Source organism: Chelonia mydas, chromosome 21, assembly GCF_015237465.2.
Source record: "Chelonia mydas isolate rCheMyd1 chromosome 21, rCheMyd1.pri.v2, whole genome shotgun sequence".
In the NCBI taxonomy this organism is placed as follows: domain Eukaryota; kingdom Metazoa; phylum Chordata; order Testudines; family Cheloniidae; genus Chelonia; species Chelonia mydas.
In genome coordinates, this window is record NC_051261.2 from 2,215,741 (window position 1) to 2,357,825 (window position 142,085).

At 51.8% G+C, this 142,085-nt stretch overlaps 2 protein-coding genes across 9 annotated transcripts in view; one reads left to right on the forward strand and one right to left on the reverse strand.

Annotated features, from left to right (window-relative positions):
* Positions 1-24,922: 24,922 nt before the first annotated feature.
* TAFA3 (TAFA chemokine like family member 3) lies at positions 24,923-97,676 on the reverse strand. Of its 4 annotated transcripts, XM_043533722.1 has the most exons (7): positions 97,530-97,676; positions 88,717-88,871; positions 65,601-65,689; positions 64,570-64,685; positions 37,773-37,922; positions 31,384-31,508; positions 24,923-26,941 (listed from the first exon to the last, which is right to left on the reverse strand). In XM_043533722.1, exons 3-7 carry the CDS (start codon positions 65,633-65,635, stop codon positions 26,930-26,932), a joined length of 438 nt encoding a protein of 145 aa, XP_043389657.1. In that variant the 5' UTR covers positions 65,636-65,689; positions 88,717-88,871; positions 97,530-97,676; the 3' UTR covers positions 24,923-26,929. The 4 variants fall into 4 exon arrangements, with proteins under 4 accessions (XP_043389657.1, XP_037741147.1, XP_037741148.1 ...); XM_037885219.2 differs by lacking the exon at positions 88,717-88,871 and having other exon boundaries at positions 97,530-97,675; XM_037885220.2 differs by lacking the exons at positions 88,717-88,871; positions 97,530-97,676 and adding an exon at positions 87,038-87,205.
* Positions 97,677-126,703: 29,027 nt separating this feature from the next.
* PPM1J (protein phosphatase, Mg2+/Mn2+ dependent 1J) overlaps positions 126,704-142,085 on the forward strand; it is a 19,826-nt gene continuing 4,444 nt past the window's right edge. For 2 of the 5 annotated variants that reach the window (XR_006286888.1, XM_043533651.1), the window contains exons 1-9: positions 126,704-126,992; positions 130,600-130,726; positions 131,244-131,567; positions 133,017-133,129; positions 136,328-136,412; positions 139,376-139,494; positions 139,719-139,782; positions 141,301-141,408; positions 142,030-142,085. The exon at positions 142,030-142,085 is cut by the window's right edge and continues 96 nt beyond it. Coding sequence is in view for 4 of the 5 variants with exons in the window: in XM_043533651.1 (XP_043389586.1) it covers positions 126,718-126,992; positions 130,600-130,726; positions 131,244-131,567; positions 133,017-133,129; positions 136,328-136,412; positions 139,376-139,494; positions 139,719-139,782; positions 141,301-141,408; positions 142,030-142,085 (1,271 nt within the window). In the remaining variant the exon portion in view is untranslated. Of the gene's footprint in view, positions 126,993-127,070; positions 130,727-131,243; positions 131,568-133,016; positions 133,130-136,327; positions 136,413-139,375; positions 139,495-139,718; positions 139,783-141,300; positions 141,409-142,029 lie in introns of those variants that run through there. The other 3 variants (XM_037885006.2, XM_037885007.2, XM_037885008.2) reach the window with 3 other exon arrangements.

Sequence of the window (142,085 nt, forward strand, 5' to 3'; positions counted from 1 at the left end):
CAGAGTGGGGGCCTGCAACTTTGTCAAAGGGGATCAATGGCAAGGAGGCGGTCGAACACACCCCAGCTTTGGGGGTTCAGTGTAGCCGAAGGAACAAACCGCATCACTGGTTTAGCAGAGCAAAGGTGGCATCATCGGGGACTGAAGTCCGCCATGCACCCATAGAAAGAACCCATGCAAGCTTCCTCCCGCCTTGCATCTGTTTCCACCTCGCTCCACAGGCGGTGAGGGACCCAGGAGCGCAGTCCCTGGCCTGGTCATTCCTTGGTGCTCCCAGCAAACAGGCCAGCACAGACAAATGAGTGCGGGCAGGGGGCGGGGGTGAGTGGTGAGCTGCTGGGCTCATTTCTCCAACGCTACTGAAGAGCCCTCAAAGGGTGACCCCTAAGTCACTACCACACTGGGCTGGATTTGCACTGATGTGCTAGAGGTAAAAGGCTTTCTATACTTACCCACCCTGCTTCCTCCCTGTTCCTTGGCAGTCGGCGGTCACCATACATTGCCATAGCAGCAACCTACAAGTACCAGAAATGTATCCCCTAGGAAACAAAGGTGTTGGAGGCACTGGTGTGACAGGTATGAACATGGACACTTCACAGGTATTATATTGAGACATGCCAGAGACTATGGGCACACGGGATGTTCACAGACCATTGTACCCATCAGCAGTGTAAGTATATTATGTTCCTGGCTCACAGTGGAATCTGAAATCGCAGGAGAGGAGTAATGAATGCAAATGCCCAATGCTGGTTATGCAGATACTCGGTCCTTTGAAGCTTTGCCCCTGTGGGGGAATTAGGATGAACTGGTTTTACCTGGTTCAGGAGACCTGGAAGACAAAGGCCCCCAACAGTATTAAAGAGCCAGCCTGATCTGACATAGGAGAGACTCATTCTGGAATAGAGAAGGGACAAACTTGTGTCTCAAGCTCCCAGGAGCCCCTGTGCAGATGATGAGTGACACCTGATAAACTGAGCATGTGGGCAGATTGTCTATTGTTTTCTCTGCAGTGGCTTTGTCCTCAATAAACATGCCATGCTTCCTGGAAGTTGGCTGGTCACTGGTTAATTCTGTCATTGTCCCTGGGAGAAAGCAGAACTGCAGGTGCTGAACTAAAGTCAGACCTGCTGGGATTAGCACAGTGAATTGCCAGGGGAGCCCTGGAGCCCTAAATACTCTGGTCTGGAGAGTGAGGAACCTGGGTCCCACCCTGAGTACTGTGCTGTCTGGAGGTTTGAGACCTAAGGGAATACCCAGGACGGGGCAGTTACCCCTAGAACTGTGACAATTGGTTGGGGGAGCAGAGCCCAGGGATACCAGCTCTGCCATGGGGAGGCATGGAAGGGACTGAGAAGCACAGTGACATTGCGGCACCGAGGGAATAAGGGCTGGGGCACCGTGTGGAGTGAAGAGTCAGAACAGTGCAACATTTCCAGGCCATGCACACTCCGGGATGCGGGAACCATTTTTATAGTGGGATTGCTGCTGATGGAAACCATGTATTTGGTGTCTGTTATTACTACTTCAAGCCTGGGGGTGCAGCAGCACCCCCAGCACCCGTACTTCTAGCACCACTGGGCACACATGAAGGTGGCGGGGGCAGAGGAAGAACCTAGTCCCACCAAACAAGAGTTAAAACCTCAGCCTGCCCTGGGGAGGACGAGCTTTTCCCCAGGTGCGGAAGCTGAGACAGGAAGGCAGGATGGTATTGAAAGGCAATGGAGCATGTGCTAATTTGTCTGTGTTTCCAGTTAGCAGGTGTTTATAAAGATGTCTGACTTCATTCATATGCAGGGCAACCTAATAATATTATATTAGCCTCTGATTCTACTGATGTGAACAATCCAAGTCTAACCATTGGTACAGGGGATTTCCAGGAGAAGACTGTATCAGCCGACACACTCTCCACACGGAGCCTGCCACAGAGGGCGCGGAAATGAAGCGCACGGAAGGAAAACGGTATTTACGGGAAGACGGTCAATAGCAGATCTTGATTTCTTGGAGAAAACTGAGCGTTAGCTAGACAGGCTGTAATTAGGGAGCCAAAGTTTGCTGCCTCCTTTTAAACAGCTTTCAGCTATTTATAAAGTTTTTGTAGAGCTTAACCTGCACCCTGGCACCATAGTGATAGAAAGCAACGTCTCCTGCTTAGCCCCTTTCGAAGGCTAGCGGTGCTGTGCTCCCTTAGGTCCACCTCTGGCCCCCCTCAGCATTAATGTATTTATCCTCACACACCCCTGGCAGGCAGGGCAGCGCTAGCAGCCCCATTGTGCAGGCAGGGAAGAGGGGCACAGAGAACTGGTAGCCAGTCCCCCCCACCCAGCCCTGCACCTCCTGCAAAACTCCAGCCCTTGCACTACAGCAGCCACAGTACATGGGAGAGAGAACGGAGGGCAGACGGAGCTATTCTTTATCTCTGGGGGGAAGATGATGAGAGAGAAATCACCTAGGCAAGGAGATATTATGACTGAGTGACTACTGCCCGGAGGGCACCCGTTAGCAAAACTGCCAGCCAGGCCTTCTCAGCGTGCTGCTGAGAGGAAGGGAAATGAAGGAGAAACAGGAGTTTTGTCACTGACCTGGATTACACTGGAAAAATTCACTTTCTGCCTGAGAGCACAAGCCTCTTTATGGGCAGGGAGAGCTACCCAGAGGGGCAGCAGAGACTGAGACTGACAATAGAGACTGCCTCCGCATGAGGCGTGGAGTAGAAGAGGGTGCCCTTCCTGCTCTGGATATCATTCGGCACTGGCGGCTCCATGGGGAGCCACTGAACACAGGCCAAAAGTCAATCTTGGCATCGGCAGGCATTACTCCCACTGACTTCACTGGGAGCTGCTTTTGCTGACGCCAGGGCTGACTGCAGGGCACTCTCCGTTCTCCTGAGCAGAGTGTGCCAGTGTCAGGGCTGCACAAAAGAGAACCAGATTCTGGGCTCAGTTCGACTAGTGTTACTCCAGAGTCACGCCACTGAAGTCTGCAGAGTGACCCTGGCTGTACACCAGTGTAAATGGTCAGAACCTGGCCCACAGGCCTTCGAGCTGACACCCATCCCCCTCTGCTGCAATTTCTCTTTCAAGAGCATCTTTAACAAGTTTGGGCCCACACATCGAGACGGGCTATCCTAGTAGGCGTCAAATTCAGGTGAGGCGGTTGCAAACTGAAGCCCACTCCTCTTGGCCCAGCTACCTCTCACCAATGCAACGGCTTTGGTGTGTATGTCTACAAGGCGGTTTTGGACTGAGCCTCTCAGCCTAGGCGGCGCTGAGAAGTGGTGGCTTGGGCTGGAACTCAGGCTCCGTAACCCAGCCCCCGGCCCAGAGTTCAGAGCAAAAGCTCTAGCTCGAGCCACAGTTCCCAGCACTGCTGATACAGCTGTTTTTAGAGCACTAGCATGAGCCACATTTGCTACCTCGCTGTGTAGACATACCTTGCATGGTCCCTGTGCCTTTGACCTCTGGTGATAAAAGGATTTAAAGGGCTCTGAGCAAACAGAAGGCTAAAGGACTCAGATAGGCATTTCGCTGACCAAGCATATGAGCAAGTATTCCTGGACTTCAAAGATGTGTGTTCTCCCAAATGTGGGGCACAGTGCTACTCAGATTTTCATTTTTACCTCTCTGACCCATTAATTAACCACAAAATTTAGGTGTAATCCCCAGCAGATGAAAGTCGGACAAGAGACCTATGGCTCTGGCTAATCCCCTTATTACAAAGTAAAGCTGCAGAAATCAAATGCCCACAATAAGTCAGGAGATTGACAACACGCTGGGAAATGTACAAATTAAATTGTAGTTTCTCTTGTTGCATTGCACAAGCCAATGGCATTGTTCCTAACTCCATCCAAAGCAGCCTTTCTGGGCAGGAAAACAAGGTTAGAAATCACTTTATAAAAATGAAAATCTATTTTTAATCCTTGATCCAATCAGTAAATAGAACCTGCCCAGAACATAACTAATGGTGTGCTTCCTTTCCCAGTTGTGTTTAGCCACTGAAATTAGCCCAGAAAAGGGCCCTTCTCTCCAGTTGAGAATCCAATGCATTGGAATCCAAAACTGCACACAGCCCAGTGAAGAAGGGAACTGGTGGGGGATGAGGGCTCTGCGGCGGGAGCTATGGACAAGGGCCAGAAATAAACCCTTTCATTGCCGAGTAGATGGGAGGCACCTGTTATAGAGAAGAGGCTGGTGGAGACAAGAGCTGGCTAAAGCAGGTATAAGAAATAAGGTTCCGGGCCCTAAATCTTCATCAATCCTTAGAGCCCATCTGAAACGGAGGCATATTTTAGTCCCTGAAATAATGGTTGGATTTCAGTGTACTTACGGTTTAACACTCCCCACCCCAGGAGGCGTTAAATTTGAGAGCTTCCAAGCGATAACACAGAGTGCTAACAAAGGAACTCCATTAGCTGGCAGTAGTAGTAGGCTGTTAACCCTTTGCGAAATCGCCATCATTTGAGTCTGCAACATGTGCTTTGCCAGTGTGTTACAGTGGCATGTCCAGTTTCTGGTCCAAATGGGCAAGCCCTGCTCTCGTCACATTTTTGCCACAAGACTCCAAAAGTTCAGACCGTATGGTGGCTGCTACTCCAAACCTTGGTTCCAAACACTTAATATTCTCCCCTCCCTAACTTGCAGGGCCCTTTTTGGCCTGAAGTGCCCATGACGAGAGAGACCAAGCCCTTGTTCATCTCAGAATTGGGATCTGTCTTCCAGGAGGTGGACACATGCAGCCCCTCAGAAAAGGCATTTCCATTTTTCTGTGACTTGGGGAGTGATGGAGATGGAAGCTCTCCTAGACCTCTTGTAATGAGTGAGTTTGAGAAGGCTATGTGCCGCTGACATTCGGGGACTGGTTGCTGATAAAGCCAGTTCTGTTTGTGTAGCCAGCTCAGTGCTGACAGAGAAATATTAGACCCCAGTGGCATAAGGCTATGACAGGATTCAGAGTCCTTTTGAAAAATGACGTGAATTTTAGTTTGTGGGTGTAGGGAGAAAATGCATCCAGATGTAGGGGAGAAATAAAAGAAAACCTAAATAAACAATATGAGCCCCTGAGCAAATAGGCTGATGTTCTATGTATGAACCATAGCAGACTAATATAATAGTTTCCCTATTCCTTCTAGAAAATTAATGAGTTTGGAGTTTTAGAGCACAGGCCTGGAGGGTGGGGGGAGAGGATATTCCTAGGGTTCGTTTCAGCTCTGGGCAGGGTGTGGGGTGCAGCAGTTGGGAGCAGGAGCTGGGAGTGAGAGCTACTGGGTTCCCTTCCCAGCTCTGGGCGTGGTCTAGTGGATCACAGCTCCGGGGCTCTATTCCACTTCTACTACTGTGGGATGATGGGCAAGTCATTTAGGCTAAAACTTGGGTAACTGGTTAGGCAGCCAAACCCACCTTCAGGCACTAATAAAATTGGCTTGATTTTTCCGAGGTGCTTGGCACCCTCAGCTGCCACTGCCTTCAGAGGCAGAAGTACAGAATCTGGTTACTCAGACACAAAGGCAGTTGAAATCCCCGCTGACTCCACAGGGAATTGTGGGTGCTGGAAAAGAAGGCAAGTTTATTTCCATCCCTGAACACAGATTTCGGTGCCCCACTTTTCCAAGTTTGGAAATTGCTGTTCTCACCTCCCTGTGCCTTAGCTTCTCTATCTGAAAAAGGGAGTTAATACAAACTTCTGTTCCATGCAGAGTCATCTCTCACCTTCCACACGGCAGTATTGGAGCACCTTCCGGTCATGCACCAAGTGACACGACCGGTGTATTACACACGGCTCATCCTCTCCCCGTGGGGAGCATTGTGTGTGCTGCAGAGTGTTTGTTTGGGATTTAAAAAAACCTCTATTATCTGTCGATGGTGCTCTGGGTTGCTATCAGAGAAGGACAGTCAGAGCAGCACGTCCAGCACTTGGAGTAGAAGGTGGGGAGGTTGGGGATGGATGGGCCTTAGTTCCTGAGGGAGATTATTCCACAGTATTGGACTGGCCCCCAAGGCAGCTCTGTCCCCTGCCCAGAGCTCTCTCCTGCCAACAAACGGCAGCTACTCTGCGCGCCTTTTAGCGGCTCGGCTGTAGCGGCCCAGCTGTGTCGCTAAAAGCCGCGCAGTGTACCCAGAGCCCAACTCTCAGGAGGTGTCCTGCAGCCTCTTTCAGCACCTGCAGCTTGTTGCACATAGTCACACTTCCCATTTCACTTTCCTGGACTGAGCACCGTGCCCCGAATTGCCTCTATTCCTGGAGGGAGAGAAGTGGAGATGCTGCCACTTCCCTGGGACTTGGCCCATTTCCTTGTGGCACAGCAACCTTCAATGTGATAACGAACTGAACCATTTCCTTTCTCCAGGCAGTTCGTGCCTGAGCAGAGGCAGGCGCTACCAGCCCGTGGGCAAGGCGACAGAGTGGCTTTCCGGGTGATGGCTTCTAATTTCTGGGGATTGGGGGGAGGAGGAAAGGGAGGGGGGGTTCCAGACCAAGAAAAAACTAACCAGAAAAAGAAAATTGTCCTTGAGCAAATAGCACTCCACCTAGGAGAGGCAGCATGATCCACCGGGAGCCAGTGGTGCTGGAACTGAGGGGGCTGCCGCACCCCCTGGCTTGAAGTAGTAGCAACCCAAATCCATGGTTTCCATCATCAGCACCCCCCCTATAAAAATGGTTCCAGTCCCCTGCAGGGAGCTGAGCTGGGATGCGGGCGACCTGGCTTCTATTCCTACCTCTGCCACGGACCTGATGAGTGACTTCTCTGCTGCCCTCTCACCCTTTGTCTGTCCTATCTACGGAGACTGTCAGCTCCACGGGGCAGGCGCTGTCTTTTGCTACGTGTACGTATAGTGCCTAGCACAATCAGCCCCTAATCGTTGTTGAGTGCTACTCTAACAGAAAGAAGAATACAATGTCCTTTGCACTATGCAGTGTAAATTTGCTGTTCCTCGGCTTAGCTCCTTCCTGTGAGCCATTATGTTTAACAAAGAGCTGGTCTAATTTATCTCTGATTTTGTTTCCTTTATAGACATAACCGGCTAATTGAATCTGCCAGCCGGCACCTGCTGCATAAGTCCTTGTCCACCCCTAGGTGCCTGTGCAGTGTAGTAGAAGGCACCGGGCCAGCAGTAATCTTCTGTCGCTGAGCCCTCTCGCATCACTTAGCTAGGTATTGATCCGCATGGCCAGGGACAGCTTCGCATTTATGCTCTCCTCCCGGCTGTCAGGAGGGATCCAGGAAGTGCTGAAGCACCCAAGGGAGATGTGGGGAGGAGTGGGGAGGGAAGGCAATATGTAATACAAACTATCGGCAGCGTTCCCTAGTAGCCGAGGATACTTAGTGTCCCCATGCTGGAGCATTTTACGCACAGCCCAGTAGCTGTAGCCCCGGTGCCCTGTGTTCAACGGTGCGTATTTCACAGGGTGCTGCAATCATCGAAGCCCATTTGGATTTCGTTGATTGACAACCTAAAGAACCGTCTACTGGAACCCTTCACTGAACAAGAGGCCAAACGCCAAGAAAAGGCCAGCAACTGTGGGGAGCCATGTGGATGGCATCCAGCACAAAATCACGTGCGTTGTTTTCATCTGCCTCGCTCGGTGCTGAAGATACAGATCTCGTTATTCATCCTTCCCCGGTGCCTTCCACCCAAGGATCTCAAAGCACACTGCATGCACTAATGAATTAACCCCCGTCCTTGGGGGGCCAGTACTGTCTCCATGTCAGAGAGGGGAATGGAGGCATGGGGGGAGGGCGGGAGCAGCTTTTCTCAGTCGATGACAAGAGCTACGAATAGAACCCAGGAGTCCTACCTCCTGTGTCTTAAACAGGAAGCTTAAATGCCAGCAGCTATGCGTATTGCCTCCTCCTCCAGGAATGTAGTATGTGCAATGCCCAGAAAAAACATCTGGAAGACACGGGCCTGTCCAGGGCTGGCCCCCAGTGCCAGGAAGAGCCAGTCAGAGGCTGCCGCACAAGAGCTGAGGTTACCAAATGGGTTTAGTGGAAGGTGGTGGAGCGGGAGGACACTAGAGGCCTCATGGGAGGGAAAGGAGAGCGGGAGGAGGAGCACAAAGACAGCACAGCAGTAGGGAAGCCAGTCTCCTGAGGGGCCCAGACCAGAGTGTGAATTCTACTGGGGACACTGTCAAATCCTTGGATCTGATTCTGCCCCCGCAGCTTGGGGCCCTTGTCTCTGGGTCCAGTTCAGAGCCAAGATGGTGGAAAGCTCGTGTAACATGATCTCAGCCCCACTGAAAGAGGCGAACCCTAACCCCAGCCCTGATTCACCCCTGTGCTTTCACCATTTGCTTCTCCCCCAAAGCTTGCCCTCACTCGGATGCACAGTTCACATTATGGGCAAGTGCAAAGCTGTTTGGGGCCTTTGGACAACAACTTTAAGATCATCGCCAGGAGAAAGGGTGAATTTTGCACCAGTCTTCCGATGTCTGCTCTGAATGGGCAGTGACATGAGGTGGCAGCATCCTCGCGAGGTGCGCTCCCAGTCTCGGAAGGGCTCTCTATTATTCCTGACAGGTAGCTGTGATTTATAAAGCAGAAATAAACTGGAGCCGGCTGAACAATTTCACCTAATTTTGTCTCCCATTTCAAATTTTACATCTTTCAGCATAATGCTGGATGGTTAATTATGTTTCCATCTTATTTCTTGGATAATACCCCTCTTGTTCTGGGTGTTGCGTCTGCTCAAAGAGTTTTCATTTTACCTTTCATTTCACCTCCTGGCAGAGCTCTAAATTTAGTCAGCTGTAATTTTTGGATATTTTATACATTATGCCTGTATTATTGTGAAGTCAAATGGAATCCTTGTCTTTTAATTCATTCTCTAATAACCCTCCATACAAAAGGCTTTTTCCGAGGACTAATTGAATGGGGTATAATTACAACACCCTAGGAGATGATATTGAAAGCATCTTAACTGTGACAGTTCCCTGTGACTAAAAGCTCCTCCAGTGACACATAAATCTTGGCTGTGCAAGTTCCCACATCAGTTAATGCCCAAATGTGTTAAGACCAAGGCTTAGCGGTGCTTTGGTCACATTGTAACCTAGCGGCTGTGAGCTCAAGTCTTTAAAATGCTGCTGTAACTGTCAGTGAGCGGGGAAGTTTTGCCCATCAGGAAAGCCTGGGGAATGGGGCTCTGTGTGTGGCTTACAGGAAAGGAGAAGAGAAAAAACACATTTTTATTATTGCTGCAGTAGTTTGGCCAAGGGTCAAGGAGCAAACTGCACATGTTGGGCAGACACTGGGGTAACCTCCGTCCTACCAGTGGATTCTGCCCGGCTGGAGTCTGGACTTGTGTGCACTTTAAAACATGCCAGGACCATCACTGCTCTGCAGCAAGTCTGTTCATTAGATGAGCCATAAAGGTGACTGATGAGGCAGAAACAGCGTGCGGCTTTGCTGAACTGGATGCCACCCTGAAGTTCTTATATGAACACGTTATCACCTGATTGTTCCCTGCAAGATCAGCTGTGAGGCTTGCAGCCTTGGGGCATGCTTGGCTTTGAGAGGAGAATGCAGTGGGTATGCTGGCAGTCGATTATGGATTGGATGGATGATGCCGAACTCAAGGGGAAAATCATAGAATCATAGGGTTGGCAGGGACCTCAGGAGGTCATCTAGTCCAATCCCCTGCTCAAAGCAGGACCCAATCCTTCCAGGAATGACTTCAAAAGTTTCCTAAGAAGTGGTGAAAAATCACGGAGTCAAGCACAGGCATCAGAGATGGAAAAGATTGGTTCCCACAGGACATACAGGCTATAATTCCTTGCCGTTAGAGAATTGGACACTGAACAATGCAGAATTCACACGGTTGTTCTTTTTCTATTTAATTTTGCTGTTAAAAATAAATCTATTCTCTGTGTTTTGCCGAAGGAAAAGAGCTCAGGTTTTAATGTGTGCCTCCTGAAAACACTGAAAAGAGTGGAGAGGAGAGGGGGCACGAAACCCTGGTGGGTTCCACTTGTAAGAGAGAAGCAGCTATTGGAGCGGTTTCATTTGAAATCGGTTACATTCCAAGGAGAGAGTCAGTGATTTTCTATATTTATATGTATTACCTTGATGGGTGTACAGATTAGAGACCTGGCAAGGTCGGCGCTCAGCAGAGATACCAAGGGGCCATTTCTTTACTAAACATCAGATTGCAGTAAGTGAAAAATAAGCATTAAGGGCGGTTATTATGTAGACAACACCATGTTTTTATATCCTTCTGCATGTTGAGCTCAACACTGCTGTAGAGTGGCTCACTGGAATTATTAGTTTAGCCAAGCTGGGATACTTGCAGCCAGAGAAGGATGAGAATGTGAGTGTTGTTTATTAATCATCGTAATTAATAAACGTATACTGAAGTAGCACCCAGAAGCCATAATCAGGAGCAGCATCCCACCGTGCTAGGAGCTGCACAAACACACAGTCACTACCCTGAATAGGTCACAATCTAAACTGACAGGTATTGTACAAAGCAGGAAGGGAGAGGTATGCAATCAGATCTATACAGCTTGTGCCAAGCATATCTATAATCACCAAAAACAAGTCAACAGGGATGTGAAGTGATCGTCTTGCAGGAAAATGTATCCTGGAGACAGTAATACACAAAAAGCAACAGCTCAGTGTTCTGGAAATACCAAATCAAATTAGCTTTTGCTGTCCTGAACAAAGCCCAAAGAAAAGCATCACCATGCAGACATGACGCTTTCCTTGCTGCATAAAGAGGGTTTTTTTAAAGTAACCCCGACATTTATTTTAATTCTTTTTTTAATAGTGAGGGAATCAGTATTAAAAAACAGTCTGTTAACTAGCTGATCATTGTAATGGTACAGCAAAGTGGTTGCAAGCAATCCTGGCTGGAGGGGCACATGCTCTGTACGCTGGTTGAAACAGGTTCATTGTGGTGAAAGTTCTGACAAACAGAAAATGGAAGGAATGAGTTGTATAGGCCCCTCCCTATGTCAGCGAAAGACTAAAGTCTTTCACAGCTTACAAACACACACAGTTATTGTCCATGAGCATGCACACGTCTACATGCACCTGTATGTGTGATCTACTGGCCACAGGGAGTAGGGCTCAAGGTAAAGGGACCACCCAGGACCTCAGGGCAGAGCAGCGTCTGGGTTTCGCATATGATATGACTGGGGGCAAGGCAGCCTTGACAAGTCTTTTCCATGCCACTTCCCACTGCTGCATCCCCCATTTCCCAGCTCCAGCCATTTCTAGCTCGTCTAGCTGAACTGCTCTGCGCAGAGTTCGTCGGCACCCAGGCTGCCTTGACATTGGCAGCTGCAGCTGAGAATAATAATGCCAGGGAAGCGGTGGGAGCGGATCTGAGGGCACGTCATGCTCGTGCAGATGAGAACATCAGTGCCTGGCCCAGTGAGGAGAATCAATTAAAGCTCCCAACTCCATTAGCAGTGTCAAAGGGCAGAGTAGGCAGCAAATGGAAAAGGGGTTTTCTTTCACCCCCCCCAAGCAGCCATCAAGGACAGAGTATGAAGAGCTGCAGAGTTTCATTTTTTAAGCCTACTGTATCAAGTCTAAAAGTAGCAAGCACTGAAACAGAAAAAGCACAAAGCACTGCGGGACACCATGAGCCACCTCCTCTGTCTGTCCTCTCCAGAGCAGCAGAACCACGTAGTCTAGGGGTGTGCCGTGCTTGCCCTTTCCCCGAAAGCAGGCACCACATCCAGCAGGATGCAGCACAGGGTGCCGGTGGTTGGGGATTTCCTTTGAGTAGGATGGACACATCCACCGGCTGACCTGGCCTGATGTGTTGGGTGACATGCTACCTGCCGGGAGCCACATCTGAAACATCACGGCAAGGTTGCTAAGGCTCCTGTGTCCCTCTGATCGCTACCCCCACACTGCTCATCACCTGGGTGCGAATGATGCTAGCCTTGCATACCCCTGATCGGCTCAGCAGTGCTTAAAGGGCTCTGGGAGCGAGGGTGAAGGGCATGGGTTGTGTGCTTGTGCATCCTCCCATTGAGGGTAAAGGCCCAGGCAGGGGGACACGCATTCGATCTGGAGTCCTAGAATCCCCATTCACGTCAGCAGCTGAGGCCTCTGGCAAAGTTGCTGAAATCAGAGGCAGAGCTTCCCTGCACTTTTTTTGCTTCTGGGACATCAGAGAAGCTGAAGACATTTGCACAATTATAGCAATGAATAATCAATCCTTCCCCACATGAAAGAAGCTGTTTGCTTGCATTTGGAGATAACTGAACGAAAGCAGAAATAGTGACAGACAGCAGCTCAGTGAGCACGTGGCAGGCACCCCCATGCAGCAGGAACCTATAATTCCCAAAAAGACTCTCCGAGCTTGCTCGGTGCCTAATCTGCAAACAACGCTATGTTTTACTGTATTAAAAATTCATTAAACAAAAAACCTCCTGAATCATCTCAACCCACTCACTGCAGGAGACCTGCACACTCTCATCTGCTTCCCGAGATGAAACAGCCAAGCTGGAAGCAGCTGCCTGGGCAGCCCAGTCTGCTGAATCGAGTGTTTGTTAGAGACTTTGGGGTTTTTTTGAGTGGGGGGGAAACTAAGAATTGGAAGAGCAGTTTGTTGTGTTTGATAAAGCACGCAGTCCCCTCGAGGGCACTGGCCTGCTGGGTGACCATAGGCAAGTCACTTCCCCACTCTGGGCCTCAGTTTTCCCATCTGTAAAATGGGGGTGATGATCCTGACCAGTTCATAAACTTGTTCAAGATCTACAGCTGCAAAGCACTGTGTAAAGAATAGATATTATAGATGAGCTAGTAGATATAGCTATAGATGAGTTTTTATTGGACCAACTTCTGTTGGTGAGAGAGACAAGCTTTCAAGCCACACAGAGCTCTTCTTCCCGTCTGAGAAAAGTACTGCCAGCATCACAGCTAAATGCAAGGTGGAGCAGATTGTTTAGCATATGTAGTTAACACACATTTCCTGTTATTTACAAAGGAGGCGCAATATCACAGGATTGGGGCCTGAAGCTGGAGGTCTGAGATAAGCAATTGTGCCAGCCATTGTTCCCTCCCTCACCCCCGCAGTGGGAATTTCCACCAGGCACCAACTGATTGTGTTCATTGCCTGGTTTCCAGGGAAGGGTTTGCAGCCCTCTCAGGAGATCAAGGGGCGTTAGCTCGGAGGATTTAGCAGTACCTCTGCAGGAGGATGTGGTCAGACCAGTCACTATCACAGTGCTCAGATTGTGGCTTTAGCAGGTTTCCAGAGCGGGAGCCCGGTGCCTGACACACGGAAGCAGAGGTGATGGCCGCGTCTCTCAGACAGAATGTGGTGCGAAGGGTGGTGGCAGCAGAAACAATGCCTTCAGAGCAGCGGAGACAGCTCCCCGCTCTACAGCTTGGCTGTCACAGAGCATGCAATTATCTCCCTCAGACACGTTGGACTTGTCCGTAGGGCCGCCCCGATGGATTTGAGATGATCGTATTTGGCACCTGTCAGATCTTTCACTCCTGGGAAGTATGCTGAGCCAGCTGATTACAATGACTCAAAAACGGTGTCTTCCAAATAAAGCTTTATTTATTAATTCCCCAAAAGGTACAAACTGCAGTGAGTAAAGGGTAAAATCAGGCACCAGGCTCTATGCTTTGGTCTGTCTTACACCTTCTTCCTTGCAGGCTTTTGTCAGTTCCCCTCAACCCAGCTAATCCCCCTCTTCAGCTGGGCGTAGCAGACTGTCCTGCTCACAGCCTGCTTGGTCCCTGGCCAGCCTATTGGCTTCCACTGGCGCACCTAGACCACACACTCGAGCTCTAGCCTTGGCTAGGCCTGGGAGTTCTTGAATGATTTAGTGTTCCCTTGGATCTCTCTCTTCTTTGCCTTGGCACAGTAACTATAGCAGCAAGATTAGGGCCAAAGAATCCCCAATTCACTGCTCTAAACTTGGCTGCAGGCTGTTCGTTGGGATGCTCCTTATCTAGGCCCTTGTTTTCTCCTTCCTGCTTGGTTCCTCAAACACTCCCTGTCAATCTCACTCCAGAGCAGGTAACCCCAAATGAACACACACAGAGAGGCGTGCACCCCATTCATACATACTGCTGTTACTCCCCTCCTTGTCCCAGCCTGCTTTCCCATCCATGGGGCAAGCTCTGAAGGAAAGAGCTGAAATAACACTCTTTGGTGTGTGTCATTTTATAATTGCCAACTACACAGCAAACTGAGTTGGAAATTGATTTTGTACTGCATTATTGGGCCGATCCCATCCTGTGCATGGGGAAACTAGCCCCAGCTTCCTGACAGGACAGCAGAGAGCTGTAGCTCCCACTAAACACAGCTATGTGTATCACCCCAAAAACGATACAGGCAACTCCCCCAAAACCCCTCAACGTTTTGAAAATTCTGTTCCCCCTTTGGAAAATCGAGTGTTAAAGATTCTGGGGGGGGGGGGGGGTTTCCATCAAAAATTGAATCTGACAAAACATGGAGTTAAAGTTCAGAAGGCTGCATCCAGCTGCTGTGATTCGCGTGATCAGGGGCACAAGAGAACATCACTAGAGAACAGTCCACAGCTGCTCCCATCAGCTACTCTCTAACCAGCTGGCGCTCCCGGTGCTCTCCGGGGAGCTGCTGAGCTCTTTTGAATGTCTGGCCATGTCAGCTATGGGCCTAACCAGGAGCCAAGTCCTTCAGAACCCTGGACCTCCCCCATACATGCCCCCCTACTTCCCTGCCAGATTGGAAGAACTAAACTGACATTTGGGTTTGAGCTCGTACTTGGCCTAGACTTGAGGATCCTCCGGAGTCCTACGACAGGCAGCCCGTGTGTATGAATGGGGTGTAAGGAGGGCAGGGCAAAAATAGGTCCTTCGATTCCCGGGAGCCCCAGGGAGAGATGCTGGGGAAATGCTCTACCCTGGAACCGTTCACACAGCAGGGAGAAGGGAAAGCACCTTTACAGGGAAGATTGGGGGCCAGTGAAGGGCAAATGCATCTCCCCCTCCTGTTGCATTGGTGCCCAGCCCATCAAACAGCCCCCACATAACCCTCCTTCCTCAGAGCTGTGAGCAAACACCCAGCAAAGCAAACCCACTCTGAGCCTCCCCTTGAGTGTGATGATCAACAGCCCAGTCACCAAACCCTCCTTCTCTCCCCTGGCACAATAACAACCCAGAGAAACACCCCAACCCCTTTCAGAGAGACATCAGGGCCCCTTGTGACATGACAGGCCAGGCCACCCTCCAGCCTGACGTCTCCCCTCCTACACTGTAGGGAGACAGCCTGCCCATCCTCCTCCTTTTATAAAGGGCCCAGATAGGCTATCGGGACCAGCTGTGTGTGCGCCACGCCCTTTAACCTTTCCTGCCTGATGCTGTGCCCATGGAGATCACAGCCCGTCACAGCTGCTTCCCTGCCCCTGCTGATCATTGTACAGATAGTGCAGGGGCTGGTCCACGCCTGCTGGGCTGGGCACGTGTTCCCGGTCCCGCGGATGGCTGCACACAGGGAGAGACATGGATCCTGACGCCTCCCTGATTTAAGATGCCACAAATTCCCCAGAACAGGGGCTGTGATTGTTCAGATCTGGGAACTTCCCTGTGGCCCCCTTTCACTGCTCTGGGGGCGCTGCTGAACCTTGAAGCTTTTCACATCACACACAGAGTGGGTGCAATCCTGGTTCTGTTAGAAATGTTGCCACTGACTTCAGTGGGGCCAGGATTTCACCCTGTTTATTTCAGCGGCAGTGAGCCGGGAGGCCCACAGGAAGCGTTTCTATGCTCAATCCACTCCCTGCCTGCCCTCCCCGTCCAGCACCACTCTCTTCCCCCATGAAAGTCTGTCTGAAAAGCATCCAGATAAATTATGTATACCTGTAAACAAGCTATCAATAGGGAAGCCAGACTAGATCGCGCCCACAGCTGTTTGTTTCAGCCAGCCAGCCCCCGGCGCATGCTCATTTCCGTGCCTGGGTGCACGACAGAGGGGCTTGCGTCCCGTCTCCGCTGCTCCCCCACCTGGTGCCACGTTGCCCAGAGCGGTGACTGTTGAGGCCCGTTTTAAGAGGTGAGGCAGCCCAGCTTTGGGATACATCTGCAGGGTGGCAGCAATGCCATTCAGGAGCCATGGAGGTCTTGGCCGTTCCATGCCGGAATGAATCAGGGACTCAGCAATACCTGGGGCTTCAAACAGTAAAATACCCAGGGGACTGGAGCAAAGTGACGGCTCCTGCTTCCTTAGACAAGATTAAAGGGGGATTTATTTAAATGTTAAATCCTCGTAAGCTGTTCTACGTAATTCCCACCATCCTCGGGCCCTTCCTCTGGGGCAGTGGGGCATCTGGGTCGTTCTGACACATCAAACGTGTCAGGCACACGTAGGTGGAACAAGGAGTAAAAGGAACTGTTATCCTGAGCCTTGCAAGAGCTGTCCCGCTTTAACTGCACGCACCATCCAAACGGCCAGCTCCGGGCTCTGGTCCCCGTGGTTCCAGGGATAGGCTCTACCCCCCCAACACGGGCTTTGCTCTAACAGTGAGTCACCCTAAGGAAACCAATGGGCTGCTCAGCTATGCAGGAGTTATGGCTGCAGCACTGGGGTCGCAAGGGGCACATTTTGTTTTCAGCTGTGAGGCCTAGTGGAGAGTGCACTGGTCTGGGACTCAGGACACCTGGGTTCTATTCCTGGCTCTGCCACTGACCTGCTGGCTGACCTTGGACAATTCACTTCACTTCCCCTTGCCTCAGTTTCCTTATTTGTCAAATGGGGATAAAGACAGTGACCTCCTTCATAATGTACTTTAAAGTCAACCTCCTGACGAGCGCTAGATGAGAACTAGGGATTAGAACTGTTCATTAATGTTTTTATTGGCACAGTGGCAGTAGAAGCCCTGCCCCCCTTTCATACATACTAAGGCTAGAAATGAGAGACGTGGCTAATGGGCTCAGGTGTCTCTGTTCAGGGGTGTTCAGTCTGAGACTCCTGGGCTTTGATTTTCCAAAGGTGCTGTGCACTCACTGTGCCCATTGCCTTCAGCTAGAGGCAGGCGTCTCAGCAAGGTGTCTCATGGTGGGCCCCCAAAATCGGCAGCTCCTGCTGTGCTCAGCATGTGTGAATGTGTCACGTTTACTGGCTCCTGTCCCAATGTGCTGTTCTACAATGCTCCTGCCAGGCACTCTGCTGCCCTTCCTTTGCAACCTAATTGCCAAGCCCAAGTTGGTCCAATAACAGATAGCTTTCCCCCACCCTGGGGCTGTCTGGCCTGTGAAGCTGTTTGGGGCACAGACCAGCTACAATTCTGAGTTTGTACGGCACCTAGCGCAGTGGGGCCCCATTCTTGGATGGCCTGAGGCACTGCTGTAATAAACCTCATTCATAACAAGGCTGACCAAAGGCAAGACAATGCTGTTGGATACTACAGTGATGAGCTTGGAAGAAGGACCTTTAAGTAGAACAAATACTGTTATAATGTGAGCAGCCTATGACATTAAGGGGCTGTCTGTCCATAAATTATACAACGTATTGGCAGGGGTCCTTAATTTTGTTTGTTTTTTTGTTTCAGTATTACAAAGTGTTAAAAGCGGTGGGTGGGTCTTGAAAATCACCCAAAAAAGTGTTATAGAGAGCCCCTAATATGCAGCGACCTATCAACCAAACCGGAATAGGACATTGTCTCTGTCGAATCTTAACACCCCAAAGCTGGAAAACAGAGAGACTGGGACAACTTCATCCTTGGTGTTACTTCAGTGAAATCAAGATTAGGTTCAGCCTGCTGTATGTAACATTGGGTGAACCCAACACTGTGCAGTTCTGGTTTGCTTACATGAAAGAATATGCCTTTTAAATGAAACATTAGCCTGTGTAACTGACTGCCACAAGATTTTACTGAGAGCTTCTGCAGTTGCATTAGCTAGTTTGGAATGTATCATGGATGGACACTCTCATGCTTCAGGATGAACACAAACCACTAACTGCTAGGGGTCAGAAAGCAACTTCTCCATCGCTATGTTCTTACCTAATTGTCCACTTGGGAGTTTTACACTTTCCTTTGAGATATCTAGGACTGGCTTCTCCAGAGAGGGGATTCTGGAGCAGGTGGGACACTGATTTGACAGGGAAGGGCAATACTCATTTCCCTATGTTCCAAAGCATTGTTTTCATCTAAAGTCTATCTGAGCTATCAAAACCTTGCAGTCTGCAGAACTGGGTTAGAAATGTCACAAAACAGGCTTTGGTATGTGAATTCCCGTGTTCTGCTTCCTGTTCAGAGCACAAACACTCTTTGTGGGGTCTAAATTATTCAGTGTCACAAGTGAGTCAGTGAAAACCCTACTCCACAAGGGGCTCCTCACAGAAGGGAACAACCCAGTAGCCATGTGGGGCTTAACGGGGCTCCCTCTGAACCCAGGGGGGCATTTTGTCATTGACACCCCTGGGAGCCGGGTCATGCCTCGGGTCAAGATAGGAATGCGTGAAAGGTGCAGCTGGACTGGGAGAGGTGAAGGAGCCAGGGCCATGGAGAGGTGTGCGTGTGGCAGGGAGAGTGAACGTTTCTTTTGGAAGGGGAAACCTGGGCAGATCCAAAGCCTCTGGAATCTGTCATCTGGTAATGTGGGATAGTGAACTAAAATAGCCACCTCCTGGTGAAGGCTGTGTTCATGCTGATGTCAGCGCACTGGCTGGCTTGCTGGGAGATCCTGGCTCCATTAGAGACATGAAAGAAGGAAGGGCTGATCCACAACCCATTTAGGTCAAGAGGAGTCTGTCTGCTGACTTCAGCGTGCTTCGGACCGGGCCCTATATCCTGGGTATTGCAGTGATTACTGCCTGCTCTCCCCCTCTCCAACTGTCCTGATTCATTTGGCCCTTCTTTCTCTGCTTGGAGCTCATCAGCCAGCCACCCTTGTTTGCTTCCATCAGAGATTCACAAAGACCCGGCTCGCTTTGTAGTTGTCGGGCGATGGAGGGGAGGGAGTAGGGAAGGGGGGTTGGTGACGTGGGGTGCAAAGGGAAGACCACTCGGGAAGCAAAAGCGCCAATTACAGTAGCTTCTGCCTAATGACTGCAAGTACACTGGTGTAAAAACTCCTTGTCCTTGTGCATACAGCAGAGAGAGCTGCAGGATAGTTACTGCTTACCCCACATGTACAACTAGGGGGATTAGCTTTGTTTGGAACTGGCCTGGGACTGTTTCATTTTAGTTATGGCACAGTAGCAGGACGTTTTCACTGGCCATGGGCTGTGCCTCTCCCTTGTCTGGTTTCGCCACAGGAAGATCAATGGGGACCTTTATTAGTCTCTTCCCAAGTTCCACGTCCGTGCATGTGACCTCAGCTGTCTCAAGGGCCTCGGCTGTTTTTACTTATGGCCTGATGGTGAGTTTGTGCCATATGCTGAGGCTGGCGTGAGTCTTGGTGCTCCAGAGGGGAAACTCCCTCAGCTATAGAGGGCTCTATGAGCAATTCTTACTGGAGTTTTGTTTGTGTTTTTGGGCGGCTGAATTACAAATGCTAGAACTAGTACAGTGAGGTTCTATTAAGCAAAACTGGCACTTTCTCATGACACCTGCTCCCAGTGTAGGTTTGGAGTCTGCTATATTTTTTTACAGCTACTTACTTCTGCTAGCCCCGCAGAGCCAATACAGCTACAGGGGACTGGAGTCTGTTCCCCGTTGTGCAGCAACAGAACTGCGGACTAAATTCAAGTCCACGACACGCCCACTGAAGACAACTGGTTGCACAGCCTTTATTACTAGTCATAATGCATGAGAAGGCAAGAATCCCGCTTCATTTTCCATTTGCAGGGCTGGCAGCTAAAGAAAAATACCTTTTTACTTGTTACACTGACTGTATTTGATCTGGAATCACAGACAGACAATAAACGAGGCCCCCCACAATGCCATTTTTACAGTCCCATCTTGTAGAACCCCTGATGACAATGCAGAATTGTGCTGTATTGTATATTCTCCAGGGCTTTGTCCAGCCTAATTTAAAATGCCTCAGGCAATGTGTCTCCCACCACTTCCCTTGAGAGACTATTTCAAAGGCTAATGGAGCTCACTGCTGGGGAGTTTCCCCTGATGTTCAGCCCGTCCCTGTTTGCAAGTGCAGTGCCACTGGAGGAGAGTTTAGTGCAGGATGGAGAGAAGCGTCTGCTGAATATGTGTATTAAACACAAACAATGGAATTGTATAAATCCTGCCATCCTCTGCAGCTCCTAAATCCGATGGACAGAAATCAACTCCCTAGGTTCATTCACAACATATTCTTCCCTCTCAACCACTCACTTAAAGAACTAAAAGACACCCTAAGTCCCATGCGGTGTAGCAGCGCAAAGGACTAAAAAGCCAGCCACGCATTTGAATACCATGGGAAAATGGTTATAAATCCTCATTCTCTGATGACACTACAATTCATTTTTATGCATTGCAACCACTAATAATGGCTTAAGGGTTTCTCTTTCACCAAACAGCCATGTCTCTGTACACAAAGAAGTTACTGCCATCCACGGGCAATGCAAGCATAACTCAGGGACGCCAGAGAGCTGGGGGGGGCGGCGGCGGGGGGTGTGTGTGTGTGCACAGGATGTGTGGAGCTAGAGAATTAGCAACGGCTCTTCTGACTGCATTCATCAGAGTGAAACGCGAATACATCAGAGGCGTCTTAGGCAAATAAATGGCAGAAAGCTTATCAGCATGACAATAAACAGCTCTATTTTATGGAGCAGCTTTCTTGTTAAACGTATCTCATAACCTGTCATAGAATTAATAATCTGGTTACAGAATGATAGAAAGGGGTAAATTATCTTTTTTTTCAAATGAACATTGTAAACAATTCCTCCTGTTAAAGGGAAGCTCTACCAAAACAGATGATCATTCTGTCCTAGCGTTCACCCCAAAGGACCCCGAACTGCATGCAGGGCATGGCACAGAAATGCAGCCACCTCTAGGAAGGAGGGAGGGCCACGACGGGGGAATGGGAGGGGAAACTGGATCAAAGACACTGAGGCAAAGCCTACAAAAAGCGACTCGTGTCCGTACAGCACAGACAGGTTTCAAAGTCCCATCTCAAAGAGGCACTTGTAGTTAACTACACAGCACTGCAGAGAGCTGAGGGACAGTATCATTAGCTGTCTTCCTATCTATTTGTCTATCATCTTAGTAGTATCTAGGGGCTACTCATGAAAGAGGAAACTTCAGGCTTTGGGCAGGCTGAGGAGGTCCAAATAACAGAGGAGCTACATAGCATGGTATCTGTCCATCGGTCCAGCCAGGTACTTATGCGTCCCTCATTATCACTGTGACTGAGCCCCTCCCATGATTTAGCAAAATGGGGACACTTCATCTAAGAGCAGAATGAATAACTACTAAGGATGCATTGTCAGAGACTGGAGTTAGCAGCAGGCAGTGGGAAAGAGGGGACTAGTTGGACATGGACACATCTGGACGTGATAGGTGCCCAGGGAGGTCACAGTCCAGCTGTCAGCCACATCTGCTTGAAAGTGATGAAGCACATTCGGTGCTTCCTTGCTTTTCCTATTCAGCAAGAAATACAAATCTGACCAACAGCTTGTGATTACACTGTCAGACTCATAGCTGGATGTCAGCTTGTAGGAAGCGTTTAATGCTTCCCTTTGGCCAGTGCAATTGATAACAGCCACAGGACCCTAGGTCTGCGCCGGAGTTTCTGCATACTTCACTCCAAAATGTTCGCGAGGCTTGGCAGAAATCCAGTTTCCAGCTCAGGCATCAAACATGGCAGGCGCTGTTAGTTTTGGATCAATGTAACTGAACAATCTTGACCTGCCTTACAGGCAGGAACCTTTACTGGCCATGTGACCACAGCAATTGCATTAATCACCTGACCGGAGTGGAATATCAGTGACAGCAGGGCATCTCCCCCAGCCCTGACTGCTTTCTCTCTCAGCGGTTGTGTGACAGCAGGTCCCATTCATGCCAAATGGGGGGCATTTGTCTAGGGGGGCAATCTTTTCAATATTTTTTTTAATTTTGAACCAAGTATCTATTGTTTTCACCACTCACTTCTTCCAACATTCTCTCCTGCTCCAACGGAGCTTAGAAATGTGTCCTCCTTTTTCCTCCCTATTTAGAGCTCTCAGTTGGCAGGGCTGGGATGTGCTGTTTGCATTAATTTTGTGATATTCTTTCAGAACATAAGAGAGGTCAGGGTTGGAGGGAAATGCTTAGACCTCAGCTCAACACTGAGGCTAAATGACCAAGGCTGTCACTCACCACCCATCTCTCCACATCCACAACACATAATTAGACAATAAAGAAAGCAGTAAAATCTAATGCCTATCAAACCACAGCCATGAAGTGCCATCATTATTTCCAGCCCTAAAGAAGGGAGAGGCAATGACCCAATCTGATGAGACCTACATGAGAGGGTCAGCTCCAAACCCTGAATGGAGATGAACAAAGGCACCACAGTGCTGCAAACAGAATAGAATTACACAGGTAAAATGACCGCCGACTAAAATTGATAAGAAATATCAAAAAGATCAGGTATTGTCCGGTGAAAAAGGCAACTCGCCTTCCATTTTATATCCCTCACATGCCCATCCGCAGAGCAAACCAACCAGACTACCCCCCATTCGCCCACCAAACACTTAATGGCCAAACCCCACCTAGGGAACAATGATATGTAGCATTTATCTGGTGCTTGATATCCATAGGAGCTTTACCAAAGTTACGTGGTTATGTATTGAGAGACCCAATTCTCATTGACGATAAGACCCCTTTGCATCACTCTGGCAGTGTTAAGGGGCTTAACATGAGTGTAACTGTAGCTTACATCTACTTCAAGGTCCTTTCACCCTGGCAGAGGGACTTCAGTGTAAATGAGAATCAGGCCCATTATTTATAGATTGGGAAACTGAGGCAGATGAAGGGCCCTAGCCAAGATCACACAGTAAGTCGGCGGTAGAGCTGGGAATATAAGCAAGGACTCTCTGTTTGCAATATTGTGACTAATTCACTGCCTCCATTCACATATCAGACCTATGCAAAAACGTATGCATGCCTATGCATAGAAATCAGACCAACACAACCCTCTACGTGCATCTTCACATACCAGCCATTTGCAAAACCTCATACTGTTCAATGGGCCATTAACTCACTTAAGAAGCATCCTTAAATATTAATGAAATTAAACACAAGCCCAACTTTTTCACTGCATCTCCCTCAGGCAATAAAGTATTTGCAAAGTGTTTCAGCAAGACACTGGAATCTCATTCTCGTAAGTGGTCCCAATTTTCCAGCATTCTGAATGCAGGCCAATTCCTTCCCTCACTTACACCGTGCAATCCTAGGACAAAGTCAAAATAAGTGCAATGGGGTTAGCAGGCAAAAGCAGGATTTGTCCCACTGGAACCATCATCCTTCTCATGGTTATTTTCTATTATTATCCTCTAGCGTCTCAGAAGTGTGACTCTTGGAGGACACTGACTTATCAACGGCCAGCACTGTGCCTAATGAAAGTGCAGAAGAGAATCACATGCAACCCCTGGTTTCTTGGGGCTTTTCAGAGATCATTCAACAATCACTTTCTCGTATGCAGAATCAGATGGCACCTTCCAAAACCGCCCAGAAGTGGTCATTAGCTAGCTGAACAGAAGGATCACCAGAATGTCATGCAAAATATGTGTGTTCATGAAAACACTTGTAACTGTGTAAAAAGGCTCCTGAGAGTTACTCAGGTTAGGTGCTGTTTCCATTCTCGCTATCTACTCGTTTTCATTCTGAACCATAGTTTACTATTGATAATAATTTCTGCTGCCATATCACATAATATTTCTGCTCCCCAGAGCATCCTCAGCCTTGGCATGTAACCCCTTCCTGAACATGCCACATGTATCTTTACCCATTGTAAAGATTGAGTTTGTATGTGTGTGGGGGGGGGGGGGCGGGAAGGGTGAGAAAACCTGGATTTGTGCTGGAAATGGCTCTACTTGATGATCACTTTAGATAAGCTGTTACCAGCAGGAGAGTGGGGTGGGAGGAAGTTTTGTTTCATGGTCTCTGTGTGTATATAATGTCTTCTGCAGTTTCCACGATATGCTATGCATCCGATGAAGTGAGCTGTAGCTCACGAAAGCTCATGCTCAAATAAACTGGTTAGTCTCTAAGGTGCCACAAGTCCTCCTTTTCTTTTTACGAATACAGACTAACACGGCTGTTACTCTGAAACCAGTGTTTAAATCCACACTGAATGCTTTTGCCTCTCAGCTTCCCATTTACGTAGCTATCTATTCTGAGTCTCGCAAACAAAAGTTTTCATGCTCCCAGGGAGACGTAAAGATCCCAGTGTCTCTGCAGCTAAACCTTCTTTCTGTGACCGTTTCCTTCTCCCCTGCTGCTGCTGCTTGGAACAAATTCTACCGCAAAAGTATTATCTAGGTAGGGAGCATCCAGCCAGTCCTTCCTTCAGCAAATAGAAAGTTTTCCCTGTTCATAGAAAGGTCTGTTCTGGCATCCAGTCTTGGTGCAACACCCCTTCCTGACAGCAGGAGTTAGGTGCAAGTATCTAAAGCAGACAGGACCAGAGAGAGAGTTCAGTGTGTCTCGTGACAATCTCTGGTCCTGCATTTCACGCACAGCAGGGAGCAGGCACTTTTCCTCTCTGTATACTTTACCAAGCTCCTATGGAATTTACTCATTGATTTTTCAGGGGAAACTGCTGTCTGTCATTTGAATATGCCAGCAATGAAAATTCCTGCGAGCTGCACCACCTGCTCCATGAAGAAAGAGTTTTGAACTAGCCCTGGGCAAGCTTCCGTGACTTATCTGCTTATTATCCTAATGACAGGAAGCCACATCCATTACAAATTGGCCAGTCCTTCACGCACGCACTTCAACAACAGTAGGGTCTGCCCCAGAATAAAGGCCTCACAAACCTTCTGCCCTTTAGTAGATTGATTTGAAAAATACTCTTCTGCCTCCACCTTTTCTTTTCAAAAATGAAACGATCTTTTGCAGAGATTAAAATGAATTTAATATTTCACAGTCTGGTATTTACATCGCATCTGAGGCAGGGATTACATACCCCGCTACAAAAACGTTCCAATAACAACTCCAGCAGGTTGTACAGTTGTAGCATAGACACCAGGCTGCTGCAAAACAGAACAGAGCCAGGCTGCATTTGAAATATGCTGCTGTTTTCTCTTTGCCTGGAACTTCCCACACCACTCCCTCCTGTTATTCCTGGAATCCATGTAATCTCCGCACCAGGCTTTCGCGTCAGTCATATGTCCCCTTTGGGTTACACTTTGCACTGTAGGCAACCAATGATCATACAAGTATTTTCACTTCCAAGGGTTAAATCCATGGGCCTTCCTGAGTCAAGAGAAACATAATGGTACCAACATCTAGGGGTGTAACACAGCAAGGGTTGGATCTGAAAGACTTTTTAGGGAAGAGTAGCAAGGTTTCCATTGAGGAGGCATCTGTTACTTTCACTACTACTGTCCTGTGCATTCAGTATGGATTAAGTTGGTTCTAACTATTCCCTTCCCCAGCAAACCAATGTATACAACAGGCTTCTGTGACTATCACAGCTGGAACTCCCAAAGGAGCAAAAGGGGCGTTTAAGTACCTCTGCAATTCTCCGCCCAAAGCCCAGTCCTACTCCACTGACTTCAATGGCAATTTCCCCACTGACTTCTGGGTGGGGAGGGAGATTAGTCCCCCAGACCAAAGAGTTTTTCCTTGTGATGTTTGCAGCTGGGATAAAGGGGTTAGATAGGGCTCTCACCCCCACCAATATATTGTAGAAAATTTGGAACAATAGTTTGCCCTGGGAAGGGATTTGAGCTCATTGCAGGGGTTTTTCTCTCTTTTGAATTAATGGAGCTAAGCCATTTCAATCTCTCTCTGGATAACAATGGAAACTGCACCAGGTACAACAGACCAAAGAGAGAGAAATTTGCCCCCCTGCATTCCTCTGAAATGCTATTGCAAACATGAGCAGTAATTTGGCTCCAATGACTTGGATCACAGAGCTCAGATTTGGAACTAACAGCCTGATCAGTGCAATTAATGAGCAAGGAAAAACCAGCCTCGCTTTGCTCAGCGAGTCTATTGTCTCATGTCAGATGTCTCCAGCAAAGCGTCAGATGTTTCAGTCTGCACTGTCATTTCTGTTATACAGTAGGCCAGATTCTGATTTCAATCACCCTGTGACAAAGACAGAGCATCTCCATTGACTTCAGTGGAGTTACTGCAGTTTTATGCCGATGGAAGATAGATCGAATCTGGCCCGAGTCTGCAGGAACTCTTCCTGGAAACCAGTCTTCATTAAAAAAACAATGAAACAAGGATGGGGAAGACTTAGACATTGATTTCTAAAACCCTGACAATGACACCTATTCAAGACCTTGGGGGAAAATATGATTCTCCTGGCAATTATTTTATCCTATCTGAATATGCGGCAGGAAAGGAAGGAAGCCATTTTTTCTCTTTGTAATTGTCAACAGATTCTACGTGACTCAAGAATTTCTTGGCATGTGCATCCCTGATGCAGAGGGAAAACATGGAGTGAAAGGGAGTCTTGCAACTGCATTCAGAACCCATTACTATCGCCTCAATAGCAATCGCTGCTTCAGTACCTCAGAGGTGGCATTAAACCAGGAGCTGGCACGGCTTTTCACTTCCAGAAGGGAGGTTTCCCAGTATTCCAGGCCAGAGGGGTGCATCCGTCCCCTTCTCTGTAACTCACAGTGCTGCTCCAAGAAGGAGTGAGCACGAATCCGCTGTCAGATGCAGTGTAGTCAGAACAGTAAAGTGCTCAGAGGGACAGCCACCCTATCCCAACACTGCTGCGTTGCTGCCATCGCCGGGAAGTCCTGTTCACGGCTCCGCAGAACGCGACAGGACCTTCCCGCAGCTGAATGAACATGATATTGTACCATTTCGCAATGCTGGCCGCCGCAACGCAGACGCCGGCCAGAGAAACCCTCAGGAAAGAGATCCACAGCAACTACCGGGTGACCTGCGAACAAAGGAGAAGAACACGTCACACCAAAGCCTGGCAACCTATCGACTGGCGAGGCAGGACTGGATTTGGGTTTTCTCTTAAAACTGAGGCGAACTCGTATAGTTTTCCAGACCTACTTTTAATTGCTTCCTGCATTCCCTAGTGTAGAACACTGAGAAGGGATTTGGAAGAAGGCAAGATTTTGTTTCCTTGTGTTCCCCTGCCTGTCTGCATCCGCCTGAGGTCTCTGATACACAGATGTAAGCTCTTTGCAGCTTATTATTCTGGGTTTGTACAGAACCTAGCATAAGGTGGTCCCAGTCCTTGAGTCACCTCACTATCGATAATAACAATAAAGTCTCAGGGCCATGGTGTTGGGAGAAGGAGGCAAAACTTAAAACCTAAACTGCGAAGGGCTGGGGTCATTGCCTGTGGTAAAAACAGCAGCAGGGGATTTTCCAAGGGCGGTTTCCCCCATATTTTCCACAGGACCTGATTCTCCATTGTAGCCACTGACCCCAGGGCAGAAAGGTGTCAAACACCATCATTCTGATTTGGAAGCACCACACACTGGTGCCAGTGACTACACAGTGTTGGGCCAGGCCCAGGCTGTTTTCATTCGCAGGGTGCAAGGTGTGGTCACAGTGGGAGGTGTGAGGGGCTCCTGCCTTCAGCCCTGTAGCCCTCCTGGAGCTGGTAGGACCATGTGGGTGTAACTCAGGGAACCATTCGACCCAGGTGTCATATCTGAATCTCCCCGAGTTCACACTAGCAGGGTTTCAGTCCCCTTCTGCACTCACTTTGCAAAGATTTCATTGACAACACAAGGTGCAGGGGAATGGGTCGCTCCTGATTTACATTGGTGTGCACTGGGGGTACCTTCACTAAAGATGACACTTACACTGGTGTAAAGACAGTTTAAGAGCAGAATCAGGCCCACTGCACTGAACTGCAATGGCAACTCCTACAGGTCACTCTGTAGTGGGAGTGCTGTCTAGTGGTCATAGCAGGGCCTGGGGCTCTATGAGATTCCTGAGCTCTATTTCCAGCTCTAACTCACTGCATGGCCTCAGGTGAGCCACTTCTCCTCTGCGTGCCTCAGTTCCCCAACTGTAACCAAGGGGTAACAACCCCACTCCATAGGAACGGCACGCGGCCTATTCAGTTCCTGTTGGTGGCAACGGAATAAAAATCTAAATGCAACTCTTGCACCATGCACTCTGGAAAAGAAGATGCAGCCTGCACAAGCCCCTTAGACAGGCTGCAGGGACGTGGGTGTGAGTGAGGGCGTGTCAGCATGTCTGTATATTCAGAGAGACAAAAAAAAATTTTTTTAAATGGTCTCCCAGCCTTTTAAACGTTGGGTTGTACTAGCGACCATGGATAATTTTACAGCCTTCAGACGTTTATATCCTATTTACCATCACAATGTCCTTTCTTACTGATTTCATAGCAGGGCTAGAGCTTTCTCTCCAGGCACCCATGAGAGGTGTAGCTGCATTTGAAATACTGCTATTTAAATTCCATTCCTGGCCACTTGTGCATGCCAAGTACCAGGCACGTTCAGCAGGAACAATTCAGCAAATCCATGCACAATGGCAGGAAGATCAAACTGGAAGCATTAAAAAAACCCTAAACAAAACAGGGTAATTTGTGCCCAGCACAGACCCACAGTTAAGGGGACGAAATGTGCTTATTACTCAACTAGCCTGCTGCTAATACAGCACCAGTTAAACCCAAGCATTCAAAGAGGACTGGAGAGAAGACAAAGGAGCAGGGGAGCTGGTGTAAACGACGCAGAGAGAGGAAGGAAGAGGGAATGAGTTTACCAGTAGAACTGTTCAGACGTTTTTCATCAAAACAGTTTTTGATTAAAACAGCCCTTTTTGTCTAAATCAAAATGTTTCTAAAAACGTGTTTAGGAGGAGGAGGAAAAGGAAAGGAAAGGTGGAGACTAAGAACGGGAGGTCAGGCTCAGAGGGAGTAGGAGCCTCCTAGCCTGTGGTAGGCCAAGCAGTTCTAAAGCCTGTATATAGTTGAAAACTGTTGGTGGGAAACTGATCACGAATAAAGAGCACAGGTGTTGCACCAGACCGAAGTGTCCCTGATTCACGGAGGAGAGATGCCAAGGGGCCGAATCCGGAGGGGAGCAGCTTGAGTACTCCATTACAGGGTGGCAGCATATTTTCAGTGTTGCCAACTCTCGCAATTTTTTTCATGAGTCTGGTGATATTTAATGTTTTCCTTAATGCCCCAGGTCCTGGAGTCATGTGATTATGAGAAAATCTTAGCTTTCATTTATTTAAAAAAGAAAAATAAGTTTCTAGCTTTCCTGGTTGCAGAGAAAAGCTTGAAAATGTGTCCCTATAAATATTCCAAAACCAGATGGCAAATAAAAATAACCCAGCATTTACTGTTTTTACATTCTGATGATTTTTAAATCAATGCCATGATTTTTTCATGAGCTTTGACCACTCAGTGTTAATGATACTGTATTTTGCAGGAGTCAATTGTAGAGTTTTAACAGGCAAATCCCCTCCCTGCTGAAAAATAATTTGTGACAAAGTTCTTCAGAGGAATGAGTTCTCCCTCTTCGCACTCGGGGATGAACTGTGACAACATCACACTCTCCTCTCATTTATCTGTAGTTTGAAATTATTTCCCAAATGAGTTCCCTGAAGAATACTTGCTCTGGAGATTGTTTGCTAATGGAAATGGTCAAACTGCTGTGAGCAAGCAATCCAACACATCCAGCTGATTTTCCTGCTCGTGAACGGTGACTGAACAGACTTGAATAGATGCAAACGTATTCAATAGTTGCAATTATTTAACAGGATGTTTGATGCATATTTCCCCCACGGATTGTTTATGCACACTCTGCTTTGGGTGCTGCTTCCAGTCTCAACGCATTGTAATTTGCCAGTCATGTGGAGTGGCGGGGGCGTGCCCAGAACTTTCTGAAGACCAGGCCCCTTTAAGCAGTCTCAAGTTGAGCACCAAAAAACACTGGGTGCTTTGGAAAATGTCAGACTCCATCTTCAGGTTGCAGCTAGTCCAGAGGGAAGGGCAGATGAAAGCAAAGTGCATCTTTGGAGGAGTACCGTAAACGGCTTTGTCCCCTGGCAGAGCATCAACAGTGCTGCTGGGGGAGACACCTGGACTGCAGCAGCTCCAGCACCCTTCACAACTGAACTGTCCCTTACAAGAACTTGGAGTCATCATGCTGACGTCAAATTAAGATAGCGATTGAGGGGAGAGGGGAGGGGAATTAAATAAGCAATATAAACGGGGGGGAAATGAGAATGGTCTGGAAATACAGCCGCAATTGCTCATCAGTATTTGATGCCTGTGCCAGGGGAGGCAGCTCTGACATTCATGAAAACAGTTTAGCACGAATGCGCAATTTGTGGAGGAAAATAATAATAATAAATAAATCCCTGCATCACTTTTTTGAAGGATAATTTTATAGCGGGGGGTGCAGGGTGAGCAAAGCTAAAGCATAAAGAATAATTATACTCAACTGTATGAACAATGATTACAAAATTATGCAACTGATTAACCATGACATACATGTAATTACTAATGAGTTTGATAAAATTTTAATTATACCTTGTTCTCCGGGGCATTCAGCAAGCCATGAAAATAATAATCATGTAGCTCTCTGTCACAGATGATTGCTCCAGCCAGGGGAGCACTGACATCCAAGAAAGCCCTTGCCTGAATCACACTGCTCTGGCAGAAGGCAGGCGATGAGGAATCTGCTGCTCCAGAGAACAGCTTGGGGAGTGTAGCACCTCACTGCAATGCCAGGACAGACTGCAAACCAGTCCTTTGTCAGCCAAGGACTAGCCTAGGAGCCACTCTGATATCTTCCCCAGGAAAATCCCTCCACCGCTTCTACTTGGTGGCATCAGGTAATCACCTAACAAAACCCACCAAAGGAGTTAAACTCAGAACAAAATCCAGGGCACTAAAATGATATTCGCCACCGTCACATTGTTCTCTCTGCTTGTGTGTCACAGCCCTGGCCGCACCCTGTGTCCGGCAGATCTATTTAGATGGTAAGCTCTCACGCCAGGCACTGTCAGCTATGCTGGGTTGGCTTTTGGCACAACAGGGCCGCATTCTTGGTTGGTGCTCTGGCACCACCATAATCAGTATGAAAGACAGAGAGATGTAAAAACTCTGGGCAAGGCGCCTCACTTCTCTTCCTGCACCTGAGCGCTATGGAGGGACATTCCTGGGCTGTGAAAAGAAGGGACTAAACGCACTGACGTGAGGGAAGGGTGGAAGCTCCTCACACCAGCTCAGCCAAAGCCCTTCAGTTCTGCTCTGTAAATCCTGCCAGCTCCTCCCATCCTGAGCCCCTGCCCAGCTCTGCCAATGCCCTGTGCTCCAGTTGGCTTACTCCATTTTCTGTGGCAAACGTATGGCTCCAAACAGCACTGCACACATACCTTGGTCGTCTTGACTTTGTTGCCAGTACTGCAGCTCCATCCAGACAAGTCTGGCAGCACCTTACACTCCTCCCTTTCTAGACACGGCTCCATCTGACACCACCACTTCTGGAGGACTATGGAGGCTGAAAGGAGAGAGGGCCAGTGAGGAACAGAGCAGATACGGGCAGTGTGCATGCAGATGGGCTGGATGAGGGGAGAGATGGAGACAGGGTGGGAAGTTAGTATTTGCTATGAGAGATGGCCGGCATTTCATCAGCAAGGAGCTAGTTTATGGAGCGGACAATGGCTTTTTGCACACGATGAAAAGTTTTTAAATTGTTTGTCAACACTGAATCAAAAATTGGAGGATTTGTTTTTCTTCCTCCTCCCACTCCCTGTCCCCACCTTCTCCAGTGGTGAAAAAGGGGAGAGAAGGGAGAAAAATGAAACCAAAGAAAGGAAAGCTGGTACTGCTTCTTTCAATTCAAGTCAAACTGAAACACAGTTTTTCATTTTGCTTTGACGAAAAATCAAAAATTTCTGTGAAAATTGAAAAAAAAATTTTTTTTATATTTTCTGTACCATTTTCTGGCATCCCTATTTATTTATATTCCATCTAAATCAAACCACTTTATGAAATTGGGTCAGTTTCACCAGACTTTTGTTTAGAAATGGAAAAAAGTTCCAACGATGTTGGAATGTCCCATTTTGACATTTTCTGAACAAAACATTTCCACTTTTTATTTTGAAATGATTTTTTGTTTTGATTTTTTTAAATGTATTATATATTATAACGTTTGCATAATTACGTACTATAATCTATTATTTTGTACGATATAATATATAATTATACAAACACTATGTATATAAATATAAAATACGATCATGGGGCATGGCTTCCCCATAGCACGCCCTAGTGGCCAAGCGTGGCACCGCCAGCACTTTCTGCCTCAGTTTCCTTCCCCGAGGTGGGTCTCTTTGGCTCTCCACACACTGGTCTGTGCTGGAGATGCGGCTTAGTCCCCTGCCAAGTCACAAACAAATGTAACCCCTTCTAGGGCAGCAAATGTCCAAACTAAAAAGTCCCAACAAACAAAAGGATTCTTCTGCCCTTCAACCCTCCCTCTGGGCCCTGTTCCCAGCTCCTTTCTGGATCTGGGATAGAGCACTCGCCCCCAGGCTGGTTCTCCTTATGGTTCCAAGCCAGACTGATCTCTCTCAGTCCTTTTTTAAGGCCCACCTGTCCATTAAGTTTGGCTCACACCGTCAGCTGGGATGCAGCAAATTAATGATGGCACAGCTGTGGCTGGCCCTGTCTTGCCTTACAGAGGCCAGTCACCCTGTGATGAATATATTATAATGCAACACAAAACATTTTGAGACTCTAAATTGAGATGAAACATTTAGAACGAAGAGAAATGGACACAAAGTTTGGAATTTACCCTTGTGGGGAATTTGGGGGTTTTCACTCCCATTGGAATGAAGCCCGATTTTGGAATCTCGAAATGTTTCACAAAATGGCACGTTCCCTCCCTACCCCTGCACAGCTCTAGTCCCATGCGCTCCCAGGTAAAGTGCCAGGGCGTGAGGCTCCGTGGTCGCTGTGTGCTGGGGTGTTCTGGCAGCCGCAACCACATCAGGGTGAGTGTCGCGTGGCCGATTCTCTCCTGAGGTAGCAGAGTTCAGGGCTATGCCACAGAGCCCCTCCCAAGGCACCATGAGAGCAGGGACAAGCAACTGAACAAAGACAGGGCCCGCAGGTGCATTTTACTTGCACGGGAATTATTAGGCACAGAGCAGCCATCGTCAACTGTCCCAGCCCATGGCAAGCCGGCATCACCGAAGGACAGAAGACGTGCAAAAGCCCGTCACCATAGCAACCTAAAGATCAGCAACAAGGTGGTCTAAGTTGAGGAATATTCATAATTTGAACCCCTCAGAGGCCAGAGAGGAGGCGCCCAATGAAACGGTGCCTGAATCCCATTAACCGGGAGGTCATTAGGAATCAGGGACTCGACAGGAAACACTGGGCTGGCGGGAGGCATACGGAGAGGCATTTAACCGTGCTGAGCCACTGCTAGGTCTTTTCCAGTTTGCTTTTGAAGACGAAAGGCTTGTTAGTGGTGGCAATCAAAGAGCAAACCTGGCCCTCCTTGCAAATCTAATGGCACCAGGGAGGGTGTCCTGCCTCGCTGCTCTTCCGCCAAGACCCCTCAGCGTCTTTCATCCCCACAGCTCACCCCTCTTATGTGCATTCTGTCCCCGGCAGCCTGGCTGTTCCTGGTCACTGCCCACGGGCCACATTTTAATGACAAGCAGAAGATGACTCACTTCCTTTTTAATCTGCTTGTCTTTCTTCTGGTGCAGTGGGGGGTTCCCAGCACCAGGTGTGTGTGTTGCGGGGGGGCGGGGGGGTTCCCCCTCACATTCTGTCCTTTTATTCTTGCCCCTGGGTAAGCTGTCCCGAAGTGAGAGCTTGGAGAGAAAAGCACTTGGGAGGCCTAGAGGCAGGCCCCGGGGAACTGCGCAAAGTTGCATTATCTGCTGTGATGCCAGCTGCTGGCAGCAGGGTGCGATGGGAGGGGCTGGTGGTGGATTGGATGAGTCACACTCAGAAGGCTGTGAGAGTTTAGGCACCTGAGACCGTCTTGCAGGTGAGCCGAGCAGGGACTGGCGTCCATCTCCATGCGCTGAGTGCAAACGAAGCCAGAGCCCTGGCCAAGGTGATCCATGGTGGTTAGTGGTGTCGGGTGCCTAGAGTGCCTGACCTGTGAAATCAGGCCCCTTTATGGAGTCTCAGTCTGGGCTCCCCAAATGGGCTCCTAAATCACTCGTCACTTTGGAGAATCTCGGTCCCACTTCCCTAGGCTAGTTCTGAAACGGCTTTGCTCAGAGCTCTGCTTTGCCCAGCGAGTTCAGTGTCTCAATACAGGGACTGTTCCTAATTGGCCCTATCTGGCTGAAAGCTACTGCCAGACACAGTCCCAGCAGGCCCCCTCGTGAGGAGCCAGCCTGGTGCGTGGCTTTAAAAACAGTCGTGAACATGGAACAGTGTCTGGAAACAGCTTTCAAACACGTCCCTCCCTGTAGTGCTGGCAGGGCCTTCGCAGTCAGTGTGACACATGACGGATAGGTCCCTGGTGCTCTTATCAGGCTGGGCAAACACCTCCAAAGCAGGGATGGGGAGGCAGGGCTAGGTTCTATTTCCAGCCATACCACTGAGACCTCGGGCAAAGAATTCCTCTGCCCCTCAGCTCCCCGTTCTGATACAGGGAGATGATGACACTCACCTCCTCCTAGCTGGAGGCATCGTGAATGAAAGCAAGAGCACCTGGGACAGATGGCACTAGACCAGTGCCAACTAGTTCTGTCTAGACTGATGCACTTTGGGGAGGTTCGGGGTTATTTTAATTGTATTTTTAGGCAACCTCAGGAGTACCTAGAGTGTATGTATGGAGGGGTGCCCTGCTCAGTGTTTGTAGAAGTTCTAATTAAATAAATCAGGGATAACTACATTCTCCTGCTCATGTGGCAGAAGACTGGCACACCCAGGGGCACAAAAGCCGTATCTGACACTTCTGCTTAACAGGCACTTGGCAGAGACTGATCACGGTGGGAGAACCTGCCAGTTTAGCATGTTTGGATTGGGAATATTTTTTTAAATACATTCAGTGTTACAGATGTATGGAAAAATCCCCACTGCTGGCAAAACGGGGGCGAATAACCCCATCCTCAGAGGTTAGAAGGGACGTTTCCTCTTCTGGCTCATCTTTCCCAGCAAGCAATTACTGCAGGGGGGAAGTAATTTCATCACAAAGAGCTTCCTTTCCTGCGAAACCAGTATCATTTCTCTGCCAGCCAAGTCCTGGCATGTGTCAGTGGGGAGGCCCCACATTCGGTCAGAAGCACCACGTATTTCACAAATCTGCAGAGAGCAGGAATTTCTGCTGATGTCGCCAGAGGGAGATGGCTGCCCAGCTCTGCACAGCTTTCACTTCCTCCTCCCCCCCCAGGCTGCGCTCTGCACTGCACAGGCCTGCTGTTGGCTGAGTTCCCCGGTATGTCCACACTGCAGCTGGGAGTGAGCCGTCTAGCCGGGCAGACAAACTCGCACTGACTCGGCTCGAACTAGCCTGCTAAAACTAATGGTGTGGACACTGTGCACCAGTAGAGGCTTGTGCTAGCTACCAGAGCTCAGACTCGCACAACCCCATGTCCGAGCTCAGCTGGCTAGCCCACACCTCTGCCAGTGCTGCAATGTCTAGCACACTGGCACCAGACGAGCTAGCACGGGTCTGTTTATCCCAGCTGGGAGGTCGCTCCCAGCTGCAACCTACATATACCTCAAGGGACCCGGTTTGACCTGTTTGCTCTGTCTGCTTCTGCAGAATCCCTAGTTTCTCCCGCTAGGGCTGGGTAAAAGCTACTCATCCGCTGAGCCTCTCCTTCGTAACTACAGCAGGGAAACCATTTCAGTCTCTAGCCTATTTCAGGGTATTCTAGCCTCAGTAAAGTGACATTCACTACTCAGCTTTGTTCCTCCTGTGCATCTGATGCCTGCTTCGTGAGTAATTACTGGGGACCACTCTGCAGGGAAAAGGCAGCACAGAAAAGCCGCTCGGGACAAAGAGAACCTGCCCAGAGACATGAAGCTTGTGCCTCTTGGCGTTGTTCACAGACACATTTACCCCACATCTGCTGCCCAGCAAATCAATAATGCACTGGGAAAGGCTCCTGCCACTTCTGATGGATCCAGTGGGACACCATGTGACACCATTCAATAAAATATAGATGGGCTGGGTTTGTCTTAGTGCTTTTTGTAGATGATTATGTGGCATGACTCTAGTCACTTGTCTCACAGTCCACAGCACTAAGTCAGGGCAACAAGTGAGATCCTGGAGGGCGTCGTTACAGAGCCTAGTTCCTTCCGCTGCCCCAGATCTGCACAGTCAAAGCCAGTACCATGTACGGTGCTGGGGCCCCAGCCACACGTTAAGATGCATGCACGGAAGAGCCCATCACAGCTTTTCAGCAGCAGGGTTAAAAGCACACGCAGTTCCTTTGTTGTGCTGTAACAGAGCAGGGTTGGCTCAGCTCAGCCCCAAGGAAAGGGATTTCCCGAGCACTCTCATTCGGGGACTCCATTATCTTTCTGGGACCCATCACTTCCAAGAACAAAGGTGAAGAGTGGCAGGGACTCCGGTCTAACTGCCTGGGCTGGACGCATTTAGAACCTTTCTCGTCCCTACTCAGCTTTGTCACCTCTATAGTGCTGAGACCGTCTTCTTCCCTAGCCCCATTTCTGAGTGCTCAGCACCCACAATTGCAGCCAGATTTTCAAAAGAGACCAGCCCCCAGTGTGGACACAACGTGCTGAGCTCACTTGAAAATCTGGCCCCATGACACTTCAGACACGTCTCCTGGCATTCAATCCCTCCCGTAGGGCCACGCTGCATGGGGTCACACAGCCCACGGCAACACAAAACACTGACTAGAGGGGAAAAACGCCTCAGAGAGAGGGCACCTGTAACAAGGGGGGACAATGGGGCTGATTAGAGCTGCTGCCACCCATCCCCATGTGCAATTGCCTTCAGAGTCCATTGTTCTATCTCCTTTGCTGGGTGCCCTACTTCTAAGCCAGGCTGGGCTGGCTCTGCAGCATGAAGGCAAAGCAGGACTCCCCATGGGGACACCCATGCTGTATGACACAGACGAGGATGCTCTGCTGAGGGGCAGCAAGCGCAGAGCTCTGCTATTATCTGCATCAGGCCCAAAGCAAAACAGAAAGGAACCCAGGGCAGGGACAGTCCTCATCTTCCTGGCTGCACACCAGCGCCCTCCCTGCCCCCAACAGAATACACAGGCCATTTCTAGGTCCTTCTGTGGTGCAATGGCTGGGTAACGAACCCACCACGGGTCACTGGCCCGCATAGAACCAGGGACTTTCTGCACCCAGGGGATGAGGCCCAGCCCACTAAAGTCAAAGGGTGTTTTCCCATTGATCTCACTGGGCTTTGCACCAAGCACCCAAAGCACACGCTCCTGCCACTTGAGCAAAGGGAGCGACTCCTAGGTGTAAGCTGTCACCTGGCCCCAGGTTAGCGCTGGCGCCCATCGCCACGCTGCCCAAGCATCCGTACCTGGACCAGTTACGCGAGGGAGCCAGCACCAGACACACCAGCCAGCGCGTTGCATTTGAAAAGGTGCTTTTCCCCTTCCTGGGGTGGGACTGGGAGTGGAGACGCTGCAGCACAGCAAGAGAAGCTGCTCCCGCTGGAGTGGAAGTGCCTGGACTCTAGGAGGAAAATCTGTCCTGGTTGGACCCCTGGCCCCCGGTTGCAGACCCCAGAGGGTGGCCTGGGCACTCTGCTAGGCATGCGCACAGGCTTCACGCGCTGTGTACTCACCATCCACGCAGGAGGGAGCCGCGCGAGTCGTCCCTGCCACCTGCCCTGGGAAGCAGGAGCATTTCACCGTCTGGGAGCGCTCTTCAATCTTGTTCTTATTGCAGCATCTGTGGGCGGCGATGACTTCGCACGTGCCAGGCTCTATGTGCACTGTGGGGAGGCAAACAACCGCACCTGACCTGGAGCTGCGTGGCCGGAGCCCAGTCCCAGACTCTAGCTTAGCAGTTACCCCAAGCAGGCTCCAGCGAACTCCTTACACCAGCGGAGCAATGAGAAAGGCCTCTCCGCTAGAAACAGACTGAGAAACCCCAGGAGTTGTACCAACACCAGTCAGGAACCAGGCTTGGGGGATCCTTCCTAATGGGCATGGTCACAGACCCTCTGCCATCTTGCCCTCAGTCCACTGCATAACAGGGCAACGTTCCTCCTCATCGCAGAGCGCATGGCGTGAAGACGTGCAAGGAACTGGCATGAGCTCCAGATGTCTCAGCCAGAGGAGGGGACCCCGTTAGCTCAGCGGGGCAGCCTGGCACTCTGTAAGTCAGGTTCTTACGCCCCGTCCATCAGGGCGGTGGCTGAGTGCTGACAGTTTGGGACTGTCAGCTAGAACTGCAGGACCCCGTTATGTTCCGCCATCATGTTCTCACACTCACCAGGGTTTGCGCTTTGGCTCCAGTAAGCTGCTGGCGGACACTGGCGCTCACAGAGCCAATCTAGCCCCTGGCTCTCAGACTGCACCAGTGCGTTGAGTCCACAACATTGTCCCAACAGCAGTGAGCAGGTGCAGTGGGAAGCTCAGGGGAAAACAGAACGTAGGGTAGCCTGCCCCTCTGCTAGCCCACTCCTGCGGCTGCTCAGTAAGAAGCAGCAGCACACAGGCCAATGGGAGTTTCCCCATCTCCCCAGCAGGAGAGCCCCACTCCATGGCTGCAAGTGATCAACGCAATGTTTCCAAGGCCGGGTGCCTGCTGGAAGATTGGACATCCAGCCAGGTGCTGCTGCTGAAGGAGTCTAAACCAGGCCTCAAGGCTGCTAAGCACACCCGTATGGCTGTGTCCAGTGGCTCCCCAGCCCATCTCCAAGTAGGAAGAGTGCTGGCCCTGGCTTGGGCTCATCAGACTGCTTGAGTTCTATTTACTCCTAATCACCCGCCCTGCTGAGCAGAATGAATAGCCTCTCCCCATGGCAGAGGTAAGGGCTTTACTGAAATCAGCTAGTTGGTTAGTTAATTGGAACTGAAAATGAGATGCAAACTTGATACGAGACCACAGAGCGAGAACGATGCCTCGCAATGCCTGTGGCTTCAGTCAAAACAACATCAGCTCCAGCCCCGAATGTTACAACCAAAGGGACGTTCATTCCTGGCACCGTATCCGTGTGCAATCTGACGTGAGCCCCAGCCCTGGGCGTGTCTTAACTTTACAGCAACGCTGCAATGTCTTCCTGCTCAGCAGAAAGGGAGGGTGTTGTTCTGCTGCTCTTTGCCCCCCCCTTAAAATGTTAAGGAAGAAGGAAAACGAATGCACTGGCTTATCACCTCTGGGATCCCAGCTCAGAATCTAGTTAGCATCACAGATCAATGCATTTCACTGGGTAATGGCCCATACAGCCACCATACAAATTAGCCAAACAGGTCTGGATAGACTTTGATCCCATGACCTGGGAGTGAGTGATCCCTGAAGGTCTTATTTAATGAGGACTGAAAGAAGTGAATGGAGCGCCACACAGGATGACAACACCCCAGTGTGTTACCAGGAATACACTGCCTTTGATGGATGCAGTGATCAGGAGTCAGGCTTTTCCCATGCACCAGCACCATTATGCAGAGATGTATATGGCCCATTTTCAAACCCAGCTGCCTAGCTGGACCCCCAAACCTTGCTCACACAATGCAGATGCAGTTCCTGCATCTGTTCCGAATGAACAAAGACTGCTTGACCCTGCAAGGGGCAAAGAGACACAGTAAAGGAGAAAATCTTAAACTGATGGGCTCTAAATTCTGGGAGAGACCAAGCACCTTTCCATCCAGGGCTCTTTCTAATGACAGCTCAGCAATCCCGAGAGGAAAGCCGGTCTGCTCTGCAATGTCCTCTGTACCCGGCTGATTTAATACTGATTTAGTAATTGGGTGAAAAAACAGTCTTGTTTTTAAGGCAAATTACTCATTTTGAAACATGAAAGACATTTAATGGATGAAACTTCTTCTGCTGTCTCTCCCACAGGGTCCCCTATGCTGCAACATCTTCAAAAGCAGTTATGGGATTTAGGAGCCTAAGGCCCACTTTCAGAAGTGATTTGCACACTTAGGAGCCTGCCTTTCAATGACACGTGGACTCCTAAGTGCCTCAGACGTTTCTGAAAACGGGACTTACCTAGAGTCTCATTTTTTTGCTGCCATTAATAATAAAAAATGGATAAAAGCCCATTCAAGTTTACCTGGATTTTCACCTTGTAAATGTCCAGACTCCCATAAAAATGGTTGTGCAGCCAGCCAGGCAGCCAGATCTCTGATGCAGGTCTCACCCTGCTCTCTCTACACCAGCAACCACCTTGGCGGAGGCGCTGAGACCCTTCCGCTATAACACTGCGAGCAAGTCATCAACACACGTCTCGGCCAACGAGCTGCCCTCAAAACCCTGCGGCAGCCCCGGCGCCGCCACCGCCACACCACTTGCAAACCAAGTGCAACGTAAACGGCACAATGTGGGAAATGCACATTGGCTGGATCCTCTCTAGCGAGTGGCCATGCACTAAACGGCCAGGGAGCCTGCTCCTGTCAGTACTGGGCTTTGCTCAGAGGCTCCTGGCTTGGTACTTTTTGCAGTTCAGCGTCCACAGTCGGACACTGTCCCTTCACCCTCTTCTATGTCGTGCCCCCAGTGAACTGGGGCAAGTCTAAGATCGGCTGCTGGTCCTAAATTAATCTCTTACATCTACTGATCGGCCTGCGCACATCTTTCATCTCATGGTGCTAGAAGCTGATAAACACCGGTGTAAAGAAATAAACCCCCGGCCCAAAGACAGAAGCGTGTGTCTCAGCAATCACAACAGTCCCGGATCAGCACTGCGCCCGCCAGGCAATGCTTTCGCTGGAGAGTTCATCAGGAAGATATATGAGTGAGAGCCATTTGATTTCAAAGGAGACACAGAAACTGAGAGGACTGTGAATACTGACCCCTGTGCTCACCACTAAATCACCTGCAAGATCTCAAGCTTCAAAACTGATCTAGGATGTACAGAGCGGTAATTTACAACCCGTAGAAGTACTGCTGTATGAAGCCTGTAAACACAGTAATGGCAAGTTAAGTGCAAAAATACTCTGGGTTCCCCAAGCCAGGATCTATGGGCTGCTCAGTGCTCTGCACACTGCAAGAGCTGACAGAGATACTCAGCTCCACTTCCCTTCCTGGCTCTTAGAGGACATTGATTACTGAGTGGGGCATTATGGAGAAATCCTACAGCATTTAATAGAGAATACCACCCTTGCTGAAGGTAATCAGTCTGTAGACTGTGTAGACTCATAACATGGCTCCCACTCACTATTAACCCCCACAGACTGGGTGAGTACGTTCCGAGGAATTCTACTGCTTTTATTTCTATTTGATTCTGTGAGAGTTCTCCCTAAAGATGGACACAGAGGCTGAGGAATTGGTCTGAAACTTTGATCCAATTTGAATCCAAGTCAGAATTATTTTTAAGGTCTAAAAAAGATGGTATTTTTATATGGAACATCCATGTCCAGGAAGCCTCGAGAGACCCCAAGCGAGCACATTCTCACTGGGGGTTGGGCTAAGATCAGATAAGCACAGAAACTGGAGGGTGCACGTCTAAAGAAAGCCTCTTTAGTGGCCGGTCCATCAAAGCAACAGCAGGAGGATGGCACTGAGTTCATACCAAACACACTCTGGCTTGGAGGGTGGGAGGTTACCATGGAATCCCTGGGTCCAATCCCTCTCTGAAGGATTTGGTGCCACAGGAGGCCAGGAGTCAGGCCCAGGCTGCTCTGTGGGCAGCCTTTGCATTTCTCTCTCTTGTTAACACAGATTTTGGTTGCTTTCTATGTTGAAGTTCCCTTTACTGACGGGTTATAAAGGGTTCCTACAGGACTGGTACCAGTGACGGGCATGTTACAGACAAGAGCACAGGTGTTCACGGGCCAATAAGGACGTCCGCAGAAGGAGATGCAGATGGTTATAAGCCGTGATTATAAGCGACCTAGCGACAAAGCGCTAGGCCCCCTGTCCAGGATAGCAGGCAGCAGCAGAAGCACACGGACTTCAAAGAGCTGCAGCACAGTGGCTGGCCTCTGCCCCCACTGGGTTCAAAGCTAAATTAGCTTGAATTATCCTCCTTCCACGAGCAAGCCGGCTGCCCGGTGTGCTCAAGCCTCTGTTGGACACCAGGGAGAACGGTGCAGTGCACCAACCTGCTCTCTACCGCACACCAGGCGAACTCAGCTGTGAAAGGTCTCTAGTGCTCAGCACCCCTCGTCCCAACTCATAAGCCGTAAAAAGAAATTCAAATACAATTTTTCTTTGCACTGCTATTAGCCCAAGGTTTCTTTCATAGCTGCTCCTCAGACCCTCCCATCAGCCTGTGCTCTGTGTTAGGGTTTGTCTATGCTGCAGTCACGAGCCCACCAACCCAATGCTGCTAACAACACTGAACAGCACCACTGTCATTGGTGTTGTAGAAACGATGGGAATGGCTAAGCACCTGCAATCTCTGAGCCTTGCTCAGTGCTTCAGTGGAGATTTTGTTTGAACAGAGTGTAAGAGAAGACAGCAGCATCTAGCCTATTGTCTCTAGAGTCTTGTCTACATTGTCCTGCTGTCGTTAACAACGTTGGGAGCCCACTGCTGGCATTTGATGCATCAGGTCCGTTAGAGCCATTAGAGCAAGGTTAGATGACACAATGCTCAGCGCACCAACAGGCCATCTAAACCAGGGCTCCCAACGGTGCTAAAACTGGGGGAGCTGACCTGGGGCTGGCAATCGTGGGAAACTTTTGCAAAATTCCTTTAGCACAGGTAAGGCTTTGCTGTGGGCAGACTGGTCTCTCCCACGGTCATTATCAAACTGCCTCTGGATGGGAATTGTAATTCAATGGGATTAGAAAGTTACAGATGACCAACACTTCTTACCAACAGTAGGGGAAAAAAAAAAAGAAATCCCTGGGTGTTCCTGCTTCTAATAGACCCTTGCAAATCCTTCACATACCCCAGCAGGGAGACTTCTGCTGGCCACACGCAGCAGGATGGCTGCTGCGGCAAACGGGAGCTGAAAGGAGAAACTAGCTGCCTTCCATTTCCAGTCTGATAAATACCCACTAGCAAGGTGCAGCCTTCCCTGGGGCAGTCCGGACTCCTGTGCTACCATTGTCTCATCCCTACGGGTGCTGGGGGTGGGGGGTGGTAAGTGACTGGGCACTCACCTGAGGATAGAACAAACCTCTGTTTCTCCCCAAATTCAAGCCACCCTGAGGTGATATTAGGTTAGGCCAAGTGACCATCCTGTGCTGTTTCTGGGCTAAGCATTTGCAGGACATCTTACAACCAGGGTAAGAATTTGCTTTCCTACCAACCTGAATTTTGCCGCAGACAGGAGTTAGATAAAGGCAGAAGTTCAGCACAAGTGCAAGTCTCTGAGTGCAAGTTTCTCAGCTGTGTGCTCCTTCCAGAACCCAGCATTTCCAGGCTTTCCACTTCATTCGCGCGGCGATTTTTTGTCATGGCAATAGCCCTTCACAGGCCTCTGAGCTGTGTTATCGAACAGGAAGAGTCATTGGGAAATGTCTCTGGCTTTTCAGACACATTCAAGTGAAGTTGACTGAGAAGCAGTAACACCCCCTGCCTTCCCCAGGGTGGCATTTCCATGATTCTGAAGGGGAATTTCCTCTGCTTTACAACAACGCTTTCAACTACTTGCTGGGAAATAACAACAAAACACAAACTACTGGGCTACAACAGTGAACCCTCTCTGGTTATGTTGATGCTACATCTGGGTCCCTGATTTTAAACTCAGTGTGGCCATGTTCTGAATCGTTAACTTACGCCCCAGATTACAAGCCTGTTCATTACAGTCTCGAGTGGTGGGTTGAGTGATTGGGGCCAGAGTTTGTTCACATTGCATTTGCATTGTCTCAAAACCAAAACCACCATGAAGCAAACACAAAAGTGTCCATCGTCGCAGTCAGGCAGTGAGTCCCCCAAGTAGAACTGGCCCAGATTGTTCAGACAGGTAGAACTTCAACATGAGTGACCGAAGGAGAGGGCGAACCAGACAACATGTGGATGAAGTGCTCGGGGCTCCCCGGTGCAGGGTGAAATAGAATCTTACTACTGATGCGTTGCAAAGGAGCATGGCAGAGCTAGTAAAGACAGGCAGGACACCTGGGCACGGCTAGCCCAGCAACGCTGCACCCAGCCAGTAGAGCACATTGTGTTCTAGCATTTTAGGGTAGCTGGAACAAACTGTTATGGTCCCTTGAGAGAAGTCACAGCTGTGTTTGGATAGCTGCTTTGGTGGTTTGTGCAATTCACCTGGCTCATTTCTCATGGAGCCCTGTTGTGCCATGGCCCTCTGTGTTCTGGGAAGTGCACGGTCAGTCGGGGAAAGAGTGCAGCATGGACAGAAGCTGCTTCCGGGCACCCTAGTTCTCACAATCCTGCAGGGATTATTGCAGGGACTAGTAAATTCATTCTCAGTGCACACACAAAGTGCCTCCTCAACGCAGTGCGCGTGCCACAGGCCCTGGCAAGAACGCTGCAGCTAGTGCCCAGGTGTGACATTCACACAGGTCACTGCTGTGGGGCATGCAGCTCACACACAACTCAGTGTGAGCTCTCTTGGGCTGTCCCTCTCCCACACCCTGCCAGAGACGCATGTCCTGTGTCACAGTTCAGCTCAGGTGAAATTCATCCCGAGGCAAGAGGCCAGAACGCGGCCTGTGCACCAGTGACGTCCCACCCGAGTCCTGTTCCGAGGCCATCTGTGACGGTTACACGTGGGGCTTGCACAGCACAGGGGTGAACTCCACCCTCTAGCAAGAAAAGCAGCAATACCATTAGGGGTCGATAAGTGAATTAGGGGCAGACTCTTATCCCCCTTGGCTACAGGGCTGCCGTCGCTCCCCTGCACAGGGAATTCCGGCAGACCCTGCAAGCTGTGTCTTTCATCGAACACTCTCCTATTCCCCGCTCTGAGCTGGTTTTATTGCAGCATTGGTAAGTAGCATTCCTGCCACTCCGGAGGGAGCAGCCATCACGTTTAATAGCCAATTTACCAGCCCCGACACCGCACTCCTCCTTCTTCACCAGCTTGTAGATTGGCAAATAATTACCACGACAGGAAGGCATCAAATATTTATATCCCCTTAACCCAGGAATTTGTCTGGGCCGAGCTGCCGCTGATCTGAGCAAACAGCGCATTAGAGCTGGTGGCTCACCAGAGGCATCGCCACGTCACTGGGTAATTTCTTCCCAGACAAGATGTTGCGGCTGCCTATATTAATCAATTACTCCTAAGCGCTGCACCTTTTATGCTAACACCTATCTGGCAGCAAGAGGCAAGGGAGCTGAGAGGCTCTGGGGCCAGTCTAGCTAACCAGGGAGTTATTCATCCTCTCCCCGCCCCCACAAATCAGGGCACCTGCCCAGCATTTGAAAAGATTTAACAGGCTTCTAGGGGCTGACCCCCATGCACTTGCCAGTGACATCAATGGGATACATTTCAGGAGCACAGGGGGGCATCCACTCTGTGCAGAGGGCTCATACAAAGGTTATGCACTGCTAGGCCTGGTCTACACTAGGGAAGTAGGTTGGTATAACTGCGTCACTCAGGGGTGTGAGAAATCCACCCCCTAGAGGGACACAGTTACACTAACCTAACCCCCAGTGTAGACAGCGCTAGGTCAACAGGAGAACTCTCCTGTCAGCCTTGCGGCTGCCTCTCAGGGAGGTGGAGTACCCTCCTGTCGGCGAGGCAGTGTCTGACCCAAAGCGGTGCAGCTAGCCGCTGTAGCAGGTTATGTGTAGACGTGCTCGTCGCAAGTGAGCCCATGCTCTGTATGTATGGGGCCCCAGATTCCACACCTACACTCTCCAGCCTCTTCCGGAAGCCGGAAGCATAGTCTAGGGTGCAGGGAGCAGCATGTCCCCTCTGGGAGGAAGGTGAGGGGTAGGAGCTCACGCTCTACGTTGGGAAGGAAGTTTAATGATTTCTCGGTCATGTAGCAAGTGTTTGGCAGAGCAGGAAACTGAACCCAGGAGTCCTGACTGCCAGTTCTCTGCTCTAACCACAAGATCAGGCTCCACCCTCTTGTCATGAAGTTGGGAGCTCAGTTCGCCTCCCGCTCTCCAGCCCTTCTCAATGCAAAACACGCTGCCCACTATTTTCACACCTGGGTGTCTAAAACTACAGTGCCAGCATCAACAATTACGCATCTCAATGAAAGTGACCCGGTTTTCAGAGGCATTAAGCACCTGGAGCTCCCGTTCAATCACCAGGAGCTGGGGCGAGGGCGGGAGAGGGAACCTCTGAAAGGTCAGGCCACATTTATTGGTATGCCTCGCTATGGACATAGATTCCTCACTTGGGGTGCCCAGCTATGAAAATACTGGCCATGCTCCCACACGCGGCGGTGGCAATAACAACGGGCAAGGCCACTTTCGGTGTCATATTAGGAACCAGGAGACAATAATGCAAACCTCTGAAAGTAGGAACAGTGCCTAGGACTGAAAAGTACCCCACTGACTGAACCGAAGCCACCAGCCATTCCAGGGTTAAAGTCTTTACACCAGTACACCCCCCACGGTCTGGCTTGCAGGCAGTATAGGTTTTGCAATTTCCATCAGCTCTATTTGGCTTTATTTATTGTTATTTCATGGTCATTTTCTGCTAATGAACCATCACTTCCATTCCTGTCCATAATAATTACACAATTACCTATCCTGGAAGTATTTTGTAATAACGTCTCCGGCCGTAAATTTTATTCTTCCTTTTCAATTCCATCATAATTCAGTTTTAATGAAGGTTTGAACCTTTTCTGAATGTGGAAATGACAGACTCTGGTGAAACTGAAAAGAAAAGTAACTTCTTATGGAACAGTTGTGTCATATTCTGCCGCAGTTTTAATAGTTAATGGGATTGGCCGCATAATCTGAGGAATAAGCAGTGATCCTGGAGCTTGGTTTATTGTGAACATAAATCCAGATCTATGCAGGCCCCTCCTGCGGTTGTGCCCTGGACATTAAAGATACTGTTACTGGGAGCTGTTAAAAATGTACTTAGATCCTTGCTCCCCTTTACAATGAAGTGTACTATGTGCATGTCTCAGGGATAGAGGCTGTTACAGCTCCATCCCTTCCTTAAGAACAGCACTCGGTACCTGCCTAACACCTTCCAGCTGAAGACCTCAAACGGCTTTCAATCCTGCAGGAATTCATTAAAGAATGGGTATTCGTCACACTCCCTCTGAAGTCAGTTTTACCTCCCTGTCCATCTGTCCACTCACCATGCTGTCCAGCTGCTTGCCTGCCACTAACACAAAGCCAGATGGAACAGACAAGAACTGACTAAAAGGGCAAGACCCATATTAGATTCATCCGTGTTCATGCAGTGTTGCGCTCCCAGATGTCTCCACTATCTTCTTCCTTTTGGGTAGGAAGCAAACATGCTTAAGGGGAACACGTATGGCGTGTATCATTCCTGACTGCTTAGGAGTGGAGTTCTTGCCTGTCTATCACTAAGTAATTTCACTACTCTGAATATTTTAAAAGGAGGAGGAAAGGCAAACAAAACTAAAACACCAGCATCCCAGCTTGCAGCCCAATGGCCTCACACTGGCCCCAAGAACACGTTAATGTAGGCCCTGACTCAGGAGAGCATCCCTGTTGAAGTCAATGTGACTTAAGCACAGGTTTAAGATTAAGCACATGTTAATGTGACCCTGAATCTGAGCTCTGTGGAGCAGGCTGGATGTCTGATGGCCATTAGCAAGATTTCTGGACAACCCAGCACAGAGCAGAGCAAAAACTTCCTTCTACAGTCAAGTAGCTTAATGCAAATGAGAAGGCAGAGGCTGAAGGGAAGGGGACACAGAACTCACCACAGCCAGGCAGCCCTGGGAATGTTCACAATATGCAGAAGTGGGAGGGAACGTGTTCGGCAGGGAAGAGCTCAGGGCAATCACACAGAACCCACTGAAACACGTTCACTCTCTCCTCTCACCTCACAAACAGGCCTGGTAAGTGCTGCTTGTCTGGGCGCCTTTGGCTTGCTTAGCTGATTTGTTCAGAAGACTTGGCAAGCAGGCAGGCAAACAGAGTGCAGAAGCGAACACTCAGAGCTCAGAGGCATGCAAAGCTCTCAGGAGACCTAGGTGTTCGACGAACCATAGGCAGCTTCCCCTGTCCCAGCTCCAGGCCTGCCGCAGCTCAGCAATATATAACAGGAACCCAACCAGGAAAGAAGGGACGGAGGACAGAGCCGGGCCTTTAGCGTTTAGCTAGCAAAGTGGACTGAGCGTGCCCAGAGAAAGGCTGGAGGCTGAGGTGCAGCTAGAAGCAGAGAAGCCGCGACAACGAGTACGTCTACACTTGGAGCTAGGGGAGCGACTCCCAGCTCGCAGAGACGTGCCCACGGCAGCACGGCTCGAGCGAGTGCACTGACCGAGCAGTGTCGCCAGTACCATGGACAGCGTCAGCATCTGGGCAGGTCGGTCCCGGGGACAGCGAGGGCTATGGCTACACTAGCATGCTAGCTCTGCCCATGCTGGGAATCCCCCCAGCTCCTCCCACAGTAGTCCCAGAGAGTCCGGGGAGGTGGGATTCGCAGCACTAGCTCCGTCTGCTGGCTCATCATGCTGGAAAGGCAAAGCAATCATCTTCTGTGCTTCTGCAGTGGGCTCCTCTCCTGTAGGCCCCAGGGCGCAGCCTGACCCACCTTCATGACTTGTGCTGCCCAGCCACGCGGTGAAGAGCAAAGCGAGGCTCAGAAAGGTTAAAGGCCAGATGGATCAACCTGGGTGCTGGGCAGACAGACACGTCTGTATGTGGGCACCTAAAGAAGTGACCTGACTTTCAGACGTGCTGAGCCCCCTCCGCACCCATGGATTTCAGTGAGAGCTGTGAGTCCTCATCTGGCCTGAAATTCAGACGATGCATTTATCTGCCTCACTATGGATCTGGCTTTATCACCCTACTTGGCAAATGCTGCCTTAAGTGACTTGCTTGGGGTGGAGGCAGAGCCAGGAACCCAGGAGTCCTGACCCACCCACAAGCTTTCCTCCCCCTTCTACAAAACCCCGTACAGCACCTACACAACGCTGTGATCCTTCACACAAAGCAAAGCTACGTCCTGCTGGATCCTAGGACAACGACACGTCACTATTTAGCCCTTTCCCTCTGCACCTACTGTGGGTCACACCCAAGATTTAACACTATCCCTCAGCATTCACACACACAAACATACACTAACACACCTGCGTGCGCCCATGATCAAACACATGCCATGCACGTGTACACACATGCTCTCACACTCACGTGGTCACACACACACACAAACTCCCAGGTGCTCACACATGCATGCACTTTGGGGAGTTTTTACACAGCTGACCTATAACACTCCAGTAGCAGAGGTATCCCTGTGAGGGTCCCCGTGGGGGTGGAAGGGCACAGACCCCAAACTCCCCTCCAGGCCCTTTGACTTCAAAACTCTGTCTCTTTTCATTTTCAGCGTGTTGGAAGGTGCAGCACAGAGGGCAAAGGGGGGCAGAATGGGGGAAACGGCTCCTTGGGGCTGTTCAGCAAGCGGGCTCTGCCACGCACACGAATGCTCCAAAGCCTTTTGAATTTCCTCACCAAGGTGCAGCAGGGAGATAAAGAGAAACTCGATTCCCAGAGTTACTGTCACTGGCTTATCCCAGCAACAGCAAAAATGAGTGAAGAGACTCTAGGGAGCCCAACTGCCCCTCCCCCACTGCCAAAAAGAAGTCCCATTCATCTCAACAGGGATGCTGCTTTACAGGCTTTGGCTGTTATTCCACCAGGGGTGGGCCGCATGGGGCTGTAAGCGTGGCAGGTGTGTGCCTCGGACTTGCTGTCTTGAATAGAAACACGGAGCAATGGGGACACAGCGAAATAACAGTTAAACACCCCTACCAAACCAACCCCCCACTGTGCACACAGCTCTCCCCAGGGGGCAGGATGAGAGGGTGAACCAACAGTCATGAGGCCGTGTACAAATCTGCCTAGAACAGAATCAAATCACAGAGTCCTAGAAATGAACGGCTGGAAGGGACCTCGAGAGGTCAGCTAGTCCAGCCCCCTGCGCTGAGGCAGGACCAAGTCTCACCTCAGCCTCACCTCAGTCCCTGGAAAAATCATGGAGCAGGTCCTCAAAGAATCAATCCTGAAGCACTTAGAGGAGAGGAAAGTGATCAGGAACAGTCAGCATGGATTCACCAAGGGAAGGTCATGCCTGACTAATCTAATCGCCTTTTATGATGAGATTACTGGTTCTGTGGATGAAGGGAAAGCAGTGGATGTATTGTTTCTTGACTTTAGCAAAGCTTTTGACACGGTCTCCCACAGCATTCTTGTCAGCAAGTTAAGGAAGTATGGGCTGGATGAATGCACTATAAGGTGGGTAGAAAGCTGGCTAGATTGTCGGGCTCAACGGGTAGTGATCAATGGCTCCCTGTCTAGTTGGCAGCCGGTGTCAAGTGGAGTGCCCCAGGGGTCGGTCCTGGGGCCGGTTTTGTTCAATATCTTCATAAATGATCTGGAGGATGGTGTGGATTGCACTCTCAGCAAATTTGCGGATGATACTAAACTGGGAGGAGTGGTAGATACGCTGGAGGGGAGGGATAGGATACAGAAGGACCTAGACAAATTGGAGGATTGGGCCAAAAGAAATCTGATGAGGTTCAATAAGGATAAGTGCAGGGTCCTGCACTTAGGATGGAAGAATCCAATGCACCGCTACAGACTAGGGACCGAATGGCTAGGCAGCAGTTCTGCGGAAAAGGACCTAGGGGTGACAGTGGACGAGAAGCTGGATATGAGTCAGCAGTGTGCCCTTGTTGCCAAGAAGGCCAATGGCATTTTGGGATGTATAAGTAGGGGCATAGCGAGCAGATCGAGGGACGTGATCGTTCCCCTCTATTCGACACTGGTGAGGCCTCATCTGGAGTACTGTGTCCAGTTTTGGGCCCCACACTACAAGAAGGATGTGGATAAATTGGAAAGAGTCCAGCGAAGGGCAACAAAAATGATTAGGGGTCTAGAGCACATGACTTATGAGGAGAGGCTGAGGGAGCTGGGATTGTTTAGTCTGCAGAAGAGAAGAATGAGGGGGGATTTGATAGCTGCTTTCAACTACCTGAAAGGGGGTTCCAAAGAGGATGGCTCTAGACTGTTCTCAATGGTAGCAGATGACAGAACGAGGAGTAATGGTCTCAAGTTGCAATGGGGGAGGTTTAGATTGGATATTAGGAAAAACTTTTTCACTAAGAGGGTGGTGAAACACTGGAATGCGTTACCTAGGGAGGTGGTAGAATCTCCTTCCTTAGAGGTTTTTAAGGTCAGGCTTGACAAAGCCCTGGCTGGGATGATTTAACTGGGACTTGGTCCTGCTTTGAGCAGGGGGTTGGACTAGATGACCTTCTGGGGTCCCTTCCAACCCTGATATTCTATGATTCTATGATTCTAAGTGAATCTTGACCGGTTTGCCCTGACAGGTTTGTCCAACTTGTTCTTAAACATCCCCAATGACGGGGATTCTACAGCTTCCCTTGGAGGCCTGGCCCAGAGCTGAACTATCCTGATAATTAGGAAGTTTTTCCCTATCTCCCTTGCTGCAGATTAAGCCCGTTACTTCTTGCCCTATCTTCAGTGGACATGGAGAACAAGTTTTCATCCTCTTTATAACAGCCCTTAACATATCTGAAGACTGTTCTCAGGTCCTCTCCCGCCCCAGGGTGCGTCTACAGAGTATTCTGGAGTGAGCAGAGGATGCCTCCAACCTGGGTCGATAGCTGGCCTATCAAGGCTCGTGCTAATGATCTGAAAATAGCAGTAGAGACAGCACTATGAAGCCATGGCTTGGGCTCTGAAGCCCATCCTGACCACAGGCTTCAGAGCCTGAGCTCCAACCCAAGCCACGACTTCCGTGTGCTGTCTGTACAGCTGTTTTTAGAGTGCTAGCGTGAGCCCTACTACCCCCCCAGTCTACTGACCTGGGCTGGGAGGCTCATTCCCATGGGTCCCTAAATGCTGTATAGAAATTCCCACTGGCTTCTTGAACCTTTGGTCTTTTTCTTGTTGTCCTCTGGACTCTCTCCAATGTATCCCCATCTTTCCTACAGTGTGACACCCAGAGCTGGACACGGTACTCCAGCTAGGGCTCCACCAGTGCCGAGCAGGGCGGGACAGTTACCTCCTGTGTCTGACCTACACAGAACAGAGCAGAACTGAATCGGATGGAATAGGGCCCTGATCTAAGACCTTCTCTGCAAAGCACTTGGGCTGGGATTTTCCAAGGCTCTTAAGGGAGTTAGGTGCCCAAATCTCAGTGAAATTCAAAAGGAGTAGTGCTTCTATCTCCTGTACCCGTCCCATGCTCCAGCGCATGCTGGTGATTCGTTCCCAGTGACTTCAGCGCAGCGAGTTGGTGATTGCTTTAGACAGCAGTGCCTGGAGAGACAGCAGGGTCCTAGTCTGCCCCACTAACTTTACATGTGCTAATCCACGCTGAAGTGCCTTGCTGGGCGGAGCCCTCATGGGGATGTCGCTCCAGTTCTAATGTGTCTGTCATTCCTGTGCCCTCCCTTCCCCACAGCCTGCTGGAGACCTCCCCGCGTTTTCATTCCCATTTGCTCTTCATCCCACGGACATTTTTTGCAGCTTTGAGTCTCCGATTCCTTGTCCCTCTGCTCTCACGACAGCCAAACTCACAGCATAGAGTTGGTGCAAGGGAGAAGGAAGATCCATTCCTGTCCCGGTCCCAATGGGGCTGCTCCTGCAGCTATGACGCACTACAGTTTGATGCATGCTGCTGCATGAGGCTGTACCAGGTCCATAGCACACAGCAGCAATGAGCAGAGGAGAGGACGCAGCCTAAAGCCACGGGGGAGTAATGCCGGGACTAAGCGAGGAGAGGAGCAAACAGGGCCATCCTCAGCATGAAGGACTGGGAGAGAGCAGGCCCCTGCCACTTTCTGCAGCAGTCACCAGCTTGGCTATGCTTCCGGTGCAGTTATCTCTGCGGCCTGATCAGAACCGATCATTTCCCCGCCGCCCCCTCCCCGCGCCCGCGCTCTGGAATAAATCCCAGGTGAGCTGCAGCTCAGAGCTCTCTGCACAGGAGGCCAACACCTGTGGGAAGGGAGGCAAATTACCACATGCTGCTGCTGGAGGCGTGACTTCAGCGTAGGCAGGAGCCAGCCCAGGTGCAGCTCTGGGAACAGAACCCAGGCATCAGGATGCCTAATCCATTCCTCTAATGCCCAGCCCTCACTCAACACACGCTCTTATGTGTATGCCCTACCGCCCTCTGCTGGGTGGTGACATCCAACATGCCCATGTGTTTATCACTGAGCCTTTGTACCTACTCCTACGGGGAGCTACAGCACATTGATTAGAGGCCTGCCTTTTGGAGCCACGGCCATGAGTTGCATTGCAGAGGCACCTGGCTGGGGTCTGCGCGTGTGCCGCTGAAGTCTCTCACCGACATTGCCTGTGCTCAGAAGGAAGAGACGAGCACCTCATTTGGGGGACTGGTAAAAATCCAGCCTCTGGTCAGCCAGCAGCTTCTCAGAGGTTCCTAGATTCCAAGGCCGGGGGGGACCCCGGAGATCTGATCCCCTGTAGACCACAGGCCAAGAAACTTCCCCACTGTCATTCCTAGAGCACCTGTCTATGGCCAGTGTCTAGACGTCAGCATGCAGTCGTGCGTGGGCATCGATCCAGATGCCCTGGGCCCCATGGGGCAAGGATAAAACCCAGCTCAGCCTAGAGAGACTGTTGGTGAGCCCGTGCCTCCTGCCGAGCTCCCGGACAGTGCTACCAGCTGCCCTCGGCCATGCTGTTCTGAGGTCGCCTGAGGCCTAACTGGCAACACCTGCTTGTCAAACAAGACAGCCCCTGTCCTGACAGCAGGCGGGCGCCTTCCAGCCATAATTCTCAGCAGAGCCACGGAGCAGCCCAGTGCGTCATCTGAATGGCATGAACGCTCCCGCAGAGCCAGTCGGCGGGTGAGCACCTGATGGTAACAGACTCAGGCAGCTAGCTCTGTGTCTGTGCCCCAGGACACAGCCCGGCGCGCAGAGCACGTGGTTGCTGCCCAGCATACAGTAACAGTGCCCCTCGCCTGCTGCCACATGGAGCCACAGAGTCACACGCAGGCTTTGTGCTGCTCCAGAATTCAGGCCCTGGATGGCTAATCTGCACAAGAAAGGCAGGTGTGCCAGGGAATCAACATGGCACCCCCAGAGACCGGCCTGTTGGCGCTAGCCCCGGAGGCTCTGCCCACAGCCCCCACCCCGCCGTCCGTGTGTGTGCGCCACACGGCACAAACCCAGCAGACTGCACTTGGCTGGCTGTGAAAGCGCCGTGCAGGAGAGCGCTGATGGCAGCGCGGGTTTCCACTGCGGCCTCGCCTCCTGCCTTCAAGCTGGGGAAGGCTCTTGTGTGATGGTGTGGCCTCTCGCCACCAGCTCCCCTGTCCTGGGATAGACTGGAGTTGGAGATTTGCCCTGCGTAGATCGGGCCCTCTGGGCCCAGGCTATCCACCTCCCTGGGGCAGACACACAGCATTAGCTACCCAGATGTAATTGCTCCCAATAAAGCTGCAGGTGATGCAGAAAGTGCTGGGTAGCCTTTCCCTTTGCAGTCTCATAACACCAGCTCGGGGGGTGTAGCTGCACCCGGCACAGTCTGCTGGAGACATTAGGCAGCACTGTGGCTTAGCTGCCTTTGTAACAGCTCATTCCTGCTCCTCTCCAGACTCAGGCAGCCCCGCTCCTCTCCTGCTGTCCGTGGGGAAACCGCATGCAGCCTGCCCAGACCTCACACTGAGGTGTACAAACCTGCCCCCACTGTCTGCAGGTTGGGGTTTGAACCATCGCCATCTGGGGAAGGGATGATCTGAGTGGAGATGGTGGGGTGTGTGTGTGTGTTGTGGGGGGGGTGCTAGAGAACTGGATGGAAATTAAATAAAATCTTTGTGTCTGATGTAAATAACAGGCTGCCTCTGCCAGCACTCCGTCTTTCTGGGCACAAGTCCAGCTCTGACTTTAGCAGGGCAGCAGAGACGCTTCTGTGAATCCGTTTAGGGGCCACCAATTATCCCAGACGTCCCAACTGGGCTTCCATATTTTTCAGGCAGTGGCTAACTTGCTGCTCGAGTGCCGTCTGTATCACGTTACCTGCTGTCAGAGCGTGAGCAGGAAAGCCAGGCAAGCTGCTGCCCACTCTCTCTTCAGCTGTGGGCCAGATCTGGGTCCTGCTGTTTGGCTTCAGCCTGGCTGGAAATACCACAAACAAACATCCTTCCCTTAGGCTTCGCCTTTGTCCCAGCACAGGCAAAAATAAGAGCTAACAAGAGATGAGGAAACATGGCAGGACTGCAACAAGTAACAACTTTTTCAAACCTCCAAAAGCGCAAGTGATTCAGGTTCCCTTTCAGCAAGGGGCTCGGGGGCGAGATTTGGAGCAGTTCTTATTTCATCTGGACCAGGTTTGCCTTCTGCTACCCATGGGCAACATGGGCTGGGTATTGTAGGAGGACAAAGCTCTGAATTGGCCAATTCCCAGCATATGACTAGGGAGACATTTGGGCTTTTTTTACTCTATGCAAATGAATCATTTGGCATCAAATATTTTGATTCACAGGATTGGAACACATGACTTTGCCATTCCCTCATTCCAGGATTTCAGCTTAATGAACAGCAGCTCGTCGGGGCAGATGCTGGACAGCGACGGACAGCTTTGGAGGGATTAAAGCAAGTTACGGGTTATCCAGGTGGAGGCAGCTGTTGCTTGCACACTGCTCCACTGATCAGCTCCACACTTGGTCCCCCTTTGATGTCATTCAGCTGTGCAGAAAGAGGCCTGAGTTTCGGAACAAGAGCAGTCAGGGACATAGGGTGTCTCTGAGCTGGCCGGCAGGTGCTTCCTTTTTCTGCTGAACTGTGGGAAACCTCCTATTGGTTCTGTCTGAAAATGCAGATCAGATCCTGTGGGAAAGGTGGGAAACCCTCAGAGAGCCCATGACCATTTCCTGGCTGCTTGCATGCCTTTCATTCCAACCTCACTGTTACTTCCCCCCGGAGCCCTTTCAACAAACCGTTTCTCCTAGAAGCATAAAGGCACTGTAAATGCACCTGGCTTTGGAAACTTGCATGTAAAAAGAAAACAAAAGCAGTGTCCTAGTCCGGTTGACCATTAAGTGAGCAGCCGAACGTGGTTTGTACAGCATCACCTGAAACGGCACAAGCTGTCTAGCCCTGGAGAGATGCAGCCTCTTCCCAGCTCATTTGATGTACATATCACTCCATTTACAGGTGAGAAGTGCTGCAAAGTGAAGAGAAGCTGAGAACAAGACTATTCCTGGGTGGGCTCCCTCCTCCCGTGTGGCTGAAATGCATCGGAGCCTGCCCACAACCAGCTCTGAAGAGCTGCTCTGAACCGCCATGGAGCACACACAATCCCCACCCCACAGCACATGGGTTCAGTCTCCATACTGAGGGCCCTCGCTAGGAAACCAAAGCCCACATAGGGCTGCTCAGGTAAGCCCTTCATTGCCCAGACACTCCTTTGGGAGGCAGCATGGTCTAATGGCCAGGGCAGTGGAGTAAGCATCAGGAGACAGGGCTCCTGTTCCCAGCATGGGGCTGGGTGACCTTGGGCAAGTCACTTCCCTTCTCTGTGCCCACATTCTCCCTTTGTCTGGCCTGTCCAGTTAAAATTCATCTCTCTTTATCTGCATTTCTACAGTACTTGTACAATGGGGAGCTGGACTCTGGTGGTCTTTCGAGGTGTTATCACAATGCAAAGGATAATCACTTTAAGGATCTCAGTATTACCAGCAGTAGCTTGGTGCGGGATGCGTAACTACCTGTGTGGTGTAATCTCCCCCAGCAAACCTTTTTACTTCTCTGTCATAGCAAGACAACAGAGCACTCTGTGTTTCCTTTGCTAAAGTCACACACGCAAAGGCAAACGCGTTCACGCCCACAAAATGTGCACATACAGACTCTCTCAACACAGAAAAACAAACGCACGGCCATACATGAAGTGTTGCGCGGATTAATTAGTCTGCATTTGTACAGAGAGAAATCTGCACAGAAATACTGAGTGCCTCCTACACATAATGCTATTAAGGCTGAGATGCTCAAAGCCACGTAATGGGAGACAGTGTGGCCTAGTGGATAAAGCACTGGACTGGGGTTTGGGAGACTTGCATTCTAGTCCCCTCCCTCTGCCATTAACCTGCTGGGTGACTTTGGTCAAGTCACTTCCCTCCTGGTGCCTCAGTTTCCCCATGTGTAAAATGATACCTTTCTTTGTAAAGCGCTTTGAGATCCACTGATGAAAACTGTGACATAAGGGCTAGGTGTTAGTATTACTATAGTTAATGATTAGGACAGACAATTCCCATTAATGTTAAATAGGAATTGGGCATCAAAATCCTGTAAACAGATTTGCAAATTTCTTCCAAATGTCCAATGAGGAATGATCCTGCACTGGCAGGGAGGTGGATAAGATGACCTACTAGACTAGATCCTTCCCTTCGCCGTATGCCAGGGCCTGACTCTCCATTGTCCTGCCCCTTGGGTTGTCATTTGCACCCGTGCAACTGGCTGTGAAAAGCTACTACATCAGAATGGAAGCACTTCGCCCCTGCTGTGGACCTGGTGCCAATGACTGCGCCAGGTGCAGGGCACCGGAGAAGCTGGCTTTGTAGTTCATCCACACACAGCTGTGCAAACACACATCTGCGTGGATTTCTGCAACGCCGGGAATGGAAGGACTTGGAAGAGGTGCAAGTTTCATCAGCAAAGAGAATTGTTTCTATTCCTTTTCTCCTAGGTCGCTAGCAGGGTGTACTTGTCCCATCAGGCAGGGCTCTGCATGCCAGCCTTTCCAAATGACACTCGATCCTTTTGCTCCTGTCCTATCTGAAGCAGTTTTCCAGCTGAAAACTGTGATGTTTCCTGCTCAACTGAAGCTCCTGAATTATAGGGGGGCTGTTTGATGTTTAATGGGAGTGCATGATGCAACTAATTAAATCGGCAGCCTAGAGTCCAGGGTTCCTATCCAGGCGGATGCCTTACCACTTCCATCCAGCAACAACTACCCACCATCAGGCTTCTGAAACAAGTAATCAGCCAGGGTACCAGGCACCAGGATAAAGAGAGTCACACAGCTGAAGGCCAGACGAGATCATTACGATTGTCTAGTCTGACCTCCTGCGTAGCACAGGCTAGAGAGCCTCACCCAGTGATTCCTGCATCACGTCTATTACTTGGATGAGCTAGCGCAGGTCTTTCAGAGAGACATCCAATCTCGATGTAATGCGTTCAAGTGCTGGGACACGCACCATTTCCCTAGGCAAGAGGCAACGGATCAGCAACATAAAAACCGAAAATATCCAGCTGCTGCTGTCAGTCCACACGATGACACACCCACTAGTAATTCTTTCAGCAAGTTAACCACAAAGCTGGGGACTACCACACACAAAGGTCTCAGGTGACTACATACGCTTGCCCAAACAGGCGTTCAACAATGAGCTTGTATCCACGTGAGGATGGCGCTCTAATGATCAGCGCTAACAAGTTCAATCTGGCAATGCCGATAATAACATCTTACTAAGAGCATTATATGGACCAACAAACCCAGCTTGCCAATTAGAGGCCACCAACCTGTGCAGGGGATTAATTTCCCGGTGAGCCATTCTTCACCAAAGTGCTTCCCTATTCCATTTAGAAATGTCTTAATTTTAGCACTTGATTTATGTGGCTATTTAAATTCAACCTCGTAATCAAGGAAGCGGTGCTAGATCCTGACAGGTTAGCATTCTCCATGTGCTAGGTGGATGTTTGTGATTAGATCTTCTTTCAAAAGCCAGATGTTTAAAATTCATTGTTTTCTTGAATTTGCACAGGCTAATCTGAAAATCTGAAGTGGGGGTGGGAGGAGAGACTGCAAATCCAAGAGGCTGGAGGACTATGGTATTAATTCCAACCCATGGCAGTTGACATCACAAACCACCACTGCTGTGGTTTAGGATACCTCCAAAACCTGGCTGATCATGGCAATCCATCCATCCACGATCCTACATTTAGTGATGATTTCGAGCTCTTCTGTGTGTGTGTATGGGGACATTATTGAGGGCTTTAGTCCAGTCTTCCCCTTGCTAAGAAGTAGTGTGGCCTGGTGAATAGGGCATGGGGCTGGGAGTTCCATTTCATGCTCTACCGCTGATCTACTATGACACCCTGGGCAAGGCACCTAGCCCGCAAGCTCTGTGGCCCCAGGACTGTCTCTCAGTCTAGCACAAGGAGGCCCTGATCTTGGCTGAGGTCTCTAGGAGATGCTGAGTTTCCTGTTTGCTCACCGTGTTGCCAGCTATCGCGAATCTCACAGTAATTGGTGCTTTTCTCAAAGCCTTGGCTCCTAGAGTCATGTTATTACACAAGGATCTCAGCTTTCATTTAAAAAAACAGTGAGTTTCTAGCTCTCCTGGTTGCAGAGAAAAGCTGGAGAATATGACCCCTAAAGTTTCAAAAAACAGAAGACAAATAAACAGAACGCAGGCACATCTTACTTTAAAAAAAAGTCACATGGTTTTTAAGCCAACATTCTGATGGGGGTGGGGGGGGGAGGTGTGTGTCCCAATCTCTCCTTTATAGAATTTGCAACTGCAAATGAATCATGTGGGCAAATCACTTGCGCCTCTAACGCTCTGATCTGCTCCCACAAACAGGTATTAGCAACGCAAGTGCCCAGTTCTGCCTCTGCAGTTCAATTCCAGATGCAAAAATGTGAGGGCAGATTTTCAGGGTCAAACTGCACCCACAATTGGGAGCCCGACCTTTAGAAAATTTGGCACAAAATATAACCCCTGTTAACAGCCTCCCCAAATGAACCAGGGGGAGGCAGCTGGAGAAGAAAACCCATCAGCAGATTGAAACTCATTGTACAAGCTGAAGGAGACTCAAGCCACGCCCGGAAGAAATGAGAATCATGCACCAAAAGTGAGAACTTCTTTCAATATCATGAAAATCAGGGAGTACGGAAAGACATTTATAGAGAGACACAGATTGGGCCAAACCCAACAGTTCTAGCTCAGTCGTTAGCCAGATTGCATTCCCTTTGTCCGCATTTGGAGTTCTGCCTGAGTAAGAACTTCAAGATTTAGCCCATTACGGATAGCTCTTTACCTGGGTGTAACATATCCATACACAAAAATACACAGATGTACACACACGCACACCGTAGACATGAACACATAGCATGTTTCTTCACAAACATACGTACAAAGCAGTGTAGAATCTGGATTTAAGTCACACCACACAAATAGAGCTAAGCATTTGCTCTGTTTCGAGTCTGTGGTTTATTCATTTCAGGCCTGATTTTCACACCCTGGCAGTTCTAGACGACTTTTTTTGGAGTAGCTGGTGCTCACCACACCTTTGAAAATGGGACCACTTATTTCAATGCCTAAACTGGAATATAGGCACCTAATTTTAGGCACCAGTGTGTGTGCCGTTGTCCCCGGGTTGTATATTCTCTTATCCTCTTGGAAGGAACAAAGACCTGTTTAAAGTATCTGCTAGCATGTTCCTGATCACTCCAGCTGTTCATGTCTGGATCTCAAGACATGTCATGACTTTCAACTCTGTGGTATGTGATTTGGTCAGAAGTGAAGGTTTGCTACCCGTGGTATATCTGTCAGTCTCCATCCAGATTAACACTGGGGATAGGCAGTGATAACAAACAGAGCATTATGCTAAAATTAAAACCTCTATGGATTTATCTAACTGAATAAACACATCTGCAAACACTGCAAATCCTGCAAATCCAGCAAGCTCCAGCCAAAGTATGTCTGATAGAAATATTTCCCTAGCCAGGGCTGCATTTTCAGTTTCAGACTTCACAACCAACAATCAAAGATCACATCTGGGACATCACTCAAGTAGATATCCTGGGAAGCACTGAGCTCTTGCTAAAGATAATTCCAGAGATGATTATGGAGGTTTATCATCATATGCACCTGTTACAGGTTACAAAGTGAGTAAAGCAGGTAAGTGCTGACTAGCTGGTGGAGACAGTCACATTGGGAGACATGTTGGTTTTAAGGATGGGGATTACGGGATTAGAACTGTTTTAACTGTCAGGGAAAATGTCAGAAATGGGGAAAGGGTTAGGTGTAGGGTCATGCAAGAGCATATTCAGTTTAATCCTTAAATATCGTCTCTCCCAAACACAGATCCTATTACAGTGTCTGGTCTCCAGCCACAGTACCATCTCTAGCCAGGGTTACTGGTTCTGTCTGGATTTCAGTTATAAGCCCCTATTCTGGATCTCTTTACTGTGTGACCATCGCTCCTTTCTTGGCTCACACTGAGGCTGTTGTGCATATGCACAGAATATAATGCCGCTCAAAACTGGTCTGAAGTTTTATGCTGGCAGATGGGTGCAGGGGAAGGCTGGGCTGACTGGCTCAGAGCAGCACGGGCAGGAGAAAAAGAAGCCTCTCGTTTTCTGGAACCACAATGGGCTGCCAGTTAAAAAGCTTGAAGTCTGTGGCAGAATGGAGAACAGGGGGAACAAACATGAAGACAAGGGAGACCAAGTGGGACACATTAGCTGAATCTTAGAATTTCCAGGGCGAATTTGATTGCTCAGAGTCAAGTCAGGCTTCCCCCCTGCCAAACCAGTTGATCCAACCCACTCAAGGGGTTTGATTTCAAAGGAGACATGGAAAATAAACTGCAGGGCAGAATGAACAAACTGCATTTACAGCCCAGCATCTCCAGGTTCCCCAGACAGGCTCAGCTGGGATTGGAGCTGTGGCTGCCTATGTTCCCTCTCCCCAGACAGTTGCTTATTATTCATTTCCTTGATCTCTCTCTCTCTGTAATTCCTACACTGTAAGAGAGACGCCACACAATGAAGTAACAGGGTTCAGGCCTGTACCAGGCTGAAGAGGTGCTGTCCAGGCTGTACCCCATGATGGCTGTGGATCTGCAGTGAGCAGCCACTCAGCTCTAGCTGGGGCAATCAGGGATCGTGCCAACGATGCAAACTCAACCCGGAATCCTGTGAAGTTGTAACGGCCTGTGTTTCCTCTGCCCAGCACTCCAAACCACTTGCTTCGGAGATGGCGTAGGAAGTGGGACACATCTGTGTCTGCTGGATTCTGATGTGTGTGTAATTAGACAGACCCACCCAAATATCTGTGCGAACGTAAACTTATGGCCGCGGCCGTGTATTTCCACCCAGCAACGCAAACACTAGAGAGCAAGGAAGCCATGAGGGCAGCATTTTCACCTAACCCAGTACCAGTCTCCAAGCATTAGTCCTTTGCCATCCCGCTACAGAGCCCCACCACTACATTACTGACTCTCCCATGCAGTCGCTTTGGCCCAGACCCTCAAAAAAATCTGATCAGTCATACACAATACGTACTCTTAACATTCAGATACACACAGAGATGATATTGAGGTTCACAGATAGGGGATGGTTCGTAGGTATACTCAGGATATGATGTATAAGGAAATCACAACATGTCAGAGCAAGGTGTACTGCCATGTGATTTGGGTTCTACATCAGTTCACGCTCCGTTCATATTTTAAGATTACCTTCACAACCGGAGGGATAACATTTTATATTTTTAATGAAAGCTTAAAGTCTAGAGTGTCTATCTGATGACAAATGTACTTCATGACAATCACTCTGACCTAGATAGAAATGGTTATGACTAACAGTATTCAACAATCAAAAATTAACACATTAATAGACTTGAAACATAGATGCCTTAGATTTTGCTATAGTCAAGAAGTGAACCAGTTTTCAAATCCAAAAATTCAGAGCCAAAAAATGATTAGACTCACCAAACAATAATTCTGAAAGGGCCCGTTTTAAAATAATTACAACTCAGAGCCCAGTTAACACATTTACTGGCAAACTGCTCAGAAAAGTCGAGTGCCTAAGGCGAAGTGCCATAAGTTTTCTGAGGCTACACAACCCTATCCACGCAAAGAGCTGCAGTCCCTGCTGTAAGTGAAAACCCCAACACAGCCTTACCTAGGGTGTCTCCTCTAGTGGAGAGAACACACACATCCCACTGACCTATTTTTGTTGGCTTCTGCAGGGGGCTACGAGGAAGCCCCATGTTACTGCAGTGAGTCCATGAGGCTCTCGATTCACTGAGCTCAACCCTTGTGTTGGGCAGGACATTACTCCCGCTAGCATGGTTTCAGCCAGTCCCTTCCTGAGCCCAGTGACAGGACTTTGTCCTCAGCCCCTGATTATCTAAGATCGTAAGAATGGCCATACTGGGTCAGACCAAAGGTCCATCCAGCCCAGTATCCTGTCTGCCGAGAGTGGCCAATGCCAGGTGCCCCAGAGGAAGTGAACCTAACAGGTAATGATCTAGTGATCTCTCTCCTGCCAAACAGACACTAGGGACACCATTCCTTACCCATCCTAGCTAATAGCCATTAATGGACTTAACCTCCATGAATTTATCTAGTTCTCTTTTAAACCCCATTATTGTCCTAGCCTTCACAACCTCCACAGGCAAGGAGTTCCACAGGTTGACTGTGCGCTGAGTGAAGAAGAACTTCCTTTTATTTGTTTTACACCTGCTACCCATTAATTTCATTTGGTGGCCCCTTGTTCTTATATTATGGGAACAAGTAAATAATTTTTCCTTATTCACTTTCTCCACACCACGCATGATTTTATAGACCTCTATCATATCCCCCCTTAGTCTCCTCTTTTCCAAGCTGAAAAGTCCTAGCCTCTTTAATTTCTCCTCATATGGGACCCGTTCCAAACCCCTAATCATTTTAGCTGCCCTTCTCTGAACCTTTTCTAATGCCAGCATATCTTTTTTGAGATGAGGAGACCACATCTGTACGCAGTATTCAAGATGTGGGCGTACCACGGGATTTATATGAGGGCAATAAGATATTCTCCGTCTTATTCTCTACCCCTTTTTTAATGATTCCTAACATCCCGTTTGCTTTTTTGACTGCCGCTGCACACTGCATGGACGTCTTCAGAGAACTACCCATGATGACGCCAAGATCTTTCTCCTGATTAGTTGTAGCTAAATTAGCCCCCATCATATTGTACGTATAGTTGGGGTTATTTTTTCCAATGTGCATTACTTTACATTTATCCACATGAAATTTCATTTGCCATTTTGTTGCCCAATCACTTAGTTCTGTGAGATCTTTTTGAAGTTCTTCACAGTCTGCTTTGGTCTTAACTATCTTGAGCAGTTCAGTATCATCTGCAAACTTTGCAACTCTATTGCAGCCTGGCTGAGCCCTACCAAGGTGCTGCAGTGCAGTTGATGGGGTCTGGTGGCAAGCTGGGTTAATAAAGCAATGGCAACTTCATAGCCAAGAATGAAGCCAGTAAGACTGTAAATAATCACTTTGTCCCATCCCCAAACCACTCATTGGAACCCCCCCATTCAAGACACTCAGATGCTGTAGATTTGGGTTAGCATGCAGGGGTGTTATGAATGAAATAAGATATACAACTCGCCCTACCTGAATGGCTTCTGTGATGTGATGAGGCCAGTGTCAATCTTCCCCATAGCGTGATAAGGCAGAGAGTGAGCACCAATACCCATTTGCTCAAACTTTGTATGTCTCTTTCACTCATTCTACCAAAAACAAAAAGAAAGAGAGAGATGCAAAAAGAGAGAACTCCAGCAATGTGCAGCAGGCCAGAGGACGGGTCTGAGGAGGGAGGCGGGTTAGAGGCAGCAGCATGCTGATACAACGAAATCTCGGCAAGGTGGCACTCGCTGTCCCAGAACGCAGCGGAGACACACAGGATTAAAGATGGAATTGCTGCAAAAGACCAAACCCTGCCCACGCTTTGTTCACAGAGCACACACACACAATGCACACAGAGCTTGGAAGGCATCATTATTCCCCTTTCACTAAACCCTCTCATCCACTTGGGTGCCTTCCACCAGCAATGCAGCCTCTGCCCTTCTACCCTGGGAGCTGCACTTGCTAGGGACAGAGATGGGAGTCCTAGAATTGCTCACTTGGGAGAGATGCCTGAATCTGACCACATGCTTCTTTTTCACTCCTGCACAGTGAGACAAGGGGCTCATTCTCCTGTTCAAGGGGGGATGTCCCTTCTCGGGCCTTCCCAGCTTCCGCATTACCTCGGCCTCTCTTCCCTCTTTAAAGGCAGCAGCAGCACGGAGGCGGTGAGAGGGAACCTACCTTCAGGGGTGGTGTCTAAAAGGACAGATTCTGCTTCTCGTTATACCGGCCTAACCCCCACTGACTCCAATGGAGCTACTCTGGATTTACACCTGGGCAACTGGCACCACATTTGGCTCGAAGTATTTTCGTGCTTAGAAAACAGAGGGCAAAAAGCACCTTGTCATTTCAGGTGAACTCCCCTGGAGGGAACACGCCCACCCACCCACCCGCCAGCATGCGCCATTCAGAACTCACCCTTGTCGCAGAGATCTGTTCAGATTTCTGAAAGCAATATTGTCTGTTCAAGCAAGAAGAGGCCGTGCCATTGACGCAGTCGCATTGGCAGAGATATTTACCTCTTACTGGGGTTTCGCAGCCACTGCCTCTGCATTCGCCAGTCTCCGATAGATCTGCTCTTTACAGAAAAGGGCAAACATCAGGGCATCTGAAAGCAGAGAGAGAAACAGCCACTTGAATAATGACATCGTCTATGAGAGCTCCACCTGAGCAAATCAGAAAGGACCGCAGCTCCGTGGGAGCAAGCTGACTTGGAATGACCCACAGCTGCAATTATCCAGGCATCGCAATCAGCTTGTCTCCTCTGTGCCACCAGGAGGGCCCAGCATTCCCACCCTGTGCCTCTGAAAATACAGGTTTCCTACTCAGCACGGTAATGGAGCAGGGCCCCTAGGTCACGCGGGAGGAGGAGACAGTATGTGCCCACGCAGAGCACTCATCGTCCATTAGTAGGAGACCATGCACACACCCACTCACACCTGCACACCCACATCTCTCTGGTTCTGACCAGAAATCTCACCCTGCACCTGAGAAACCGTTCCCGATGAAAGCTTCATTGAAGCTGATATGTTTACGCAAAAAGTTTTGCTTTCAACAAATTGACATTTTTCCAACCAAAAAAAAGTGTCATTGAAAAATTCCTGACCAGCTGTTCTCATGACATAATACGCTGAACAAATTTCAGCCAAAGACCAAACCAGCCACCCAATCGAGAAACCAATCCTTTAAATGATTCAAGGAGACCCTTAAAAATCCCTTAAATACTCCAGTGGTCCTAATTCTGAGCTTATTTGTCCCAGTTTTAAACTCCGTTGATTTCAGGGGCGCTATTCTTGATTTCACTGGTGTCACTGTTATCAGAACCAGACCCAATATACACCCACACTACGCACGTAGCGCAGACACACTGAACAGACAGAGTATACGTAAAGCGAGAGAGTAAACTAACACTGAGATATTTTCACAGCATCTGCCTTCACTAGACAGGGGCTGACCCCAACATTATCATTATGGGAGCACTGTGGATCAGGGCCACGCTGCACGAGACACTGTACATACACCGACTGGTAGACAGCCGCTGCTTTGAAGAGTTTGCATTCTAGGTAGAAAAGAGAGACAAAGGCTTGCAGAAGGGGCCATCATTCTCCCTGTTTTACATATGGGGAAACTGAGGCACAATGCAATGACATGACTTGCCCAAGGTTACATAAGCAGACTGTGGAAGAGCTGGGAACCGACCTCTGACCTGCTGAGTCCCAGTCCAGCATCTCAACCGCAGGACCGACTTTCCTTAGGAACAGCTGCAGCATTCGGTTTGTAAGACTGCCACAAATAATACATAATCCATCCATACATACATTCCCCCAACGGTAAGACATAGCACTTACTTACCACCTGCCCTGATTACACAGTGAAACGAGGGACACAGGAAAACCGCACTGTGCTGGCAGAGACAAAACTTTTATGGGCAGGCCTCCTGGGAACCTCAGCAGTGGCCTGGCAACACGAGGCACCTGCAGAGGGCAGACACTGCACCTGGACGTCGCTACGCAGAGCCACAGGCTGCCCAACCACAGCAGAACGCCGCCTGTCGTAGGACCACGCGGGTTCGGAAGAGACCTCCGGAGCCTGCTCTCTGCTCAGCAGCTGCGCGCTCCAGCCCTGCCTCTCCTCAGCCCGCTGGGGACACCCTGTGGTGCTCCTCCGGCGCCCAGTCCAGGCGAGCTGTGCCTGCCCTCGGGCAGCGACTTGAGAGGAGATAAATGCAGCTGCTTTGCTCCGAACTGTGTGTCAAAAACAGAGGGACCAAGCAAGGGCCACAGCCCGCTGGGGGACCCCTGGCCACCTCCCAGGCAGGTGGGGGTTTCCCTGAGCATGACTCCGCTCCTCCATCAGTCAGCTTGCCCTGGAGCAGCCCTGGCCCCCTCTAGCGAATCTGGGGCTGGTGACAGACTGACGCCTCTGGAGAGCCAGTCCTCTAGCTGGCCGAAGAACAGCTACATCTCAGGCGGCAGCAGGGCTGCCTTCCCTCGCACCCAGCTCCCTGCCCTGGAGAAACCAGCTCGACAGGGAAGAGGGGAGCTCAGTCTCAGCCCTGGCACCTCTGCTGAGGCCTCCAATGGGGGTAATTAGTGCTCACAGGGAGGAGAGGGGGTGGCTGTGTGATGCTGACACCTGTCGCTAGGGACTATTGTAATCATTTCTACGTTGGGAGAAGCACCAACGGAGGTCAGGGCCCGGCTCTATGCAGAAATCTAGGGAGAGGCATCCCTTGCCCCACGGGTCTTGACAAGACAGACAAGGGATCCAGGGACTGACCCATCGTCACAGGTGGAGCCTGTGAGCAGCAGGAACTGAGCACACAGCTCCTGGGTGCCACTCCAGAGGGCCCCCCAGGTAACTCGGGGCTGATTTTTCAAACAATTTCAAGGTTGTGGAATCTGGATTTTGGGGGGTCTTTTTAATGTTTTTGCAGGAAAAAAAATCACATCATGCACCCAGGGACTGATCCAGCCCTCAACCCTATGGTACCTGAGCACCCTCCCGGGACTAGCTGAGAGCCGGCAATAACAACCCCTAAGGCCTACTGAAAGGCCCAGGGCTGAGCACTTCTGAAAGCCGTACCCCAGGTCACTGACAGCAGCCCTCACACACAGATGGGACCAGAACCCGAGTCCCCTGCTCCTAGCCCAGGGCCCTAGTTAGGGGGACGCCCTGTCTCCCAGCCCCTAGCTCCACAGCAACGGCGCTACACCGCACCCCAATGTGCAGCACATGAAGGGGAAGTCTGCAAACATCGATGCACCCACTGCATGGAGCCTTCCGCACGCTGCAGGCTCTGCCCACAGAGCGGGGCAGGATGCACTGGCAGGTGCAGAGCAGTCATGTCACCTCCGTTCCTTGCGTGAAATTAAAAAAATAAATCAACATTTTACTTTCTGCAGCTTTAAATAGATCCCTCTTAATATTTATGGCCGTGGGGTGGGGATGGCTCAGAGCGCCGGAGCGAGGAGAAAGCAGCAATCAAGGTAACAGCCTCGATAGCAGAAAGTCCATTCTGCATCTGAAAGGTAAAATGACAACTTCATGGCCCTGTTTATTGCCTGCTGGGACCTGACAGGGTCCAGGGCAAATAACCACGTCCCCTGTAAAGCTTCGGTGCCGAGCCAGGATTTATTACAGACAAGCTGGAGTCAGTAAATACTATCTGTGCTGATGCACATGCTCATGAGCAGCTCTGGCTGACCTGACGCAGGGCCAGGCAGCAACCTGCCTCCATCAGAAGAGGCTGACGTGTCCCAGGGCAGCCAGCAACCAGCCCCGTCAGAACAGGCTGATGTGTCCCAGGGCCAGCAGGGAGCTGTGTGCACCGAGTGAGAGGCAGTCCCTGCCCCAAGAAGCTTACATCTAAATAGACAAGACAGGCACAGATGGGAAAAGACTTGCCCAAAGTCACCAGCAGAGCTGGGAAGAAAACTCAGGTCTCCTAAGCTCCAGTCCCGTGTCCTAAATGCGAGAGCAGCTACTACCTCTCTCCTGACAGCTAGGCAGGAGCCAGCCGCGTCGAAGGAGAACAGTGCCAGCTGTAGGGGCACAAGGCTGGAGGCTTTTAAAGCCAGACTGAGCAATGCATTGGAAAGCAGCAATACTCTGTAAGGAACATGCTTTTACCAGATGAATTAAATGGCCCTAAAAGACCCTTCCCACTCGCATTTCTACGATTGACAATCACCCAGCTGGGCCCAGTCTCTCCTTACCCAGACAGGACCCTGCCCCTTCTACACCCAGCTCTCCGCTGCTCGCCCCATGTGCCAGCCACGTTTGCTCTGGCAGGACCCCGTGACAGGACAGCGGGGCTTTGTTAAAATCCCACCACCCCATCTCAGGGAAGCTGGAATAATGCCTGCCTGTGGCAGAGTCACTCTCGTTCCATCAACCCCAGCCAGAGATGCCTCATCCCTTTGTCCCAGTACAATACGCCTGAAGGGGAAGTCAGAGGCCTTCGGAATAGACTGGATTGCACCCTGTGCCAGGCATCTGCAGAAAATGTACGGGGGGGGCACTGAGATGGGGGAGGGGAAAGACCATCCTAGGAATCCACCGATAGGTCCCCTCTTCCCCAGCCTCGATGTTAAATTGCACACCTGGCCAGTTCACACATCCAGGTATTGTTCAGGAGCAAAGTCTCAATATTTCCAGCAGAGGCACGTAAGACAAGTTTGGTTGCCAGCTGGTGGGATTTACCCACCGCTTGCCCTCCTGTCTCCAAACACGTGTGCCCCTGGTTCGCAGGGGCATCGCCGCCTCAGGGGGGAAGTTCTTGTGGAGCCCCTGCGCTCGGCACTGAAAATACAGGAGCAGGAGAGTGCCGGGGAGCTGAGCCTCTCTCCAGGAAAGAACATCCACCTCCTCACTTTAACAGTGCTGTCTGCAGGCCATACGCGGGAGCAACCGCCACTGACCCATGGCACGCCTTCCTAATCAGCTTGAAATTAATGTCGGTTGCTAAGGAATGTCTGCTCCTTCCCCACTTTACAGAGAAGCATGGTCACAAGACCAAGTGGCTGTAATCCCACACAGATGCACGAAGCAAATCACCACGATGAGCCAGCGGACAGGCAAGGAAATCTGTTGCGGCTGCAGCTCCTGGCTGCTGAGGACCCCGGGAAATGACACCGACTCCAGAGGAAGGAATTTATGAGCCATGCTTGGCAGACCAGCCCGACTGTACTCTGGGCCGCTGGCTGCCTGCCCGTGTGGAATCCTGCCTGGCGGTGCCTTGTCTAGCCCCTTCCTGTCTTTGCTGCCATTTCATTAACTCACACATTTGTACTGGCCCTCAGCACCGCACCTCTGTGATTGCAAAGGGGAGTCGCACGGCCTAGGGACTGGAGCAGAGGCTAGGAGTCAGGATTCCTGGGCACTATCCCTGGCTCTGCCACTGAGTTGGACAAGTCACCTAAGTGCTCTGTGCCTCAGTTTCCCCAGCCGTAAGATGAGGTGGTGGTTTGTGACGCTCAGCTGGCTAGTGCCAATAGAGTTTTTTCCCTACTAGAGCACCAAATGCTGGCATGATCTCCCATGAGCATGCAGCAGCGTGGCACCATCCCCGTATGGCACGGCGGGTCTGCCTGGCAGTGTAAGTGATCCTGTGAACGCTAACCCCTCCAGGAGTGCAGTGACAGGGAGGGAGCGTGCTGCCCTGGCGCCATCGCCCCATTGCTTTGGGAAGTCGATCTAAAGAGTAACCCTTCTTCCTCCCCAGATTCCAAGCCCCGGGATATTTCTTCCCTTCTATCATGGGTCCCCCTCCCCACCCTCCGCTCGGAGATCGTGCACTGACACTGTAGGACCTCAGCCAGCTGTAACACACTGGCACTGCCAAGCAAGGGCCATGCTCCCAGGGTCCAAACAGCAGGGTACACTGTGCCTATGGGCAGGCTGCAGGGTACAGAATGGCAGGTGGCCCCTCCAGCACCATGCAGGGAACGTGCCAGGGATGGATCCAAGCCGGCAGAGCAGTGGGCAGCTGTCCTTGTTCAGGCAGCTCCGTGCCTGGCCTGGCTGCTCCATTCTCCCCCGTTTTATTCCCGCCGTCTCTGGTTGCAGATGCGATTCCTAGCAGCAGCTGGTTCTCTGATGCCACACGCCCGTCCCACCAGGCCGGCTGGCACTGGCTGGGTTTTTCATAACCCAGGACATAGCTGTGTTGGAGCTGAGCATGCATCGCACATGACGCACATCCCCACAGCGCTCCCTGAACAGCAATGAGGGAAGGTGTTGGCTGGCGCCATGCAGCCGGGGCAGCATCTTGGAGCCAGTGCTCAATCTGCTGTCACTGTCAACACCTGCCTCCCTCCTTTTCACTGGAGTGCCCTTGGAAGCGGCACTGGGAGTCAATATGCCTGAGTTCTGTGACTAGCTCTGCCACTGTGTCTCTTAAGTGCTCCGTGCCTCTGTTTCCCTGTTGTAAAATGAAGGGGGGGGGCTGCTGAGGCTCAGATGGTAGTGTCTACAGACTGCCTGGCCTGCCAAATGCCCACATCCCCGCACACAGCAACAAGTATTGCCACTCTCACCTCAACCTAACGCCGGCGTTTTACGGGGCAGATGGTGGGCGCTGAGGTAGAATAACTGAGCAGGCCGAGCTCGCTTTATGGCCATCTGAACCGGGGAACTGTGCCAAGGGCCAGGTGCTGTGGCTTCAGAGATTAATGAGGCTGGTAATCAATTGTCTCCTCTCCCTGCCCCTCTCAGTGCCACCCCATGGGCTCTCCCTCTAGCTCTGACCTGGCCCCCCAGGCTGTACTATCTGAGCACCTCACAATCTTTAAGGCATTTATCCTCCTGGGAGGCAGGGCAGGGCTGCTATCCCCACTGGGCAGAAGGGGAAACTCAGGCAGAGAGCAGCTAAGTCACTGCCCCAAGGTCACACGGGGGAGGGGGCTACGGCTGAAGCAGGAACTGAACCCATGACCCTTCAGGCCCCTATGCAACAAACCTGCCTCCCTGCTCTGAGCCACTCTGCTGCCGGACAGCCCAGCACAGCCATCCCACGCCACCTGAGCACCCCGGACCAGGCACCACGGAGGCAGAAATTACCCAGTGTCCATTTTCTTGCCCCAGAATAAAACGGACCAGGGGGTTAGCTGCGAAGTGTGGCTAGCAGAGGCTAGAACTGCCTTGGAGCGGGACTGTCCCTGCATGCTGTGTTGTCACACACAGGAGAAAGTAAAACCCAGCCCATCCTGTGGCCCACAGCTGGTTACTGGGCTGCAGTTCTGCCCTTGCCTGGCTCTCCAGGCACAAACAGAGCCGCTCACCTTTCCCCTTATTTCCAGCAATCTCCACTCCTCCGCCCGCCTTGTTCTGGCTCAACTTCAACAGGACCCTGCGGGGCACATAGGAGGACAGCATCTGGCCCCTAGCTTGTAAGCCCCATAGCAAGGGGCCTTGCCTTCTTCACTGTCTGTATAGCACCCTGCCCTGCGACGGCACGTACCGAGACAACAAAAGCGAATGCATTAATTACAGGAGCCAGCAGTGAGGAGAGGGAAACTGAGGCAGGGCATTCAAGGGACATGCCCAAGGTCACACAGCGAGCCAGCATTAGCAGTCAGGAGTTCTCACTGCCACTCGCCTGCTCTAACCAGCTTCGCAGGAAGCGGCACGTCACACACAGCTGAGAAAGAGACAATGCCACCTCCCGCCACCCCCGGCTCTGCATGCGTTATCCTTCTGGACTGCCTGCGGGGAGAAGTGACCGTTTGCACGTCTCTCGCCGGCTGGCGCCGACAATACAAACATGAGCTCATGGGACGGTTTACCATAGCGCACACCACTGAACTGCTCAGAAGGGCTGGGCATTGCACACTGACAGCAGCTGCTTCCACTCAGCGTCACAGCCAGCTTCTCTCCCCGCAAAGAGGGGATGATTTATTTACTTCTCGCCGGTGAAAGATGGTCCGACTGCAAGACAGAACCTGTCAAACATTTATGGCACTAACTCAGTGGGGAGGGGGGCTGCCGGTGCACTCTCTACTCATATTAGGGAAAATCCGGGAGAACGTCTCAGGCCTGACACAAACATTCCCAGAGCTCCTCTCTCTCGCGCTTTTCTATGTCATGGTGAAAGAAAAGAAATGGTCTCCAAACCCAAATGTGACAAAACGCTGCCACTTAGTCCCTTGGGGATCCTTCCTATTGGGAAAGGGAGAGCAACTTCCTACCCAGGGTGCAGTTAATCTATCCATGTGTAATGGGGCTCCAGCCCTGTGAGTGAAACACCCTTTGGAGGGCCAGGATGGAAGCTCGGTTGCTGCAATGTGCACATCCCAATGGGTATTATTAGGGGTATTATCGGAGCCCTTCGAGGCCCCAGCTGAGACTGGGGATTCCTTGCGCGGGACGCTGCCTGAAACGACAGTCCGTGCCCTGGTGAGTTTACAGTCTAATCAGACCAGACATACAAAGGGAGGGAAGACAGGAAGGAATATTAGCCCCATTTTACAAGTGGGAAACTGAGGCATCAAAACAAGGGGGCAGGTTTTCACAGGAGCTCAGCACAGCGGGTGCCAACCAGGAAAATCTGGCCGTGTCACAAGGGGGGCTCTTCGGACAATCTGGCCTTGTGCAACTTGCCCAGGGTCACACAGGAAATGTGGGGCAGAGCTGGGACCTGATCACAGATCTCCTGAATCCCAGCCCAGTGCCCTAAATGCAAACTCATCCCTCCTTTCTGGAATCCTGGTGAGGATGAAACCTACAGCCAGGGGGCCAGACCCAGGGCTGGCCCCACATACAGTCATGCTGTGAAAAAATTGTCTCCGCAGGAAGAGGATATTCCTCTGTTGAGTGAAAATCCATCAATACCTAGAACCAGCACAGCAAACGCAAGGTGAACGCAGAGCAGGTCCAGAATTCACATAGCGCATTTCCGGCGGGCCTCGGGTAACGGGCAGAGATAAAGCAGAGCAGTGCACCTGTGCGACACTGACCACAGGACTGCAGCCCCGTCCCTCGGCTACCCACGCAGCCCAGCCTCGCTGCCTACCCAGCCCCATGCCACACTGCTGCCCACCATTCTTGGAGTGAAATACTCCATTGTCTTGGCCAGGTCTCCGGTCACTTGTGCTCCTGAGAACAGCACCAGAAGGGGCCCATTAGATTACCTACTCCGAGGCCCTGCATTATAATCTCTCTCTGCCAAGGGCCTTCTCCAGCCAGGATGCGGAAGTGCCAGTCACCAATCACCTCCCTGTGGATACAAAGCAGGAGGCGGCAGCAGAGGGCTGGAGGTATCAGAGGGAGCAGATACAACCCCCACCCCAATCATTAGCAAGTTTGTACTGACTGTCCCGAGCACAGAACCCAGCCATGTGGCTGTTCATTACGGAGACTCCCAGTTCCGAGATCACGGTCTCCCTCCTCTGCCTCGTGCACCCGAGGAGAAGACACCTGCAGAGCTCCTGAATTTAGCAGGTTTCTAAACGGATTTGGCATTTCTACTGCTAATAGGAATATTCACTGTTATGCTAAATAGGACAAAACCGTAGCTGGAATGGGCCTCGTATTGCATTGTTATCCATTAGAGTTCAATCAACTTCAGAGGTAGCTGGGACCAGCTACCATTGGAGACAGGATAACGGGCTGCAGGGGCCTCTGCTCTGTTGCAGGAAAACACATCATGCGTTTCTACATCTGGTTAGAGTACACCCGCCCTGCTCATGAAGGTGGGACATACCGGAGCTAGGGTGAGCTAGCTAGCACGGGTAAGCGATAGCTGTGTAGACTGGTGGCACAGCTTCCAGCACGGGCTAGTTCCCGGAGTATGTACCCAGGGGCTGAGCGGCCTTGCACTCATGCGGCTAGCCCAGGCAGCCACGTATTCACGGCTATTGTTCCCCATGCTAGCCCAATCAAAGCTAGCATGGGCGTGCCTGACCACGAAAATGGAAATGTTTTGTCAGAATCAGTATTTTCCCAGAGAAAATTTGGATTTTGACAAACCCATGTTTTCAGATGAGAAATTTTTTCAGGCAAAATATTTCACCCAGCTCAAATGATAACCCTTGGGGACAGTGAGCCCTGCCATTTACACCCCATAACGATGATGTATAGCCCAGTGGATAGTGCACTGACCTGGGAGTCAGGAGACCTGTTTACTTCCAGCTCCACCATTGCCTTGGGGGTTATCTTGGGCAAATCTCTTCCCCTCTCACCTTTAGGCTGTGAGTTCTCTGGGCCAGGGGCTGCCTCTTACCAGGTATACTTATGGCACCTAGCACAAAGGGGCTCAGCTGCAGTGGGGGCCTTCAGGAGCGACCATAATACAATTAATAACATAATTTACATCGCAAGACAGGCCAGGACTGAACCCCTTCTTGTCCAAAAGCACAGAAACTTGAGTGCCTGTCTGAGTCTCTGCCCTTCCCAAGAGCCCTGCGCAGTTCCCCTGGTTATTACGCTTCCTGCAACACACAGCGATTCATATGCAGCACCCTCTGTTCAATAAATGATTCAGCCGGAGCTCAAAGCTGCTCTCAGTAATGTGAGGCAGGGACTGTAATGTACACCTCGAACCACTCCCCACCATCACTGGCGAGCCAGCCACTGATTATTTCATTACAGCGCTGTGCACACAGGCAGAGTAAATATTTATGAGTGAGGCCGAAGCTGCCAGAGGAAAGGGTGAAATGAAAGACGTCTGGACGTCGTGCACAGGGAATAATTCATGGGGTGGAAAGTGAACTCAACTGGGCTGGAGAAACAATAGGGTTAAATGATAAATAAGCAGTGGGAATTTCACAGGCATTCGCACATGGGGAGGCTCCAGTGGGACTGGGCAGCAGGGGTCAGGGATGCAACAAGCTGTGTGGTCTATAAACTCAGGCTGAGCACAAATTATAGATCTGGAGGCCTAAAGGACAGTTATGATCACCTCTTCTGTTAGCACCTCCTGGCTCCCAAGTAGGAAAGATGAGCCTGCCCAGGACAGTGGGGTGTAACCCAAGACAAACTGGGACAGCAAGGCATGACACAGGATAGCTTCACCTGGCAGAACTCAGGACATGGGGTTGTTAGCGAGGAGGGTCGTTAACCACACGAGCCATTTCCCAAGGGATGCAGCAGGTTGCAGTTTTTAAATCAAGACCAGATTCTCTGTCTAGCTCAGACACACTCTAGCTCACTCAGAAGCTACTGGACGCCCCGAAGGGATTATTGTGCAGAATCACCTGGCCCAGGTTAGGCAGGAGGTCAGATCAGATAACCAGAATGGTCTCTTCTGGCCTTAAGTCTACAAGACTAAGCCAGCCTGGAATGGCCCAGGGTAACATGGGAGAATGGCACTGCACTGGATGGGACAGGGCATGGCCCAGGGTAACATGGGGCAAGAGAGCGTGAATGGCACTGCATGGGACAGGACAGCCCAGAATGGCAAGGCATGGCCCAGGTGGAATGGAACGGCACGGGACAGCATGGCATGGCATCGCTATTGTGCAACAAATCCCAGGGGGAGGAGGTTAGACCTGTCACTCCTGTTACAATAACAGACTCAGCCCCCGCCTTCTTTAGGCTTCCTTTGAAGAGCACTCTCCGGGCGCTTGTACTAAGGGGATTACCCTGTTTCCTGTGTCTATGCCTGGCAGTCACCCCCGGCCAATGAGCGGCACGTGGACCACAGAGGAGAATTTAGGAGACAGGCCTTCTGAGCACTGAGTATTCTGAGCTGGTGGAGCGGGCTGTGGGGGGCAACGGGGAAGGGGCTAGTTTCTTTCCTTTCCTTCTGCTTCACTCACACATCGAGGCTCTGCCCCTCTCAGCACCCGACTGGATGGTATGCCGGGGGGTTAACTCGCCAGGAGAGCAGCATTCCTCTGCTTTCCCAGGTCCAGCACCCCATCCTCCCACGTACAGATCTCAGGGAGCTCTATTCACAGCACACCACTCACCATTCCCACGTGCACATGGACGGACACTGAATATTAACTAACTGCCCTGGTACAGAGCCTGCAGGGTATCAGTGGGCAGCTACTAGACACACAGCTGTTAACAGGCCCCAATAAGTGCCATCTGTGAGACGGTGGGAGACACCCGCTAACTCAAAAGAGAGGAGCCGCTGCGACAGTCTCCCTCCCAGCCTTGGCCAGGGTCCTCAGCCTGCCACTGGCCACGGGGAACTGGACTTAGGACGTGCCCTTCAGGGTCGGTGGTGGAACCACAGGGAATGTAGAACCATTTCCTCTATCAAGAGTGAAATTACAGCCAGGGGCAGGGAGCGTTGCACAGCCCATGGGAAGCAAAGCCAGCTCTGGTTCCCGTCTGGTAGGGTGCACCAGGCTGGGCTGCCGCTACCCCGCTCAGGGTCTCTGGGCTGTCCTGAGCTGCTCTCTCTGAAGATGGCACCCGCCCAGTGCAGCGGGGGAGGATCCCAGCAGTGCTGTGTGCCTGGATCCACACCAGCCTGCCGCCTGGAAACCGCTTGGTTCTCCCAGCAAGCAGCAGCTTCTCCGCTCCTGCAATGCACCTGGCTGGAGCCTTCCCTCTGGACTGCTTCCAAGAGCGCAAGCGCCACCAGGTCAGGCATCAGAGAGGAGAGAAATGTGCTGGCTGCTGGAAACGAGAGCCGCAGCCACCAACACGGAACGAAGCAAGGGGACACAGGCCCCCAGAGACCTGGGCCTCACGCAGTGGGTGATCCCAGAGATGGCTCCAGCGTCCCCCCCTGAAACAGGGGCTAACAGCACGCCCCTGCCTCTGCGTGGGGCTGAGGCACCGTCAGCATTCGCAGAGCCCTTCGCCCCGGCTCAGCGGCCGCGCGGGCGGGAGCTGCGACCACGTCAGACCGCGGGCACGTGGCAGCCCGAGGACGCTCGGTGCAGCTTGCCAGAGGAGCTGACATCCCCTTAGACATCTCTTAGCCCTGCTCCACGCCGGGACGGGGGTCGACAGGAATAACGTAGCCGCAGTCGACGTCCTTAGCCCCACTCACCGCGGGGTCCTCCCGGCCGGGAGTCGACGGCTGCCGCTCCCCCGGCGACGGCCTGCACCGCTCCACGGGAGTCCACGGGAGAGCGCTCGGGGGTCGATTTATCGCATCTAGACTAGACGCGATAAATCGACCCCCGCTGGCTCGATCGCAGCCTGCCGATCCCGCGGGTCGTGTAGACGCCCTTAGTTAAACTGCTCCTACCCAGAGTGACCCCACCAGGATGCGTTTCGGGGCATCTCTCGTTCTCAGGAGGAAGCTGCACACACAGATAACTGTCCATGTCCCTCTCTTCTCCTTACCCGACAGGACAGGGAGAGGGGCTCACACCCCTCTCCAGACCCCAAGTGATCACCGCTCCAGGTTACCCGGCTTGGAAAACTGCCTTGCTTTCGTGGCTTGCTACTCCGGGGCGTCAGGAAGTCTACGGGAGCCAGTTTGTTCCCTTCGTCACCAAGATGCGTCCCACGGCAGGCAGAGCAGCCACCCACAGCAACCTGCCAACCACCCCCACTTTGCCCACACGATCCAGCAAAGCACTCAAAGCACATGCTTCACTTTCGGTATGTGAGTAGCCCTGAGCATCCCATCTGACTCCCTGGCAAGCTCAGGTTCAAACCCAACTGGCTCTAACCTTGCCCTGTATCGGTCTGTGGCAGAGAAATTAAGCTGTGTGCAGTTTATTTCACGGGGAGTCATTTGGCCAGTTCCTTAAGAACAGAAGTTCTGTGTGATCGGGGAGAAGCCAAAGATCCGGCATACCCTCTGTATCAGAATGAGGGCTTGCCCCTGCGTTCTCGCCAAAAGCCCCCACCCTCCCCTTACTCCAGTCCTGCCATTAACTATAGAACTACTGACATCCTCCACCCCAGAAATGGCTGCATTTCAGTGATGGGAGAACTGAATCCTGTGTATCCGGTGCGAAAACTCTTTGGGACCTTACTGAGTGAAAGCTGCTGTGGCTGTAGTGGTTACTGCATGGATACAGAGCACCGGTGAGCAGTGCTTGCTACACCCCATTCCCGCCCCCCTACACAGATCTTCCTTGCTATTGCTGATTCTGGGGGTCACTGTATCTTCTCCCTCCTCCACAAGGCTCTGTGGGGTTCCTTTGGTTTTATCCCCTACACGCTGCCTTAATTAAGGTTTGGATCGGTGAAGCCTTGGGCTACCAAACTCTTTCCTACACAAAACGGGCATCCTAGCCTTGCAGATCGCCAGAATGGCTTGAGATCCTGCTGTGGACTATCTCTGCTAAACTGGCGGTGCTCTTAACACGTATCCTAGCAGAAGGTGCTGGACTAGCAGTCAGGGAACCTGGGTTCTCTTTCAACTCTGCCACTGACCGGCTGTGCAATCTTTGGCCAGTCACCTCCCCTCTCTGGGCCCCGGTTTCCCCTCTCTCCCGGTGTCTATTTAGAGTGTAAGCTCCCAGGGGAGTCTCTCTCTCTCTCTCTCTCTCTCGGGGCATGTACAGAACCTAGCACAACACAGCCTCCCTGAGCCAGTGGGATCCCTGCACTCGGAGCAGGGACTGCATCCTGGGCTGCCAGTGGCTGGTGGGAGGTCCCACGGGCAGGGGGGAAGAGGGGTTTTTCCTCTAATAACGCCCCCTGAGCCTGTCCTGCGGTAGGCGTAGGGACGCAGCCGCGCTGGGAGGAATGCTGGAAAGGAGCAGTAGTGAAATGCCCCAGCGTCGAGGCAACAGTTCAGAGGCAATGCACATTTCTGCTCTGTCCCAGGCTGGATCGAATTACCCACAAGAGGGAGAGGAAAGCTTATCCCAGGGAAGCTGCCTCCGCTCCATGTACCCCATTGCGAGGGCTCGGGCTGTCTTCGTGTGGCATCCTGGAGTCAAGCTCCCACCTTGACCAGGAGAGGAGCGGCTCCAAAACCTTTGCCAACCAAGGGCAGCTCTGCCCGCCCCGCAGCCTCTGCCAGAGCCCCTGCTCCAAGGGGTAACCACACAGCCCGAGAGGGACAATCTTCACACAGTCTCTGCTCTAGAGGGCCCCTCCCAGGTGTCACAGCTCCTCTCCCCATAAAAGCTGGTATGGGCCAGGCTTCCCTGCTTCAGCTTCTGGCCAAGAGGGTCGTGAAGAATCGCCCTCCCCTCCACACACCACCACGGTCTCTGCATTCTGGGGGTTCCTGTACCTCCCTTTGCAGCAGCTGGTGCTATGACATCAGAGTCTGGGCTCGGGTCAGACCCAGGGTCTGCCTGTCTGGCTCTTCCTGTTATTGGGTATTTCTATTTCAGTATCTCCTAAGGTCCCTGTCGGGGAGCAGAGCCCCCTGGACTGGCTGCTGTAGAAGCAAACAGCACAGCACCTAGGTGCGGATCTCCATTCTCCCCGGGGTGGTTTGCATTTCCCCTGCTCACCGCCATGTTTGCCAGCTGCATTAGATCCCAGCCAAAGCTGCACAGTTCGATAATGAGCCTGGCTCCGAGATGCACCCCCAGAGCTCTCCTGTCTCTCCCACACTTGTGCCTGCCTCCCGTTCGACCTTCGCTCACTTCTCTCTCCTTTGCCTGGCTCGTGATCTCTGAGTGCAGGTCATCTTCCTCCCAGCGGCTCTTCACATCCTCAGCTTGCAGACGCCCCACACTCCAGCTCTCCAGCCCTGCCACTGCTGCTTGGCTGAGCAACGTGGCGGAGATTCAGTGTGTGGTGCCAGCCCTCAGGACGGCCTCAGGCCTGCTCAGCACAGGGATCCGATTATCCCCACAGGAGCACTGGGCAGATGCCTGGTCTGTGTCTCCGAGATCGGCTGGAAAAGGTTTGTGAAATCTGTAGGGGGGTTGTCTCTCTCTGGCTGGATTTTTGTACAGCTCCCCCCCCACCACCCGCTTTAGCTCCCTCCCTCAGGCCTAACCTGACTATTTGCATGCTAGAAAAATACTCATACAAATAGGATTTTACAGCTGGCACAGCAGGAAAGTGACCAGAGGAAAGAACAGAAGCAGAAGGGGTGGGGAAAGGTGTAACTCATGGGGAAATATATCAGAACAGAGATGATCTGGAAAAGCACCGAGGAGATGGCGCATCACAACGCGGGAGATGGGCCACAGGGCAAGAGAGGCCCAGCAAGGCAGGATCACCCGAAAATAGCTACCCTTCGCTGTTTTTTTAGAGTGAATCTGCAGAATATGCCAGGTGCTGGGCACCTTCCCCACCCATTCTGCAAGTGCCCTTCTAACCTGATATATAGCACCTCCTTCTATCTGAGCCCTACCACCTTGCTCCGTCAATGCTCCTTGAACCCGACCCACAGCCCCCCGCTACTCCTGGGATCTCCCTACCACACACACAGTTCTGCCAATGCCCCTCAATCTCAGCCTACAGTGCCCCCCACATTATCCCAGTTCTGTGCTCCCCACCCACCTTTGCAAAGGCACTTGTGTCCTGGGCAGAGCCCCTCCAGAGCTGTGCTGACGCCCCCCGTCAGGATGGACATGGTCCCATGCCCATGGCCGCACCCAGCATTGCTGATGCAGCCCAGCAAGGAGGCTGGGTAGACCCTGTGATATACTATACCTTGGGGGAGGGTCTTGTAACCCCCATATTCCTCATCTGTCTAAAACTGTGACATTGCATAGAAAGCATGCCTTGTGAGGTATCAGGGGAAGGGTTATCAGCTGAAAGTCACCGTTCTATCTAAGTATGTGTATCTTTACTGCAGACCAAGTTATGAGAATTGTGTTTTATGTTTGGCACTAAAACATGCTGTAAGTTGGGGACCCAGCCAGATATTCGCTCCCCAGAGACAACAGCAAAGAAAGTAACCAACGCCTGGGCGGTGTCAAACAACCCCTTAACAGCCACTGTACAACAAGGGAGCTACAATGCAGTGACTCACCTGCCTGAGGCCACACCACTGCAATTGCGCAACCTTGCCTGGGGACTCAGCAATGCCCCCAGATATGCCTGGACTTGTGTTCTCCAAGCACATGGGACTGAGGGTATAAAACAGAACACAGGGGCCCCCTGCCTGGCCTTTCTCCTGCCCCCACCTATGCTGCAAGCAAGGAGGACACTCAGAAGACTGAAGACTCCAACAGAAGAGACGGGCCCAGGTTTAAGGGACAAACCTGTATATTAAGGACTGCAATACCCACTGGGGTGCGAAAAACTGCTTAATCTAGATGTTGCCCAGTCTAATAGGGTTGAGAGTTTAGACTGCGTGGTTAGACTTTCTTTTGGTAACTAACTCTGACTTTTTGCCTATCACTTATAATCTTTTGTAGTCAATAAGTGTGTTTAACAGTTTATCTTTACCAGTGGGTTTGCCGGAAGCGTTTGGTCAGGGTGCTTGCTCAAGTTTACAAAGGCTGATGTATGTCCACTTTCCACTGATGAAGTGGTGAACCAATTAATAAATTTCCACTGCTCATCTTGAGCAGTGCAAGATGGTATATTCCTGAGGTACAAGGCTGGGAGGGATTTGGCTGGTGCCTTTCCCTGTGTGATTCATGAGTGGCTCTGGGAGCTTCATGCAACCTAGCTGGGTGTGGGGCTCCATGTGTGTTTGTGCTGAGTGATCACAGCGCCTGGAGGGGGTTGCTGCTGGTCACTAGCAAGCCATTGTGAGAGAGAGCCCAGGCTGGAAAGTTAAGGGGGCACAGCGGTCCCACAGTCCCAGACTGCACCCCGGGGATCCCGTCCCAGACCCCATCGCTGAGAGGGGACTTCTCCCTTCTGTCGCTGAATCAATTAAACGAATTATTACGCAAGTGAATGCTCGCCACTTGAAGTGGGCATGAGCTGATGCGATACAACTGGGTGACTCCCTTGCGTAAAGACACATCTAGGCAATTTCAAAAGCTCCAGTGGGTCTGTCGGCTAAATCCATGCTCCGATTTTCACACCATGGCCTGCATTGTCCTGGCCCCTTCAGAGATGGCACAGCCTAGCGTGGAGATAGAGACCATTTTAAAAATGTGAACTATTTCCTCGATAAAAAAGGAACCAGCCCTCTCTGCACCACTAGGGCCGATTGTGTACGTCCAGCCACAGGTGTCCATGCAGCACGCTCGGCCTGCAGCACCACGGCCGGCGCACGAGGGAGCGGGAGCCAGGAGCAGAAATGAAAGGAGGGCGAGGATGCTGTGTACTGTGGTCTCACCCTCCCTCCTCCCTGAACTGACGGAGCAGCAGAGGTGAGCGGTGCACCCAGCAGCACACACCGGGCCTGCCTGCCCCGAGACACCCACCCCAGAACGAGAGCAAGAGGCTTCCTCACCCTCTGCATTTCTCAGAGGGAAGAGTCTCTATCTCGCTAACACCCATCTTCCCCCCCACCCAATGCACCCCCCATACCTCCCAGCCCACCCGGGGGGTGGGGGTGGGGGATAGCTCAGTGGGGTTTGAGCATTGGCCTGCTAAACCCAGGGTTGTGATTCAATCCTTGAGGGGCCCATTTCGGGATCTGCGGCAAAATTGGGGATTGGTCCGGCTTGGACTAGATGATCTCCTGAGGTCCTTTCCAACCCTGATATTCTATGATTACGCACACCCCAGCAGGGCAGGATCCTAATTCTTTGTTACTCATTTCCAATGACTTTTTAGAGAAGCAGTAGGGGCACGGCTGGAGGCCAGGAGCCCAGGCTTCCCCACCCAAAGCCTGGTGGTCAGACCCCCTGGGAAAAGGCCATACTGCTTGTCACTAGCACGTAGGGGCTCAGGGGCTGGTCGCAGCACCAGGGTCCCTTCCAGCAAAGCATCCTCTGGCAGGGGAATGGCCCAGGGTTGCAGCCCATGACCGCAGGACAGTGAAATGCGGGGGACAGCGGGACTCCTGCCCACTAATGGGCATTGGGGCTTTTCCCTTTGCTGGGAGGATTTAGCCATTCCAAATAAGGCCAAAACAACCGCTGCTCAGCGCAGCCACATGGTGAGAATGCAGGCAGGGGAGCCAAGAGGCCTGGCACCGCCACTGACTCACCTTGTGTCCTTGGGCAAGTCACTTCTACTCTCTGTGCCTCAGTTTCCCCCGCCCCATAATTGGGCTAGTAACACAACTGGGTGTGCATGCCTGGCAGTTTGCTTGCATTCCCAGGGGGTTGGAGAAGAGTAATTATTTTGCATTAGCCTGAGAGCAGAGGCAAACAGCAACCTCCTGGTGCAGCCATTTTGCAGACCCTGCTCCCCAGCGGGTGATGAGGGTGCGGGAGAGCCGCTCTGAGCAGAGGTCTGATCCTATTGCAAAGCAGCACTAGACAATTTCAGCGTACAACTCCCCTGGAGGGGAATTGCTCTTGCTGAGCAGGAAGAACAATCCTGTGTCCCCTCCTTCCTGTCAAGTCCGCAGGGTTAAACACCTTGTCAGCCGTGCTTACCAACTTGCCCTCAGCTGCCAGAGCAGGCTGGCTCCATCAGGTGTCAGGAAGAGTTCAGCATTATGCAGGGAGGTTACAGTGCATTAATCAGCCTTTTCTCAGGGCTGGACTGCTCCCGGCTCACCCACCCTACGTTTAGAGCCACGATTGAAATGCATTCCTTCGCCAGGCCTTCCTCTGAAAATGGGGTGCAGGAGAAGCCCGATCTCCCAGTGCCTGCTGCTACAGGGCGCAGGAGCCTTTCCCATACCATACTATGGCCTCTTTCCCACAGCAAGGAGATGCGCAGGAAACCATAGCTCTGCTGTCCTAAGGGCAGCTAGGATTTGCTGCCCGTGATGGTGAGGGGCCCGTGGGAAGGGTTCATGGAGGAACACATCTCAGAGATGTGCAGGGGGAACCGAGGGGCAATAAATGGCTGAGCCCCTGCCAACGCCATTCAGGCCAGCAGCAGGATTTGACCCAGTAGCCAGACCACGTTGACCCTCCCAGGCAGCTGCTCTTATCCACGGTTTGTGGAATAAACCGAGGCACGGAAAGGTTCAGGCCCTGATTTCCACCCACACATGCCACTGACTCCCCAGGGAGAGCAGGTGCTTGGTGTACTGATTCGCGGTGGAGGAGACCTGCCAAAGGCCATCATGAGAACATCTGTGGTCATGAGGAGACCAGGCCCTGCCGCTGCACAAGTGGATTTGCCTACATGGGGCGTGCCGGGGAAGAGAGCAGTGAGGCAGACTCCTGGGTGTGCACCAACCTGCAAAGCGCCCGGGGGCCAGCTGCCTACTCCGTGAAGGAGGGAGGGAGGGAGCGCTCTCTGAACCGCTCACTGGGGAAGCGCATGTGGCTCTAGCAACGTGGCACGTTCACATGTGGAACGCTCACTAGTGCCGGGCAGAGCTGGCCAGTGCTGCTTCCCAGAGCAAGCTGGGCCAAAACCATTGCACAGAGCCCGGGAACCTCCTCTGATCCGCATCCCCCATCCATCTGCTGAAGGTCAGTCAATAGCGGCCAGATGTTTTCAGATCCTCCAAGGCAATTTAAATGCCAGTCTCTGTCCTTGTGGAAGTCAGAGAAATGTGGAAAATGAATGAATTACTTTAGCAACATCGTCTGCATATAGAGCAGCGTTGCTCACCTCGCTGGCAGGGACGGCGGGATGGGGGGGGAAGAACCAGGCTGCAGCAAGCATCCTGCCTGGCAGCTCTGATGCAAGTGTCCTACTCTCCACGTGACCCGAAAATGCTTGACAAACAGGCATTTTCCATCATTAACTGGTGTCACTCGAGCCTCCTTTTCAATCTTCAATAATTCTGGTTCTTTGTGCAGGTGGAAACCGTGTCCTGAAACTCCCCCCAGCTCCACTGACTGATCTCCATGTGACAGAACGTGTCCTGAAACCAAACCCAGCACACTGCTTCCCTGAGCCAGGGGCCTGACGCCCAGGAGAGACGTGTCCCCACTACAAGCAGAGCCTGAGCACTTAATTGCTACGCTGTGAGGGGTCTGTGCTGCAACACGGAGGGGAGTTCACAGCAGCTGCCAGGACCATCAGACTATCAACTCCAGGCCTGTAACAGCATTAGGCTATGGAAAGATGACGGAGCAATGCTGAGACAGCAGTGCCTGGTGACTGAGGACAGACAGAGGGTGTATAAGGGGACAGAAAGAGAGAGAGATTTGCTCACCACCTACTTCAGACTCCAGCAGTGAGGCACTGGGTCTGTCCCATTGGTTTGGCCAATGCACACTGATGAAAGGCAGATATCGGGGAGTCATCTTGTCTTCGCCCCAGGCCTGGTGATTCTCCAGACCTCAGGCTCCTGCATCACACCCCACAGTCATCTCTCGTGTCTCTGACTTTCCAGAGCCAGTGCCCCACGCTCTCTAGGGCAGTGGTTTTCAACTTTTTTTCATTTGCGGACCTCTATAAAAATTGGAATGGAGGTGCAGACCCCTTTGGAAATCTTAACCATAGTCTGCGGACCCCAGGGGTTGAGAACCACTGCTCTAGCATCAGCAGGGCCTGGGACCCCGTCCCTGTGGGAGAAGCTGTGACCCCAATGGAGCAGCACTTGAGGGGCATTGGCAGCTTTCACTGGGAGCTGCCTAAAGCCCTCCTCGTGGCTGCCAGGGGGCTTGGAGGGACAACAGAGGATCCATTCAGATCTCAGTTGCTTGGAAATCAGAGCAGTAATGCTTCCGGACTCAACCTGGGCTGGAAGATGCACGGTCAGGACGAGCCTCAGGGAGTCTCTTTCAGATCCACACCAGCGTTCAGTCTATATCCCACCTCCGTCCACTGGCGCCCCAGCTCAGCAGGCAGGGATGGAGCGAAGGGACCACCTGCCCCCTTTCCTCCCCCCGGCAGGAGATGAGCACAATCTGACATGCTCCAGATGAGACCAGTGACACCCAGTGAGCAGAAAATGCCTTGGGAGTGGATCTGAATGGGTGTGAACCCTCAGGTACAAGGCAGAGGGGTACTGGGATTAGGGGCGGGGTACATTGCCCCTGCATGCACTGCACAGAGTCGGCTCCAGATGCTACCCATGCGAGCGGGGGAAGAACTGCTTTGTGGTCACAGTAGTGGGCTGGGACTCCAAAGATGTGGATCCAATTGCTCTGCCACAGACTCCCTGTGTGACACCTGGCAATTCATTTACCCTGCTGGGCCTCGGGTCCCCATCTAGGCCACGGCGATGAATCTATTCCACACAGGTTCAGCGTCCACCCTCGTCACCGGAGCACAGAAGCACAGTCCAGCAGGGCATTAAGTGGCGTCACTAGCGTCCTTCACGTGAAGTAATAGAGCAACCTCCCGCTCTCTCTGTGCCTCGTCTATTCAGATTGCGAGCTCCTCCGGGCAGGGAACTTCTGCTACTTGGCCCTGCGCAGCACCCAGCACCACGGGCTCGGAGCTCAGCTCAGGCCTCCAGGTGCTGCTCCGATACGAACAACAGTGACCAAGCAAGGCGAGACAACGTGGGGTTTCTGGGGGAATCTCTTCCTGGAACGGACTCAAACAGCTGTAGAAATCAAGGCTGGCCAAGTGCCAAGCCCCCCTACCTTCTCAAAGCTGTGCAATCTGTAGTTAGTTAAGGAAGACTGAGCTGTTTGGGATAGCTATGAAAGTATAAATAAATTACATCTGGCCACGCTATACTGAGCGGGAAAGCTCTTGTGTGGCATTGGAAGAGCTGGGGACTGTACCGCCTTCGTGAACGCCCTCCCTGGTGCTCAGAGAAGTGCAGGGGATCTGAAGCACTGCATGCTATAAGAGACAAAGTGGAGCACAATCCATCCTTGTGGAACACGGCACCCTGAGCCATGCACTCCAGCTCCGATCAACCTCGCTGGAGCTGGTCCACATAGTTCCACACAAAAACTGTTCCCATCGGGAAACATGATTTTGCACAGTTCACTGTCTTCCATGGGAAAAGGCTGAATTCAGCACAATCTTCTGATTGTCCCAAGCAGGAGACTCCAACCTAACCAGTTTGAGTTGGACACTTTGAAACAAAATGACATTTTTCCATTCCAAAATGTCGCTCTGACATAAAGAACACCGTTCTGACACGTCAAATCATTTCCTTTGGTTGATACAATTCCAATCTGACGTTCCCAGCTGGAAAGTTTTCAGAATTTTCCATTGGCAGGCTGGATTTTCTTGCGTTGGTTTTCATTCTGATTTGGAACAGAAAGTAATTTGGAAACATCTGACTCTCCCACGGTGTGAAAATGCCATTTCCCATCCTGCTCTACATCTAGGGACGCCCAGTGGTCATGGGAATGCACTCACCAAACGCTGATGGGTTTGCTTCCTGAGACAACAAAGCAAACACACAACTGTGCTAGAGAGGAGATCATAGGAGCAGAGATTTCCTCTGCAAACAACTTCCAGTTACAGGTGCCTACTCCCGCACCCAAATCTCCCCAGAAGCCAATGGGAGCTAACCACCAATGCCCCCTGGCTCTGAAGTGCTGGACTGGGACCCAGGAGATCTCAGTTCAATTCCTGGCTCCGCCACAGATTTCCTGAGTGACCTTAGATGGGTCATTTAATCTCCCTGTGTCTCAGCTCCGCATCTGTAAACTGGGGATAACGACGCTGACAAGCTTTATCAAGTGCTTTGGGATCTGTGGCTGAGAAACACTGCACACTGGGGTTCTGGTCCACCATGTGGCTCCGAGGCACTTGGATCATACAAATAACAAATCCTAACAGCAGCTGAGAGAGCTGGCAAGTATTGCCATGACATCCCTATGTAGAGATCTCAAACCTGGGCCAGGAGGAGCACCCCTTCCCCCATACACCACAGAGAAAGCCCTTTTCACCCCATACCTGGAGCTTTCTTGCTAAGGTAGCCCCCAACTCCGTCTCTTTAATGGCTTGAGGGGAATTCATGGCGCTGGTCCTGCGGCGCATGGGTGGGTGAGTGACTTCAATCCGCTCTAGGGTGGTGCTGCCTAGAGGGCAGGCAATAAGGGCCAATGCACCTGTGAATAAACACACAGTAACACCGGAGGGCCTGACGCCAGCCACGAGGAAGAGCAAGGAATCCTCTCGACCCGTTCCTCCCTTTGATGTCTGCGTTAGAGCCTCTCAAAGCCCAGCCAACCCCATCTTTCTCACACACACACACACACACACACACAGCAAGTGCGAACGCAGACAACGGGAAATGTGCTGCGAGCTGCTCGGCGCCTCTGGTGGGAATATCTCGCTCAAGGCTCTGTCGCAGGGCCAGGTGAAAACTATTCCCCCGCCCTGCCTGGAGGATTTTACGCACGGCACCCCCCTGCCGTGCGCCATCAGAGGGAACTGGGGCCCAGCCGCAGGGAGGTTTGCTCCGCTCCGAGAGGGAGGTGGCTGGGACACTTTCATTCACCAGTCAGTTTCCCCACTTGGTGGAGGCGGCTTCCATTGCTTTCCTTGCTGATGGGTTTGGTGTGACAGGCACTTATCTCAGCGGTGACAATGGAGCGGGTGAGCAAAGCAGGCACGAGAGGCTGAGCAGAGAGGAGATGGAAACCTGCCACCCCCCAGAGTAGGGTGACCAGACAGCAAATGTGAAAAACTGGGACGGGGGTGGGGGATAATAGGAGCCTTTATAAGAAAAAGACCCCAAAATTGGGACAGCTGGTCACCCTACCCCAGAGACAGGGGCAGGTATCCCACGGCCTTCTCCAGGACTCACTGGCAATGGCCAGCACCTCAGCCAACAGCCTGTCAGAGTCAAGCCAGCTGCATAGGGAGCTAACAGTGACATCCACTGGGAGGCTCCAGGGTAGCGGCTCTCAGCCTTCTCTGTACCACAAGCCCATGCCACAAACCTTGGGGACACGAGGGAAGGCCCCATGGGTCATGGCCCCAGACTGAGAGCCTGCGCTTCGGAGCCAGTGAGTATGGGGCTCATTTCCCAATGCCAGAGGCTGAGCGTGCAGGGCCATGAAGCCTGGGTTCCCTTCTCCGCACCTCCAGCCAGCCCCTGCAGATATCTCCACTGCTGTCTGCATTCCAAGAGCACCTAGAGACTGCACTAGAAACCACGAGGTGCGAGGGACCCACACCGAGCCGGTGCCCACCCCGAAGAGCTTGCACAGACCAGACAGAGCAAGGCGGCAGAAAGGAACTAATCTCCACTGACAGGTGGGGAACTGAGGCATAGAGAGGCTAAGTGACTTGCCCAAGGTCACTCAGGGGGTCTCTGACAGAGCTCGGAATTGAACCAGGGTCACCTGAGTCTCCCTCAACTGCCATAATCACAAGACCCACCCTGCTCCTGGGCAGCATGGGCAGACGCTGCCCATGCTCTACCTGCTGAGTGGGCAGAGTCCCCCAGGGTCACCAATGCTGCCTTGTTCACCAGAGCTAAGCCCGCTTTCCAAGGAGTGAAAAGCTGAGCTGGGGAACACCTGCTCACTAGCTTATCAGGACTGGGGGGGTGGGGGAGGGTTTGGCATCTTTGGTTTCTGTGTCCCAGTGGCAGACATACCCATCCTATCCCCGCCTGCCCAGGGAAAGACAACAGCCACCATGGGAACCAGCTGGCCAGCGTTCCTGCCCAAGCCCACGCTGACGCAGAGGAAATGCTGCACCATCCCCTGCAAGTGAGGTGGCCAGACATGGATCCCTGACTACAAATGGCACAATGCATTTCATGACAATGCCAGTGAAGACACCATGGGCTGCTGTCAGGACCGTTGCCAAAAGGCAGGCTGACAGGAATGCTAATGAGCGTGTCAGAGTGTCCAGGGCCTATTCCTCCCTTTTGTCTCTGGGGTCACTTTTCACCATTTCATGTTCCTCCCCACCAACAATCTGATGCCCCAGAAGAGCTGCTGGCAAACTGGGCAGATTACATGATCAAGCTTAAAGAGATGCTGCATTTGGTGCCTCCTCTTCAGCTCTGGCTAATAACTGCCATGTTCTCCAAATGGAAGAGAGCATTTTTAACATGGGCCATTTTCTGGGCCTGCTGTAGTCAGCCTCTATTGTGCTAGCATCGTTGCAGCAGTTGTGTTTAATTCTGTAACGCATTCGTTAAGTATGGTACAGAGCTGTGAGTGATGAAGCGCTAAAGAGAGTTAGCAGAGGCTAATCACCAACAGCCATGGAAATTATGATCTCAGCACTAAGGTGTTGATTTCGTTTTTACCAAATTATATGGTCTGAAATCTAAAGCCTTGTTTTGTTGTTGTTGTTAAAGCAGCATTTAAAATGCTGAACCTCCAGTTGGTACGGCTCCAGCTGTAACGCCGTTTGGAATGCAGTCTGATGCCCAACAGCGTTAATGAGGGACTTTCTGTCACAATCAATTATGCTCTGAGTTTTGGAAGTCTGGCACATTATGTGCACAGGCTTGTGAGAGAGGATAATTATACTCAGCAATATTCCATGGGAAAAAAAAAAAGAGGAGATGGGGGAATAGGAATTAGGCGCAAGGTTTTCAATGCAAAATAATACAGCACTCGTCTCTAAAGGGATACCACATCACACCCCTCTCAGGCCCAGCGGCTTTGCAAGCTTTCTAATAGTCCAGCTACTTCAGGACAGCTATGAGTTTGCAGCATTTCTGGTTGGTCGGAAAGGACCAACAGTGCCCACAACCTTCTAGGGACAACCTATCAGGTAGTTTATCAAACAAATGTGTGTGTGGGGGGGGGGGGGGGGGGGGGTAAAATGAGATGGGGAGAAACTGACTCAAAACAGTCTCATGATTGTGTTACTAAATGCCAGTACAAGATATGGGTTGGTTGTCTGCTGAATTTAAACACTCCCCTGCAATGTTTGCAGCTCAAAGAACAACAGCATTGGGCTAATGCATGAAAAGCAGGATTTGGAGCAGACTGTAATCTACGGTGAAACTGATTAGTCCATGTCAATTTTCCAAAAGGAGTGAAATACAAAGGGTAAACCAACCCGATAAATGAAAGTAAATTAAGGTTGTACAGTTCTGGACATTGCACTCACCCCTGGTTTGGTTAGTAACACAGACAGTCACGGGTATGATGTGTATCTATCAATATGGAATATTCTCATGCAGCCTCCCTGTAACACTAGGAAGTCTCTCTGTGATCCAGTGTACACAACTGGAACACCCACTGCAGAGCAGCACCTGGGAAGCAGGATCACAGTAAGTGCACCTCAGCCATCCCTGTCTTCATCTTAGGGCCGAGCTCTGCAAAGTACTGAGCCCCATCACAATCCCACTCGCTCTCAAACGGCCGAGCAAGGCAGCAGTTTTAACTTCCGGCCAGCACCTCTCAGAACCAGCCCCGAGCTAAGATGGCCATTTTCAGACAGGAGAGAAGATTACGCCCCATGCTCCAGCCCTTCACTCTCCAAGCACTCTGGGTACTGCCACCGCCTCCCTGAAAGCTGAGCAAGACCTCGGTGCAGGCGAGGGTTTCTGCCCGTTCAGTCCACGCAGGGCGCAATGGGCAAAGCTGCGTCTGTCAGCTCGCCCTACTGTAGTGCCCAGCTGGATGCAATGGCTGCAGATGTTAGCTACAGCAGTAGCCAAGCAAAGGTTCCCTGGTATTACAGGGGGAATTAGTCTCACCAGTCACTATCCTTCATGCCACATCCCACAAGGCAGGGAAATTGAGAGAGAGAAAGCGCGCGCGCATTGTCCTCTCCCAAGGCAAACCCCATGGTGGGTGCACAGCCTCCAGCTGCAGCGAAAGGCTGTTCAACGGGGTGCCTCTTGGTGCAATGGCTAGTAGAGAAATGTGCCCATTGCAGAAGCACTCCTGTCGCTGGCACTAACTGGCATCCTTTGTGGGGGCCTCAGAAGGGAAGCTGGGGATCAGCCAGACCACGGGGAATGAACTCCTTCCGAGGCGTTGCTCCAGGTGAGGGGCGAGGCACAGTGCGGGAGATGGGTACCCTGCCGCCGTAGCTCAGGTGTCCAAGGCCTGGTTTAGAAGGAAAAGGCAAAAGCAGTGGGTGGGCTGTAGCGAGAAAGGATGAAAACCAGCTGGCGCATTGCACTACAAATCTCAGCACCTCCAATACCCACGGCAGCCCTGGCAGGCTGAGGAGTTGGGGCCCCATCACCTGGACAAGACCGTGGCTGCTTTCCGACAAATCCTGCTGCTCTCCTCAACAGTAAGAATTACGCGGTCTGAAGAGAATTGGAGGATTCCTAGGGAAGCCGGCTCAGGAAGATGTTACTGTCCTTTGAACATAAGCTGATCGTGACAAGGCTGGAAACTCAATACAAATGGGCTCAGTGTTTACAGCGGAACCCACAGGTCACACTGACTGGTTAACCTTTTCTGTCGTGCCCTCCAGGGGACGAATCATGCTTAAGAAGCAAATTCACCTGTTCAAATTGCACAAGGCAGAGCTCTCGCGGGGTGGGGGAGTCGCTGATGCTGCTTTGGGCAAGGTGTCCCATGAAGCTAGCTTGCCTTCCCACTCATCGGCCAATTGCCTGAAATTACTGTGCAGAAATCGAAACATTCAGCTTCCGCCCTCCGACACACTGTACTCCCCTTGTCCCTCCAGCTTTTGGGCACGTCTCCACCGCTTGCTTTTAGACTCTTGATCCCTTTTTCTTGGTACTCAAAGTGACACACATTAGAAAAGCCTCTGTGACGCGACAATGCAGGGCAGGGCTGAGACACACTGTGGGAGAAGGTTACCCTGCTGCTGAATCTTGGGGGGCCAGGGAGCACAGCACCGTGGGAAATGGGAAAGCAGAGAACGCAGGACTTGCCAGAATTGACCAGCCCCAAATTCCGCTAGTCTAGTATCCTATCTCCAACAGTGACACCAGCTACTTCAAAGGAAGGTGCAAGAACCTGAGCAGCCAGCAGATGGGGGATAATCTGCCCCAGGGGAGTTTCATCCTAACTCCCAACATTTAGGCTCTGGCATAAGCCCTGAGGCAGTAGGTTTTATGCCCCTTTTCATTTTAAAATTAGCTGTTAGAGCTCTGGATATTCCTGTTATCAGATGTCCACTCCATCTGTGAATCTTGCCAAGTTGGTGGCCTCCATGACATCCTGTGGCAATGAGTTCCACAGGCTAATAACATGTTGTGCAAAACTGTGGAAGCTGCTGGGATTCTGCCGGGCAGGCCCAAAGGAGGCACAAACACTCTGTCCAGAATGACAAAGCAGCAGCAGGGAGCCCTGAAGGGCTGAACACATCTGCCCATTAAAGGATCTCTCTCCTTCTCTCTTCCAGTCTGATTTCCTTTCATCTCCTTGCTCATTCCGTCAGCGTTTGCCGCATTCTCTTCTCCGCCAAGGGTGAGCAAGGGAGGTTTTAACTTGAATTCAGCCCAAGTGCTGGGACTGACTCCTGCCCTTGCACTTCGTGACTCCCATCTCCTGATGCTGCTGGCATTTTGAAGGTCTGCTCTATTGACAGCTCTATCCTCAGATTCAACCAGGGCCAGGAGCTGCTGCTCTCAGATGGAGAGACGCAGCTCAGCAGGGGGGTTGATACCCAAGGTTAACAGCAGCTAAATCCGTCTGGTCATTGCAGGAGAGTAGGACACTTGACAGCTAAAGTTGTTGTCCCAGTGACTGTCAAGTGCTGCCGGCACGGCTCTGTGCCCCGGGAGCACGCGTGTAGTGCTGCAGAGGAGAGCCTCTTGGATATCTCTGTGCCATGTCACCACTGATGGCCAATCAACTTGAATCATGCAACAGAGATTATTCAGAGAGTAAGCCCTCCTATTCTCTCTGCCAGGCCAGTGCTAGGGCGTGGGATCCCCCCCTTTCCATCTCTTTGGGATGGCCAAGCCTCTGGCTGGCACATTCCTCCTTCCTAGATGCCAGGCCCCTGTTGGGAATCTTTCCCCGGACACAAAGGGGCCAATGAGAAGAGGGGAATGCTCGTGCCAGGCATAAGGACAGCTCTGTCCCCTTCTGCCCCTTACCTCATTCTACAAGTCAGCTCAACAGGACGTAGGATCTTTGGCCCCAATTCTGATCTGGTATAAATCAGGAGTAGCTCCGCTAAGCCAATAAAATTAAAGCAGAGGAAATGAGGTGAGATCAGAATCAGACCCATCTAGCATCTTAACTCCTGCCTGAACCCCTCTGCTGTCAGGAACAATTGGTGCCAAGTAGGGCCATTTCCTTCCCAGAAAGAAAACCAACTGTTGCTATAACTGAGCTTTTATGCACTCGCAGGCTGCTTTCCAAAGGAGGTCAGTATAATTTACTCCATTTTACAGATGGGGAAATTGAGGCACAAGAGGGGATGTGACTTGCCCAGCATCAGCCAGCAGGCCAGTGGCAAAGCCAGGAACTGAGCACTAGTTCAGCTCTCTATCCACTAAGCTGCCCTCTCCCACTCCCAGGGTTTGGGCAATGGAGCAACGGCAGCAGGAAATGTTTGCTTCTTTTTTGGTCCTGAGCCAGTCATTTTAGCCGATCAGTTTGCAAGTGCTGGCACAGGGAAGCAGCCTGGATGTGACTCTCCAGCCTCCACTGCTCCTGTGAGGCTGACGACAACAGAAGGCTCAGCTATTGCATACGCTGGGACAGAGGGAGTGGGAGCAGGAGTTCTCGGACTCATTTTGGAGATTTTACAATAGCCAGGTACAGTGCAGGAAAACGCTACACCTCTCAAACGGTGACCAGATGGGAGGATTGACTTCGATCCCTGTTGGTGGGCTGGATGTCACTGTGTGTGCATCCTGCAGGCCACAGCAGCGGGAACAGGACCTGACACTTGCCAGGGTGTGTGGACAGCAGCAGTTCCAGGGGAGCCTCTGCCTCGCTGAGCCAGCAAGAGCCACCCCAAGTTGGTCCTAGCCGGGCGCTGCATTCCTCTGGCCAAGCAAGCCAAGCTGCAAGTCACTCATCAAACCTCACAGTGCCAGCTGGCTGCTGCCCATCACCGTCACAGATGACTTCCACTGAGACCTGAAGGATCTGCCTCTGCCATGAGTCACTCTCCCAGCTCAGGTCTCTCTCTCGCCTACAAATTATGCAAGGTTTTGAGCTGGGTTTTTTAGATGCACGCTGCAAGCGGATAATTTAATTAGTTTCACTGTTGGTTCAGCCTTGCGCCTAGCAGGAGTTCACCGTTTCTTTAGAACCAGTCCTGTCTGGCACGGAGCCACAGACCTCCCCCCTCACATCTATGCCACCGCTGGCCCTGGTGTCTGCATTCCAACACCTAGGCTCTACCCTGGGCACGAACACAGAGCCGATCCCACAGAGAGGGCACAGGGAGGTGCAAGATAGCCCAGTCTGCTGAGTGAGGCAGCTAGGCGAGATGTAAATGCAGCTAATGGGAACCAGGTCTTGCTGATTTAACTGGCTTTACATCCTACGCAGGAAAGCACCTCCCCGTTGGCGGTGCCTCCGTGGAGAACTGCCCGCCTGGGGGAAACTCAAACAGAGACCAGGCTCCCACATACAGACGCACGCCAGCCAGGTGGTCACCCACCATACTTATGCTTCAGGAAGGTTTCCTGCCCTTGAGTTCCCCACACTCCCCCAGCCATGACTCCTCATGCCACTGGGACGCTCTCCTGACGAATCTGAGATCACAGCCCACCAGTGCGGCACCACTGGGTTATGACTTCACAGCAGGAAGAGAAACCCAGGGGGAAGGAGAGGAGATGTTGTTATTCAAACCCCAACAGCAACCGGAGAGCCAGGAAAACACTGCCTGGAGCCAGGCACCTGTGTTCCTATAAATATTCCCCTGTCCCCCTGAGCCCCCTAGTCTGCCCCAGACAGCAACCCATTAGTGCAGCCCCACTCCTGCCCTGATGCAAAGGGGTGGGAGGGGTGTTTAAACTCTCCCGCTGCTCCTCCCTGTGAGCAGACCCTGTCTCCATACTCCGCTGACCCAGCAGGGGAATGGGAGGCGGTGGGGAGGTTCCAAGAACGCCACCTAGGGACCTGTCTGCCCCGGGGGACTTACTCCAGATTAGGGCAGCGCGGAAATTTAAGCACAGCAGCTATTTGGGACTAATGCCCCGTGTGGACGCTCATATTCCAGAATAAGGGACCCTCTGCCGACTCCGCTTCCAAAGCGATTCTGGACTAAGCGTGTTCCCCCAGGGGGCTCACGGCAGGCAGTGTCCCCGGGGGGAGGGCTGCTGATCTGCATTTTCTGTCCTCCCGCGCCCCCTTTCCAAGGGGCTGACATCTCTGCGGAGAACCAAGTCACCCCGTGACACGCCGAGGGAGGCTGGAACATCCCAGGAGTCCTGGAAGCCCGGCCAGGGCTGCTCCCCCCGCCACTGCCCCGGCCCGCCTCGTGCTCCCCGGGGAGCGCCCCTCCAGCTCCCGGGACCCGCCCGGGCAGCTTTCCGCCTCACCCCGGACCCTTCGCGCAGCGGCACCGCGAACCCGACCAGACGGGCAGGACAATCCGGCTCCCGCGGGTCCCAGGGCGGCTCTCAGCCCCCAGGGCCCCGGCTCGCTCGGAAGTTTGCGCAGAGGCAGCCAGAGAAAGTTGGCGGGTCCGGGCGCGCGGGGAGCTCCCCGGAGCTCGCCTCGCCCTTGCAGCAGGGGGGCGGCCGGGGGCCGCCCTCCGAGCCCCGCACCGGGCTGCAGCGTCCGGGCGCCGAGCCCCGGGGGGCCGCGGAGAAGCGCTGGGTGCGACCGTGGCAAAGGGGGCGCCCGGCCCCCCCCGGCTCTGCCCGCGGCGGGTCCCCGCGCACCTACCTGTTGGGTCCCGTCACAGGTGTCCCCGCCGCGCGCCCCGGCCGCTGCCCATCCCCGCCCTGCGCCCTGCGCGCCGCCGCTGCGCGGCTCGGGCCGGCCGGGGCTCCCCGGGCAGGGCTGCGCTCGGCTGGACGCGCCGCGTCTGGCGGCTCCGCTCGCTCCGCACCAGCCTGGCTCGCTCCTGCGCCGCCCGCTGCAGCCTCCTCGGGGGCCGCCGGGCAGAGCCTGGGCGCCTGCGAAGGGGCGCAGCGACCCCTAGCGCCCGCCCGGCCCGGCCGGCGGCCCCAGGGAGCCTCCCCGCCTGCGCTCGCTGCCCCGCCGGCCGGGGAGCCGCTCGGTAGCTGGGCCGCCAAAGGGACCGTCAGGGCGGCTGGCCCCTCTGCCCCCGGTTCTAGGGTGGCCAGAGGTCCCGATTTTATAGCGACAGTCCCGATTTTGGGGTCTTTTTCTTATAGAGGCTCCTATTACCCCCCACCCCTGCCCCGCTTTTTCACACTTGCTGTCTGCTCACCCTGCCTGGTCCCACCCGATGGCAGGGCCCCCAGGACACTGGGCGTAGGGGCTGCTGGAGGGGGAGCTCGCGCCCTTCACCCTCTGCCCACCTGTGGGTCTTCAGCACCCGGCCCAGGGGCTCCGCCCCGCTCTGGCCCCGCACCCTGCAGGAGTAAGGACAGGCCCCAGTCTGGTGGGGGCCCCACTCTGCTGGACCCTGGACCCCCCCAAGGAAGAGGCAGCCCCTGCCCCGCAGGACAGCCCCTGCTCAACTTTAAGCCCTTGACTTCAGTGGGACTTAAGCACAGGCTTAAAGTGGTTTTCTTGAATGGGGGCCTAAGTCATGCAAAGGTGATGGCCCCGGGGCTGGGGAAAGCATTTCAAACCGCTCCTGTGAGGAGGAACAGACCACGGCAGGATTTAGGGGCAGGCGACCACATGGGGTGCCAGGCTTGGGTGCTGCTTTTATTGTTAGCGACAAAAGGGAACATGGGATGTCTGAAGTGAAATGTTTCAGGGGTTCCCTATGTGGAGTCATTCTTCACTAACCTCCTAGAATGTTCTGGACCTTTGTAGAACCTCCTGGAACCTTCCAGGCTTTCTGAGAACTCCCTCTTCCTCCAGCCCCCTAGAATGTTGTCAGCCATGCCCTGTACATTTCAGTTATTCTTAAAATGAAAACGTTTCTATGAGCTTAGAGGAAACAATTTGTTTTATTTGCTCATATATGGCATGAATGAATACAGATTCACAGATCCTAGTGTGCAAATTTATTGTCTTATATGACAGGGATAACTCAGGCATCCAAATCATGCATCAAAGTTGTGAAATGGGCTACAAATGCAATAAAACGTAAGGTATTCAAAAGTTTAACAATGGGGGGGCAGAGAGTCCCCTCACCTGGGGCGCCATTTGGTCTAGGGTCTCCCCACCTTTCTCCCAGCAGGGGATGAGGAGCTGCAGCAGTGCGGGAGAGGGCAGGGCAGGGCTGCCATGAGTTTGTTTAGTCACCGGGGCATAGCGTCCGGCTTAGAGTAAAAAGGAGATCATTTTTGCTATATAGGAATTTAACACATTTTTTAAAAAAAAGAACCAAGTCAAAACTGCATTTTTTTTCTTTTAATATGTTAAATTAGACCTGGTTAGTCAATACAAAGGGAAAAGTCCTATAAACCCAGCCGCATTAATAAGCTGCTAAGTAAATACAAACATTTTACTTTTCAGATCACAGAGTTCTAATAACAGCAACAAAATCAATAAGAAGCTAAATGAAATCTGCCATTTATATTCATCAGATCACTTGAAAGAAAAACTCACAAAATTAGACATCTATTGGTAGGATAATAAGTCAATACAAACATATTCCTTTCCAGATCACAAAGTTTTAACACAAACAATCAATAGCAAACACTATCAAAACTACTTTTCATATCAGACAAATGTCAATTAAATTAGAATCATATTATTCAACAAGGAAATCTGCACAATTTAGACCCTTACTGACGTGATGATTTGTAAATACAAATAGATTACTTTCCATATCACAGAGTTACAACATGGGGGTTGGGGGGAAAGGGGGGAAAATCGGATTTATGTAGAACTGAACCTGAATCGGGTAATTTATCTGATTTCATCAACAAATTCATGTTTTGTTTTGGTTCAGTTTGGGTTTTGTTTGTTTTTTCCCTTCTCCTTCCTGGGTATCTTCAAGGATCCCACCACTTCATTATAATCATGCAAAAGAGACTTTTTAGTATCCTTAAAAAGACAAAATTTGGCAGGGAAAAGAACTGATACAGCAAATCCTAATAAAGAAGATCCATCTCACAATACAACAAAGGATTTCCTCTTAGCCTTGGTTGGACCAGACATACCTGCTCAAATATCATTATCCTGAGTCTTTCCTTCAGCTCTCCAGATGTCTGATGTCAGTCCTTCCGACTTTGCTTCAGCAAGATATCTAAGCACATGACTAGGCCCATTGATTTTAATCTCATCTGCTTAAAGTTTTACTCATCTGCTTTACTCACCTGCTTAAAGTTACACACATGCTTCAGCAATTAGCTGGAGCTTCACAGTCTAAAGAAGATGCAAAAGTTACAATGAAGGTTTCAGTCAGAGGGTTAGAACAGGATATACAGGCAGATGCTGGAGTTTTGTTGGTATCTCAGAAATATTTTAAATGGTTAATATGGGATCAACTTGTCTGCAGATGTCAAATTTAAAAATAAATAGAGAGAGATGCCTAAATTAGGGTTATCAAACCCCTGTGTTCTCAGTGATGTGCTCTGGAAAGATTTGGGACACCTACATTTTTCAATGGGCTACTGAATTATCCTTGGGAGCTATTTATCTAATCCGTCTGTCTAGGGCTTTATACCCCACTCATTACCCTGGTAGCTGAGTGCCAGAGCTATGTGAATAAAGTTTTTTGGTTTGCTGGCTATTTTTGAAAAGTTAAATATATATAAAAAGAAAAGGAGTACTTGTGGCACCTTAGAGACTAACCAATTTATTTGAGCATAAGCTTTCGTGAGCTACAGCTCACTTCATCGGATGCATACTGTGGAAAGTATAGAAGATCTTTTTATACACACAAAGTATGTATAAGGTTGAACCAGAAACACAATTTTTCAAAAGTTTTGGTGAAATCAAAAAGTCAAAAAAAGTTTGTTTGGGATCAACCGAAAAGTTTAATTTAAACAAAATTGAAATGTATCATTTAGATTTTGACCATTTTAAAATTCTTTGAATTTTTTAAAATAAAGTTAAAGGAAATTTTGAAATGAAATGTCATTTCAAGACAAAAGAATGAAGTTTCATTTTGAAACTGATATGAATTCACACAAAAATTTGGTGTCGCTGAATCTGCATTTTTCGATGAAAAAAGTTTCAGCCAAAACTTTTCACCGAGCTCTACTGAGCATGTGACATCCCCTCCTGAGGGCTTTGCTTTCTCTCTGTCTCTTCGGCTTTGTCTACATTAGGGAACTTCTGCAAACATTTCCCACTGATGGTTCAGTTGTACCAGTGAGAACCCTAGTGGATCCAGAGCTATGAGAGGAAGGATGTTCCAGTGGTTAGAGCACCAGTCTAGAAGGTGGGAGACCTGGGTTCAGTTTCTCTGCTACAAATGTCCAACGTGCCCCTGGGCAAGTCACTTAGCCTCTCTGTACTTCAGCACCCCATCCGTAAAATGGGGATACATCACCAGGGTGTTGTGAAGATAACAACATTAAAGACTTTGAGGTGCTCAGCTACACTGGTGATGTGGTACCTAAGGTAGATAAGCAAGGCCCCATCACATCCATAAAAGCGTCTCTGAACTGCTGAGAAACTTTGGGAGTCACCAGTTGCCCTGTCGCATTTGCTAACTGGGGGAGAAATGGATTTACGAGCTGACTGCTCAGCCCAAATGCAGCAGTGTCCGACTGAGGGAACCCAGGAAGGAAGATGTTCTCTTTTTGACATACGGTGCCCTAGAGCTGTCCCTGGGGTGCCCTTGCTAGAGTCAGTCAGGAGACCCGGCTTCAGTTCCCAGGTCAGCCAGGCTCTCGCTGTGTGACCTGAGCATGTCCCGTAACCGCCTTCTTCCTCAGTTTCACAATCTAGCAAATGGGGATAGTCACATTCCCATTGTCTATGTGTTATTTACATTGCAGCAACGCAGAACAGGCCTCTGTACGCTGGGCACCATCCAGGCATGAAGTCAGAGGCTGCCCCTGCCGCAGAGACTTTAAACAGACAAAGGCAGGGCGATTATCCCCATTTGACAGGTGGGGAATCAAGGCCCAGAGAGACGAAGTGACTTGCCCAGGATCACACAGGGAGCCTGTGGCAGAGCCAGGAATCAATCCACATCTCCTGAGACTCAGTTAGCACCTGATCCACAAATCATCCTTCCTCTCTGGAGCTGTTTTCCGATCGACCTGATGAAAAAGGCTAAGACTTTCCAATGGGCCTCAAGGAGCTACGTGCCTAACTCCCACTGGCTCTCCTTAGAGCTAAATATTCTTATGATTAAACATTTATCCATTCATGTCCTCCATTTGCTCTTCTCCTGTCTATTCAGCAACATCCTGTGAGAGTGAGAGACCATGAGGAAAACGTCACTCCCAAATGCTACGAAGTGAAAAGGAAGAGGCGGGGGGGAAGCCAATTCCAGTAAAAAGCAAGAGGGTATGGGGAGCAGCCAAACTACTCCAGCAGGGCTAAGCCTCTGGCACCAACCCTTTCTGTGGCAGCAGGAGAAGGCCTGGCCAAAGCTGCAGGAAGTCCCTGAGGCCACGAGGTCCCTTGGGCTGCACAACATGGGCAGGGGGAAGCTGCAAATGGGGTCACGTAAAGTGCTCGCGAAACACTATGGTCTGGAGATTTCTCCTTCCCTGCACTGGAGTGGGAGCAGACACAAAATGAAGATGTGTGGCTGCAATCAAATTACCCCTTAAAAGAAATAACAATAAATTCTGGACTTCCCAATTACAGGGGACAGGCAAACCTTGGAAACCATTAAGAGCTGCTTCTTCCGTTGATGAATTAGCCAGAGTGCACAGAGCTATTTGCTGAGCTTTACTGTATTACACTAATTATAAATTAATATATTGCTCATTACACACTAAAGCTGTGTAGTCAACTAATGCAGTGCTGCAAAGAGGCCATTTTAAAACATCCTTTGGTATTTTTTATTATCTAGATGTTTAATTTACTTTTGTATTGGTTTAAATGTCACCAAAGTGTCATTCTCCGAACTCTCTGGTGGGTTTGCCAGAAAGTGCATTACAACTCAGAAGGCAATATCCCCGACTTCATCCTACTTCCTCCGGGGCTTTGGAAACACGCTGAAATGATGAACCTTTCAAAGGATTTTTATGCTGAACTGTCATACAATAAATGGAGTAAAACGGTAGCCTTTAAAAGGCTAATTCCTTATGTATTTATTTTTAAACAGAGCCTTTCATACTGCTGGATTGGCAGTCCTGGCTCCAGACATTCCCTGTTTAGCCATTGAACGAGTACAGCACGGGCCGCAGAAGAGCAAGCATCCCTTCTTTACACACCCACACCCACACTTACGTACACACTGCACCGCCAGAGGCTTCTGTCCTGACCTCTAGGGATCCTGCCAGCGTAAAATGGTAACTCAGTCCCTGTGGCACACCGGATCTTTAGCCTTTCAGTTCCAAGTGGAGGTAATTGTTTTTTGTTTGTTTGTTTTTAAATGGCCTTTTTGAAGGAAATTAAATGTTTCGCTTCCTTTGAAATGTCCCTGTCTTGCAATGAGACAAAAGGATTTGGAAAACGATGTTTTTTTCAGTTTGGGGTTTTTATGGCCTCTTTCCCATTTTCTTTTCTCTGTTTCCTTCTGCCCCCCACCCCCCCAACACCCCAACACACACACACACATTTTTCAAAAAGAAAATAAAGTAAGAAAATAAAAGGGAGAGGTAGGACGCACAGAGAGAAGGGATTGAAAAAGATCTTTAAAAAAATGAACCAAAATGAACATTTTTGGTTAATTTTGTCAAAAACCCGAAAAGATCTTGGAGAGTTTTACCCCTGCTGTGCTCTGGTGTGAGTGACAGTGCAAGGAGCAGGACAGTGGTGAATCAGACTGTATCAGGTACTGGCCCTTGGAGGCTGGAAGAGGTATTTTAAGAGGGCAGTTACCCTGTTCCAGGGGTCCAGAATAACCAAAACAGGTGAGAGGAAGATGGTCCCGAGGAAGGGTGAGTGTCTGGGAGAGGGAAGATTTAGGACGACCCCAGGCTACCATTCCTTTAAGGGCTGGGATCAGGAGCATGGTGCAGTGGGCAGAACAAGCTTCCTGCAGCTGTTTTGGGGTTATTTGACCCTCCAGGGCAGGATTCAGGGTGTGGCCCGGTGACTGGGTGGGCGAAGCAGAAAGGTGGCTCCAAGCCCAGTCAGGCAGAACCCGCGGAGAGGAGGAATCCAGCCAGCTTGGTCCCTAGATGGAGGGCTGTGAAACCTTGGACTTAAGGGGAGCATCCGCAGGCTGGGGATAGCACTATTTGGAACACACCGTTCCGAGGCGGAGGAGTGCGGAGCCCTGAACATAAGGGGGAGGGATTGCCTTGGGAGCTGGGTGCTGTTTGATAAATTAGACCCCCCAGGAGGGGGACTATTGTCGTAAAGCCTTTGGGCGTGAGTGACTTATGCCCAGAGGGAAACCGAGGGTGCGATGCAAGCTGGGCCGCCCTGTGCGGGTGTCCCTGTTACACAGACCCTGCGGATTTAGTAAGGGAGGAAGGACACTAGGTGTGAAGTTTTCCATCTGTCCCTGGAGCTCTGACTCCCAGCTCTGAGGTCAGTCCGTCCACCAGGCCAGACTGCTTCCTGCTGGTTTGTTTCCTTGGTTTTCGGATGTGCCCATCTCCGGTGCCTCTGGAGTGTAAATAGCTGCACAGGAGCACTGAACTGCTTGGGCCCCCCAAGACATACAATGATGTCCTCTGACCCCAGACCAGTAAGCCAGGGGATGGTGGTCATTAGTGCAGCTTTCCTTTAATGACAGGTTTCAGAGTAACAGCCGTGTTAGTCTGTATTCGCAAAAAGAAAAGGAGTACTTGTGGCACCTTAGAGACTAACCAATTTATCTGAGCGTAAGCTGTAGCTCACGAAAGCTTATGCTCAAATAAATTGGTTAGTCTCTAAGGTGCCACAAGTACTCCTTTTCTTTTTCCTTTAATGGTGAGATGAGAACAGGGAACGGTGAATTAGAGCACTCCCTTCAGTGTCTCCTCCAGCTGAGGGCCTTTCACAGGCCTTTGATCTGGTATTTGGAAGCGTTCCAAAGGCAAAGGGCTGGAAGAGCCAGACCTAGACATGCAAGATTGCTTCCAGCATCACAGAAAGGAGTCTTAATTGCATTTCTGAGGAGGCTGTTAAGTTCAGCCCTTGCTGTATGGTGCCCCAGCAGTGAAAGCTTTCGATAGTAGATCAGAGAAAAGCCCAAGGACTGAAACAACCCTGCGAGGAGCCTAGGTTATTCATTTTCCCTGGCTCGTTTCTTCCAAGGACATTGCAGACCATCTCTCATTCCGCCAACTTTTTGTTCAAAGTGCCAGGCAATTTCATGTCTATTCAAGGGGAATCGTTGCAATTTCATGACACTGAAAGGAGGCCTGCGGTTGCCAAGATGTGTGGAGGATTCTCCACAGCCCGGCTGGAAAGCAGAGAGGAGCTGAGGAGGGGTTCAGACCGGGAAACAGGGGCTGCAGATGATGATATTAAAGAATCAAACTACCTGCAGCCACAGCTCACGCTGCTGTGTGGTCCTGCCAGACGAAGCAGGGCCTATAACTGGGGGAAAGGCCTCTAAGGAGAACCCGCGTGGTTGCTAGAAATGGTTTGGGCAATTCAGTCCACAGCATTCCTAGTGACAACTATATGTGCCATGAGGGTTCAGTGCAGATACAGCGGTGGGGCTTGCTAATTCCTGGCTGCTTATCACCAGCCACGGCGACTCCTCTACCCCCTTGTGGGCATATACGTGTGAAGGCATGTGCAAAAGGCCTGCGTATGATTCCAGAGCCGAGAGCCCCACTGAGGCCTTTCCAAGCCAGCCTTCCCCAGACAATCTGCCCACAGGCCTGCAGCTCCTGTCGTTCTGGCTGCGGCAGAGCTCACTCAGGGGGCACCACAGCCCCACGGTGCATTAATGCACCATGGAGGGAGAGTTCATGAGGGGGCTTAGAACGGCCACTTCCGAGCGCAGTAAAGACAGGCCCTGCTCTCTTCCTCCACGGCTGGAGCTCCATTGCTCAGCCCCGTCAGAAGCAGCCCTGCCTAGGGTTAAAGGAGCAGGGATTTTCAGGAGCACTCACAGCTGGCCCAGCTCTTCTCCCGTTGGACTCAGTGGGAGGTTCCCCCCGGTTTCAGCGTGGGCAGAGATAGACCAGCTTTGGAGAACCACATCGTGAGTGTCTAACTCGTGAAGTCGACTAGGGGCCTTGGGTGACCGACCAAAATAGTAACGAGCCTTTGTTCAGAACCGCTTTAACATCTGTGATGGGGTGGCTACTTCACACTTACCCTGAGGGGTCCGGTGCAGGCCAGATGGGCCAGTTAACCCATTGGGCAGCGTTTCGGGAGGCTCAGCTGGGCAGGAATAGGTGGAAAGCCCAGGAGCTGAAAGCAGAAGGGACTGCGGGAAAAGGCAGACACTGGCAGGAGAAAGGGAGGAGCGGGCACTGTAGACTGCAGTCACTCCCAGGGAAGAGGGAGGAGGCTTTGGGAACTGCTAGGCTCCAGAAAGGAAAGGGGAACCAGTAGGAAGACACAGCCCAGGGATAGAGCAGTGAGGCCAGAGGGAGAAGGCCCAGACTGCTGAGCTGAGGGCCCCTCGGCTGGAACCGGGAGTAGAGGGCAGGCCCAGGTTCCCCTACGAGCCACTGGGCGAGTGGCACCGAGGCAGAGAGTGGGAGGACTGCCTAGGGCTATTGAGGAGCTAAACCTCCTGGAAGTGGGGTGCACAGACAGTGACCCGATCAGAGGGCCGAGACACAAAGAGGACACTGGGGTTCCTGAGGCTGCGGGAGGAGCTGCAGGCGGACAGAGTGACAGTGTACAAACCACAGTTGGGGGGCATCAGCCTCGGGCTAATCCTTAGAGCACCAGGAGGAGGCACCAGTCCGGCGGTGAGTGGTGCACCTCATGACACAGCCAAAAACCAGAGGTCTCCCTAATGGGAAGCTCCAAGGGGATAAGTATTATAACGTTAGATATGTAGACAGGGGACCCTTGCACGGAAATGGAAGGAGACTGGGTTTTCTTTCTTGGTAAACGAGTATTAGCCTTGCATAGTGTTTGATTAGTGGGCCGTGCTTTCTGTACAACCGTTATTTCATGCCCAAATAACACAAATGCAAAACCCAGAAAAAGAGTCTATGTGGAATTTGTTTTGGAAACACCAATGTCCTCCTGTCGGAAGCACCACTTCAGGATGATGAAAGGTTTAAGCAAGCTCCAGAATAAATAAATAATGCAAATAGCATCAAGTCTGAGCACCGACAGCCCGCCCCACACACAAACGAATGAAACAGCTCTGGGACTTAAATAAATCCTCCTAAAACTAGCCAGTGACAAGCAGAGCTGACAGGAACTTGCAGCCATTTCATGCCTTAGAAAACCACGTGTGTCTGATGATGAGAACTTTTCTCTGTGTTTACTTTTAAAAAAATTGCACAGCGCAGATTTGTGGGTGTATGAGAAAGTGTGTGTGTGTGTGTCTGTGTGTGTGTCTGTGTGTGTGTGTGTGAGAGAGAGAGAGAGAGAGAGAAAACATGATCCTTGGGTGGACCCGTTCCTGCTCTCACATGTTGCCAAACCTGTTTTTCCCCCAGGTGAGAGCTAGTCTGTAGGGACATGGTCTTCCCTGAGCTGACAGTCCCATCCTGGGCTGAGCTCCTGACACTTGGGAGCCCCAGTGATGTTCTTCGATTTATATCCCTGCAATTCAACATTTTTATTTTTAAAAAAGGGAAGATTTTACAATGATACATAAAGGGTAATTTAGCACAAACTAGCGACTGGTTTGCACTTCCAACCTGTCATTGTCACCGCCCCATCGGCTCCCGTCCAGCAACAATCCATGCAAATCTCCCCATTCCAGCTATTTGAAAACCTAATCTCCAGCCTCTCACATTTGCCTGGGAATTAAATAACCAGCATAATGGGTCAGTTCTTATGGTCCCCATCTCTTTAAATTGCAGTTTAATGGCAGTGGGAAAGTGAGGCCATCTGTGGCTGCAAACTACCTCATGAATTCATCTTGGGCTGGTGCTCGCAGAGACGGGGCCAGCGGCCCAGTGAAAATTAAAAGGCAAAACTACGGGCATCGCAAAGGAGCGGCAGCGAACAACAACAGGGCTAACAACACCCTGGGTGTGCGAAGCGAAGGCTCCAGGGGTTCTCTGGTGGCACCCAGTGCTGTTGGGAGCTTGTGGGCGTTCCAGGGTTATTTTTATTTGCTATGTTAGTAATGCCCAGAGTCTCCACAGGAGGCCAGAGCCCCAGTGTGCTGAGTTCTGAGCAAACACAGTCCCTGCCGCAGAAAGTGGAGAGTCTAAACAGCCAGGACAGGCAATGGAAGCATTCGCATCCCCACTGGGGGACAGAGCCACAGAGAGATGAAGTGACTGGCTCGAGGTCATGCAGGGAGTCTGTGGACAAGTCAGCAACTGAATGTGGGTCCCCTGCACCCAGCCAGCGCCGTAACCACACGACCAGCCTTTCTCCCGTGCAACACTTCATTGTCCCAACCTGTGTGTAGGCGGCAGCAGAGTGAGACCTGGTCCACCAGGCTCCGAAGGAGCCTAGAGCTGCACTCATTCCCGCTCCCCTTCCTTAAAGAAAAGCCGTTCCTTTCCTTGCCGCCCAGCATAGAGGGAGTCGAGTGGCACTGCTGCCCCTCCCCCAGCCTGTTTGCAGGGCCCTTTGGGATTAGTGCACATAGATAGCTCCCTGAAATGCTTCCCATCCCGCTCCCTGTCTCCAGGTGAGAAAGGCACCAAGGACCTCAGGCAAGACTCGCTGATCTCCATGGGAATTGGGGCTGCATCAAGGGCCTGACCCAAAGCTCACGGACGTCACTGGAACGATTTCAGTGAGCTTTGGCTCAGGCCTCGAGATTGCAGGATCGGGGCTGTAATAAAAGCAGCCTGTCCTGTGTGAAATGGTGCTGTTCACCTCTCACCTCCAGGCCAGAGCCTCGGCTGGTGCAAGCTGCTGTAGCTCCCCACGTCAGGCCTGCTCTTTCCCCACCGTCCAGTTTCCGCTTTGAAAGGTTTGCCCTCCCGCGCAGCCGGGCACTCCCATTCCTGGGGCAAGGGGCAGGCCTGCCCTACTGGAACAGAAGGAAAGCCCTGCACATCGACAGCTATTTCCCAGGCAGACCCCAGCCCTGTGAGCTTCAGCGCAGTTGACTGTTGCTTAGTGAGATGCCAAGCCTGCATCATTTCATTCCCATCAGTCCCCAGCTATCAATCATGTTTGCAGAGCGTGACCCTCCAGTGCCTGGGGAAGCTATCTAATTATCTTCTGCCAATAGAGAATAACCCACTTTGCAAGCTGGCACTCACCTTCCACCCAGGAGACCTCCGCAGCAGCCCGACCAAGACCCTGGCTCTGTAGCAGATTGCCTGTGAGTAATAAGTCACTACAGTCAGCCTCAATTGTTGTGGCCAGCCTGCGAGGGGGGAGGGTTGGCTGAGTGACAATAGACGCCAAGCCCAGGAAAGGGCAGAAAGTTGCATGACAAACCTCTCTTCTGAATGCAGGTCAGCTCAGTCAAGGGTAGCGAGGGAGGAGCAGCTGCTGAGGGGAGAGGGTGGCAGGAACTTCCCCAATCCTGGGGACACGCCTGGCCTGGCGAGGAGAGCAAATGTCAGACTAGGCACCTCCAGGAGCAAGGGGAGGTAGGTCAGAGTGCACATGTGTGACATTAACCCGTTGCATCCTGGGGAGTAGTGCAAGCCAAGGGCAGAACATCCCATGTATGGCAAAAGGCCATAGGGAACTCAGTGCAGCCAGCGTTTCTTATAGGGCCATAGGGGAGATTCATTCCCATAGGATTATGAAGCAGATAAGGTGCATCAGGATCCATAGAGCTACTGCACCGTCAGAGGGGTTCGGCTCCAAGGTGTGTCTACGCTGCAATAAAAAGCCTTTGGCACCGAGTCTGAGCCAGGGTCAGCTGAGTCGGGCTTGCGAACTGCTGGGCTATAATATTCCAAACATGGATCACTGGATGATTCCCTGCTCTGCTCATTCCCTCTGGGGCACCTGGCTCTGGCCACTATCAGCAGACACAATACTGGGCTAGATGGACCTTTGGTCTGACCCAGTCTGGCCCTTCTTATGTTCTTACCCTGGGGTTCAGCATGTCAGTGAAGCTGGGTCTGTCCAGCACATGGCTTGTTAGCTCCACATCTTTAGGTCTCATTTCATTTCATCTTTAAATTTCACTGTCGAGATTTTTTCCCCCTGATAATCCAGTCATTAAGATTTCCTTAATGCCATCCCATTGCTCCTGTGATAAACCCAATAATCCAGTGCAAATCAGTGCTGATCAGTCGCATTGCCCGTGGCCTTTCCAATCACTCGCTATCGAGGTCCTCGATTCTTAGCAATCCACAGCTGTGCTGTTTGTTTTTGCAGAGCAAATGCCAACAGCAAAATAAAATCTAACTCCCTAGTTCTTACCCTTGAGGGCTGCCAGGCAATAGAATTCAATTAACCAGAGACAAGAGGAGTCTGCACATCTCAGGTGCAGGACAGGGAGCCATGGCTGGCTGCTTTCAGGTGGGAGCTGCCTATGCGGGCATGCAAGGAGAAGCTGTGTCAGGTCTGCCACAGCCACAGGTGAAGAGGAACAAGGAAGAGCTGTAAATCTCTGAAGGAGGGCTCATCTCCCTTTCACATGGGCAGGGAGACCCTATTGCTGCTCGCTCCTAAGTACACTCACACACCCCTTGGCAGGATTTGACCCTCACGAATACAAGGCTTGGACGCTCTGAGTCTGGCCCACAGCACACCCAAAGTGTGGCGACTCTTGTCTCTGCTTCAGCCCCTAAACTTTAAGCCAGCCCCTTGGTTTTTGAGACTCTCCCTGGGGGCAACTCAAACTGTGGCCCCTAGACTGGCAGCCTGTGTCAGCTCCCAGAGATACTAGACAATGCAAATCTGCAGATCACCCGGTACCGTTCATTACCACTGGGACCTGCGCTATTATCACTCTGGGTGGGGTAATAGCTTTTATTGGACCAGCTCCTTTTCAGCTGTAGCACCTCAAATGGTCCCTTACAATACGAGTCAGCCCCTTCGATTTTAATTTAAACCAATTTTTACCCCAAAATTCCTGGGCTTTACAAGAAGTATTATTCAGGTTTTTCTGATTTTCACCCTACTTTTGTATCATTCAAATATATAAAAAATAACTTATTTTATGAGGAGAACACAATACGTTGGGTGAGAGCTATGTATTACAATAATACATTAGTCTGTGTGTATATGCAAAGCTGCCTCGAAGTCAGGCTCTGTATTAGGCGAGAAGATACACACTAAACAAACAGGCACGCACGCAAGCTCTGAAGTGCGTGTGCATCCGAACGTATTGATGAATCTCACACCCACCACGTACACATTTCAAGCTGTTAGCAGACAATGGTTTAAAGAGCTGACACACTAAAATGGGAAGAAAATGAAAATCTGTATCAGAAAGCAAGGAAGTATTTGAAAGTTTTAAAAAAACAAAACCAGGAGAAAAGGATGAAGTTGTGTGTATGCACTGCAAATGGTGTAGCCCAATTATTAAATGTAAATATTTATAGTTCTAAGTCTTCAGCAGTAAACTGTTTATTCAAATAAAAAGTTTTATTTGGGGATTAGAGATGTATTGTTTTCTTAAACTCAGAGGTGGCGCTGTGCTTTGAGTTCTGCAGCAAACCACACCGATGAATGGAATTCAAAGCCCGTCTTTCTGTCCACCAAAATAAACCCCGATATTTAGCCAGCAAAATTATTAATAGTTTCGTGGCACTGGTTTTCACCTGGTTTTGTTGTGATGGTAATAAACACTGATAAATTCCCAAGAAAAATTAAATAAAATAAAAACGGAAAACGAAGGGCCCTAAATATGTGCTAACTACTTACGCTGAACAATCTGTTCCCTTGCATTTAGCTGTGATGCTCGGAGTCCCTTTCCCAGCCCTGACGCGGAGCTCTGTGTGGCTCGAAAGCTTGTCTCTCTCCGCAGCAGAAGTTGGTCCAATAAAAGATATGACCTCCCCCACCTTGTCTCTCTAATATCCTGGGACTGACACGGCTACAGTACCGCATACTATTATCACACTGACAACCAGCTCAAGCTCAGCCTCTGAGCGGAAAACAATAGCAAGCAAATAAGTAGGGCCGGAGGCAGAGCCCAGACAGGGATGAGATGGACCCCTCGCCTGCAGCCATTGAAACACGGATTGTAACTCAGAGAGCTCTAAGCAGTTACAGCTCCCTCCTGCCTCAGGGAACCTTATTAAGGAGTGTTTTGAAGCCCAGCAGCCATCCTGGCTCCCTCATCGCATTCGCACCCATGCAGCGCTGTGAGAAACGCAATGCTGGGGAGACGTGCAGTTTGGCACCTTCTGCAGAACTGCATGTTTAGTGAGCGTCACACACGGAGAGTCAGAAGATGTGAACAGCGGCATCTTAATAAAGACACTGCTGACAGTTGTTAATAATAACAAGACCCGTTTGCCAGGCTTGCTTGGGAGCAGCCCTGAGGGGAGCAAAACTGGTAGTTGAGAGCAAACTATTTGTTCCTAAAATAATTATCCTGTGCCCTACTCCAGCACCTGTCAAGTGAGGATCCCAAAGCACGTTACAAACTATTGTTAACTAAGCATCACAACACAGGTACATGGGCACTGCCAGACCAGCTCAGACTCGTGGCCCATCTCGCCCAGCGTCATGCCTCAAACATTGGCCACTACCAGATGCTTCAGAGGGAGGTTCAAGAAACCCTGCAGCAGGCAAGTATAACCTGCCCCCAGGAGAGATCGGCCCTGCTCCTAACCTGCCAAGACAGACAAAGGATGGTGGGGGTGGAGAGGGGATTTACATAAGAACGGCCAGACTGGGTCAGAACAAAGGTCCATCTAGCCCAGTATCCTGTCTGCCGACAGTGGCCAATGCCAGGTGCCCCAGAGGGAATGAACAGAACAGGTGATCATCAAGTGATCCATGCCCTGTTGCCCATTCTCAGCTTCTGGCAACCAGAGGCTAGGGACACCGTCCCTGCCTTATTCATGTAGTTGGAGTGGCGCAACTTAGGTCGACTAGGGAGGTGGTAGAATCTCCTTCCTTACAGGTTTTTAAGGTCAGGCTTGACAAAGCCCTGGCTGGGATGATTTAACTGGGACTTGGTCCTGCTTTGAGCAGGGGGTTGGACTAGATGACCTTCTGGGGTCCCTTCCAACCCTGATATTCTATGATTCTATGATTCTATGACTTACCCCGGGAGAGAAGACAAGCCCTAGGAGGAACGGAAGCACCGAGAAGCTTCTCTGCGGAGTACGAGGGTGCTCTGGGGAAAGTCACTTTGCTGGCGATTGCCATGCTTTCTCTGGGGCTGGAGCAAGGCACTGCGTTCCCAGTTAACCCAGCAGAAGAATGAGCCAGGAGGAGGGGCTGGACTAGTTGGGTCCCAGGACCCTGCTCCGACAGCATCTGATGGGTAGTGTGTGCTCGCAGAACTCCTGAAGGCACAAGACACACGTAGCCTTTTATTACTGTTGTTTACGATTGGCACGGTGCTCACACACTGGGGCTCCAGCCTGGATCCGGATCTCAAAGTGCTAAGTGCAGTGTGCACGCACAGAACAAAGACATGGGCCCTGCCCCAAGGCGCTCACAGCAGCTTCTCCCGCCTGTCCCTCTCCGGAGGGGGCATTTGCTCCTCTGGGTGCTGGCGCCAGAGCAGCATGGTGGGGTGCCGGGTGCTGGGGAGGGGAGCTCACCCTGAGTACGAGTGTGCAGCAGCCAGGCAGAACCCTCCGACTGGTGTTTTTTCACCCTGCACCCCAGATTCTGCCTTACTTTTAGTGTCTCCCACCTAAATTAAAGGCTCGCGCCCAGAAAGCTCAGCTGCCCTGCGGAGACACCGTATCACCTGGCTTCCTTTGTGTGTCAAACACCTGCCTGCAATGTAGGCACCAGCCAAGCACGCCCCACTCAGACAGTGCCTCTCCCATTGAAGGGAATGTCTCGGGACGGTTAACGGGCAGCTTGGAAAGCCGTGAAGGGGCCTCTCTGGGGCTTCTAATGCTTGCCAGCGTTCCCAGTAAATCACATATTTACAACCCCGCTGAGATGGGAAACAGCTCCAAAGGAGCCCAGTGATTTTCAGTCTTAATAACACAGAGGATATTGCGCTAATAATATTTGTGGTTCCTGCTGTGACTGCAGCGGGTTGGAGGCACTGGGATGGGGAAGGCCGGGAGACAGAGTAAGAGGGATCCAGGGGGAAGGGCAGACTGCTTGCAAGGGGCGGGGGGAGGGGGCTGTGACCCCAGGCACTAGTGCAGCAGTTCCCAACCATCCCAGTTCCTCCCATTCTCAGTGTGCATCCTAGTGGAGCTTGGACAGCTGCCAGACCAGCCAGCAGCCCAGATGTCGGAGCAGGTGAAAGCATGCATGAGTGGGCAGCAGTGACGTACCATGGCAGGTGCCGAGATGGGGAGCAAGGGACCATCAATTGCTGAAGTCCCAGAAGCTGTAAGTGTCCCAGGGGCTGGGAACAACTTTCTTTCTGGCTTGAGTAGTGAGCTATGAGGCGCCCTGGCACTCGGGGCTGCTGAGTGCTATCAACGAGGAAATGTACGGAAAGGGGGCAGGTCAGAAAACAGGAAAACCGAGCAGGGGAACTTCTGAAAATATTTTCAGTTGGTGGTTTCAAAAAGAACCAACTTTTGGTTTTGATTAAAAGTTACTTTTTGGAGAGCTCGCTTTTTTTCCTTTCCTTTCTCCCTCTCTTTCCTTTTTCCTTCTTTCCATGTTGCCATTGATGAAGGGGAGGGGGAGAAAGAAATTAAACTGGAACTCGGGGGGGCTTTGTAAAAACAAACAACAACTGAAAATTTCAGAAAACATTTCTGGTCTAGGGGAAAAGGCCATTTTTGGACAAATATGTTTTTTGTTCAAAAATGTTGCCCACCTCTGTGGAGAGGCTTATGGGTGATACAGAGCTCAGACAACCAGCACCTCTGAATTCCTGCAATTGCTCTCCACAGGAACAAATATCTGCATTGCCGGGGCTGCTTTGTTAAAGCCGAGATATTACGTCACCCACCTTGTCTCTCTTGTTAAAGCTGAGTTAGTGCTAAGTAAGTGTCAACTAATGGCTACACCCCAAAGAGACAGATACTGGAATCTTTCTTTCTCTCTCTTCCCTGCTCCTCTGTTATTGTCTCAGATTCCATTTCCAAATAGCCACTTCTGACAGCCATAATCTAAAGCTTCCTGAATTGCTTTTCTGTGGGACTTGGCTCTGTCTGCAGGGGACCATCCACATACATCGCAGAGCAGCACAAACCTAAACAAGAGAAATATGTGAGGTGTCCGCAATGCCCTGCACTGCACTTTGCCATCCTCTCCAGCAGATGCGATAGAGGAGATGAGAAATGGGAGCTGGCCTGGTGCCCTGAGGTGACATGGAGCCCATTCAGTTCAGTGTTTTATGGCAGAGCAAGAGGTGTCCATGTGACCCTGGCTTTACTCCCATTCACCTCCTGCTGAGTAACCATCTTATGGGCGTTTGGAAGAAATGCCAGTACAAGGCAACTGGTAGGAACTGGGCACCCCAGAGAACCTGGAAACTGAATCCAGGAAAGAAACAGGGGCCAAGATTTCCAAAAGAGACCAGTGATTTTGGGTGCCCAGTTTGAGAGGCATTAAAGGGGCTTGGTTTTCTGAAGGGGCTGGGCACAAGCCCCCTGGAAACCAGGTGTTTTTAAGCCTTCTCAGGCTGGGTCCCCAAGTGCTCAAAAATCATGGCATTAAAAAAAATAAAAGATGCTGGGTTCTTGTTCTTTTCCTTCTGGTTTCTGGACCTTTAGGTGGCACTCAGGTCAAGAGCTTTTCTTCACAACCAGGAGGGCTAGAAATTTACCTTGGTTAAAAAACCAGAAGCTGAGATCCTCATGCAATCACCTGACTCCTGGAACTTGGGCTGTAAGAAAAATGCCTGATATCAGGAGAGTCACGCCAAGCTGGTGAGAGTTGGCACCACCAGCTAGTACAACCCCTGGCACTCCTGCTCCATCCCCAGTGAATGTCACATTTTGCCATTGCATTCCTGCCTGAAAGAGGGAGGCGACTTATCTTCCCATCCCAGACCTGTTCTCCTGCATCTCTTCCCATTCCCTCAGCCCATGAATCATCTCCCTTCAAGGAATCTGTCTCCTCCTGGAGCCTGCTGCAGCCTGTTGATAGGAGAATTTCTAGCACAACCATTACTTACTGGGTAATGATTAGACAAAGCCAAATAGCCTGGCCATTAGGCAGACAATGAAGTGTGAGCTCCCTTGTGGAGACACAGCCAAATCCTGTCAGAATTGCTCTGAAGTGTCAGCCATACAGACAAAATGGAGCTAGGCTGAACAAAGCGTGGACAGAAAAGGAAGAATGGAGGGGGGACAGTGCAGCAGTGAAGGGTGGTCTGCAAAGGGAAAACAACCAGGGTGTCTGGGGACTAATTTGCTGCTTTGTGACATAGAAGGAGGGCCGGGATTCCCCGCCCCCCCCCCCCCCACTTTATAAGTTTAATCCTTGTTTGCCCTAGTGTTCCTGGGTGACTCTCTGGGTGACCAGAGAACTTGCAGGGTTATGACAGCAGGTGCCCCAAGGAAGTGAAGTGGGGCCCAGATCATCACAACCAGTTCCAATTCCCCACCCAGCCAGTACATTGCTCCACAGTGTACATGTGCATCAGCCTCTGAGTGAGGAGTGAGAGCAGCCGGGAGGCCCTGAAGCAGCACCCTAGGGAGCCTGCCCTGTGCTGAACAGACTCCCTGGGGAGAAGGGAGTCAACAGGAGATGAGAGAAGGGGCATCCCCGCAGGATGCCAGCTACACATGCCCATTTCTGGCCTGGACTAATTTCCAGAGGTGATGAGCACTCATAACTCCAAGCACCCATAGGCCCTGCCCTTGGGGATCCTTCATGTTTGGCTATTTGGAGGGGGGACTTTCGGCTGCTTTTGCCTTTCACCCTCCTTACACACAAAACTAGGTTTCAGAATACAGCTGCTTGGGACATGAATTGTTCGGTTTTTTCCCCTGGAAAAAATTTTTTCAACCAGCTCTGCTGCCGAAGCTGTCCTCTCTCGTGAGCCCAAACAACGCCCCTCTCTGGCTGGATTGCATCCCCTGTAAGATCTGCTTTGTGGGGCTCCTGTGGGATTGGGACGGCGAAGGGCAGGTCCCTTTGAGAGCGTACAGCCTGGGAATGCTCCCCACTCTTTGTCCCAGACCACTCTCCACTTTCCTTTGGCTCCTCCAAAGAGCCACCAGACCTGGCGCTGGGATCAGCTGCAGCCAGCCCCCTGGGCGGCTGGCAGTGTGAAGAGGGCTCTGGGACAAGTTTGCTCCCTGGCTCTGTTTCTGGTGTCAGGGCTGTAGCACGGGCTGCGTTGCCCTCTAGTGCCTCCTTGCCTAGCTACACTTTTTATTCATTGTCCTTTGTTTTTCTTTCATGTTTCCAATGTGGACGGAGCGCTGGCGGAATGTGCGGGCGTGGCAGAAAGTCTGTGTGTGCCCACAACGCAGCCCGCAGCCCTGCCGGCTTCTCCAACACTGTGGAACTAGGGGGCTTCACTTCTGCCCTGGAGGGACCCTGCCCTGGGGTAGCAGGGAGCTCAGCTTCTATGCCCCATTCAGCCCTTGGCCTCTTTGCTGCCAATTTCAGCAGGGGGAATTTGTGGGCGGGGAATTCCAATGTATTTTGCTGCTGCTGTTTCCCTGTTGGCCCCACAACTCATTCTCGCCCTTTGCTGAGTGGGGGGCAGCTAAAGGGGCCCCAACAAAGTTTCATCGCTAGTCATCGTAAAGCAAAGATCCTGGGTGCTTGGCACTACTTTTCTGCTCTCATTATTTGTATGATAAAGGGCTCTTTGCAATAGACAGGAAACTCAGCACCCTTTCCCCACAGGGTTTCCTGCCTGCTGCCGGACATGGGGCAAGAGGCCACATTGGGCGAGACTGGGGAGACAGTGTGTGGGGAACCCAGTGCGAGGTGGGGTGTGGGAGGTTAAGGGGGGATCTGCTGGTGGACCAGGCGGGCACATGGGCACCAGGGGGCTGCCCCAAGCACAGGCCAGAGTGAGAAGAAATGTGCAGTGCTGGTCCTGGGAGCAGTGAGGATGTGCAAGAGTGAAGGGCACAGAGGACAGGGCAGCTGGGTCTCCAGGGGCTGATCTCCGCGATCCCTTTGTCTCAGTGCTCAGCATGGTGCTGGATTTAAAGCAGTTCATTGTTATGCGCTGTAGAGCTTATCGGGTTTCAGGGTAAGAAGCTGGTGAATGATGGGGGGGCAAAGGGATGGAAGACAGATTCACATACTGACCCATTGTCACATGCATTATTTATATACTTCCTTGTATTATGGAGGCCCCTAAAACTAAGCCGCAGTCAAGGACCAGGCCACCATGGTGCTAGATGCTTTACAAACACAGGACAAAAAGAACAGGAGTACTTGTGGCACCTTAGAGATTAACAAATTTTATTTGCGCATAAGCTTTCGTGAGCTACAGCTCACTTCATCTGAATGCATCTGATGAAGTGAGCTGTAGCCCACGAAAGCTTATGCTCAAATAAATTGGTTAGTCTCTAAGGTGCCACAAGTACTCCTGTTCTTTTTGCGGATACAGACTAACACGGCTGCTACTCTGAAACAGGACAGAAAGACAGCCCCAGCCCCAGCCCCAGCCCCAGCGGGCCCCAGCCCTATGGGCAGTCATTCCCAGGCTCTTTAACAAATACGGTGACTCCACAGTGAATGGCTGGCGGTTAAATAGATCAGTGCTACTCAGAGTGGTGGTCCGCGGACCGGTGCCGGTCCGTGAGCCATCGGCTGCCGGTCTGCGTGCACATTGGAGAAAAAAGATGCCGGTCCCCCACATCCGATAGCTTGAGAAGCACTGAAATAGAGGAGCCAGGATCTACTGCAAAGGCAGAGCATAAACTCCTGAGAACAGAGCCCTCTGCCTCGAGTTGCACTTTAAGGAGCAGCTACATTAAAAACTGCCCAGATTACTGAGGGCATCTGAGAAAACAGCCCTTAGCGGGTATCAAGGGGAAATCTCTGAGTGCCACTGCACCAGTGTGAGTCCGCGCAGGGGGAGTCTGCATCCAAGCACACCACATAGTCAGGGTGGGGGAGGTAATATCTTGTATGGAGACCAGCTTGTGTTGGTGAGAGAGACAAGCTTTCATGCTGCATACACAGAGCTCTTTCCGGTCTGGCCGTGCCCACGCAGAGTTAGCTAACTCGGGAGTCGCTCTCCCCACTGGAGGGCAGCAGATACTTAGGCTGGGGACTGTCCCTCCACAGCAGTGATAGGGCAGGAAATACCCTTCCGGATCATCTCTGGCTGAGTTTCCCTTAGGTATTAGCAGCAGTGCAGAGAGATACCAAGATCCTGGAGCCCCTTTGATCTGCCTCCCCTCCCAGCTGTAAGGAGCACCTGTGGGTGGCTGGGAACTGCAACCCCCTTTTCCGAAGCAGAAAAACATTTCAGTTCTGCTGGGGTCAGGGACATGAGCATGGTGCCGGGATTGAGGGCAAGTGGCTGGAAAGGCCTGACAGGGCCTTCTTCAGTCCTGGTGTGAAACCTTGAAGCCAATGACCTTGCATCAGGAATGGAGTGAGGGGAAATGTGTGAGGCTGTTGGAGCTGCTCGGTGCTTGAGTTCGTGGGACAGCCAGCAAAGATGCTCAGCTCTTATTACAGTCCTCGCAGGTTCATTTCGGTGCTGCCTCGGAAGCGCTGGTGGGGAGGAACAGAAGACAGGGCAATGAAAGAGTCATCTGGAGTCACCACCAGCAGCTGGGGGCACTGCCTGAGTGGGGGAAAGGGGTTTTAAACCATGAAAAGAGAGGGAAAGGGAGCCAAAGAAATGGGGCAAGAAGGGGTGGGGGGTAGCATGAGACTGAACCACAGCCGCCCAGGAATGCATTGCGGGGAGCAGGGGAAGACCAGGGCTGGGGGCGGGGGGAGCTGTTGGGGTAGGGGGAAGAGATTGAGAAGGGAAGGGAAGGGCAGCTGGCTAAGGAGTCAGAGAAGACAAGACAATGAAACCAGAAGAGGGTGACAATTCATGGGTGGGGTCTAACAAGAGGATTTTGGAGCCTGGCATCTCCGAGTGACGGAACCCAGACACAACGGGGCAGGGCTGAGATGTTTGCTGCACAGCAGAGAGGAACGTACGCGCGAGTTTAGAAGAGGGGTTCGGCTCAGGTTTCACCTACAGCTGTTCAGCTGCCGCGCGCTTTACAGGCATTAAGCCCCCAACATTCCTGTGTGGGAAGGAAGGAACTTTCACCTCATCATACAAATTGGGAAACTGAGGCAGAGAGGGGGTAAGACCATGCTTTCCGCAATGGCCTCTAATTTTGGGTACCCAAATTTAGACCCCTGGGACCTGACCTGCAGATGTGCTGAGCCGCTCCCATTACAATCACTGGGAGCTGCAGGTGCTCAGCCAAGGTGTCTAAAGTTGGGTTCCTAGAAACCCACACCCCAAATCAGACGCCCCTTCTCAGATTTGCGCTGAAGTGACTTACGCAAGGTCACAGAGTGAGTCAGTGTCAGAGCTGAGATTATTGGCCTGGAGTCCCAGGGCCCACTCCTAAACTCAGGCAAAGAACTAAAATACATGGGTTGGGTGCGCTCCAGGTCAGCCAGCAAGATCCTTAAATCCTACCCTTCCCCTCAGGCAGGTGCTGCGATTTGCTCATGAGCCCGGCCAAGGATAACGCATCAGAGCTTTTCTGGGTGTTTGGTGCTGAGCCGGTTAGTTTGTTTGTGGAACACACCCTGGCTCAGCACAGCGATCTCTGCAGTTCATTTGTCAGGCTTTCCAGTCCCACAAGAAAAACAGGTCTGGCTGGGGAAACCAGTGTGGGGAAACCAGGACTCTCTCACCAGCATAGCACAGACTGTTTCTCCCCAGCTCTGTCAGAAACTGGTCTCCTAAGGGCAATAAATCAAACAGAGACAGCAGGGGAGCCCCGCTTCTGTTTGCTGCTGAGTGTCTCGCCGGTCCTGTGGCGAGTGAGGCAGGTGCTATTGGAAACAGGGTAACTCCTTGGGTCAGGTTCATTTTGTGATGCACAGTACAGTACATCTGCATGGTTAGAGGAAATCAGCGCTCCTGGGTTCTGCACCAGTCTGTGCCAGGTGCTCCCTGTGTGACCTTGGACAAGTCATTTTGCCCTTCTGTGTCTCAGTTTTCCTGTAAAACAGGGATAACACCTCCTTTGTAACATGCTTTGAGAGCACAGAACGGAAAGCTACACGTTCCTAACGCAAGGTGCAGTAGTGAAAGGATCCTTGCTCCCGTCTGTGAGTTGCCCTGCTCCATTCCCTCCCAGCCGTCATTCTGCCTTGCCTCCACACTCCGCTCCGTCTCCCGTCCCTGGAGGTGACGGGCTACGGCATCAGACTTTTTAGCAGCGCTCCATGTTATCATATAAACTCGGAACCTCACTAGGTTGGAGCTGAGACCGAGTGATGAAAAGGCTGGATTGCATGGAAGGATGCTGGGTGAAATGCCCGGTTTCTAGTGCCCGGGCGTCTGCTCCCAACTGGTGCTTAAAGCTTCGCTGTTAATCAAAGGATTAAACTGAGTCCTGGCCCTGCCCAGGTCTGGATTGTGCCTGAGCTGATATAACAGGGAGAGAGACGCTGTCAATCCCTTGGCCACATTAACTCCTTGCTTCCCTGGGGGCTTGGCCTAAATAGCTGGACAGGACACAACCATAGCTCCTTCAAGGGGACAGATTGAATTTCACTTGACAAAATGAGGGGTAGCAACCGAACTCCAGTTATCATGGAAGTAGCTGATATCCAAGGGGCCGAAGGGTGGGCTGGGGAGCAGCCAAGCCCTCATTACAGTGACAGACCTATCTGGTGGGCAGCAAACGCAGCAAGAAAGACGGTGAGGAGTGAGTGCACAAGGTGAATGGATACACGCCAATGCCTTTGACCAGCCAAGTCCCTCCTGGCCTCCTGAATCCCTCCTGCAGCCAATAAAAGGCACCTTCCCCCTCTTATCTCCAGCCAAGGCTCCAAGGGTCATGCTGTGAGAGGCTGTAACACTGTGACCCTTCTCGCTGTAATTTAAAACTAGCCGCAGAAGACGCGGCCAGCGGGCCTCCCCAGGCAAAGCTCCTTAGCTAGCATTTTAGGTGGCTGTGGCACAAAAAGCTATCGCTGTATTTATTAGCAGCTCTCTTTCTCCCTGGACTCTATGCCAAGAAACACTAAAAGGGTATAAATTCCGCAATCAATCAGAACTCTGCGCCTTTCCCCGCGATGCAATTTCAAGCAGATGCTAAAAAGAGCCTTCTACTTATTGCAACGTAAAACAAACCACCCAGTGACCTTCTTCCATTGCCCTTATTTAGTCATCCTTACTTGGACGCGTTGCATGATTTTAGCACGGGGGAGAAGTGCTGCAGTGACGTTCCTACAGGCTATTTCTCTCAGCTACTGCAAAGGCAGCAGCGGTGCATATGCCAAAGGGCCTCAGCTCCGTCCAGGACCTACGATTTTCCAGGGGTCAAGAGGAGGAGCTCCTCTGCTGAGCTTGCCATTTAGCAATGCTGATTCTGAGCTTAATTCGGCTAAATCCATGTAAGTCAGTTATAAACTGATTTACGTGTGTCTAGACAGGGGTTCGCACCAGTTTAACTAAATCAGTCTAAAAACTGGTGTTAGTTAAAGCAATGAAACTTCTGGGTGTAGACAAAGAAACAACTAGCAATCTGTCTCCAGGCAATCCCCATCAGGAGTCCTTTCCATTACTCCTTATTAACAGGTTTCAGAGTAGCAGCCGTGTTAGTCTGTATCCACAAGAACAGGAGTACTTGTGGCACCTTAGAGACTAACATATTTATTCGAACATAAGCTTTTGTGAGCTACAGCTCACTTCATCCGATGCTTATGCTCGAATAAATTTGTTAGTCTCTAAGGTGCCACAAGTCCTCCTGTTCTTTTTCCTTATTAACAGAGTTTGGAGGCAGTTACCAGTGAGTTACCAGTGAGAACTGAGTATAGTGAGTTACCAGTGAGTTAGTTACCAGTGAGAACTGAGTACAGTGCTGGAGGGGGGAGTGCGGGTTTAGGGGGCAGCAGGGTATGGGGGTCTCTGCGGTGCTGGAGGAGGGTCAGTGCTTACTTGTGTGGGTCAGGCATGGCTGCTCATCAGAGGCCAAGGCCTTGAAGTATGAACAGGCCATATGTCCCAGTATTTAAATGGCCTGTCTTGGCTACCTAAAGATTCCCATCACAAAGGCTGAGGTGCCCCTGCTGTATGGTGGCACTGGAAGTATTAATATCTTGCCTGCTTGCTCACCAGGAAACTTCTCTCTCCTTGGATGTACATTGTACCAAGCACGCTTACCCTAGGCTGAAGCAGGCTTCCTGTGCTGGCAGCAGCTTTTAACAGAGGGGAAATAGCCCAGCAGAAGCAAACCTTATTATAATGTGCCATGCTGTCTCTCTCTCGTCACCTGTCCACTGTACCCACTTCAGCCAGGCAAACTACTCCTCCAAGGTCCCAACCTCTCCACACTTGCATCTCTCTGCTCATGAGTCTTTCAGCCTCTACTGTGCAAAAGATGGAAGGAACCCTGCAGAAAGTGGCATTCCCGTGATGGTGTGATGCGATGCACAACCTGCAATGCACTCGGCCTTCTCTGTGTGCTGATACTGCACACCAGCATTTCACAGCCCTTTGGAAAGCCGAGCCCCCTTTCAGGAAAATTAACCCTTCCCCCCATCCCCAGCATCCCACCAGCTGCTGTTAAAGGCTACATATTTCAATCTATACATCATCAGTCCCTCCTCCCAGCTAATTCTTTACCACCACCCCTCCCACTTTGAGAGCAGATCTTCATGCTATGCTACTTCCTCGCCTTTCTTAGCCACTCTGACAAGCAGTAAAATAGTCAGCCATATTAACGTCTCAAGGATCCTCACTGGACTCCGAGTTAGAACCCTTTAAAGTATAGGGGGCTGTTCAAACCACTCCAAACTGTTGTTGCAGGCTCTCTGCAAACTCAGGTAGGTATCTCAGCAGAGGTCACACTCATGTTGAAGATTTTCTTCACAACTATCACAGAGGTTTTTTGGAGACCCCCCCTTTTTAAAAAAAAATTAAAGCTGAAATGCTACTGAACTGTCAAGTTATGTCCTCCCCACCCATCCTTTGAACTCCTGCAGGGTGTGTGCTCCAAATGTGGGGAAACATGTTTCAGACACCACACAGAGAATACACAGTGCTCTGTAGGTCTGTGAGTATTACACTGAATAGATAGCTCTGGCACATGGAAGATTCATTTTACAACTGGAGGAAAGGGACAAAAGCCAGGGACACAAGTGTTAAAAACAGAGGGAGTTTTCAATTAACCTGTTTCTGTCTGTGCACCACTTATAAAATATAATGCAGACAACGTTAAATGTTAACTCGGTAAAATACAGGAGTGTGTTTTGCAGAAACAAAGCTATTTATTTACAAGTCTCTCTCTACTGGAGGGTTTTCACACAGCATACCTCATCCTAGTCTCTATGCAAATGCAAATACAAAAGAAAACCAGCGCACCAGTAAAGGGAGGAGACGCTGTATAAAAGGGAAAAAAGAAATGGATATGCTTTGGCTCATCATGCTGCTCCACTGAAACACCAGGCAAGAGGTCCTATGAGGAGACTTGTTTCTGTGATGCCAGAGTCTGGAGGTTAGTAAATTACAGCAGTAAGAAACAAGCCGTGAACAACATATTGTAGGGGCCACCTTGCACTGACTGAGGGGTAGGTTAGGGCAGTGGTTCTCAACCAGGGGTACGTGTACCCGGGGGGTACACAGAGGTCTCCCAGAGGGTGCATCAACTCATCTAGATAGTGGCCTAGTTTTACAACAGGCGACATAAAAAGCACTAGGTAAGTCAGTACAAACTACAATTTCAGACAATGACGTGTTTATCCTGCTCTGGATACTGTTCACTGAAATGTCAGTACAATATTTATATTCCACTTGATTTATTTTATAATTACATGGTCCAAATGAGAAAACAAGCCATTTTTCAGTAACAGTGTGTTGTGACACTTTTTTTTTTTAATGTCTGGTTTTGTAAGCAAGTTGTTTTTGAGTGAGGTGAAACTTGGGGTACGCAAGACAAATCAGATTCCTGAAAGGGGTACAGTCATCTGGAAAGGTGGAGAGCCACTGGGCTAGGGGACATAACATAGCTCATCATTTCTAATGTCCTCCACACCAAATGTTGCTGTTCCTCTTGTGCAGGGAGGTTTGGGGTGCTGGAGGGGTCAGTGAAGGGGTGCAGGGGGTGCTGGAGGGGGCAGTGGGATGCAGGGGGTGTGGGGTACTGGAGGGGGTCAGTGAAGGGATGCAGGGGGTTGGGGTGCTGGAGGGGGGTCAGGAAAGGGGTGCAGGGGTTTTTGGGGTGCTGGAGGGGGGTCAGTGAAGGAGTGCAGGGGGTTTTGGGGTGCTGGAGGGGGGTTAGTGAAGGAGTGCAGGGGGTTGGGGTGCTGGAGGGGGGTCAGGAAAGGGGTGCAGGGGGTTTTGGGATGCTGGAGGGGGGTCAGTGAAGGAGTGCAGGAAGGGGCAGTGGGTGCAGGGGGTTGGGGTGCTGGAGGGGGGTCAGGGAAGAGGTGCGGGGGCTTGGGGTGCTGGAGGGGACAGTAAGGGGTGCAGGGGGTTTTGGGGTGCTGGAGGGGACAGTGAAGGGGTGCAGGGGGTGCTGGAGGGGGCAGCGGGATGCAGGGGGGTGTGGGGTACTGGAGAGGGTCACTGAAGGGATGCAGGGGGTTGGGGTGCTGGAGGGGGGTCAGGAAAGGGGTGCAGGGGGTTTTGGGGTGCTGGAGGGGGGTCAGTGAAGGAGTGCAGGGGGTTTTGGGGTGCTGGAGGGGGGTCAGTGAAGGAGTGCAGGGGGTCGGGGTGCTGGAGGGGGGTCAGGAAAGGGGTGCAGGGGGTTTTGGGATGCTGGAGGGGGGTCAGTGAAGGAGTGCAGGAAGGGGCAGTGGGTGCGGGGGGGTTTGGGATGCTGGAGGGGGGTCAGGGAAGGGGTGCGGGGGTTTGGGGTGCTGGAGGGGGGTCAGTGAAGGAGTGCAGGGGGTCGGGGTGCTGGAGGGGGGTCAGGGAAGAGGTGCGGGGGGTTTGGGATGCTGGAGGGGGGTCAGTGAAGGAGTGCAGGAAGGGGCAGTGGGTGCGGGGGGTTGGGGTGCTGGAGGAGGGTCAGTGAAGGGGTGCAGGGGTTTGGGGTGCTGGAGGGGACAGTGAAGGGGTGCAGGGGATTTTGGGGTGCTGGAGGGGGCAGTGAAGGGGTGCAGGGGGTGCTGGAGGGGGCAGCGGGATGCAGGGGGGTGTGGGGTACTGGAGAGGGTCAGTGAAGGGATGCAGGGGGTTGGGGTGCTGGAGGGGGGTCAGGAAAGGGGTGCAGGGGGTTTTGGGGTGCTGGAGGGGGGTCAGGAAAGGGGTGCAGGGGGTTTTGGGGTGCTGGAGGGGGGTCAGGAAAGGGGTGCAGGGGGTTTTGGGGTGCTGGAGGGGGGTCAGTGAAGGAGTGCAGGGGGTTTTGGGGTGCTGGAGGGGGGTTAGTGAAGGAGTGCAGGGGGTCGGGGTGCTGGAGGGGGGTCAGGAAAGGGGTGCAGGGGGTTTTGGGATGCTGGAGGGGGGTCAGTGAAGGAGTGCAGGAAGGGGCAGTGGGTGCAGGGGGTCGGGGTGCTGGAGGGGTCAGGGAAGGGGTGCGGCGGTTTGGGGTGCTGGAGGGGGCAGTGGAGGGGTGCAGGGTGGTGGGGTGGTCTCTGGGGTTGCTGGGCGGGGCCAGCCCGTGGGCGGGGAGGCGGGGAGCGGAGCCGGGCGGCCCCAGCGGCGCGGCCAGCCGGAGGCAGCATGCTGGGCAGGGTGCGCACGGCGGTGGCGCAGCTGGTGGGGGGCCCGGGCCCCGCGCCCGCCGCTCAGCCCCCGCGGGACTCGCCTGCGCCGCCCCCGGTCCCGCCCGGCCCCAGCGCCTGCCGGGGGCCGCCCGCGGGCGGCGGCTTCTCCAGACCGGCCTTCCTGCAGCTCAGCGCCGAGGAGCTGCGGCGGGCGGGCGATCACGCGGGCAGAGCCGTGCAGAGCCCCCGGGAGACCCGCCGCCGCCTGCCCTGGAGCACCGGCTACGCCGAGTGAGCCGCGGGGCGCCGGGGGGCGCGGGGCCCGGGCCGGGCGCTGAGCCGGGGGCGGGTCCCAGGGCGGCGGGGGCACGGACCTGCCCGCCCGGCGTGCCCGGAACGCACCGCGGGGCGCTCCGCTCCCCCTGCCTGGCCCCGGGCGCGGGCTGCCCGGGGAGATGCTCCGCGGCAGGGAGCTAGGCGGGGGTCCCCCGGGGGGTCCGAGAGCCATTGAACCAAACTGCAAACCCCGTGTGTGATGGACCCGCCGCAGCCGGCAGCGCCCCGGCCCCTGGGTCCGGCTCCTGCGGGGCTCGGGGGCCGGGGATGGCGGGAGAAGGCCCCGCAGCGGGGCCCTGCCGGTGCCCGGGGCATGTCCGTGGGTGCAGCTGCCGGGGGCGAGGCGGGTGGTGGTTTGCCCAGGGCGCTGCCACCGGGACGGGACCCAGGCGCTGTGGGGTATCCAGCCTACGGGCGCCGCGGTGCCTGACGCCCCCAGCAGGATCCCTGACGGGAGAGGGACCCCCTGAGTTAGTCTGGGACCCTGAGTCGGGGGCCTGGACTATCTGTATAGTGGGGTGCTGAGAGCCACTGAACCAAAGTAAACCCTGTATGGGATGGAATCCACTTCAAGCCAGGGGGTGGCCGCACCCCTAGTTCCAGCACCTAGGCCCTGAATAGCTCCCTTGTTCCTGCCCCAGGGGTCTCGCCTTGTGCAGACAGCAGCCCTTCGCCTTGCTCCCATCTGCTCCACACGGGGAAAGCAGAGCCAAGCATGCAGCAGTGTTTAACTCTCCCAGGGCGCTCACCTTCCCCTGCCGTGGCCACCCTGTGCAGTCACTGTGTGGTGCTTAGCATCTCCAGAGCCTGTCGCAGGTCAGAGCCAGACATTTAGCTGGAGGCACCGTTCTGCAGAAGCTGCAGACACTTACGCACATGAGTAATCGGTGAGTGAAGTGAGTCTGAGCACAGAAACATGAGTGAACAGGGAAGCCTGTTTGCAGGATCACAACTATGTTGTGGCCAGCTTCCCTCCTGCCGTTAACCGGAGGATTTTATATTTCTAGAGCCCTGGTGTGTAAACTGTACAATGAATGGCTGCACATCGTTCGGAGGTACAATTGCCATAGTGCCGACAGGCCCCATAGTGCTGGGGGCTCTGTGCTCACAGACTGAAAAGGGGATTCCTCTCCCAGAGAGTCTACAATGTGGGAGTTTCATTTTTAGCAGTATTTTTTGTATTAGCTGAGCTGGAGTAAGGCAGAGGTCCGTACTGCCTTAGAGATGCCTGTCCACTTTCCTTTCCTCCCCTGCAGTTTCGAACCTGTGGTATAACTAAAGGGAAGCTCTGTTTGTTCTCATTCCATCACCAGTCCACGGAGGTTCCCTAAGGTCTTTTGACACCCTGTCCCTGCAGGGCAGCAAAGGTTACTGGGGCTCAGCCCTGAGATAATGTCTGCTGTAAGTATCATCATCTAGTTGGCCAAGGGTCAAGTGCTGACTCTGGTTCCATTTGGTGCCGGTCCTGGAAGGCACAAGTTATGTTTTCCTTTTAAATGGATTATTATTGGCTTACCTGTGTACCTGCGTAGGTGAAACAAATACCTTCTGCAGGGCAGCAAACCTGATCGGCCAGTGCCTGCTGCCCTCCCACTGAATAGTGTCTTTAGCCCCAGACCTACAAAGACTTACCTGTTAGCTTAACTTTCTGCAGGTGAGCAGTCACATTGGCCATAGTGGGATGACTTGCAGAGTACGGTGTTATTCAATGTGAATAAGGGTGTTGGAACCTGGCCCGAAGAAAAGTCAAACGTAGATTTGAGAGGAGCCGGGCTGTGCTGTTTGGGCTTTTGTTTTGCCCTTCCGTCGGCTGGATATATACCCCTGCTATTGCGGTATCCAAGTGCCTCACAATCTTTCACGTGTTTTCTGGATGTAGCTCACACTATCCTTTTCACAGATGGGGAACTGAGGCTCAGAGCGACTGAGCTTCCCAAGATCACAGAGGAGCAGGGACTTGAACCTTGCTCCTGGGAAGAGGCAGCTTCACACTTCCTCTTTAAAGACCTGCTCCTGACATGCTCGTTGGGAGCAGGAGAGGCCCCATAAGCTAACTTGGTGTATTACCTGGCCCATTTCCAGAGATGTGAGGCCAGTCAAGTCACTTCAGCTCCTTGGGAGGGGCAGAAGGGACCCTCCCGCAGCCTGGCCTTTTTTTGGCTTTGTCACCTCCATCCTGTAGCCGGCCCTGAGACTTCTGAAATGCCAACCATGAAGTGGGTAAAAACTAGACTTAATGGGGAATTCTTTGCAAAGGCCTCCTCTTAAGGTGGGAGAGAGGCCGGGAGGAGGTGTATCTTACTTGTGACAAGGACCTTAGACAATCAGGGGTTCATTTCAGTGTGTCTTTGGTCTGGTGCCTGCTCTGCTGCTTTTCACAGTGGTACGTGCTGTCAGGGCTAGTTTTCTGGATCTGGATTTTCCAAGCACTCCCTATTTTCCTTTCTCTCCTGGCAGCGCTGCACACAGCTCTGTGATTGTCCTTCAATAACAAATATTGTCAGAAACATCACTTCCCTGTAGGGTATTACAGTGAAACCTACCTTCAAGTGACCACCCCAGGGACAAGCAAAGATCTGTCATCTAGTAGAAATTTGTCTTTAATTAAAGAGCGGGGAAAAATTTACTGGAAATCTTGGAGAAGCGGTAAGATATTTTTATAAGATGATATATTGCAGAGGTGGCCCCTGGTGGTGCTGTTTCACTATAATAAACAGCAGTCACTGTCTCGGACTTTGGCATTATTAGAGTTCTGAAATGACCATCTTTCTCATTTGTTTACACACAGTTGGGCTTTTTTTGCTCACAATTTGTGATGGGAACAAGCCAAAGCTTGGATGGGTTTTTCTGGGTTTCTTTCCAACTTCTGAACTCTTTGAAATGTCACTTGCTCCAGTGCGGTAATGGGAATAGAAAACCCTGCACTTGAGTTCTCAGAAGTAGGAACCTTTCAGAGTATTAGAGGAACTCGTTAAAAGCACCCTTAAGTTTAGCTCTGACTGCTTCTCCATGTGACACCATTCCTTCCCTATAAACCACTTGAAGAGCTGCTGCCCAAAGAGCGCTTCTTGTTTTGCATATCTACAACTTCCTCCCACAAAGCAGGTTTTGCAATCGAGATCTGAAATTTGCTTAGCAAGGGGGGATTGATTAGTTAATGTCACTCTGTTTGCAAAAGTTTCTGCTGGTACATCTTGCCTGCCCACTTCTGCTTAAGCAAACCAGGCTTTCTGTGGGGCACTGAGGATTTTGGCACATACTGGAACGTGACCTCACCCATTAGCGGAGGACCTGTGGCTGCAAGACTTGGTATCTGTATCTTGCACGACTGCAACCAGGGCTTTAGCAGGTTCTGAGTCAGAAGCTTTGTGAGGAAGGAACAGCCTGCCACGTGAGCTAGCTGGTCTCGGTGGGCAGTTGTTCTCTGCATGCTGTAAACCAGGGCGAGTGAAGGACTGGCTGGCGCTTGCCGTGTCTCTCTGCAGTCACAGAGTGAAATCCACTGATAAATGGAGTGTTCGCCCCAAATCATTGTCTCTTTCATCTCTTTCCGTCCCCCTAGGGTGATAAATGCTGGGAAGAGCCAGCACAATGAGGATCAAGCCTGCTGTGAGGTGGTGCTGGTGGACAGGCGATGCAGTCCGAGGTGTAACCCAGCTCCCAAGGGATGCACAGGGGAAGCGGAGGGGGTGAGCAGTGTAAACCATGGAGGCCAGGACCCTGGCAGGGCTTCCTGTAATTCTCATGCTGACTCTCTTTGCTCCACGCCCTGCTCCTGCCATGGTCCAGGCAAAATGGCTTTGGAAACACACATGCAAAATTCCATCCGCTGCGTGTACGGACAGGGGAGGTCACGCTGGCCTGGGCCCCTCTGGGGTGCGATTGGATTTCAGTCCATTCAGTGCTGGGCCTCGCTGCGGAACCTGCCACCTAGGGGAAGGGGCCGCCTGTGTCAGGGAACTGCCCTGAAGCCACCAATTAATCGATCTGGCCCAAGTCACTGAGCAGCAGCTTGGTCAGTCCCCTCGTGGGCTGGACTAGAACTGACACTGGGGGCCAACAGGCCTTCCGTCCTGGGATCGGTGCCCTGGGCAAGCCAAGCCCAGCCCGGTGACACTAACCTCCCTGCTCAGCTGGGCCCACCCTCTCTTCCCCCTGGTTTTACGCCCAGGGGAATTCCCTTAACCATCCCGTTTCTCCCAACAGGGTAGGGAGGGCCTTTGCTTCCACTACTGGGGCTTGTTTGACGGCCACGCTGGCAGTGGTGCCGCTGTCATGGCATCCAAGCTGCTTCACCTTCACATCTGCGACCAGCTCAGGGACCTGGTGGATATCCTACAGGACTCTTCCCCTCCCCCACTCTGCCTTCCGAGCGATTCCCAGGGGCTCCCGGCTGAGCGGAACCGGGCCCCCCTTGCAGAAGCAGATGCAGAGCTCCCCAACGATGCCCTGCCCCGATTCCACCTGGAGAAGGCAGTCTCTTGTGAAAGCCTGGTGATTGGTGCGATCGAGAACGCCTTCAAGCGGATGGTGAGCGAGCTGGGGGAGTGTGCAGTCCCAGAGCAGGAGGTGGAAGGGGAGGAGTTGGGTAGAGAACTGTCAGAGGAGGAAAGGCCTGTCAACCTCTCCTCCCCACAACATACATGGCACAGTTAACCTGTGGAACTCACTGCCACACAGATCACCGAAGCCAGGATCTCAGCAGGATGCCAGAAAGGATTAGGCGTGTCTGGGGCTAATGAGCACATCCACAGTTACAACAGGGAGGAGGAAAGTTCCCTCCGAGCATTCCTTGCTCTCCCCAAGCCTGGCCTCCTCCCCCGCAGCCTGCACTGAGTGCAGATTGGCACCCCCTTGCTGGAGGTGCTCTGCTCAGGGGCTGTGCCACGTGAGATCAGCGTCTCCCGCTGCGCCACGCGATGCCACGTCCTGTTCGTCACCATTAGCAACAGGAAGCATTGAGGCCCGCGGCGGGAGGGAGGCTGATGTGTCATTTCTCTCACACGGAGACTGCCTCACGGCACCCAAGGGAGCAGGAGGAGGGGGAGAAGGAGGGGGACTCTGCACAAGCAGCTCTCGGGCTGTTTTTTCTTTGCTGCTGCTTTCCCAAGCCCCCAGCAGGCTGAGGGAAGCCACTCTCTGCAGGACTCCTCTCTCCCCAGCCTGCCCCCGGGAGAGGGAACCCAGGCATCTTGTGTCCAGTGCCAGCTGTCTGGAGCCCCTGGGATCAGGCAAGGGGATGTGCCCTGGCCCTGGCTGGGCAGCTGCGTTCCAGCTGGAATGTACGCTCATTTCCTTTAGTAACCAGCATGCTGACGGGACAGCAGAGGGCTATTTTGGTCTGCTGGGGCATGTGCTTGGCTAGCTGCAGTCTCTGGACTCAGGAGCCTGACCCTGTCTTTGCTAACCCCCGCTGGTGCTGAGAGCTCGGCCAGTGCCTTGGCCTGCCAGGCACTTTATTTTGCCTCGACAGGGGCCCCAGGTGCAGTGACAAGTGTCCCGTGTGCGTGTGGGGCAGGCAGGCCTGACCTCGCGTACCCAGCAGCAGGCACAGGGCTGGCAGTGGTGCCCCGCCAGGTGAATGAGGGTGCAATCGCTAAGGGAGAGGAGGATCTGGCGTTAACCCTCTCGCTGCTGCTCCTGGCTGTGGCAGAGCAGAGGGTGGGGGTAGGGAGGGGACAGGACGCTCGTCTCCCAGGGTCAGAATGAGGAATTAACCAGGGAGACATGACAGAAGAGCAAGGGTGTTCAGGCCGTAGAGCCACCAGCGTACGGGGGAGGGCGGCTTGGCGCTGGGGGGGCCCTTGCCCGGTGGAGGGCATGCTGGAGGGCCTCTTGCAGTGGTAACCCCGCTCCATGTGTACGGGTATTTCCCACCCGCTGTCTGGTTCAGCAGCCCGCCTAGAAGAGCCCTGCTGACCTCTCGGCATCTTCGAGCTGCCTCCATCTGTGGGTCCGTCTTGCTGTCTGTCTCCTCAGGACGAGCAGATCGAGCGGGAGCAGACGACCCGGCTCGTGGCGGGAGGCTGCTGCGTCCTAGCCGTGGTTTACCTCCTGGGGAAAGTCTACGTGGCAAACGCAGGTGACAGTAGGTAGGAGAGAGCGAGTGTGTACAGGGGCCAGCGTCTGGCCCAGGGCTCCCTCCCCTGGCTAGGGCATGGCAGCTCCAGTCACAGTGTGACTGTGGGCTGAGACTCCTTTGCTGCCCGCTGGAAATGGGTCTGACCCCCCCTCCAGAACCCAGACACTGACTGATTGAGGAAATAAATGTGCCCTTAAAAAAAAAAAAAAGGAGCTTGGTGAAGGCATGTGACAGCCCCGGAGAAACCCGCCTCATGGCAGCTACTGGTCAGGTGTGGATCCCGAAGCCTGGGGCTGGGGCTGGTGAGAGTGCTGCCCTGCATGCCTCCACACACAGCTGTAAACTGCAGGTTCATGCACTTTCACAGGGGTGCTTCAACTGCACGCTGTCCAGAGCTGTGGGTAATGGTGGTGTTCAGAGCAGCAGAGTAAGCCCTGAAGAATGAATGCTGCTGTCCGCCCATTGGCCCGGGGCACTCGGGTAGTGCAGAATTGCCTCCTTTAACTCAGGGTTTGATTCCTTAAGCTCCAGACACCTTCCTTGGCAGTATCTTGTGTGTGATTAAAGACGGGGCGGAGTGGGGACCCAACTGCAGTGAGCTCCTCTCTTCCCCGAGCAATATTTCCTAACAGACCTTTCTGCTGTGTGCTCCGCATGTTGTTCTCAGTCAGACTCCCGGCCTGACTTGCATTTCACTCCGTAGCTGGCTGTAGGGGCGTGAAAATTCCCCTGGGGGAGGGGGGGGATGTACCTCCACTACAAGGAAAAACTGGCAACACAGAGTCTCCGAGCCCAGAGGCTGAAACTTGCCGCGTGGCCGTTGGGGGTCAGGCTGGACCCCAGGCTCTGACACCACCCTTGTTGTGGGGTCTCGGAGCCCGGAGTCCAGCCTGAGCCCCAACAGCCCCACTGCCCGAGCCAGCCCAGCCGCGGCTGTGCCATGCGTATTGTATTGCAGTGTAGATGAGCCCTGTGTGTCAGAGCCCAGGGGTGCGTGCACTTTTTGTACCCGTGTAACTATTTTGGTTGTTGGGAGGGGTGGGGGGTGATAGTTAAGTGGTTCAAAAGCTGTGTGTAATAAGCCCTTAGGCACTTGCAATCTAACTCTTATTTACAAAGTCACCTATGTGACTTAGGTGCTTAAGTACTAGTGGAAACCAATGGAATTTAGGCAGCTCAATCACATAGGCGCTTTTGAAAATTTTAGCCCCTTGCATAAATGTCACCCTCGCAAATGTGGGTGTTGGTGGAATGTGTTGGTTGGAGGTCGGGGGTGTGAACGTGGTGCCCTGTGGAGTGGAGTTGCACTCCCAGCTGAGCGCTGTAGGGGCAAGTGGAATGAGGGTGTGCGTGGCGCTCCCGGCTGATGAGCCTGGGGGGAGGTGGAGCCACCCGTCTGGAGAGTGTCTTTGAAGCTCTCAGTTGCCCACTGGCTAGGAAATGCACCAAGGCGGAGGAGTAGGCCAGCTGTGACTGTCGTCAGTGTGAGCCCTGCCTTGCTGTAGAGGCCTGCGCTGCAGTGTGTTGCACGGAAGATGCTCCGAGCCAAATGGAGGAAGCATCTTCTGTCACGGCCACGGGTAGCTGGAGAGAGCAGGCATCGGTTTCATCTCCACCAGCTTCTAGTGGCCTCCGCAGGCCTCTCATGAGCTCCTCCCCATGCTGCCAGCCGCTGTCCCATGCGTGGCTCTGGGCAAAGTGACCCAGATGGTGAGACCCAGCTAGGCCGGAAGACCCCCCATATCTTATGTCCCTGTTGGAGTGTGGCTTCTGGTAACTGACCTAACATGCCGCTCTGGGCTCCCACGTTCAGCTGTGTCCATGGGGCTCGGTTAAACGAGGAATTCCCCCCACGCGCACACAGCTGCTGGAGCTGCAGACTCACCCTGCCAGCCGAGAAGTGGGCTGTGTTCTTCCTGGCCAAGAATAGAGGCAACCGCGCCGGGGGAAGTCAGTTAAGGGTCCTGCTGGGGAGGCACGAGGCAGAGTAGAGCCCATCTCTCTCTCCTGCAGCTGTCCCTGCCCTCTGCCCAGGCACTAGTGTAACGCTGGCTTCACTGGGCAATGGCTGGGGGTGGTTCTTCGTGCCGCTTCTGTTGCAGAAGCGAGGGAAGCCCCAGTCGGGGGTCGAGCCCCATCGTGCTAGGGACTGAGCGCTCACATGTAGCGAAAGGACAGTCCTTCCCCTAAGGAGCTTGCAGTCTAACTGAGCCAACAGGTGGATACAACCAGGCGGGGGAGCACGAGGACTGCGAGGTGGCTGATCAGTGGCTGTGGCTCGGAGCATGCACAGGGGCTAGAACCTGCTGCATAAGTGAGCGCCGTTCCCACACAGCCACTGTCCGGCCCCGTAATGTCGACCAGCCGCTTCTCATCCATTGGCCGGCGACGCTGGGATCCTTCCCGAGAGACGGCGGCAGCCGAGTCAGGGTCTCTGCTTTACCTCTGGTCTGGGAAGCAGACACCGAGCGGGCCCCAGGGGTGCCTGCAGCAGTCGCACAGTGTGTGGAGGAGACCCCGCTGCCATAGAGAGCAGCGAAAGCCAGAGATCCAGCCAGGCCACAGACACCCAAGGACCTTGGCTGCACTTGGTAACCTCTAGCCAAGTGCTGTGAGCAGCTTTTTTTACAGATCCGCTGAACAACCCATCCTGCCTTGCACCGCACTGGCAGTGAACCAGTGACACAGGATAATATTTCCTGCGCACCCTGTCTGTGAACGGCCACGGGGTTCTGCATGTTCCCTGTCCCGCTCTCCTGTTCACGATGCCTCCATGACCTTAACGCAGATCCTGTTCACACAGCCAACCTCCACTCATTTTTCTCTCTGCTCCACTTTCCACCTAGATTATTTTCTCTGTCCCGCTTTCTACTTTTTATTTTTTGACCTCTATGGTCTTCCTGAGGCAGACTGCGTCCCCCATGCCTGGCTCTCCCAATAGCAGCTTCGGGGGAATCGCAGTCGTGTAGCCAGCAAGTGATTCTTCAGCTCAGGGCTGGTGGAATCTGAACAGCAGATACAAAAATACCCGATGGCGAATGGACAGTGTGAGATTCCCCGCTTCTCAAAGGTGTGCCGTGTAGTAAATAAACCAGGAGCCTCCGGCAGATCTGGAGGGAGCCCACAGCAATGTTCTTCCCGTAGCTGTGAAATGAGAGCAGCCGCTTTCCCTTTCTCACTAATCTCATCCTTCCGTATTTCATTGCAGGGCCATTATCATCCGTAACGGGGAAATCATCCCAATGTCCAGGGAATTTACTCCCGAAACAGAGAGGCAGAGGCTACAGGTTTTAGTAAGAAAGAACTTTCTTCTCATCGGATTCCTTCTAACCCGCCTCCCCCACCGCTGAGCTTCTGGGTCTGTAAACCAATGAGCCGGGCAGCTCTCCGGGCAGTTGTGCTGCTGGGAAAAGCCGCGCTGAGATCACTTGTGTGGTTTGTTCGCTAAATACAACCCCGCAGGTGAATCAGCAGCCGTTTCCATCTGCCCTAGATTGTGAAATAGGTGCAGTTTGACGGGGCCTGGATGGGGGGTTGGGAATGAGAAGTGGGGCCTCGTTAGTTCCAATCCAGCCCCACGTCGGACTGTCTCGGGGGTTGGGGAATGGCATGTGAGGTGTTTACCCTCTAGGGCACTGGGTCCAGGCCAGGTTGGCAGTTAAGCTGACTCAGAGCTGTCCGGGGACCCCTGGGAGCAAGTCAGTGGTCTCCGCCTGTTCCCTCTTGTGCAGACAAACCTCTCGTGTAGCAGCCTCATCAGAGAGGCCAAGGGCTGAATGGGCCATGGACACTGAACTCCCTCTCGCCCCTAGGTCCGAGCAGGCCAGCGTGGGGAGTGCGTGCCTTTCTATGGCTTGTTCTGTGTTCACGCTGGGCATAGAGAGGGCAGCGCTCCCCAGGGCTGGCGATCTGGCTCCTCGCGCCAGCACAGAGCCAGTGCGTAAGATGGACCATGTGCCGTGCCCGAGGCGAGTGGTGGGAAGGGCGAGGCCTCTCCGATATTTATTTAGTGTTGTCTGGTTCCCCGTGAAAGCAGCCGTCTCCTGGTCGGTACGCATTGCCCCTCCCTTTGCCCATCATGTTCCCCGGCCCCATTGTTCTCCGCTAGGGGAGCAGGTGATGGGAGACTGTGCTAATGCCAGGTCTTGATTCTGCGCCCCGGTGCCTGCCACAGCACTAGGAAAACAGATCAAGTCTGAGCATCGCTCTTGTGGTTCCTGAAAGCTTCTCTCTCCAGTTTGCCTTGGAAAATCACCCTGCTGCAAAATGAAACTTGATAGGGTTGTAAAGAAACACCCCCACAGAGAGTGGGAGGGAGAAGGTGACATGAGAGTTAGCTGAGGTTTTGCTGGACATGTCTCCTGGCTCAGACTATACCTTGGAAAAACCCCAAGAGGTTTCCTATCCTCAGCTCTGTTTTCAAACAGCCCTGGAAAGGAGGAAATTGCACCCAGCAGTGTAGTCTCTCCAATTGGCTGTGGCAGGAAACCTGAGCAGTCAGAAAATCAACCCTAGATTTGCCCCATGGGCTGGGGTGAATTGATTTCAGCCAGAGCCCTTTTGTAGGCCTTGTGTCCTAATAAGAATGCAGGAAACTGCTGTAACCATGACACAAGTTAAATGGAGGGCATTTATTTCACGGTTTGACTTCTGTTCCTGTAGATAGAACACACAGCCCCTGGGAAGAGCCTTCCTTCCAGCAGAGATTGTCTGCAGCTCTGCACTGGATTCCCTCACCTCCTGCTCTCATCTTTTCCTCTGCTAAGTCATTTGGCATTTGCTAACATTGTTAGAATCCCCCCAGCCCGTGTCCCTCCCTGCATCTAGGCACGGGTCTCTCTTATCCCTGAACTCTGTGGTGCAATGCGATAATTGCACGTTAACGTGCCCTGCCCCACTGCTGTGGGTTCAGGGCTGGGCTGACGCAGAAGATTCCCATGTAAGCTTGGGCAGCCAACTCATTGGCTAGGGGTCTGCTAGGGGGAAATTGGCTTTGTTTAGAGCAGTGTTTCTCACTCTGTGGTCCAGGGACCATCCCGGACCCATGGAGAAATGTAGGACTAAAGGTTCTGGGGGGTGGGAAGGGAATTGGGTGCTTGAGGGGATCCCCCTCTTTGCAGAATGAAACAGTTGGGAACCTTCATGTGGGCAGTGTTTAAACGTCCAAGGAAATACTCAGTAATGATGGGACATTGTTGACAGTGGCACCGCCCACAGAGGCTAGTTCAGTGTCTAAGTCCCAGCGTTTCCTCTTGTGTCTGGGCAAATGAACAGGAGGGTAGGCAGAGGCCATGGCATTAATCATGGCACGGAGGCTCCTGCTGAGAGAAGAGAAGTCACTCCCTGTTGCTTTTCACTTGCCATCTCTGAGCCCTGGGTGCAGGTTGCTGAGTTGGGCCAGTGTTTGCTGTCTGTACCCGATGCCCCTCTCTCGTCTCTGCTAGTTCCGATTTCAGGCTGGTGGACTGACAGTCTCTTGCCCTACTCCGCCTCGCCATTGCAACCCACGGGTGACCTCTGGGTACCTGAACCAGACCCGGGTGCATTTCAGCCTCCCCCTGAATTCTCTCTCTTGTATATTTCAGCCAGACCCTCTGGGTCAGTTATTGCAGAGCCCTTTCCAGATCAGCATGGGCAAAAGCCCCCGTTGACATCACGAGGGGCATTTGTGCCCAGAACTACATGGAGGTGCTCTGGTGTCACGTGGAACTGGGGCTTTCCGGTGCAGCGCTGGGAGGTGGCTGCCCTGGAAAGGTGCCTGGCAGCCTTTCCAGTCACAGTGAGATGTGTTGCTGTTGTCACCAATAATAAAAGCCATTTCAGCCCCTTTCCTTGCGGTGTCTGGCCCTTTCGCTGTATCCCAGGGAGTGACCCAGGGAACCCCAAGCCCATTGAAATCAGAACCCTCCTCTCCAGGACACTTATTGGAAGCCATCAGACTTCAGTCAGACTTTCATCAGACAGGGCAGCGCAGCTGGAGAAAGGGCTGTTGGCACCCAAGCTGTGTTGCCTTGGGACCAGCACACGGCTCCCTTGCTGCGGTGTGCAGAAGGGTTTGGCGTGCCCGGGAGCCCAGCCAGGACGTTTGCCTTCACTCTCGAAGCCCGGTGTCTTAATGAGCTGGGGAACGATGCACTGTGGGCTCCCGCTCCAGCATAGCCCCTGCTGCGTGCCTGGAGCACAGGCTGTGTCTCTTGTTCACATGCATCGGGCACTGCTGGGTTTTGTGGCTGAATCTGCTGTTTTCTCCCCTTAGGGGTTTTTGAGACCTGAGCTGCTGGGGAATGAGTTCACGCACCTCGAGTTTCCACGGAGAATTCAGCACAAGGAGCTGGGGAAGAAGATGCTGTACAGAGACCAGAACATGAATGGCTGGTAAGGCCACTGACCTGCTTGTTACGCTTTGTGCCAGCCTGGTGACTTAGCTGCTTAGACCCTCCTGCCCCTGTGGGTGGGTTCAGCTGCACCTGTTGGCAGCCGCCAGCAGATTTTCTAGCATAGGCAGGGCCTGAGTGTCTGACGGGCACAAGCTGCTCTGTTGAAAACAGCCCAGGTGCTGCTGGTAAGCTTTACCTGGTCATCTCCCTGTTTGTAACCAGGGCCTATAAAAGGATAGAAGAGGATGACCTGAAGTTTCCGCTTATCTACGGAGAAGGTAAAAAGGTAAAGTGCCCAGGAACTGCAGATGTGAGTTACAGACTGTGACATTCCCCAGGACTGCTGTGTCCCCTTAGCTCTCCAGTCTGGGATGCCTTTTACATTGCTTTACTGTCCGAACAGCCACCCCTCCCGGCTCTGCTCGCTCCCAGCCACTGCCATGTAAAGTCTCTCCCAGCTGAATACATGAATGCTCTCCCAGCCAGCCATGACTAGATACAGGGTGAAATCCGCATCTTTCTCAGTCCTAGCCGTGCACCCCAGAAATGTGCATCTTGTACTGTCCAGTAGCCCACTGGACTGTACAAGCTCATGATTAGTCCATCATTCCAGCAATGGGTAATGAATATGCACCAGTCCTGTTGTCCTGAGTAGAGATTTCCCAAACACTTCAATCAAACACACTGGTTTAGATAAAACAATACAACAAGTTTATTAACTAGAGGAAGATAGATTTTAAGTGATTTACAAGTGATAAGGCATTAAAGTCAGAGTTGGTTACAAAAGAAATAAAAAGATAAACATGCAAGCTAATTCCTAAATATTACCAAGGCTAATAGGATTAAAAGCAAAAAGGTTTATCTTACCCAAAAGCTTTCAGCAGTCTGGACTGGCTGGAAAACCTCCAGGCCAGGACCACTCCCCCCAGTTCAATGATGCACATTTGTCTTTTAAGCGATCTTACTGCCTTGAGTAGAGATGGGGGAGGAGAGGTAATTTGTGTGTTGTGAGTTCTCCATTCTTATTCCTTTTTCCCCTCTTTGAGGATTACCCCCAGCGGGGGGGTAGACAAAACAGTCCCCTGTGCACATGAAACTTGAAATGTCTTTTAGGTGAATTTTAAATTTCTTGCCTACACCTTCTGTGTATGTGAAGTTTGAGCCGTCTTGGAGATGACCTGTAAATTCCTTATGTACAGTCTCCCTTACTGGTGGAAGGTTGTTTCAGCAGTTAATAATTTTCTAACAACTGTGGCCAGTCCTTTGTTGTCTCTGAGGAGCTAGTCTGTAGGCATTCCCCAGAATTACAACATATTTCAGTAACAAACATATAGTAAAATCTCATAGCTTTACACACACTGTTGTTACACACATTTTAACAGGACAGTGATGTTCAGTAGATTATGAGTTTTCAAATGATAGCTCACAAGGCCAACTTTATATGAAATATATCATAGCCATATAAAAGTGGTGAACATGGGGTACAGGATGTCATACAGACACAATCCCCATTGAACAGGAGGCCAGGAGTTTAGAGGGGTCATAGAAATCCAGGCATGGAGCTGGGACATTAGAGTCTGCAATGGTTTGGGGGGACTCTTCTTGTCTGACTTCTGCCGGCGGGTGGGTTGTGAGGGGATTTCTGTCTCTGAAGGTTTAAATTCCAGCCCTGTTTTCTCCAGTGAGCCCAAGGGCCCACTCAGCCCCCCTGCAGATGCACTGACTGCAGCACCCACCGTGCGTGTATTTCCCTGGCGCCAAGGGGGAGCAGACAGTGAAGCTGTTTGATTTGCTTTCCTGCCAGGCACGGGTGATGGCGACAATTGGGGTCACGCGGGGCTTAGGAGACCACGACCTCAAGGTGTACAACTCCAATATCTACATCAAGCCTTTCCTCTCCTGTGTCCCTGAGGTGAGTTTGCCCGGCCCGCTGTCCTCCTCCCCAGAGTTACCATCAGTGGCCGGTGCTAGGTAACGTGAGCGAATTCAGTGCTCTCCTCAGGGAGGGGCTTTTAGCAATAGGGTCACGAGGGCTGGCTCCGCGTGAGCTCTGCCACGGCACCTCTGTCCTGCCCTTACGCAGCCCCGGTTAGTCCAGTGCTGGGCCCATCATGCAGCTCTGCCATTGCCCCCGGGCCCAGCTGTCTGCCGGAGGCCTTCGGCCCCCATCATCAGGGTAGCTGAGCGCCTTGCAGCATTTAGGTCCCTTATCCCCCCGCCCCCGTGAGGCAGGGCAGGGCTGCCGTCCCTGCTGGACAGAGGGGGAGCTGGGCCACCTGTCTGGGTGTGCAGGACAATGCTTTGCTTGGTCTCCCTTCTGCCTCCTCTCTGCCCTTCTGAGCCCAGCTGGGACAGGGAGATGACTCTGAAAGCGACAGCGAGATGGGAACCCTGGGGATCCCTGTGTGCTGGCTGGAGGAGATGGGCCAGGGCATGGTGCTGTGACACAGGGCAGGGCAGGAGCTGGACAGGCCCTTTCTGAAGAGCAGTAGCAAGTGGCTGGTGTTTGCGCTGAGCCCCTGTCTCTCGCCAGGTCAGAGTTTACGACCTGACGCAGTATGAACACTGCCCTGACGACGTGCTGGTCCT

Excerpts from the sequence above, each read along its gene's own strand:
- TAFA3 (XM_043533722.1), bottom strand. The coding sequence starts at position 65,635 with ATGCAGAGGCAGTGGCTGCGAAACCCCAGTAAGAG. Across the intron at positions 64,686-65,600 it reads CTGCGAAACCCCAGTAAGAG|AATGAGTGAAAGAGACATAC; the intron begins GTAAATATCTCT and ends TGTTTTTGGTAG. Across the intron at positions 31,509-37,772 it reads GGCTCCCTCCTGCGTGGATG|CCTCCATAGTCCTCCAGAAG; the intron begins GTGAGTACACAG and ends CTCTCCTTTCAG.